Genomic DNA, 128,056 nt, shown 5'->3' with positions numbered 1-128,056 from the left:
GCCAGGTCGGAGCGTCGCAGATTGTCAGAGTGTATTTCCGAACTCAGCCCTGGTCTCCTAAATCCCAATGTCTTTGGCAGTATTCTTGTACGTGTCATTAACTAAACTACAACTGGAGCTCAGGCACCAAAGACATTATCACAAATGCTTTGGATAACTTTTTTTGTAATACTTTTGTCTGTTTTATGAAGAAAATAAAATAGCTTAATCACATGCAGAGCACATGTACATAGTTTTGTGTATGTTTGGAATGGTGTGTGTGTGTGTGTGTGTGTGTGTGTGTGTGTGTGTGTGTGTGTGTGCGTGCGTGCGTGCGTGCGTGCGTGCGTGCGTGCGTGCGTGCGTGCGTGCGTGCGTGCGTGTGTGTATATGACGTGGATTAGTCATCTGGCTGTATTTACTGTACAGAATTTTGTCTTTGCATAGAACATTTATTTGGTTAGTTCCTGTAGTTTGGAAACATAATGGTAGTTACTACATGAAATGAATAATTTTGTCTTTATCATTGTTGTGTTTCTTTGTACAGGATCATTCAATCTAATTTTATCAATGTTACTACAATAAAACGTGTTTAAAAAGCTTTGTTGTCTCTACATGGACTGCACTACACATTGTTTATTATGTCATCATCATGAAAAACATTCATACTATAGTAAGTCATCAATAAAACTCATACACCATTCTATATCAGTAATGCCATGCTATGCAAGTTAACAAAATACTTCAGATCACGAGATCATGCGATCGAATCCCAGCACAGGAACCTCGGCATCTGAGCAATCTGGCTCCCCGGGTCTACTATCTTTTTTCGCCTTTATCATAAAGGTTGCTGGACAATATATAGAGGATGAAATGCACAATTTATTAAATAATATAAAGGTAATATCAAATACATTGTAAAAAATCACACCCTGTGTGAAGGTAGCGGCGCCTTTGATACATTTTGTCATCGATATGTGTTTATAATGTGTTTATAGCCACGTGTCATGTGAAGCTTGACCAATCACTTTGTTGACGTACGCACCTGACCAATCAGAACGTTGACGCACACGGACAAAGTCAGGTATAGAGCAGGATCTGCTCTATACCTAAAGGGATAGAGCGGCTAGCGCCGCTAAAAATCACACCCTGTGTTAAGAGGGTGGTGCCTTTGATGAGCCCCGTATTGACCCCCGTATTGATGTTGTCATCAATGTTTGTTTATTGGACAGACATACATACATACATACATACGGACACACGGACAAAGCCAGATATATCATATAGGGGTGGTTGGCACCACCCAAAAATGAGAGACATGACGCTTTATTAGAAAGACAGTCTTTTATTATATTATTCCTCATTTTGCTGGTTTCCCCTGAAACCCCTTTACTGCAGGGCCGGACTGGGACCAAAATTCAGCCCTGGCATTTTGGTCCGAACCGGGGGGGGTACGTTTCAGGCAATTTAAAGTTGATTGGTAGTGACTTTTTTTTTGGTCCCTAACATTCGTCCCTAACATTCATCTAACAGGTTTTTGGGGGAGTGATTTTTTTTCCGTTTCGCTAGTGAGTGACACAATATTGTCACTACCGAAACGAAAAAAAAATTGTTCCCCCAAAAACCTGTTAGGAGTACGTTTCAGGCAATTTAAAGTTGATTGGTAGTGACTTTTTTTTTGGTCCCTAACATTCATCGAGCTCTGGACTTAGTCATTTTTTTTCCGTTTCGGTAGTGACACAATGGTGTCACTACCGAAACGAAAAAAAAAATTGTTCCCCCAAAAACCTGTTAGGAGTACGTTTCAGGCAATTTAAAGTTGATTGGTAGTGACTTTTTTTTTGGTCCCTAACATTCATCGAGCTCTGGACTTAGTAATTTTTTTTCCGTTTCGGTAGCGACACTACCGAAACGAAAAAAAAAAGGTTCCCCCAAAAACCTGTTAGGAGTACGTTTCAGGCAATTTAAAGTTGATTGGTAGTGACTTTTTTTTTGGTCCCTAACATTCATCGAGCTCTGGACTTAGTCATTTTTTTTCCTTTTCGGTAGTGACACTACCGAAACGGAAAAAAAAAAGTTCCCCCAAAAACCTGTTAGGAGTACGTTTCAGGCAATTTAAAGTTGATTGGTAGTGACTTTTTTTTGGGTCCCTAACATTCATCGAGCTCTGGACTTAGTCATTTTTTTTCCGTTTCGGTAGTGACACTACCGAAACGAAAAAAAATTTGTTCCCCCAAAAACCTGTTAGGAGTACGTTTCAGGCAATTTAAAGTTGATTGGTAGTGACTTTTTTTTTGGTCCCTAACATTCATCGAGCTCTGGACTTAGTAATTTTTTTTTCGTTTCGGTAGTGACACTACCGAAACGAAAAAAAAAAAAGTTCCCCCAAAAACCTGTTAGGAGTACGTTTCAGGCAATTTAAAGTTGATTGGTAGTGACTTTTTTTTTGGGTCCCTAACATTCATCGAGCTCTGGACTTAGTAATTTTTTTTCCGTTTCGGTAGTGACACTACCGAAACGAAAATAAAGATTGTTCCCCCAAAAACCTTTTAGGAGTACGGGTAGCACTTTACAATAATGACCCGTTATAAAGCATTTATAAACGTTTATAAGTAGTTTGTAGACTATTAACAAATCATTAAAGGAGAATTCCGGTCATTTTAAGTGTTATGTTTGATGTGTGTCAAATCACTTACCAACGTAGGAATGAAAATCGCGTAACTCCACAGAGCCCCCTATCGACCCCCACCGTTGTCATTATAGGAGGATATAGGATAGCCCAAATTCGCCTATTTTAACCAATGCAAAGTCTGTTTTTTTGCTTCTAGTACTCATTGTTGAGTCCCATGATAATGTAACAGGCGCTAAAACTCCCGACAAGCTAACGGCTAATAACAAACGAGCTAACGCTGGGGCTGCTTATCTCTCTGCATGGCAGCCCCAGGTTGCCAGGTCGGGAGAGAAACCAGCAACCAGCATTAGCTCGTTCTGTTATTAGCCGTTAGCTTGTCGGGAGTTTTAGCGCCTGTTACATTATCATGAGACTCAACAATGAGTACTAGAAGCAAAAAAACAGACTTTGCATTGGTTAAAATAGGCGAATTTGGGCTATCCTATATCCTCCTATAATGACAACGGTGGGGGTCGATAGGGGGCTCTGTGGAGTTACGCGATTTTCATTCCTACGTTGGTAAGTGATTTGACACACATCAAACATAACACTTAAAATGACAGGAATTCTCCTTTAACAACCTGTTTGTTGACATTCGTAAATGATTACTAAAACCTTTATAACTACAGTTACAAATCATTTGTAAAGTATTAGTAAGTAGTGAACTATTCATGAATAAGCCATTTATATACATCTTTAAAAGATTATTAAATCATTTGTAACGACCCATTCTAAAGCATTTATAAACGTTTATAAGCAGTTTGTAGACTATTAACAAATCATTAACAACCTGTTTATTAACATTCGTAAATGATTACTAAAACCTTTATAACTACGGTTACAAATCAACTATAAAGGTATTAGTAACTATTCATGAATAAGCCATGTATAATACATCTGTAAATGATTATTAAATCATTTGTAACTGATGTTACATAATATATACAAGCTATTGGTAGCTTGTTCATGTTTAACATATGCTTTGTTAAACATTCCTAAAGTCTCTATAAATCCTTAGTACATGATATTATGTGCCCTATAGTAAAGTGAAGACAGTTCATCATTTACAACTGTCTGTTAATGTGGTTGTTCATGTTTAACATGCTTTGTAAAACATTCCTAAAATATCTATAAATCCTTTGTACATGTTATTATGTGCCCTATAGTAAAGTGAAGACAGTTCATCATTTATGACTGTCTGTTAATGTGGACTTTCTCCTCACCTGTTGCAAACTACCTGGCTTTCATGAATGCAGACACCAAACAATTACTAGAATTATCATTCATGTTAAGCAAATGATGCGTAAGACATTCGTAAAGAGTATGTAAACCATTTGTGGTGTTAGGGACCAAAAAAGTCACTACAAAGTACTACCAATCAACTCTAAATTGCCTGAAACGTACTCCTAACAGGTTTTTGGGGGGACGATTTTGGCCTCCACACTTAGTGATTTTTTCGGATTTAACTTTCGTTTCGGTGGTGACCAACTTTCGTTTCGGTAGTTTGATTACAAAATGTAAGTTGTGTAAAAAATAATCTGACTATACTAAGTTGTTATTTGTTTGTTTAAGTCAGGCTATACTCTACTCAGAGTCATAAGTTTACAAAATGTACTAAAGTACAGTGAACGTCTGTGCGGTTTGTCTTCATCACTGAAAATAACGTACATGTAAACTGATGTCATGTGCAGTTGGGGTGAAGAAACACAACCATTTCACTCCTAATAATACCTATTTGATCTGACATCCTGACTTGCTGCTGTAGCTGAGGCTTGAACCTGTTACCTGCGGCTCACTAGTCAGTGACTCTATCCATTCACCTACAGCTGTTTCCTTGGAATCTGTGGTTCTGAAACGTTTTGTTGTCAACCCCCCAAATTGACATGTATTTGGGCAGTGGACCCCAATGTGAAAAGATGTAGTGTCAGGGCCCCCCATGAAAAAGATTTATATTTATGCTGTAACACATTTTTTTAAAGTTATTTGTCTTGTTTGTTGTTCAAGTCAAAGCACCAGGAAGGCTGTACTTGTCAGCCATCTGTTAGCTCAATGGGTTGAGACGCAGTATTCATGATCCAGAGGCCGTGAGTTCAAATCCCATTGATGTCTTTCCTATGATTCTTTCCTTTGCAGACCGGCTTCCAGAAGATCAACTGAAAACTACCAGGAAGGCTGTACTTGTCAGCCATCTGTTAGCTCAATGGGTTGAGACGCAGTATTCATGATCCAGAGGCCATGAGTTCAAATCCCATTGATGTCTTTCCTATGATTCTTTCCTTTGCAGACTGGCTTCCAGAAGATCAACTGAAAACTACCAGGAAGGCTGTACTTGTCAGCCATCTGTTAGCTCAATGGGTTGAGACGCAGTATTCATGATCCAGAGGCCATGAGTTCAAATCCCACTGGTGTCTTTACTGTGATGCTTTCCTTTGCAGACTAACTTCTAGAAAAACAAGTTAAAACCACCAGGAAACCTGTAACTCTCAGCCAACAGCTTAGCTCAACTGGTAGAGCGTCTGTCCAATAACATGACTTGACTTGAGTGGGTTCGATTCCCACTCGAGTCAAGTGTCCCCGGTAACTTGAGGCAACGGATAAATTGACTGATATCCTTAGTGATGCTTCCCTTTGCAGACTAACTTCTAGAAAAACAAGTTAAAACCACCAGGAAACCTGTAACTCTCAGCCAACAGCATAGCTCAACTGGTAGAGCGTCTGTCCAATAACATGACTTGACTTGAGTGGGTTCGATTCCCACTCGAGTCAAGTGTCCCCGGTAACTTTATCCGTTGCCCCAAGTTACCGGGGACACTTGACTCGAGTGGGAATCGAACCCACTCAAGTCAAGTCATGTTATTGGACAGACGCTCTACCAGTTGAGCTAAGCTGTTGGCTGAGAGTTACAGGTTTCCTGGTGGTTTTAACTTGTTTTTCTAGAAGTTAGTCTGCAAAGGGAAGCATCACTAAGGATATCAGTCAATTTATCCGTTGCCTCAAGTTACCGGGGACACTTGACTCGAGTGGGAATCGAACCCACTCAAGTCAAGTCATGTTATTGGACAGACGCTCTACCAGTTGAGCTAAGCTGTTGGCTGAGAGTTACAGGTTTCCTGGTGGTTTTAACTTGTTTTTCTAGAAGTTAGTCTGCAAAGGAAAGCATCACAGTAAAGACACCAGTGGGATTTGAACTCATGGCCTCTGGATCATGAATACTGCGTCTCAACCCATTGAGCTAACAGATGGCTGACAAGTACAGCCTTCCTGGTGGTTTTAACTTGTTTTTCTAGAAGTTAGTCTGCAAAGGGAAGCATCACAGTAAAGACACCAGTGGGATTTGAACTCATGGCCTCTGGATCATGTATACTGCGTCTCAACCTATTGAGTTAACAGATGGCTGACAAGTACAGCCTTCCTGGTAGTTTTCAGTTGATCTTCTGGAAGCCAGTCTGCAAAGGAAAGAATCATAGGAAAGACATCAATGGGATTTGAACTCATGGCCTCTGGATCATGAATACTGCGTCTCAACCCATTGAGCTAACAGATGGCTGACAAGTACAGCCTTCCTGGTAGTTTTCAGTTGATCTTCTGGAAGCCAGTCTGCAAAGGAAAGAATCATAGGAAAGACATCAATGGGATTTGAACTCATGGCCTCTGGATCATGTATACTGCGTCTCAACCCATTGAGCTAACAGTTGGATGACAAATATAGCCTTCCTGGTAGTTTTCAGTTGATCTTCTGGAAGCCAGTCTGCAAAGGAAAGAATCATAGGAAAGACATCAATGGGATTTGAACTCATGACCTCTGGATCATGAATACTGCGTCTCAACCCATTGAGCTAACAGATGGCTGACAAGTACAGCCTTCCTGGTGCTTTGACTTGAACAACAAACAAGACAAATAACTTTAAAAAAATGTGTTACAGCATAAATATAAATCTTTTTCATGGGGGGCCTGGCACTACATCTTTTCACATTGGGGTCCACTGCCCAAATACATGTCAATTTGGGGGGGTGACAACAAAACGTTTCAGAACCGCAGATTCCAAGGAAACAGCTGTAGGTGAATGGATAGAGTCACTGACTAGTGAGCCGCAGGTAACAGGTTCAAGCCTCAGCTACAGCAGCAAGTCAGGATGTCAGATCAAATAGGTATTATTAGGAGTGAAATGGTTGTGTTTCTTCACCCCAACTGCACATGACATCAGTTTACATGTACGTTATTTTCAGTGATGAAGACAAACCGCACAGACGTTCACTGTACTTTAGTACATTTTGTAAACTTATGACTCTGAGTAGAGTATAGCCTGACTTAAACAAACAAATAACAACTTAGTATAGTCAGATTATTTTTTACACAACTTACATTTTGTAATCAAACTACCGAAACGAAAGTTGGTCACCACCGAAACGAAAGTTAAATCCGAAAAAATCACTAAGTGTGGAGGCCAAAATCGTCCCCCCAAAAACCTGTTAGGAGTACGTTTCAGGCAATTTAGAGTTGATTGGTAGTACTTTGTAGTGACACCTTTTTTTGGTCCCTAACATTCATCAAGCTCTGGACTTAGTACATTTATTTTTTCACCATTGGGTCACTACCGAAACGAAACCGAAACAAAAGTGAAATCCGAAAAAATCACTAAGTGTGGAGGCCAAAATCGTCTCCCCGAAAACGTGTTAGGAGTACGTTTCAGGCAATTTAAAGTTGATTGGTAGTGACTTTTTTTTTGGTCCCTAACATTCATCGAGCTCTGGACTTAGTAAATTAATTTTTTCACCATTGGGTCACTACCGAAACGAAACCGAAACGAAAGTTAAATCCGAAAAAATCATTAAGTGTGGAGGCCAAAATCGTCCCCCCGAAAACCTGTTAGGAGTACGTTTCAGGCAATTTAGAGTTGATTGGTAGTACTTTGTAGTGACACTTTTTGGTCTTGGTCCCTAACATTCATCGAGCTCTGGAGCTCAGGACATTCACAGTTCAAAAATTCCACCTTACTGTGGACATGCATGCCTGAGATTTTTTTTTTTTAAATAATTTGTAGTTTTGGAGATATTTAACTTTAAGCGCCCCATGTATTGTCGATGCGGCAATGGACATTTAAAGGCAGGCTTACAACTACATACTTACGCCTAATAACCTCATTCATACTTTAAAATGTTCATCTTACTGTGGACATGTTTGCCTGAAAAGGAATCTTTGAAATGTTGCATAGTTTTAGAATTGTACTCCTTTAAAAGTTCAGAGATTTAGAATGGAGGCGGATGGAAGGTTTTGGGACCTAAAAAAAACACTTTCACCTAGAAACTCCATTCACAGTTCAAAAATTCCAACTTACTGTGGACATGCATGCTTGAGATTTTTTCTTTGAAATAATTTATAGTTTGGGAGATATTTAACTTTAAGCGCCCCATGTATTGTCGATGCGGCAATGGACATTTAAAGGCAGGCTTACAACTACATACTTACGCCTAGTAACCTCATTCATACTTTAAAATGTTCATCTTACTGTGGACATGTTTGCCTGAAAAGGAATCTTTGAAATGTTGCATAGTTTTAGAATTGTACTCCTTTAAAAGTTCAGAGATTTAGAATGGAGGCGGATGGAAGGTTTTGGGACCTCAAAAAAACACTTTCACCTAGAAACTCCATTCACAGTTCAAAAAATCCACCTTACTGTGGACATGCATGCTTGAGATTTTCTTTTAAAGATAATTTGTAGTTTTGGAGATATTTAACTTTAAGCGCCCCATGTATTGTCGATGCGGCAATGGACATTTAAAGGCAGGCTTACAACTACATACTTACGCCTAGTAACCTCATTCATACTTTAAAATGTTCATCTTACTGTGGACATGTTTGCCTGAAAAGGAATCTTTGAAATGTTGCATAGTTTTAGAATTGTACTCCTTTAAAAGTTCAGAGATTTAGAATGGAGGCGGATGGAAGGTTTTGGGACCTAAAAAAAACACTTTCACCTAGAAACTCCATTCACAGTTCAAAAATTCCAACTTACTGTGGACATGCATGCTTGAGATTTTTTCTTTGAAATAATTTATAGTTTGGGAGATATTTAACTTTAAGCGCCCCATGTATTGTCGATGCGGCAATGGACATTTAAAGGCAGGCTTACAACTACATACTTACGCCTAGTAACCTCATTCATACTTTAAAATGTTCATCTTACTGTGGACATGTTTGCCTGAAAAGGAATCTTTGAAATGTTGCATAGTTTTAGAATTGTACTCCTTTAAAAGTTCAGAGATTTAGAATGGAGGCGGATGGAAGGTTTTGGGACCAAAAAAAAACACTTTCACCTAGAAACTCCATTCACAGTTCAAAAATTCCAACTTACTGTGGACATGCATGCTTGAGATTTTTTCTTTGAAATAATTTATAGTTTGGGAGATATTTAACTTTAAGCGCCCCATGTATTGTCGATGCGGCAATGGACATTTAAAGGCAGGCTTACAACTACATACTTACGCCTAGTAACCTCATTCATACTTTAAAATGTTCATCTTACTGTGGACATGTTTGCCTGAAAAGGAATCTTTGAAATGTTGCATAGTTTTAGAATTGTACTCCTTTAAAAGTTCAGAGATTTATAATGGAGGCGGATGGAAGGTTTTGGGACCTCAAAAAAACACTTTCACCTAGAAACTCCATTCACAGTTCAAAAATTCCACCTTACTGTGGACATGCATGCTTGAGATTTTCTTTTAAAAATAATTTGTAGTTTTGGAGATATTTAACTCGATGCGGCAATGGACATTTAAAGGCAGGCTTACAACTACATACTTACGCCTAGTAACCTCATTCATACTTTAAAATGTTCATCTTACTGTGGACATGTTTGCCTGAAAAGGAATCTTTGAAATGTTGCATATTTTTAGAATTGTACTCCTTTAAAAGTTCAGAGATTCAGAATGGAGGCGAATGGAAGGTTTTGGGACCTTAAAAAACACTTTCACCTAGAAACTCCATTCACAGTTCAAAAATTCCACCTTACTGTGGACATGCATGCTTGAGAAACTTTTTTTTTAAATAATTTGTAGTTATGGAGATATTTAACTTTAAGCGCCCCATGTATTGTCGATGCGGCAATGGACATTTAAAGGCAGGCTTACAACTACATACTTACGCCTAGTAACCTCATTCATACTTTAAAATGTTCATCTTACTGTGGACATGTTTGCCTGAAAAGGAATCTTTGAAATGTTGCATAGTTTTAGAATTGTACTCCTTTTAAAGTTCAGAGATTTATAATGGAGGCGGATGGAAGGTTTTGGGACCTCAAAAAAACACTTTCACCTAGAAACTCCATTCACAGATCAAAAATTCCAACTTACTGTGGACATGCATGCTTGAGATTTTTTCTTTGAAATAATTTATAGTTTGGGAGATATTTAACTTTAAGCGCCCCATGTATTGTCGATGCGGCAATGGACATTTAAAGGCAGGCTTACAACTACATACTTACGCCTAGTAACCTCATTCATACTTTAAAATGTTCATCTTACTGTGGACATGTTTGCCTGAAAAGGAATCTTTGAAATGTTGCATAGTTTTAGAATTGTACTCCTTTAAAAGTTCAGAGATTTATAATGGAGGCGGATGGAAGGTTTTGGGACCTCAAAAAAACACTTTCACCTAGAAACTCCATTCACAGTTCAAAAATTCCACCTTACTGTGGACATGCATGCTTGAGATTTTCTTTTAAAAATAATTTGTAGTTTTGGAGATATTTAACTTTAAGCGCCCCATGTATTTTCGATGCGGCAATGGACATTTAAAGGCAGGCTTACAACTACATACTTACGCCTAGTAACCTCATTCATACTTTAAAATGTTCATCTTACTGTGGACATGTTTGCCTGAAAAGGAATCTTTGAAATGTTGCATAGTTTTAGAATTGTACTCCTTTAAAAGTTCAGAGATTTAGAATGGAGGCGGATGGAAGGTTTTGGGACCTAAAAAAAACACTTTCACCTAGAAACTCCATTCACAGATCAAAAAATCCACCTTACTGTGGACATGCATGCTTGAGATTTTTTCTTTGAAATAATTTATAGTTTGGGAGATATTTAACTTTAAGCGCCCCATGTATTGTCGATGCGGCAATGGACATTTAAAGGCAGGCTTACAACTACATACTTACGCCTAGTAACCTCATTCATACTTTAAAATGTTCATCTTACTGTGGACATGTTTGCCTGAAAAGGAATCTTTGAAATGTTGCATAGTTTTAGAATTGTACTCCTTTAAAAGTTCAGAGATTTATAATGGAGGCGGATGGAAGGTTTTGGGACCTTAAAAAACACTTTCACCTAGAAACTCCATTCACAGTTCAAAAATTCCACCTTACTGTGGACATGCATGCTTGAGATTTTTTGTTTTTTAAATAATTTGTAGTTTTGGAGATATTTAACTTTAAGCGGCCCAAATATTGTCGATGCGGCAACAGACATTTAAAGGCAGGCCTACAACTACATACTTACGCCTAGTAACCTCATTCATACTTTAAAATGTTCATCTTACTGTGGACATGTTTGCCTGAAAAGGAATCTTTGAAATGTTGCATAGTTTTAGAATTGTACTCCTTTAAAAGTTCAGAGATTTATAATGGAGGCGGATGGAAGGTTTTGGGACCTCAAAAAAACACTTTCACCTAGAAACTCCATTCACAGATCAAAAATTCCAACTTACTGTGGACATGCATGCTTGAGATTTTTTCTTTGAAATAATTTATAGTTTGGGAGATATTTAACTTTAAGCGCCCCATGTATTGTCGATGCGGCAGGACATTTAAAGGCAGGCTTACAACTACATACTTACGCCTAGTAACCTCATTCATACTTTAAAATGTTCATCTTACTGTGGACATGTTTGCCTGAAAAGGAATCTTTGAAATGTTGCATAGTTTTAGAATTGTACTCCTTTAAAAGTTCAGAGATTTAGAATGGAGGCGGATGGAAGGTTTTGGGACCTAAAAAAAACACTTTCACCTAGAAACTCCATTCACAGTTCAAAAATTCCAACTTACTGTGGACATGCATGCTTGAGATTTTTTCTTTGAAATAATTTATAGTTTGGGAGATATTTAACTTTAAGCGCCCCATGTATTGTCGATGCGGCAATGGACATTTAAAGGCAGGCTTACAACTACATACTTACGCCTAGTAACCTCATTCATACTTTAAAATGTTCATCTTACTGTGGACATGTTTGCCTGAAAAGGAATCTTTGAAATGTTGCATAGTTTTAGAATTGTACTCCTTTAAAAGTTCAGAGATTTATAATGGAGGCGGATGGAAGGTTTTGGGACCTCAAAAAAACACTTTCACCTAGAAACTCCATTCACAGTTCAAAAATTCCACCTTACTGTGGACATGCATGCTTGAGATTTTCTTTTAAAAATAATTTGTAGTTTTGGAGATATTTAACTCGATGCGGCAATGGACATTTAAAGGCAGGCTTACAACTACATACTTACGCCTAGTAACCTCATTCATACTTTAAAATGTTCATCTTACTGTGGACATGTTTGCCTGAAAAGGAATCTTTGAAATGTTGCATAGTTTTAGAATTGTACTCCTTTAAAAGTTCAGAGATTCAGAATGGAGGCGAATGGAAGGTTTTGGGACCTTAAAAAACACTTTCACCTAGAAACTCCATTCACAGTTCAAAAATTCCACCTTACTGTGGACATGCATGCTTGAGAAACTTTTTTTTTAAATAATTTGTAGTTATGGAGATATTTAACTTTAAGCGCCCCATGTATTGTCGATGCGGCAATGGACATTTAAAGGCAGGCTTACAACTACATACTTACGCCTAGTAACCTCATTCATACTTTAAAATGTTCATCTTACTGTGGACATGTTTGCCTGAAAAGGAATCTTTGAAATGTTGCATAGTTTTAGAATTGTACTCCTTTTAAAGTTCAGAGATTTATAATGGAGGCGGATGGAAGGTTTTGGGACCTCAAAAAAACACTTTCACCTAGAAACTCCATTCACAGATCAAAAATTCCAACTTACTGTGGACATGCATGCTTGAGATTTTTTCTTTGAAATAATTTATAGTTTGGGAGATATTTAACTTTAAGCGCCCCATGTATTGTCGATGCGGCAATGGACATTTAAAGGCAGGCTTACAACTACATACTTACGCCTAGTAACCTCATTCATACTTTAAAATGTTCATCTTACTGTGGACATGTTTGCCTGAAAAGGAATCTTTGAAATGTTGCATAGTTTTAGAATTGTACTCCTTTAAAAGTTCAGAGATTTATAATGGAGGCGGATGGAAGGTTTTGGGACCTCAAATAAACACTTTCACCTAGAAACTCCATTCACAGTTCAAAAATTCCACCTTACTGTGGACATGCATGCTTGAGATTTTCTTTTAAAAATAATTTGTAGTTTTGGAGATATTTAACTTTAAGCGCCCCATGTATTTTCGATGCGGCAATGGACATTTAAAGGCAGGCTTACAACTACATACTTACGCCTAGTAACCTCATTCATACTTTAAAATGTTCATCTTACTGTGGACATGTTTGCCTGAAAAGGAATCTTTGAAATGTTGCATAGTTTTAGAATTGTACTCCTTTAAAAGTTCAGAGATTTAGAATGGAGGCGGATGGAAGGTTTTGGGACCTAAAAAAAACACTTTCACCTAGAAACTCCATTCACAGATCAAAAATTCCACCTTACTGTGGACATGCATGCTTGAGATTTTTTCTTTGAAATAATTTATAGTTTGGGAGATATTTAACTTTAAGCGCCCCATGTATTGTCGATGCGGCAATGGACATTTAAAGGCAGGCTTACAACTACATACTTACGCCTAGTAACCTCATTCATACTTTAAAATGTTCATCTTACTGTGGACATGTTTGCCTGAAAAGGAATCTTTGAAATGTTGCATAGTTTTAGAATTGTACTCCTTTAAAAGTTCAGAGATTTATAATGGAGGTGGATGGAAGGTTTTGGGACCTTAAAAAACACTTTCACCTAGAAACTCCATTCACAGTTCAAAAATTCCACCTTACTGTGGACATGCATGCTTGAGATTTTTTGTTTTTTAAATAATTTGTAGTTTTGGAGATATTTAACTTTAAGCGGCCCAAATATTGTCGATGCGGCAACAGACATTTAAAGGCAGGCCTACAACTACATACTTACGCCTAGTAACCTCATTCATACTTTAAAATGTTCATCTTACTGTGGACATGTTTGCCTGAAAAGGAATCTTTGAAATGTTGCATAGTTTTAGAATTGTACTCCTTTAAAAGTTCAGAGATTTATAATGGAGGCGGATGGAAGGTTTTGGGACCTCAAAAAAACACTTTCACCTAGAAACTCCATTCACAGATCAAAAATTCCAACTTACTGTGGACATGCATGCTTGAGATTTTTTCTTTGAAATAATTTATAGTTTGGGAGATATTTAACTTTAAGCGCCCCATGTATTGTCGATGCGGCAGGACATTTAAAGGCAGGCTTACAACTACATACTTACGCCTAGTAACCTCATTCATACTTTAAAATGTTCATCTTACTGTGGACATGTTTGCCTGAAAAGGAATCTTTGAAATGTTGCATAGTTTTAGAATTGTACTCCTTTAAAAGTTCAGAAATTTATAATGGAGGCGGATGGAAGGTTTTGGGACCTCAAAAAAACACTTTCACCTAGAAACTCCATTCACAGTACAACAATTCCCCCTTACTGTGGACATGCATCCTTGAGATGTTTTAAAGAGACCTAAAAAAGTATTAACCATGGTCGAGCAGTGGTTAAGATACAGGCCTTGCACACAGATGGTCCTGAGTTCAAAACCAGAAAGGACATCTTTCCAACTTTTACCTGGGGCTTTTACATGTATCTAATCTTTTAGTGAATACCACGCAAGTTAACAGAATGATGAGAACCTCTGTGGTGCAGTGGTTTAGATACAGGGCTTGCAACCAGAGGGTTCCTGGTTCAAATCCAACTACGACATTTTCCCAACTTTTATCTGACTCTTGTGGTCTGTATCTAATCTTTCAGTGAACAGCCTGCAAGAGACCAGAGAAACTATGAACCATGGTGGAGCAGTGGATAGGATACAGACCTTGCACACAGAATGTTCTGAGTTAAAATCCAACAAGGAATATTTTCCAACTTTTACGTGGCTGTTTCACCTTTATCTAACCTTTCAATGAAGAACATGCAAGTGAACAGAATTAGTGAACAGTGGTGCAGTGATTGAGATACAGGGCTTATAACCAGAAGGTTGCTGGTTCAAATCCAACAAGGACATTTTTTGAACTTTTACCTGACTCCTGCACCTTTATCTAATTTTTTAGTGAACAACACGCAAGTGAACAAAGTCAGTAAGAATCACTGTGGTGCAGTAGTTAAGATACAGGGCTTACAACCGGAAGGTTCCCAGTTCAAATTCAACTTGGACATTTTTCCAACTTTTACCTGACTCTTGCACCAAATCCCACACATGCTGATTTGCCATTTCCAGGATTTGAGTCTTGAGTCCCAAGACTCAGGACCCAAAAGAGTCTTGAGTTGAACCAATTACTCCCGCGGAGACATCAAATTTCTCTTTTGGGCCTTGAGTCCCAAGACTCAAGGCCCAAAAGAGAAATTTGATGTCTCCGCGGGAGTAATTGGTTCGACTCAAGACTCAAATTTCTCTTTTGGGCCTTGAGTCCCAAGACTCAAGGCCCAAAAGAGAAATTTGATGTCTCCGCGGGAGTAATTGGTTCGACTCAAGACCCAAAAGAAGGTGAACTGACTGTAATGATTCAAAATGTCATATATAGAATAGAAACCCCATTCAAACTTTAAAATGTTCATCCTAATATGTACATGTTTGCCTGAAAAGGGATCTTTGGAATGTTTCATTGTTTTAGAATAGTAGTCCTTTAAAAGTTCAGAGATTTATAATGGAGGTCGATGGAAGATTTTGGGACCTCAAAAAACTACTTTCACCTAGAAACTCCATTCACAGTTCAAAAATTCCACCTTACTGTGGGCATGCATCCTTGAGATGTTTTACTTTGAAATGATTTGTAGTTTTTGAAATATTTAACTTTAAGCGCCCAATGCATTGTCAATGGCAATGGACATTTAAAGGGGGAAAAGTACAAACTTCGGCTTTTACCTAGTTTATAGGTTAAAGTAGCCACCCCCCTGACCAAAACGCCAGGGTGGTGTGTTTATGTTTGGAACACAGTTCTTATATGACGTGATCTAAGATTCCCAAATGGGGATTTCAACACAAAAAATAAAGCCACGAACCCTGGAACAGCGCCCTCTACTGGCAGTGACTTCAGACTTCGGTGCTCTACATCCATTGCCATTGACAATGCATTGGGCGATTAAAGTTAAATATCTCAAAAACTACAAAACATTTCAAAGTAAAACGTTCAAGCATTTGTGTCCACAGTAAGATGAAATATAAAAAGTGTGAATGGAGTTTCTAGGTGAAAGCGTTGTTTGAGGTGCCAAAACATTTAAAGGAGTACATTTCTAAACCTATGAAACATTTCAAAGATTCGTTTTCAGGCAAACATTGTTCACAGTAAGATGAACATTTGAAAGTTTGAATGGGGTTTCTTTTTTTTTTTTTAATTTTTTGTGGCTTTTTTATGTCTTTATTAGAGAGGGATAGGGAAAGTAGGCTGACAGGAAATGGGGAGAGAGATGGGGGGTTGACACGCAGCAAAGGTCGTCGGGAACGGGAGTCGAACCCGCGACACGCTGTCAGGCTGGCTTTGCAGCCTAGGGTGCCTGGACCGCCACGCTGCAGCCCAGGCCTGAATGGGGTTTCTAGGCGTAACTATGTAGGACTAGTAGCCTGCCAAAGTTTGTACTTTTTACCCTGAAATCTATAAAAGCAGTGATGGTCAATGGCAAAATGGACAAGAGTTTCTAGGTGAAAGTGTTTTTTTGAGGTCCCAAAGTCTTCCATCGGCCTCCATTATAAATCTCTGAACATTTTAAAGTTTGAATGGGGGTTCTAGGCGTAAGTATGTAGGACTAGTAGCCTGCCAAAGTTTGTACTTTTTTCTCTTTAAATATCCATTTTGCCATTTTTGCCCAGCAGCCCACTGGCCCAGCGGCCCACCGGGCATTTGCCCGGTACGCCAAATGGCCAGTCCGCCCCTGCTTTACTGTTACAGAGTAGAACTGCCTTAGAATCTCTGCTGATGATGTGGCCATAGCTGGCTGAATGGTTAGAGAGCCTGTCTGTCAAGCCATAAATCCCAGATTCGATCCCAGGCCTCAGCAATGTGTCAAAGTGTCCCTGAACAAGACACTTAAAAGAATAGTTCACCCTAAAAATACTTATTTTCTATCAATTACACACTCCTTCAATTCATGCCGATTTTTTAGTTTTTGATACATTCCTGAGCACAGACTCAGACATATTGGTTGGATCGGCGGTGCCACGTAGGTGTGAGGGTAGCGTAGCGGCCAGAACCTGAGTCTATAGAACATAATCACGATTCAAAGAACCACTTTTAGCACTATTTAGCACCATTTTTGTTTAGTGTGACATATGATCTACAGCCTGTAGATCATGTGTTCACCTGTAGACTACAGGTAAACACATTTGAACATGAAGTTGATGATCAAAGTGACAGTTTCTGTAACCTAAGGTCTATGGTGCTGCCCATGTTAAGGACTATGGTGCTGCTGACTATGGTTAATGACTATGGTTATGGTTATGGTTATGGACTATGACCGTTCCTTTTTGGATACGATGTGCGGAAAAGGGTAATAATCAGGGACTTTAGCCGGGCGCGACCTTAGATGCAAACCCCACTGTAACTCTAGTGCTACAGAGACTTGGAAGACACAGGTGACAACAATATACTTAAGCACATAGGATTAGCAGGAATGCAGTGTTTAAAGCACTGGTGTCAAACCAAGAACAACACACATCAGGATTGTATATGTGTATACAATCCTATAAGTATTTTGAACCCACTGAACCCTACCGTTCCTGTTCCATACCTGCCAACACTCTTGAATTGTCTCCTGAAAATCTCCTATTTTGTGGAAATTCAACTTTTCAACGTTTTGGGGATCACATTTTTATTGAGGCATTTGATTTATCATTTATTTGTGTTGTTTTTTTATTTTTTATTATTGTTTCCTATCATCAGATATAAGTGTTTTTTTACAATGAAAATTACAGAATGCGCCTGCAAATGTCAAATGGTGTAACCACATAAAAATGAGATATATTGAATATTTAATCCACTTAAAGTGAATGAAAAAAAAAATGAAAATGAAAATTCAATCAAAACAGATTTTATTAGCGTCATCTCTAGATTTTTTTTTGGCAGTTTTTGTTACATTGAGTATTTTGGACTCATGTTGTTGCCACACCTGCTGGCTGAAAGGAACCAGGGCATTTTAAACTGCACTTCTGAAAAGATTTATGCCAGATTGGACGCCCTTTTAACCACCAAATGTCTTTGCTAAAAACAGCCGATCTACCAGCTCACAAAGTGTCGCGGTTGAGCTGCGTTGTGAGCTGGTAGATCGGCTATTTTTGGCAAACATTACCCCCTAGAATAGGGATGCTGGAGTTCAAGAGGTTAACACCACGTTCACCCCGGCACCCCAATGTTGGGCTTTAAATGTGAAAATGTTCAAAACATGTCAATGTTTAAGTATTTCCCCCCCAAAATGTGAAACTTTCAAAAATAGTGGAAATGGCAGATCTGCCAGATTGCCATGCAACACATTGTGAGCATGTAGATCTTCTAGTTTCACTATGTTTGAAATAGGGTTTAAGTGGTTAAGAAGTGGGTCACTGCAGGATTAGCATGGCCCATCTCAGGCCGCTTGGAGCCTATGTATTCTAAATCCTGCTATTCTGAGGGTTTTTTTACAGCCTTGTATGCAGCAGGGCCACTAGCCTGGTGAAGCTTCAGAACTCCAAAGCAGGGGAATCTCACTGAAGGGGAAGAGAGGAGGAAGAAATGCAATGATTTTTTTTTTTTTTTTAAAGCAAACCATGACGTGTGTTAGGGCAGCCATAGCTGAATGGGTCACCGAATGGGTAGAGATACTGCCTGTTTGATTCCTGGCCCTGGCTGTACGTGTTGAGGTGTCCATGCATGAGCAAGACTCTCAACCCCTCACTGCTCCCTCCGAGCGCTCAATATGTCCACCTGAGCAGCCATCGGTTGTGTGAAGCTGAAAATGAATTTCCCCTGTGGGATTAATGAGGTCTACATTATCATGGATTAAAGCAAAATACAATCTCACAACTGAAAAATGCTCAGTCCTAATGTATGATGTGTGAAACACTATGAAAGGAGCCCCCCACACTAGCGCAGTTTCCTCAACAGTTAACAGAAATAGAATAATGTGTAAAATTATGTTTTAGTAATATTGTTCCTGCTGTTCTACATACTGCCAACCAGGTGAATAAATCACAGATTGAGGCTTTAACATGTCACAGTCACTATACACTGGCTACATGAACTATGATGTGTGTGTGGTCCTGTGTTTCATCTAAGGCTAGAAGTTTGGCTTTATTATAAGATCTGTCTGGTGTCCCTGTGTCAAACCGGAAGTACAGGCAGTACAGTTCTGGTAGGCTGAACCACATGGCTACCACAGGCTAAGCTTGTACTTCCCGTAGTTCACATATTCAGCATTATTTTCCAGTTTTTATCACCTCATGAGAAGGAGATAAAATACGAGGTTATTCCCAGTCAAGAGAGAGATAGAGAGAGAGAGAGAGAGAGAGAGAGAGAGAGAGAGAGAGAGAGAGAGAGGGGGGGGGGGGGGGGGGCAGACAGCCAGCCAGGACATAAACAACAACAACAGATAAGCTGAAAGAGAGAGAAAGAGAAAGCATGGTTAATATACAACAGTGCATGACGAGTCATCCCACGATCTCAGGCATGCTGTGGTGTCGTGACAGTCTCAAGGGGCAACCTGGATCATGGATGCGTAAAGAAAGTTTGGATGGCACAAATAAAAAAGCCAGGATGCACGTATGTGATTGCTCAATGAGCCTGCAGGATGCACACATGTGATTGCTCAATGAGCCTGCAGGATGCACGTATGTGTTTGCTCAATGAGCCTGCAGGATGCACGTATGTGATTGCTCAATGAGCCTGCAGGATGCACACATGTGATTGGTCAATGAGTCTGAAGGGAGGAGATGGTAATTTAGATTGACAGTGAGCTGTCTGTTGAGTGAATCAGGGTGTGTGTGTGTGTGTGCGTGTGTGTGTGTGTGTGTGTGTGTGTGCGCGAGCGCGCTCTCACACACACACACACACACACACACACACACACACACACACACACACACACACACACGGTCCATTAAGAGTCCTGACTAAAGACTAATCTGCTATTTAATCTATCTGACATCCTAGCATAAACACAGTACAGACACTAGGAGCAAAGGTAAGAGAAATTCTTCTTTGATTATTTAATTCTGGATCTGTATTGTAATGATAGCACTGTGAACAATACAGACATTATTTGCATAATTTATGATTTTTTTTGGCACAAAGAACAGTGGCTGAACCATGCATTGCAATCACAGTAAAACCATAATGTAAACCTCAAATTTGAGTCATCACCTTGCAATAGAATGTAGCAAAAGCTTTGGAGAACTTTAATTGAGTTGAAACATTTTGTATTTGTGTATACAAGAGAGGTAGAAATATGCTATGATGATTAAATGCTTGTCAGCTGACAAAAATATGTTATGATGTTAAATTATTTTTGCTGGATTAAATATTAAACAGGTAAAATACTATGCATACAGTGAAGGTGTTGACAGATTGAAGTGTGCATCAGAGTTCTGATGTAATCATGTTAATGGAGATTCTAATTGAATTGACTCCAGCAGTGCACCAGATAAATAAATGTACTCCTCTTAGTGAGGTAGATGGGTCCTCCAACCTGGACCATTTGGGGCGACCCAGATGCAATGAATCCTCCTCAAATGACTGACAATCACTGCAATAAAAGGCATTTTCAAACAGAAAGCTTATTGCCTTAGACAATGTAAGATGTTTTCATATTTCAATTACTGGAGAAGGACAACAGTATTTCTGCAGGCTACTTATTAGATTGTGAATGCCAACCAATGTAAAATGAGTTGTCGAAATTATATGAAAAACACAGGAAACATTTCTGGCAACTGGAGGACTGTAAAGGCTGCATTTAACCCTTCCATGTGCAGTAAAACTTTATCCCAGGCAGTGGCATGGTGCTACGTGGTTAAGAGTGGTTAATACCCTGGATCAAAGGATTAGAATCAGCCCCTTAGCCTTAGAACAGCTAGCTGTCTAGCTAGTTAGCATCTCAATGCTTGGACCTTATTGAAACCCCTAGCATTGCATTACTTTTGAGAGCAGTGGGCAGCCACTGAACAGCGCCACTTACTGTAGCCACCCAAATCTCTCCATGGACCGTCCCACCCCACCACTATGCCTAATCTGGGCATGGTGGAACTTTGAAGGTTACACAGAAACCCATTTGCACGCAAGTGACTTGTCTGTGAACTGGAAGGCCCCTGATTGTTAGATTCCCAGCTTCTTGTGGAATCATGTTGAAGTGTCCTTGAGCAATGCACTATAACCTTTCTCCTCCGGATGGCTGCATGATACTTCAATTCTGACAAACAAGCACTTTTAGCAATAGAGCAAGCATTAAGCCAACAAGCTCTTTAAAATGCAGTTAGCAGCACAAAGCAACACACATTTTGAAAGTATAAAGCACTTTAGGATTTTAAAATATGGTGTATGTGTGCGTGTGCGTGTGCGTGTGCGTGTGCGTGTGCGTGTGTGTGTGTGTGTGTGTGTGTGTGTGCGTGAGAGAGAGAGAGAGGGTCAATTTAACACACATTCAAAAGCACTTTAGATTAAAAACAATGAATGCTGACCATATTTAATATAAATACATTGATCACAAATAGTGGCCCACCAATGATCATTCTGACAGTCGTTTAAAAAAGGCACCTTGAATGGCCTATCCATTAGATTTGTATTGATTTGAATCATTGTGGCACAGGTTCAATCTTTCAGTTCACCTGTTTGTCTTCTCTGTCTGTCTTGTCTCAGTGAGATGGGACCCAGGCCTGTGGTGCTGAGCGGGCCCTCAGGGGCTGGCAAGAGTACTCTGATGAAGAGACTGATGAAGGAGCATGAGGGAGTGTTTGGATTCAGTGTGTCACGTACGTTTGTGGACTGCTCACTTTTGGCTTCTCCCCTAATGTCGTTGCTGTCGGGCAATAATCGTTGCTGCCCTATCTCCTTTCTTCTTTAGTAAATTAATGTTCTACAAAAGTTGCAAAAAGTAGCATATCTACAAACTCATAACGAGTCACTCACAAGTGAAAGCAGTTAAATGTGTCTGTGGGTTTTATAAATATTTAACCAATGAAAAGTGTTAACAAAAGCTTGTGACTAAATAACAACTATATTGGCTCAATTGGAATACAGGTAAATCTTTACATTTTCTGAAAAGTATAAGAGTTTTGGACACACAAGGTTTCCACCCGATAGCGACAATATCATTTCTGAAGGGGAAGTGAAGTCACCTACAGTAGATATACACTCTGTCTCTAGATGATTGATTATTTAATGAAGTATTGGGCTTGTTTATTAGTTCAGTAAAAGGATTTAAATGTTATCAACCAATGAATTACATAGTTACATACTTTTCCACAAAAACTATGACCATATGTTTCATGTTTAACAATGAATCTATGCAATTAACATGCTCTGTAGAGTAGGTGCCACTTTTATTTTATATTTTCACATTTGTTATCTTGTAACTGATCGGTAAACTATTTCTTACAGACACAACAAGGAACCCACGGCCAGGAGAGGAAGATGGCAAAGGTATACAGTAGCATTGTCTGACTTAACATCAGGGGTCTGTGTTGTCATAGTCATAAAGGGCCATACTGGTGGCCAGTGTTGCATTGGTCACTGCACGCGGTAACACGACATCCCACCAGTCTTTTGAGCAGGAGCACGCGCACGGATGTGCACGCGTGTGCACGTGCATGCACACAAGAATGTGTTCCACTCAATTTGTGCGCCAAGTAACCACCTGGCTACTTTGCATAACAATAGCTCAAGTCGTCAGGTGTGTTCAAATACGTCCTCACATACACTGTATAATAAGAGCATTTTGGCAACAGACAGTACTGCTACAGTATCCTATCTGCATGCAATGCAAGGATGCCTCAGCCACTGTCCAAGATGAGGAAGATACTTGTTCAAAGCAAACTTTTTAGTTTTGCTTGTTTCTCTTGAAAATAATCGTGATTCATGAGACGTGACAAATGCGTGTTTACGGATTCCATCAGCAAGAAACAATCATGTTTTAATTCAATGTGATTCATTGATTAATCTTGTACTGGTAATATTTACAAAAACTAAACTAAGACTAGTCATTTCCTATACAAACATGTTTCCTACTATTTATGCACTCGTAATCGTAAATCTAAGTAAAATTAATCACAGACACATTATTCAAGTAACAAGTAACATTTCATAATGCTGGTCGGAGTTGTTCTGTGCGCACGCGAGGGAACATTTATGTGCATGTGGGGGAACTCGCTAGTGCACGTGACGTCATTAAAATAGCATCCCACCAGTGACAAAATCACCAATGCAACACTGCTGGTGGTATTGTCTATTCACAGGTTATGTCATATATCGTACATAAACATTCATTTTCCTGTTAATGGCTTTATTTTTAAATGTTGCGTTTGCTTACATTTTGAACTGAACTGCATAATTGAGTCAGCGATGGCTAAACCTCACAGCGCGCTTAATACAGTACATCAGTTGTTCCATAAACGGGCGATGTTGATAGCGATTGAGTGTCGGGTGAGCGACTCACGCGGATGCCTCACTATCGTCAGCCGTGTACACAGCAAATATTGGGCCACACAGGCGCTTATTGAGCTTATTGAACATTGAGCCTTATGGCTCAATGTTGGCTTGGTGTGTAGAGGCCTTTACAAAGAGGTATCAACCTTTTTCTGTGCCTTGTTTGTTTGTTTCCATAGGGCTGAACACGCTCCCCATGCTTCTCGCTTCTACATTATTTCCTGTAGCAGCTGTCTTATCCTCTGAAGAAATAGATATGTCAACCTCATTTTCTGAGTGTTCAGAAACCACAGAAAAAGGTGACCTCAAGTGTGTTTAACCCTCCACCATCAGAGGACCAATCCCATTAAGTCTTAATAGCCAAAAATAGCCTCTTTACTGTCCCATTTCAACAACAGAGCTACGTCATTAATGTGTTACATCAAACCATTAGCATCACAGGAGAAAGTTTGAGCAAGCACGGGTGTCTCCATACTGCTTGTATCACACTTATTAACCACACTTAATCATGTTAGCAAGTGTAGCTATTTATCTGGTCTGAGGTTGTGTTCAATTCAGAGAAGAGATCTTTGAGACAAAGTTTGGATAGTCAAATTGTGATGCGGTGGGTTTCCTTTGTACGACCCTGCATGCTGGCTAATTCATGTGATCCAGCAGATCGTAATAATCAGATAACAATCTACTCAAATCTGGTCAACTAAAAATCTGGGATACTGTGCAGTTACGTTTTATGAAACGGCAATCCACTGGAGGAGGAACCAATCTACTGGATTTTGAAAGATTCTGACTGTATGAAATGTAACCACTTGAACCCAAGAGGAAACGTTTGCCAGAAATAGAAATATCATTTACAAGCTCACTGAGCTTGTAGATCTGCTATTTATGGCGAAGAGATTCGGTGTAAAGGAAACATGAGCAAACCAAGTGCAGTTGCAACTCAGGTCTGTTTTGCTAAGAACAGAGGGTTTAAGTGGTTAAGGTGATGATCAGTCTTCTAACATCCATGCAGTTGACTTGCCGAACAAAAGCTATTTTCAAATCAACTTTGAAACTAAATTTTCAGACTTAATCCTGTTTGTTTACAGCACAACCTGTCTCCATAGCAGCAAGATCTCTCACTTTTCTTCTAAAGATTGTTATCTCGTTCTGAACTGAATCTTTCATGCTGTCATGCTAATGAGTGTGTATCACAGTGCCCAGCAGGAGGTGTTAAAAGTAGTGGTAGAAACGTGTGTTGTTTTTTCCCTTTAAAATGTTTTAGATCCCCAGTGGTCTTGATGTTGTGAAGGAGTAAGCGTGTATATGTGGATATGGTACAGACAACATAACCTGCCCTCTAATGAATGCATATTATAAGTGTGTTTCAGAATATGTTGTTCACTTTTCTGGTCGCTGCATACACTTTTCTCATACAACGTGGTTGCACGTTTATCAGTTTCTTTACAATTTATGATGATGTTCCAAACTACCAGAAAGCAATTTACACAAATGAATGACAGTTCTACTATATGCCTGGGTGTTGTTTCATTTTATGTCTCCACCATTACACTGACTGCTCATTGTGGTGCCCCACATGGGGCCATCGTGCACTAAACGATATATATCACTTTTGCATAATCTTTGCATCATTTAATTCCATTCTATGTCATTTCTTTCTTAACTGTACTACGTGTGTTATTAATTTGCTCTCACACATATGCATGTTTCTCTGATGTACTTGCGTCCTCCAGATTACCACTACACAACCAAAGAAGCCATGCAGGAGGGCATTGAGAGAGGCGACTTCATTGAGAACGCTGAGTTTTCTGGCAACATGTATGGAACAAGGTAAAGTTTCAAGCATAAATGCATATGTGAGGCCTTGAAATCTAAGTATGGTGTATGGGAATCAAAGTGCCAACTCTACTCTGTGTTCCACCCATGTACATTTATTTAGCTTGGTGATTGAAGTTATTCTAAAATAACAATCATATTCTCACAAAGAACCAGGTGATACCAAACTTGGTCTAACCCAAGAGGCAATTGTTCAACGTGCAGGAGAACACAAAATATTCAGTAAACCTTTCAATAAAATTCAGTTATACGTTGGCTTCAAAGTGGCCTTTGGCAGAATGATAAGGATCAGTATACCGCATAATATTGTGGTGACAGATGGTGCTTTAACCTCCATTAGGTCAGAGTAGGTCAGAAGGACATGCAGCTCCCGTACAGGAGATAACACACTGACTGCTGTAAGAGCAGCTTGGATCAATGTTTCTATCCTCTTAAGTTAACTTCCTGTCATGTGAGGAGTACAAAGTCCCCCACATATCACGCTCAATCCCTCTATGGCAGCAGTTCCCAACCTGTGGGCCACTAGTGGGCCATCAGGATATTGCAAGTGGGCCCCCCAAATAATTGGTGGGCCCACAAATATTTGATAGGTGAGTCGCAAACACTTTCGAGATTTTCAAGTGGGCCCTGATCCAGAAAAGGTTGGGAACCAGGTCTTTATGGTGCTTTGTCAGCTGCCACCAGGGTTGATTTTCTTTGATAGAACTGTACAGTATCAAAATGTTTTCTTTTGTTCCTTCTTTGCAGTAAGTCAGCAATTGAGGACGTGATTGCCAAGAATATAATCTGCATCCTGGATGTGGACATCCAGGGGGTGAAAAAGATTAAGGAAACTGACTTGGACCCCATCTACATCTCCATCCAGCCTCCCTCCATGGAAATCCTGGTAAGACTCCAACATCACATGCACTTTGTATTGCCCATAGTTTTACAAAGGCAATTGTGCTCTTCACTGCAACCTCACACTTGGGATGGGGTTTTCCCCATAGAGTATATATGAGAGGGTTCAGGGTTCCCACCCTGAGTGTGACCAAGAGCAAAATGGCTGCCATGTGAATATGGTGAATAGACTTTTCAATTCAGGGCAATCATGACCTCGTCTTTGGTTTTAATCCATTTGGTGCTATTGGCTTATCCAGGAAAAACGTCTGAGGGACAGGCAGACAGAGACAGAGGAGAGTCTACAGAAGCGCCTGGAGGCAGCACGCATTGACATGGAACTCAGTAAGTTTGACTATGTCTTGACTAGTCTTTATTTACAGCTATATAATGTACTTTTTTGTTAACATAATATAACTTATACAATTGGGGTGGTTGTATTCAGTCTCCCTGCTCTTCTATTGAGACATTTGAATCCTGTGTTTGGTTTGACACGACCTTTGAGACACAATCCTGTTTCTGGTTTGACACAGATTTGGACGTGAAGGTCAAAATTCAAACAGACTACTTCAGACTACAACACACTGGTAGTCTGTTGTCAAAAGTTGGCATTTAGTTCAGCAAAAGCAGTCGGCTGATGCGCACATTGTTGTGCTAATGCTTTAGAGCTGGTAGCACTGGCCTGCAAGATTTGGCCAGTGTTGCCAGGTCTGCTTATTATAAGCGACTTTGGGCTTGTTTTCCTGTAAGTCGCTTGTAAATATTCATAGTTGCTGGTTGCTTTTGTTTGGGCTCGTTTCAGAAGTGTATTTGGGCTGGCTTTCAATATTCTTTTTGAAAATAGCTGATTTAATAGGGCTCAAGTGGTGAAACTTGTCCCGACCGACGGAACGACGCTATCCGACAACAATTTGTCGGCAGCAGACGCTTTCCAACACTTTCCAACGCCGAGTCGGCCCGTAATCGGTTCGGTGGAGAGCTGCCTTAAGCAAGCAGGCTCTATTAGCTCAGTGGTAAAGACTTCAGCACTTGCACAGGAGAACTAAGATGGGTTCCTGTCCTGGGTAGAACAGGAAAGTTACATGGTGCAGCTTCAAGGTCATTATGTACTGTAATCTCATAATATTGGAACAAACTAATGATCTATGTCATTGCTGTTTGCAGGTAAGGAGCCAGGAGTATTTGACATGGTTATCATCAATGACGATTTAGATAAAGCCTATGAGGAGCTGATAGCCCTCCTCAGTGATGTAAGTATATCTATCTACCCACCACTGGAAAATCTAACATACACAACATTTGAACAAACTTAGTTTAAGAGCTTCTCAGAGATAGAAGTAGATCATTCAAGTTGGCTGATAAAACACTTTTATAGACTGAATTATCTATGTTTTAGAGATATCCTGATCAAGTTTGGGGTGATTTCTTTATAGAATAGATACATACAGTATACTAATTGAAGAGCACTCATTTACGGTACCCTCCTTTTCTCCTACAACAGGAAATCAAAAAAGTTCAGGAGGCCAAGTAATAAGAAGAAGAAACACTCGTCATCCTCTCCAGGAGATCCAACACCGTTGACTCAACCCACTGTTTTACACATGTAAACCTGTGATGTGTCAAAGCTGATTCTTATTCTGACTCTAGTCTGAATGACCCCATCAGCAATAAGTCTCCCTCTCCTCTGATAATCAATACATTGTAACCTCAGGCTGTTGCCATATATGCATATTTGATTTACAGACGGCAGAGGACCTCCAAAGAAGGTTCTGTTTTACATTTCCTGGACCAGGCGGTACAGTACATGCACAGTATGATACAGTATCAGCTGTCCTAATACAGTATGGCACATACAGTTCAAGACCAAATACACAGTTTTCTGTGTTATCTGTGACGTTTTTCTATTAGGATTACCAATAAGGTAAACATTGTGGCTTAAAATATTTATGTCAATTGATTTAGCTTTAGGTAGTTAAATATATACCAATCCATTCTATGTTATTCATATTTGCTCCCATTTGTGTTTACATGTTTGAGCTAGGTTGAATAAAGGATATGGGGACAATGATTGATCACTCTTCTGCTTTAATTTATCTTCCATTCAGTCAGCCCTTCAAATGGGTCAGTGTGCATTAACAACAAAAACTAATGAAATATATCAGAAACGTTTTCTAAACAAATGTTCCATTTACACATCGTAACAAGAGAGAACATGTAAAACTCTGCAATGATATTCATCACTCAAGAAATATCTTGTTAACAATTCACTGTGAGCTGCAAAATGTTTTACATTTTGTAACATCATAGCCGGTATACATGTGTCATCATACACGGTACATACATGTGCGTCTGTCTGCCACTGTAGCAAATGAGCAGAATTATCACAGTATTATACACTTCATGCCTCAGTGACTGCATAATATACAGTATCTAAACACAAATATCCCTGATAGGCTGTCATACTTCACCCGAAAACGCAAAAATGCAGCACACTCAGACATATACATCAATATGTATATGTACACTTTGAACACCTATTAAGACACATCACATTCCTGTGATCAGAGGACATTAGGATTATTTTAACTATTTTACCAAACGTCCAGACGGGGGGGGGAAATGAAATCTTACTGAACCAGCTTGAAACGAGTTCAGATAGAAGAAGAGGCACTGCTAAATAATAAAGTAAACATGATTTATGGAACTGTGTTGCCAAAATCAAGACATAAAGTATGTTCCGGTAACATGTTTGTCCATGAAAGTATACGTGAAGACTTGAAAGCAAAAGTAAAGTGTGTGTGTGTGTGTGTGTGTGTGTGTGTGTGTGTGTGGTGTAATCATTGCCTCATTCGAAGACGGGGCACTGTAGCTTGGTGCAGACCTGCTTTCGTTTGGCCTCCCTGTCGTTGAGGTAGGCCTTGAGCTTGTCTGTGGAGAAACACACCATGGAGTCCTTGCGTTTGCTGGTAGAGCGGTGGCCTCGCACCCAGGGGTTCTGCAGACACTCGGCTGCCGTGGGTCTCCCCCTAAACGGAGAACCAGGACCACAATCACTTTTATAACTTAGGGGGGGGGGCATAGGAAATTACAGCATACATACAGTATATCGTCTGCTGTTGGGCAGAAACCTATATCTCCATATTTCACCTTTTTTATGTTTTTGCAGGATTTCTTTCATGAATTTCAATAAATACTTTAATGTAATGCTCTATTTTATACATCCTATGACAGTGCTGCACGAAAGCATTTTGACAAATGTTGAAAACATACTGTCCCAGTGACTACTTCATGACTCAGAGCATTAGCTTTAATATTATACTGAGTGCATACTAGACTACAGACTGACCAGGCCTTGTGGTTCAGACTGTTCTTCAAGAAGTTGATGGCTCCCTCTGACAGACCAGGGTAGCAGCAGCCGAACTGGATCTTCCCTTTCTTGATGTTCTTGTCCCGCTCCCAGTTATGGTCTGCATGGAATGGACTGTCTGCACTCAACCTGGGAGGAGCCAAGGGAGGCATTTTGCCCCACAATTAACCATTAAATGTACCAAAATGGTTAGTAAAACAAATCTAAAGCAATGTTAACCACTTAAACCCTATAAGCAATTTTAACCACTTAAAACCTATATCAGTGGTCCTTACACTTTTTAATTTCCAGGACTGAGAATGTACAAACAGAACCAAATGGACCCGTAAGAGTCCATTTGTACTCTCTCAAAATGTAAGGGTCTATTTAGAACCCCTTCAAGGAACCCTGAGGGTCCTTGGACCCCACTTTGAGAACCACTGCCCGACTTCGTTCACCGGTGTCCCCAGGGGTACCTCTACCCCTCTTCCTCTTCGCAGAAAATAGTCAATCTACAAGCTTTGAGCTAATAGATTTGTTTTTCTGCAAATGATCGCCTATTATGATATGCCCAGAATAGGGACGCTGGGTTCATGTGGTTAAAATAAACTATGGTATTTTTGAAGGACATACAAATTAAACAACTTTAAGTCCATGATGATGAAATAACTGTATATTTGAAAAAAGTGATTGGACCAGATCATCTATATTTTGGAGATACTGAAGGATACATTTTAATTAACGACTATCTTCTAAAAGGGAAGCAAAAGTTTTGAAGTACGGATGCTAAAACATAATGCTTTTACTCAAACCAACATGAATTTCAGCTAAGCTGTATTTCCTATATTTCTTTACTTACATGATAAATGCCAGAACTCCAACAGCCCAAATGTCAGTCTCGGGCCCAACACCTTGTCCTTCCAGGATCTCCGGAGCTTTAGGAAGGACAATGTAAACTGACAGAACAGACAGAGAGGGAACATTTTTTTGACACTTCAAAAAAATGCTGAAAATATGATGTTCACCCACATGCTATATTTGCATTCATTAGAAATGAATTTGAATAAGTAAATGGGAAAATAAATAAGAAAAGATAGACTTAGTGGCTTGTTAAGCTATGGTAGCTAAGTTGAACACAGAGTGATGGTGATGAGGTTAGGTTGAGTTATATCCGTCCATCAATCGCTTTCCCGTGATGTTGATGCATATACCTTTGCTGGTGTATTCTGTTGAAGGTCATGACAGTCACAAAGGGGATTAGTACACTAGAAACATCTACAGAAAGTTCTACTCTACAAAAAGTCTAAAAGTCTACAACAAACCTACAAACATTCTCCAAGTCTCCTCCGTTGATGCATGAAATACGTCACTATACGGTTACCTTTGTTTTCAGGCAGCCCTTGGATGTGTTCTATGTTGAGTGGCTGTCCCGATGTGAAGGACTGGGCGGAGCCAAAGTCGACGATCTTCAACTTGTTGTGGTCGTCCACCAGCATGTTGTCTGACTTGAGGTCCAGGTGGACGACGCGGCGACTGTGCAGGTAGTCCACGGCGCTCAGGATCTGAACCAGCAACTCTGCAACGTGCGTCTCGCCGTACAGGTCTCTGTGACGTGCAGAGAAGAGACACGAAGAGACTATTCTACTGTCCACGCTGCTTTTTCCACTCATTTGTTGCAGGTTGCTTTGAGAACATAACATACATCTTTATCGGTCCAAGAGGGAAAAGGGGTAGTCACAGCAGCTAGGATTAGCATATGCGGTACAGTCGATTTGTCTACAACAGTGGTTTTCAACCCTTTCCATATCAAGGTCCATTATTTATTTGGCATTTGAGTCACGGACCACCATTTAGACTCTTGGACCGAAGACTTAGAATATTTTGTTGTCGTTGGATAAGATTTTGTCCACAATTTCATGGTGTATTGATGTGGTACCATAGGAGAGATAACAGGCAAACATTGATCAGAATAACAATTCTTCTACATTCTCTAATTGTGTACACTTCTTGTAAATTAAGTAAGGCAGATGTTTAACAATAATTTAACTCTTGAGAGCGTAAAATGAAACTGGTTCCATTTTACGTTCTCAAGAGTTAAGGACTCTCTGGCCACAGTTGCCCACCTGTCTCTCTACTATCCTATCTAAATAAAGCAAAAGAAATATTAGAAAAATGAGTCTGATTCTGAGCCTATACCTTTCTGCCAGGTTGTAGAGCAGCTCCTTGCCAGGACACAGCTCCTCCACCAAGACCAGGTAGCTGCGGGTGATGTAGGCTGTGTGCAGCTGGACCAGGTGGGGGTGGTGGAGCCTCTTCAGCAGCTGGTACTCCCTCAACACCATCTGTCTCTGCTCTGGACCGTAGGGCGTGATCTTAGCAGCAAACGCTCCACTCTGCTCATCCGTGCACTGGGTTATTACGCTGAAACGACCCCTGTGATGACAGAGAGCAGGGAGAGAGAGGGATGCTAGGTGGAAAGAATAATGGTAAAAAAAAAACATGACACCGTCGTACAACAAAGTATAAATCAGGCTTAACTGGGATTATATCTGGTTACTTTTTGGACAGCAGCATTCATTAGTGAGAACTCACCTGTTTATCTCCGACAAGAAGCTGTAGGTCTTGTGTGTGGGCGTTGGTCTCAGTAGAGTGACTTTAGTCGCTGGGTACTCAGTCTGAATGAGAGGAACATGAACCTCTGCAGCGGAGAGAGTACATAGACAGGACAGACAAAGTTGGAATCATCTTTAACAAGGCATATTTGAATCCCAGCTGTGTTGTGATACGTTGTAATCTTATATTTTGCTATTTTTTTAAAATGTGTGGAGAAAAATAAATAAATGTTTTTTATGAGCCTATAATGGCATGCCCAAAATAGGGATGCCGGGTTGAAAGTGGTTAAAAAAATCACTTCTGATGCAAAATTTAAATTAAAAAAACATATTTGGTTACGGAACAAGAAACTTCCCAAGTAGAAAGATCAAATACTGTACACCCAAACAAACATGACAGTTAACAACTTCAATTTTGAATTTCCTTGCCTTCAGGATGAGTCGCCATAACTATGGGTTGGGAAGGGTCACTGAAAGGTCCTGCTCCCTTCTCGGTGAGGCAGCCCACCCTAAACACGTAGGATGCCCCTCTGGGCAAGTCCTTCACAACGCAGCAGCTGTCCGTCACCTCCTCTGCCAGAACCCTCCATTCCCCACCTGAGGATAACTCCCACGGATAAGATCAACTAGGACATTACAGTTACGTATGTACTCACCACATTTCAGTCAGGACAAACTAATGAATGGATCAAATATTTTCATTGAATTTAAAATTAGCAATATATTTATTTTCGTTTGGCGATGAATTGGACCTAGTTTTAGGTACTTTGAGAAAGCACTTTACATTTCCCTACCAATAAGGACTCTAAATCCCCCCCGGTACATAACAGTAGATCCAAAACGACAAGTTTTAAAGCAACAGCAAGCAGCAGCAGCAGCACAGACAGCAGTAGGCAGCAGCAAACAGCAAGCCAGGAATGAGCAATGCAACTTCCCCATTTAAATGGGGTGCGCTATTATGAAGTGAGTATGTGATTGGTTGAGAACAGAAGCATGGAGCTGAGACCTACCAATGGTCAGCCAGCAGCAACTGCACTGAGTTCCCTAACAGAACTTGCTCTGCGCATGTACCATGAGCACCGCTCATTGAACTAGTGGCATGTTGGCTGTAAAAATGCTGCGTATGTGAATTTGAAAGGCTGAAGGAAGTTTGCTCTTGAGATTAAGGCTTCCTTGCGAAGTAAAAGAAAGAAAAACAACAAAAACAAGAAATTTGGTGCTGATTTGTCCAGCAGTTTGTGAGATTAGCTCCACACACACACACCAAAAAATGGATTCATGTGGATCTCTCACACACACACACACACACACACACACACACACACACACACACACACACACACACACACACACACACACACACACACACACACACACACACACACACACACACACACACACACACACACACACACAGCTGTGTAAAATCACCAAAATAGCTTATTGCATCTCAACAACTTATTAGAGACTTTATGCATTTGTTACACCTAATACTGATGCATCATCTGTGTCACCCACCCTCTGTACTGTACTGGACACAATAAATGGGTGGATCACTGGACTGGACCGCTTTCCACACCAGCAGAACTCCTCCTCCTTCCATTTGCATCACATCAGCCCGGCTGGGTCGGGCTGGGAGTTCTGAAGGGACAGGTAACAAACTGTGGTACAAAGACTCAGAACCAGGTTTAGAGCACAATAAGCATGGCTATGTTAGAGAAATAGCTTCAATGAGAGGATGTAATCTTTTGTACCTTTACTCTTCCTGAATGCAGGTATTTTAAAGGCAGACAAGAATTTGGAAGCCTTGTTTTTAGGGCTCTCAATGCCAGTAATGCGCTTTCTTTCAGGTGTTGTGGGTGATGTTCCTTTTACTATGGGTCCTGTGACATAAGGCATACGACACAGCACAGCAACCCCACAATGAGTGACGAATATACTCAAGAAAACAATCATTGCAAATATTTTCAATAGTCAATAGTAGCCTAATACAATGCCTCAACTTAATCCATGATTGTAAAGTATTCGGAATGACACTGACCTTTACTCACATCCTCCTTACTGGAGGATTTGAACAGTTTGGTGAGGCTGGAGGCTGAAGCTCTCATCTTTTTCCTCAGCGACATGGTGGGTGTGTCTGGCTTCATGATCTCCCCCAGCGTGGGTCCCAGCTCTGCGTCGTCCAACTGGGAGTAAGAACGGGCTGTCCAGGACTGCCTGCGGAAGATATTCAGCAATCCCAGCTTGGGTGACTTCCCTGAGGGCTGTCTGATCTCAAGGGCAGGAGCAGACGCATGCCTCTGTAGGCCCTGGCTTGCCTTCTTGTCTTTGGCCCTAGGAGGTCTCTCTGGGGCTTGGAGAGAAGAGAGGCTGGCGCTGGGACTGGGGCTGGGTGTCATTTGTAGGGTCAAGTTAGGGTTTGAGCGTGTGCGATTCCTTGGTGGCGCTTGAGGAAATGAGCCCCTGGGTTTAGATTCTCCCGCAGCTTGCTGAAACGAACAAGGGGACGGTGAGGTCACAGGCTCGTATCTGGGCACAGGTCGGCCAGGGCTCAGCTCCTCAAACGAGCCTAGTCTGCTGGAGAACCCTGAGCCAGGCCCATGCTCCAATATCAACGACTCAGTCGAGGAACCGTGGGAACCAGCGAGGTTAACCCCAGACACTGGCCTCTGATCCATCCTGGGACTCCGTCTCGCTCCGGCACAGAGACCAGAGCCAGCAGGTATGCCCCCAAGCAAGGTATTATTACCCTGTACAGGGGCAACAGAACCTCTTCTCCTGGTGGCCCGAGCAGCACTCGGTGGAGCCAGCAAAGTCATCCCCACCACCTCATCATCTGTAAAGTCCTCCTTCAGACTCTGAGTGCCCTCCTCCTCTGCTGGCGCCATGCGGCGCCTGGGTGAACCGGGAGACCGTCGGGACTCATCCAGCGACCTGCTCCTCCTGTGAGGCAGCATGTTGGAGTGGGAGAGGCCGACTCCGCTGTCGAATGAAGTTGACTTCTGCATGACAGGTTGGATGGATCCCCGTCTCTGGCCGCGGCCGACCTCCGTCTCGTCCTCGACGTACTCGATGAGAGGCTCGTTGAGGCGTCCAGAGAGGCTGCTGCGCAGCGGCTTGCGGCCTCTCTCCTGCTTCTTGGCCTGGAATTTGTCCCGGAGCGTCAAGTGTCTGGCGGACATGGGCGACAGCTGTTGGGAGTTGCTATAGAAGGTGCTGCGGATGACGCTGCCGCGGGGGATGCGCCCCCCCTCGCTCCCCGAGCCCTCGTCCCCTTCAGACAGGTAGAGGGAGGGGCTACTGTCCCTGCTGACCCTACGCTCCTTTTGGGATGTGTTTTGGAACGACGCTTCTGACGAGGCGACCGATTGCCTGCTTACGCTCCTCTCCAGTATGCTTCTTCTTCCACCAATCTCACTGTCCTCTTCCTCACCCATTGTTACTTCCTCCTCCTCTTCTTCTTCTTCGTACAAACAGCGTTTGGCAAAGGGTTCTGGGATCCGGGCTCTCTCCATGAGTGGATCGTAGTCATCTTCTGTCTCGTCCTCTTCCTCCTCGGTGGGGCTGTAGTGCTGGAAGAAGTCCCTCGAGTCGGCCTCGTCGTACTCCGATGATGAACCGCTGCTCAGGGAGCTGCTGCTCTGTTCCTGGTGCTCCCGGGGGACTGTCACCGCTGTTTCCCTCAGAGGAGCATCCAGTAGCTCGGGGATGGACCTCAGTGTCAGCACTGAACCGATGCATGTCAAAGAACGCTGGAGGGAGGGGGGGGGGGGGGGGGGGGGGGGGGGGGGGGGGGGTTAAAACAAGTATGTATTAATTCATAGTTCAGAATTAAAAGAGATCACCTTTGTTAGATTACCAACATCACAAATTGATGGCACTTCATGGACTGCAATATAGGGAAACTCACCTGCCATTTCCTCTTTGACACGAAGGCTTTCAGATTCCTTGTGTTGATGTCTTCAGTGTCTTCCCCTGCATGCTCATCCTGACAGCATATTCAATGATGGTGTTTATTGATATGCTATGTTGTACTATATGAGTTACTTAATGAATCAAAACATGAACATGACTGAACAAAACTAGAATGCGGTATTCTGTATTCTTCTCACCTGGAACCATTCATGTGCCAAGCATTCCAAAGCCGAAGGCCTCTTCCTAAATGGGATAAACATTAGAAATATGTAAAATAAAATGTATTTTATTTTTTATTTTTAATAAGGATTTAAAATGTTAAATTAAACAATTTTGCTAGCCTTAGCTCCTTTCGTAGGATTATTAACTTAGTGTGTGACTGGGTTTGTGTTTGTCCCTGTCCATTATAATTAGATTAATAACGGTGTAGGTTCCTCACTCTGGGTCTGGCTGCAGGAGTGAGCGGAGGAAGCTCTGGGCCTCAGGGCTCCTGTTGATGACATCAGGGGAATCCCAGTTGAGGGTCCCCTCCCCCACTCTCAGCAGTGTAGCGCGATCCGTCTCACCCACAAATGGACACCGGCACATCAGACTACGAGGAGCCACAAGGAAATGTTTATCGGAAGCCTAATGAGTTACATCAACAGTGTTCTCATGGGTAATATAACATTTCAAGAGACTTGAGTATGTACTGAAAGTACAGAGATACTCACAACAGATAGGCCATAACACCCACAGACCTGGCAGGAAAAAAACACAGTAGTACATTTCTGTAATCCTGTATCATCTCATTTCCCTTTCCCTATCTCAAAATGAACATGGCTTAATGGGGTAGGCAGTAGGTAGTAATAGTCAATTGCCACATTAGGACTGGGGGGGAAATAGAGTTAAGTGGTTAAATGTTGCAGATGTAGCATGACAGATCATAAAACTCACCATATATCAGAGGCTTTAGTGACTGGCTCTTGATGAACAATCTCAGGGGCAACAAACTCTGGTATACCAAACTTGCTGTACTGGTGTCTGGATGAGTCCATTTCTTGGCAGAAGCCAAAGTCACAGATTTTGATTTCGTCTCTGGGTGGATACACCATCAGGATGTTGTCAGGCTGTGGGGATTTACAAAATTTAACTTTTACAAAAGTTATTTTGGGCACGTCAACAATCTAAAAAATATCTCAAATAGCCCACCTACATGCTCACAATGCGTTGTGAGCTTGTTTGCTATTTTCACGATTTCGCTATTTTAAAAAAAATGTGTTAATGTTAAAACAGTAATGCTAAATGCTAAAGGGACAATAAAAAATTACTTTGATGTCCAGATGCAAGATGTTCATGCCATGAATGTGACCAACTCCTTCCATGACTTGAAGGATGTACAACTGGACCTGAAATGAAAATGCAAGATTGATGCAATCATCATCTGCTACATCAACTAAACAAACAAAACATTGAAGAAAAAACAGCAACATATATTATATACAAAAAAACAAATATACATGTTTTTATACATAAGACAACATTTTACCTCTCTCTCCGTGACTGATCCCTTCAGTAACAAATGATCAAGCAGTCCATGAGAGCAGCAGCTGCAAATATTGTTACGGAATATTCATGTATTTATTTTTATTAAGCTTTATTTATTTATTTTCGGAGGACACATTAAAACCACGAAAGCATCTGTGTCATTTTAGATTTTAGCTATATATATATATATATATATACACATAAATAAACATAAGTGCAACTGCAATTTTGTTTTACATTTTTGGAAAATCTTGAAAGTGCTTGAAATGTTTTGGACAATTTAGATTTTTTTTAACACAAATGTTCTTTTCTGGGGGGGTCCCTGGCACAAAACATTTTCAGTTGGGGTTCCACGGCCAAATACATATCAACTTAGGTGGTATTTGGTGCAAAACAGTTTGAGAAATACTGATTTAGAAGTTTTCAAGTTTGTGGCTTGAATTTTCAAATAAAAAAGTAACAATCAAATTAATTCAAAATGCTTACGTTAAATGCCACATGACAAAAACAGCAAGATTCATGTTATAGAATTAAACTCTCCCAGGGTATAACTGAGTTCAGTCTGAGTGCCGATTTATAATAATACAACACAGAGCAATCTCTGTGTTGGTTATAATGTCATAATGTCATCATACAAACAAGAATAACATCACAAAAGCAAAACAATAGGCCTATATCATGCATATATTTACGATACCAACACATTTCTTTTGCAATAATCGCAGAGTCATTATGTATAATGCTAAACTACTAAATGCCTAAATGTGACATGAGAAGGATACACTTCAGTGACCAGGATGAGAGTGCGTCTGGTGCAGAAGAAATCCAGCAGACAGGCCACTCTGGGATGAGCAAGGCGGGACAACAGATCTCTCTCCTGGAAAGCGCGAGTCCTGGTTCTGCTTCTCAGTGGCAGGAATTTGGCAGCAAAGCCTTCACCCGTCCTTCTGTGGACTACACGCTTCACCACCCCAAACGTTCCCCTAAAGCACAGGGAGATGATAGAGGCCATATAATATCCCTGAAAAGGCGACGTCCAATAAGAGCAAAGTATACAGTAACTAAGATATTCACCTTCCAATTTCCTCATGGACGTCATAGACAGAAAATAGCTTTCTCCTTTTCCCCAGCTCCACCTCCCTCTCCTGAGATTCCAGTTCAACTACAGAAAAACAAATGGGATGTTGAGATGCTTCAAGCACAATGGTCTCTTGCTTCCAATGACTAACTTTAATTCAACTACTGATTCAAAGTTCATACTTTGTTTTCACATCTGTTAGTAAGTTTATGTCATACACTCATCCGCAAAGCTCATTTATATTCGAACAGAAGAGCTGTCTGTGCACAGCAGCACATTCTAAGTCTCACCTTCCACCACGGTAAGCTGGGCCTGGCATGAGTCATGACCAGACTCATTGAAGGCAAAGCAGGTGTAGATGCCACTGTCCTCACCCTCTGGGCATACAATGGTCACTGAGCAGCGGGCACCGAGCTGCACTATCTCCACATTTTCATTAGCAGACAGCTCCTCACCGTCCTCCAATCACACAAGAGAACATCATTTTTGATTAGACTCATTTTGGTCATTCAGTTTTTGACGTAAAATTCTCTTTGATCTATAGAAGCCTTACCTTGTACCACTGTATCTGCGGGGTTGGCTTTCCTGTGATGATGGCAGTAAAGACAGCTGATTGGCCGGGGTCTACGCAAAGGTCCTCAGCGGGGACCTGGATGGAGGGCGGAGCTGGACAGGAAGTTGCTTAGTGAGCACCGGTAATATGAAAACACTCACAGGAATAAGGAACTCTGAAGTTTGAGTGACAAAAATACCATCTGGAATGTCCTGCATAGACTCTGAGATATAGAGCTCTTCCTCCTCTTCCTCTGGATAATAAACAGGTTCTTGCATCACCTGCTCTACAGATGGAACGGTGACACCAGCCTCCTCAGGGTTATGCTCAGGTCTGGAGGGAAGGACAAGATGTCAAGAGGCTATGTATGTGTATTCAGCAACAATATATGAAAAAAATCACACCCAGTGTGAAGTGGGCGGTGTGGTCATCACAGACGCATGACTCACTTAAAAAAAAACATAAATGTGTTTTTTTTAAGTGCATAAAAATGTATAGGACTATGCACATGTGTCATGTGTCTCGCTAGCCAATCACAGTACAGCAAGTGGTCATCACAGTGATGGAAGCTCACTTAAAGAAAATTATAGATTTGCATTGAATGTGTAGGGGTTAGGGGTGTACAATGGGTGGCCAATCACAGTGCAGGGTTAGGGGGGTACAATGGGTGGCCAATCACAGTGCAGCAAATGTCAATGTCCCAACCTCACATATAGGGGGCGGTTACACCGTCCAAAAATCTTTCTAAGTGTCCAGGGCCCTCGAGGAGGTGGGCGCCTGCCTTCCTGGTTCTCAAAAAAAAAATCAAAAATATTTCTAAGTGTCCAAGGCCCTCGAGGAGGTGGGCGCCTGCCTTCCTGCCTCCGGGAATTTTCTTGCAGGTGCCTGGAAGGCCCACCTGTGCCATCGGATAGTTATGCCCAGGACAGAGGCCTCTTCCTGGGGTAGCGATGGGTTCAGCGAGGCCCAAAATCCTGGTTCTCAAAAAGGTTGAGATTTTCGGCCTGGGGTCCCCCAGGGGGTCCCCGAGAACCTCTGGAGCCCATGCAGACACTTAGAAACATTTTAGATTTTTTTTGGAGAACCATGATTTTGGCCCTCGCTGAACCCATCGCTACCCCAGGAAGAGGCCTCGTCCTGGGGTAGCGATGGTTCAGTGAGACCCAAAATCCTGGTTCTCAAAAAATATATATATATATTTCTAAGTGTCCAAGGCCCTCGAGGAGGTGGGCGCCTGCCTTCCTGCCTCCGGGAATTTTCTTGCAGGTGCCTGGAAGGCCCACCTGTGCCATCGGATAGTTATGCCCAGGACAGAGGCCTCTTCCTCGGGTAGTGATGGGTTCAGCGAGGCCCAAAATCCTGGTTCTCAAAAAAGTTGAGATTTTTGGCCGGGGGTCCTCTGGGGACCTCTGGAGCCCATGCAGACACTTAGAAACATTTTAGATTTTTTGGGGAGAACCATGATTTTGGCCCTCGCTGAACCCATCGCTACCCCAGGAAGAGGCCTTGTCCTGGGGTAGCGATGGTTCAGCGAGGCCCAAAATCCTGGTTCTCAAAAAAAAATCAAAACATTTTCTAAGTGTCCAAGGCCCTCGAGGAGGTGGGCGCCTGCCTTCCTGCCTCCGGGAATTTTCTTGCAGGTGCCTGGAAGGCCCACCTGTGCCATCGGATAGTTATGCCCAGGACAGAGGCCTCTTCCTGGGGTAGCGATGGGTTCAGCAAGGCCCAAAATCCTGGTTCTCAAAAAAGTTGAGATTTTTGGCCGGGGGTCCTCCAGGGGGTCCCCGGGCACTTCTGGAGCCCATGCAGACACTTAGAAACATTTTAGATTTTTTGGGGAGAACCATGATTTTGGCCCTCGCTGAACCCATCGCTACCCCAGGAAGAGGCCTCGTCCTGGGGTAGCGATGGTTCAGCGAGGCCCAAAATCCTGGTTCTAAAAAAAAAAATCACACCCAGTTTGAAGTGGCCGGTGTGTGGTCATCACAACATGACTCACTTTAAAAAAAGGATACATGACTTTTTTTAAAGTCCATACTACTATTCATAGGGCTGCACATGTGTCATGTGTTTCGCTAGCCAATCACAGTCCTGAATTTGCAAAGTCAGCCAATCACATTACAGTTAGTGGTGATGACACTAGCTGTAATGTGATTGGCTGATATGAAAAAAGTATCGATTTGCATTAACAATGGATGGGTTAGGGGGTACACACATTTTTTGGTCGGTGTCCAAAACTCACTTATAGGGGGCGGCTACACCGCCCCAAAAACATTGGGGAAGCTGATCACACCGTTTCCTCATTCCACAACAATGGCACAAAACAAAATAGAACAAGACATGTTTCAACCACGGTTGGTTTCTTAACCATCGTGTTTCTTGTGTCTGGTGTTAAGTAATAAGACCTTTATTGACAGGGGTGCACATAACTGGTGCGCAGGTGCGCATGCGCACCCAAAATAAAAAATGCGCACCACATCAGGCGACGCGAGGCGCTTTTGCGCACCAACAGCTGGGACAGGAATTTCCAAGCTTTTATTTTTTAGCAAAACTAAAAAATAAAAGCCTGGAGATCGAGGCTAGGAATTTACTTCCTGAAGCCACTCACACAATCACTCTAAAGCACCCGTCGGCCCCATGTACAGCCATTAGGCACAGGGGTAGAGATATGACTCGCGTCGCCTCGCATCGCCTCGCATTGCCTCGCTGCGTGCACGCAGCCAGCAGCGGCTGTTAGAGGCACTCGTCACCGATGATGAACGCACCGTAAATATTCCGTGAACGTCCCAATCTGGCGGATAAAATCAGCGCAGCAGCACAGGGCACCAACCTTGGGGGCTTTATCTAACAGCGTGAGAAAAGAAACGGCGAAAATCGGCGGAATTTAGAAGCAGAGCGTCCTCTTTTTCTCGCCCCCCCCCCGTTGACAAAACTGTCCGGTGGGCACCGTGCAGTACCCCCCCCCCCGTTGACAAAACGGGACGGGCGCCATGCGCACCAAGTCACATGTCCAGGTGCTCTTCTGCGTACCAGACCTAAAAAGTTATGTGCACCCCTGTTTATTGATAACGTGAGGGAAATTCAGTCACCAAAGGTAGCACAGCAGTTAAGACACATTACAGGGCAAGAAAAAGTACTGTAGAATACAGCGGGGTAAAAAGACATAACATTCAACACCCTCAATAAATGGCAAAAATGTACAACATACAACACTATACACCCTCAACATAGTGCAAGCACAACCTTCATCGCCTCCTCCACCCCATCCAGGGTAGCCCCAACAACACAGCCAGCTTCCCTGATCAGCCTGTTCAGGTTGCTTGTGTCTCTGGCATTAATGTGACACCCCAAACAGGCAAATCGCAAAGAAGAGGGAACTAGAGGGCATCTGAGTTGTCAGTCCAGTCTAGTTTGTTCAAGTGCACTCCCAGGAACTAACTACAGTATGTTAATTTCCCTCCATGCCACTGATGAATCATGATAGATTGATGGATCCTGAAACCAAGGGTTTCGAGGTGATGGAAATGGTGTGGATTATTCTACACCTGCACCAACATTCGATCATAATACATCCTGTGTTAATTGAGGTGAGTGCTGCTGGGTGCTGCCTGCTACACTTAGATGATACGGGGAAACATGTTTTAGCTAAAACTGCCCTCTTCAATGATCTCACTGCGAAAAGAAGGCAACCTCTGTCCTCGTACCTATAAAGAATGAGCACACCATTCAAAATAATAGGGCGACACAGAAAAGAACATGGCAGTGCGTTCATTGAAGTTCAATGGAGAAGTGGCGCCATGTTATATTCGGTTCCTCAAGCTTGATAGTCGGCACATGACACAGTGTCGTATGACACTGGAGCGTAAATCAAGCATTAGAAGTTGCAGAGAAAAATGACAGCGGTCTGAAACCCACTGCATTGTGTGTACAAGGTCTGTAGCTGTGGACTTACTGTTCTGAGAAGAAAATCTTGGCAATAGAGGTAGCACTGAAGTCAGCCTGCAACCATTTCTTCACGAGGGCCGTGGACCAGCCCTCAGAGTCTGCATCTAGAACAACCATAACATTATTCAGACACAGTCTAAAATAACAGGACAATATCTCTATATGACCTATATTTAAAGAATATTAGATATTATTAGACATTGTCTATCCAAAGTGCTTGGTAAAGGAAAAGGTGAGAGAACATACAGTACCTTTACCTTCAGAGTCCAGGGATAGAGATAAAGTTCTTACCTCAAGATTGGCGCTGACAACCCCATTAACCCACCACATCAACAGGGCATGGGCCAAAGCCCCACACCCACAGAGGGTATAGAGGACACCCCCCTAAGCACATGACCATCTCGTATTGACAGAAGTGAACAGTTAGCTGGGCATGCATGGGTGAGAGGAGAAAGGTGAACACAGAAATGAATGTATGTTGAATGGCACTTGTTACTATGAAGATGATGACTTACATGGAAAGGTCCCCATGAGGACTGCTGGACAGGTAGGTTACAGAAAATGGATAGGATATAGCACTCAACTGTGTCCAAAAGTCAAACGGAAAACTCAATTGAGTAATGTGAAGTAATTTCACCAGCACGTATGTGCAAAGTGACAAAAGGCACACAGACATCCTGTCCTGCTGGGCTGGGTGGTGGATCAAAAATGCAGCTATTCAATTATATTCAATTCTATTCTCCATATCTCTGAATGTGAGCAATGAGTGAGTAGCAAGTTAATTGCTTTAGTTATTTGAGCTGTATTTTTTACTAAACGTTTTGGATGATAAGTGACTAAACAATTAATTACTAGTAGCAGGTACTCTATGTTTACATCTCAGCTATTAGCACTGGAAATTCACTAGTTTTACCGACTTTTGGAGCACCGAGATCAATCTAGTGGTCGACATTGATCCAATCCGTTCTAATCCATCTCATCTCTGGAAACAGGAAACATGATGAAACACGCACGCACGCAATGTAATGCAAAAAAAATATATTTTTATGGATTCATGGATATTTGGACATTGGGGGGTATGAGGTTGAATGGTACCAGTGGTATTGATGGTGTCAGTGTGTGTGGAATGGAAGAAAAACGTGATAATCTGGGAATGAAATGCCACAAACTTGAAAGAATGATGAAGGTTTGGGTTTGAGGTGGAGACTGAAGTGTTGAAAAGTGTAAAAAGATATGATGTAATGTAAAGTGAAGTGAAGTGAAGTGAAGTGAAACTGAACAACGGCCATGGCATGTGCTTTCTGAAGCCCCTATTCTTCAAAAAGTGCTTGAACTATAAACTTCGAAAATTACTGTCCTGTGGTATACAACTTATAACACTATTATTACTAATGAGGAAAATCCACGTGAAAACGCTCTTGTGTGTATCCCACCTCTGAACAGGACATTTACTGTACCTTGATTGGGTGGGACTGTCCTACCTTTGGGAGACAAGTCCTGCGGTTGGTCATCCTCAGTGTCCATCGATGGTATGTAGGCGGGACACAGCCCTGCTTTGCACTTGATGCAGCCCAACTGATTCCAAAGCTAAAACAACATAATATATTCAAGGTTTTGAAAATGAAAACGATTCACTTTGAAATACTTGATGTGTGTATTACAGTGCATTCTGATGTAGGTCTCATACCTCACACTCATAATGTCCAATATCTGCCTCTGTTGGCTTCATTATGGTCAGAGTCAAGATTCCACTGCGGGCATCATTCACTATGTGGTATTTCTGCCCGTCAGTCATCTCTGTGCCATCTTTCAACCACCTGCCATATCCAGACATCAACAAGTTTGACACACTGTGTATGGTCAAATATTATACTGTGAGTTAATTTAAGATAACTTCTTTAAGATTGTCCATACCTTATTCGTGGTAAAGGACAGGTGAGAGTAGAGCAGGTGAACTGGATATCCTCTCCTTCCATTAAACAGGTGCTCTCCAGCCGACTCACAAACCTGGGCGGGGCTGTAGAGAAGAAAATGGGTTTTGATTGAGCATGTCACAGCACTCAAATATACAAGATACTGAGCAGTACTCAAAGAAAAGACATGAAAAGATACTTGCACCTTTATAGTCCTTTACGGCCCATTTATATTCAAATTCTGAACGTTTTCGTACAGTATGTACGCATGTGCAGCATTGCTCACATACTTTATACATTACACAATAGCACCACACGGAAACATCATTTTTGTATCCGTAAGCTATCATAAACGTGCACAAAGATGGACGAAATGAAGGCAGACAACGGACATAAGTATTCGTACATGTATTTAACGTAGAGTGAATGAATGGGCCTTGGCCTTAACACATCAAACGAGGAAAGCAAATATATATCTGCACTGTACATGTCGCCTATAATAGTATATACAGTAGCCCTATGCCCGAAGAACAGTTTTTAACCATTGCTGGGTTTTTGAAAAAAAAAAACATTTAAATTCAAATATTGTGAGAATCAGTACCTAAGTTATAATTTGGCAATAAATATGTTACATACATTTTGAAAATCGGTGTTTGAACAGCAAAATCAGCCTGTAGAAAGGGACCCAGAGTATCAAAATATAGCTTGTTTTGAATGCTCGACATTTACATTGTACATTTATTGGGCAATATCTTACCATGTACAGTCAATACAAATACCTACAACTAGCAACTTCCTCCACTCGTGATCTCATGATTCTTCATACCCGCATTACTTAAGTAATTTCCATATGGTTATTTTTAGATTATGGCTAGTAGTAGCCTATGTATCTGAAGTTATCCCTTGTCTGTTGCTCTACCCTTAAGAATGTTCTTCAGCATCACAGCCAAGAGACATACGACAATGATACCAGTGCCCTCTCTGTGGTACTGTATATATACACTCACCCTCCACCACAAGCTTGGCCAGTGTGCTAGCATTGCCCATAGAGCTGGCAGCGTAGCAGACATACTGGCCAGAGTCTTCTGGAGTGATCCCGTCTAGGATGAGGCAGCATGTGCCTGAGCGGTCAGCTGTGATGATGTGACGGGGCCCGTCCTCCAAAGGAAGACCGTCTAGGGAAGAGGACATCGCATTCAAACTATGATAATGTTCAGTGGTGGATAAAGTATTTACTGTACTCATGTAAATACCCAAGTTTTCAAAAGTTAAAATGTCAAAGTACATTTTCTTTTGTGCAAATTTAGAATATATTAAAAAAAGGAAAAGCAGAAATGTTCATGTGAGCTTGTAGAAATAGAGCTCTGATGTTAAGCAAAACATCTGTAGAGAAAATAGAAAAAACAGTTTCCTATTATGACGCTTGATACTGTAAAACCAGAATGCACCGCAGCTGAATAGTAAAGCATTGGAAAATAATATACTGTACTTAAATTTTACCTTTAAACCAGGTGACCACTGGTTTGGGTGTTCCTGTGACCTTGCAGGTCAGTTTGACGGTCTGCCCAATCTTTGTGGTGCTCTCAGACAGGAGGATCTCAAACACTGGTGGGCCTGTTAATAGAAACATAAACAGAAATCACTATAGAACCTATAGACCAGTGGTTCTCAAACTTTTTCATGACACGGACCCCTCCCCCCCAAAATGTATTTGGCCGTCGGCCCCCCATCTGAAATATTTTCTGCCAGGGACCCGATTTGCATGGTTAAAATGTAAGTGATTAAAACATTGCAGATCTATAAGTTGTCTTTCTATTAACTCAAAATAAGACTCACTGTTAGTATTCAGGCTGGAGCGCTGCTGCAGCTCTTTCAGGTCTTTGAGCCAGGAGAGCTTGACCAGAGTGGAGCGACCCTGCAGCGAGTACCTCCTGACTGAACCTCTGTGCTCATGCCACAGCCCCCAGGATCTCTCATCTCCATCCACAGTGTCCTTCACTAACACATCGTTCAGCTAGGCAGGGAGAGGGACGAGGAGAAAGTGCTTCTTCATAATGTAGTATAACTGCACAACTGCCGTCATTTCATCGTTGAATTTTAGTTTTTAAAACCAGTAGGAGACTCAATCATAGAGCTTTACCTTCATTTTGTTCCTGAAGGCATAGGTATCACAGTTCATGCCAGGCTCTCTCTTCAGCTTACACAAGACAACACAATCCTTGAAGAGGAAAACCTGTCTCTGGTGCCCTCTAGTGGCTGTCTTAATCTCTGGCGTTTCTTCCCACACAGTAAGAACACCCTGGTAGAGAGAAATCAAACAGTGACATGGTGCCACCAGTATTCTATTGTTCATAACATAACATAACATAACATAACATAACATAACATAACATAACATAACATAACATAACATAACATAACATAACATAACATAACATAACATAACCTACACCACATAGGACTATGGTGTAGGTATACTCTATACCTACTACACCATAGTAGTGTAGGTATACTATACTCTACCTAAGCAAGGGTCAGAGTGAATTATTGTCGGAATCAGCCGAGCAACAAGGGCGTCTATCACCTTTACAATGCACTAGACACCTGGGAGATGGATTTCTGACGTGCAGCACCACACCTCACGTCCTCATCAGCTCCCAGTACTTACTTAATGTCAATAAGAACGTTTTTTTCCTGAGTCATAAGAACTTTGTTCAGATGCCGGATGGAAAATAATTGTAGCCCCTTACCAATCCATGCTACTCGGTGAGTTGACAGTGATGGAGATCAAATCTAGACCCTTGCGTTTCAAAGGCAAGCGGCACACACTATTTCCTTGAATCAAACATGCATTCGAACTAATGAGGCTTAATTATTGTCTCAACAGAGTACATAATGCGATTCCTTCGACATGACAAATGTATAAGTATTTAGTGTATGTTGGATCACTGTTGTAGGATGCATACAGTATATTGGTTACCTGTCGTACAGGTTCCCCCAAGGCAGACAGAGGAGCTGGGTAGTTCTCTATGACGGAGACCTGATGCATGTTGTCAGACCTCCAGGGCAGACAGGAGACCAGAGAGAAGGCATCCTCCAGCAGACAGCAGCTTTGGCCACTTTTGGCTTTGTTCTTGATTAGCTCCTATAAACAACAAATAAGTAAATACAGTATAAGAATACAAAAGTATTACCAGTATATGAATACTTTTTTCAATAAAAAGATAACTTGCTCTATGTGGGTAAGATGAAGTAAAGATAAGATAAAGTAAAAGCTAATCAAAACAAAAAAAGGCATATAGCACATGTATCAAACATTAAATTTATAGGACAGATAACTACAGGCTTATTTAACAATTAACAGCCATTTTAAAAATAGACGTTATATTCATCAATTACAGGGTCAACAATAAAGTAAAAAGTGAAAACGGACCTTGAGCAAGGCTTGGTAGGTTTGAATTCTCTCCACTGGTCTCTGAAGGAATGTGAGGACATCCATGATGGAAGCATGACTACTAGATTCTGTTGATTCCTGAAATGTGATTATGGCAGACCAAATACATTGATTAACCAATTGATTAAACAATTTAGTAATAACATAGCATATAACATTTCAAACAGTTAAGGAACATAGCATAACATATTAAAAGGTATTTGTATATACAGTATAGTATATATTTTTGAAGCACCTTGAGATATTGTTGTATACTCTTGTCGGTCACACAGGCCTCTGCTTGTGTTTGGCCCACCATGAAGTGGAGATACTTCTCAAGGTCTTCTGCGTGCTTCATCAGATGCATGGCAACGTCATCATCTGTGGCACAGACACTCAGTCCGGGCAGAATGGACCTGGCAAGATGTTTAGCCCATTGATTATGATGACTTACATTTGACCTCACTGCTGACCATTTCACAAAACCTTTGCATTTCAGTATACGATAATATTCTAATTTAACTTGCTTGAGATGGGCAATCCAAAACAATTATTTTGTGTAGCTTTGTATTATCAAATATATGTTAATGTCTCCGCCAGTATGGTGGAGAGTATGTTTTCGTCTCCGTCCGTCCGTGTGTGTGTCCGTCTCAGCCAAGCTAACATTGGTCAAGCTTCACGTGACACGTGACAATATGTTGTCACCAATGCTTTGATTGGCTAGCGAGACGCATGATGAAATAAAAACCTATAAATTTCACAACGTACTTCAAAAAATCATTTATATTTTTAGCGGCGCTAGCCGCTCTATACCTTTAGGTATAGAGCGGATATTAGCCCTCTATACCTGGCTTTTGCGTCAACGTTCTGATTGGTCAGGCCCGCCAAGGTTCTGATTGGTCAGGTCCGTCAACGTTCTGATTGGTCAGGCCCGCCGAGGTTCTGATTGGTCAGGTCCGTCAACGTTCTGATTGGTCAGGCCCGTCGAGGTTCTGATTGGTCAGGTCCGTCAACGTTCTGATTGGTCAGGCCCGTCAACGTTCTGATTGGTCAGACCGGTCAACGCTCTGATTGGTCAGACCCGTCAACGTTCTGATTGGTCAGACCCGTCAACAAAGTGATTCACGTGACACATGGCTATAAACACATTAGAAACACATATCGATGACAAAATGTATCAAGGCGCCGCTACCTTCACACAGGGTGTGATTTTTTGAAGTGAGCTTCCATCACTGTGATGACCACTGTTGTTTCTAAATATGAATGGGGTGTGATTTTTTGTCTCCGCCAGGAGAGTTTTACCCTCCGTGTGTGTGTCCGTCTCAGCCAAGCTAACATTGGTCAAGTGACACGTGACAATATGTAATATAAATAGGTAAGACAGGATTAATCAGGAACAGTACTGGCGGAGACCTGTGCTCCGAGGAGCACATTTTCTAGTTGTTTCTTTTTTCATGCATTTTAAAACAAGGATTGATTTGAAAAGTCCAGCTGAAAATAGTCCCTGGAGATTCTTTTAAATTTGAAAGGAAAGGAATAGAGAATAACATGTATTGATGGCCGTATGGTCATACGAACACTAGACCTACAGTACACATGTCACTTTATATCTTTGAAAGAATGTACATTTTAATAAATTGTAGCAACTGTATTTAATAATAATCTTACTTTGTTGGTTCAGTTTGTACACTCAGTAAGTTCTCAAAGTAAAAAGCTTTGTGTAAGCCCTGTGTAATGAGCACACATTACTTCTCATGCAGGTCCATGATGTCTTTGATGTTCCTGAAGATGGTCTCTCTCTGGTTGAGGACACTCATGGGAACATGGCGGCTGCTCTCCAGATGATGCAGCTGGTGTAAGGTGAACTCCTTCATCTCCTTCACAAACTCCTCTTCCCCATCAACCAGTCCCTGAACCAGTTGACTAAAGACAGAGGGCAATTCATTTGAAGAAGATACAGAATATCGTTGTTGTCAGGCAGAAACCTCTTATGTCCATATTTTAACTTTTTGTGTTTTTTCGTAAATTAACGCCCTACTTGATCATACTACAGCGTCACACAAACGCATCAAAAGTAGCAGATATACAAGCTCGAAACACGGCGCAGAGACGATATGTTATAATGTAGCTAATGTACTATATAGGGGAGCCATTGGTTGGATTCTATTCTAAGAGTTGAGACCCTGGTGAAAACCTGGTGTTTTTTTTACATATTCTATTCCAGGAGAACAGATGTGTCCAAGTCCTGTTGAATACCACACAAATGACAAATACAACATTTGATGAGGAACTTGCAGCTAAGAGCAAAGTGCAATCATTCATAAACAATCATCAGCCCAACATTTTTTTACAGTTTTAAGGAAGATTGGTATAGGAATGAGAGAATGTCACAGTCATAACAGAGAGAGCACAGGTGAAATAGGAAGATGGAGGTAAGGGTTGGTGGTACGATATTTATATGCTGCATTAAAGAGTCCCTGTGAGAGAATAAAAAACAAAATCCACATTGCATCAGTGACTTGTGACTTCAGGCCTAGATATTGAAGCAGTAGGTAACAGCAGAATGCCTGACCTCAAGGTCTTCCTGTACTCCTCTCCAGTACATCCTATTCCATCCAGCTCCTCTTGAGGTCCTCTCAACGATGGGAATGTCTCCTGGCAATTAAAACAAAAGATAGTTACAGTATGTATCATTGGTTAAATACTGTATTTTTGTTATCATTTTATTAATAGTCATCATTAGATTATCTCATATTCACAGTTGTGAACAACCATAGGAAGAAAACTTCTAGCATGTTGGTCAGTCTAGAAGTTATCAAGTTAGTTCTGAAATCTACACATTTTAAAGCCTTAACCTTTATTCCACATGTCCCATGTGTGGTTTAAATCCTCAGAAACATCTACGTTACATAATGGGCCTGGTATACGGAGTACACAACCTACCTTTCTCTTCTTCTCCAGATAGGCTGGGCAGAGCCATCCCTGTCGAGCAGGGTTTGTCTTGGTGGGCTTGGTCCTAACTAGCCATTTGTCAGGATGGACAGAATCCAGAACCTCTACATACTGGCCTTCCTTCAATATAAAGTTATCTTTGCTTCCACCGCTAGGACTGCAGTCGGCTCTGGTCACATAAATGTCAAAGGTCTGAGAGAATACAAAGCAGATGAATGTAACCACTTTATAGTACTTAAAACAACTAAGACCCAGTTTGGGATTTTCATTGACATCCCCTGTGGACAATGGCAGTAGTGTTTCCCAGACTTAAAGAGGTGGTGCCATGGTTTTGCACTTTTTCTGTTTTTCATGTGTCTATGAGGTTGATAGAACTTCATTAAGGCCCCCGCTGGTGGTTTTATGGTGTTTCATGTCTTCTCTGACTATTTGGAGTTTTTTCCTGGAGGCTGAAACCTTGAGAGTCAAACGTGCCAATCCAAAAACAGGGGCATAGTGACATCACAGAGCCCCCAAAAAACATACCCTCCCCCTCATTATCATAACACAACAGGTGTGGGCATGAGGAGGAGGAGGGACTAGGACAGGTGGGTGGTGCTAAGGTGGTGGAGGATGTGCTAAGGTGAGAACCAGGCATACTTAATGAACTGGAGGCGTATCCACATAAAAAATTTTTTTTTAACAATTTCTGTACACTTTTTTTTTTGAAAAAAATCCTTACATAATAATAATACCTTATGATCAGGTTTTAGGGTTGAAAAATATCATGGCACTCCATCTTTAAGACTGCATTTCTCATGGGCACCGTTGATTCTACCTAAATCTACCTTCACCCTTTAGTGGCTATTGGTGCAAATGTGCAAAAAGCAAAATGTATGAGGTAATGAGTGATGAGGTAAAGGATCTCTAACTGTGGCTATATAAGATTAAAAGTTTGGAATCATTACGCACAGAAATAGCAATCCTCTTGCTGGTGTTATCCTTTGCTTATCTTGGTCACCAAACTGAGAATTGTATAATTGAAAAGGTCCTGAAAACGTACAGTAGCTTCTTTGAAACTAACACAATCACTTTATTCAGATAGACTGTATCAAGTCAAGTCCTTTCTTAATATTAGTCACAAAGTTACAGAGTAACAAAAAAAGTTGTCACATGTATGACATAAGGTGTGCACAAGAAATTTGGCAGTGATCGGTCCAGCGGTTTGTGAGATTAGCGCTGTGCGCGCACGCACGCACGCACGCACGCACGCACGCACACACGCACACACACACACACACACACACACACACACACACACACACACACACACACACACACACACACACACACACACAGCTTCCTTGCAGAGCCATGCCATAAAGACTGCACAACAAAAGATCAAGCACAGTACACAACTATGTACCTCTCTTCTATCCTCATCTCCATCAGACTCTGAACCAGAGGCTGTACCAGCTGTGAGGGCATGGTGATGCTTAGGAGATGGTGTCCTCATTCTAGCATCACCAGCAGCTGTGAAATAGAGAAGGAGATACATATATGCGTTAAGAAAATGAAACCAATTACCGGAGATGTGATGAGTGACAAAACATCATGGCTGACCTTTGACTTTCAAATGTTTCATTGTTGGTTGTGCAACGGTTATCTCCTGCTTATCGTCCTTTTGGGGAATTTGTTCCTCTGGTTTGGCAGCTTCCCTGTGACAATAGAAAGGCATATCTTAATTCTATGAATCATAAAATACAGGATTATAAATCAATGGACAGGAGAAAACATTCTTCTCACCTGGGCACTTTGAGACTTATCTCACTGGGTTCCATGACATCTGGGGCTGTGTCGTAGTCAGAGGGACTAGACCCTGTTTAAAGTAGAAGTTTATGAAAGAAAGAGTATTGTCAAATAAAGAATATATTGTATAAGATTAAGTTGCCTAATATTGTTAAGATCTAACACATTGCTTACTGGAGCTGGAAGCAATGAGCGAGGTTCTCCTCCTTTCCTGCAGGCTCATCTGGGCATCCTGCTCAGTAAGGTTATAGGCCTCCCATAGAGAGATGCTCTCGCTCTCCACGTAGCCTTTGGTCTCTTTCACTGAGGCAGATATCTCATCCTGGGGCATCAACTGGGCTTGAGGCTGTGACTTGACTTGGGTCTCTGGGTGTGGTGGAGCCGGTTGCAGAGGGGTGATAGCTGCAGCTGTGGAATAAAGGGAGATACCTTTATGTGTTAGTTTAATGAAACCAAGTAGCATGGATGTGATGAGGGACAAAACGTCATGTCTGACCTTTGACTTTCAAAACTCTCTTTGTCAGTTGTGGATCAGTTATCTGCTCCTTATCATCATCCTTTAGGGGAATTTGTTCCTCTCGTTTGGCAGCAGCCCTGTGACAACAGAAGCGCATGTGTTATATTCTATTAAACATAAGATAAAGGATTATACTACAATGGACAGGAGGAATCATTCTTCTAACCTGGGCACTTTGAGACTTATCTCATTGGGCTCCATGACATCTGAGGCAGTCTCGTAGTCAGAGGGACTAGACACTATTGAAAGTAGGGGTTTAAGAACGAAAGAAAGAATATTTTAAACACACATTTCTAAATACATTGTATACAAATTGCCTAATATTGGTAAGATCTAAATCATTGCTTACTTGAGCTGGAAGCAATAAGCGAGGTTCTCCTCCCCTCCTGCAGACTCATCTGGGCATCCCGCTCAGTAAGGTTATAGGCCTCCCATAGAGAGATGCTCTCGCTCTCCACATAGCCTATGGCCTCATTTGAGGCAGATATCTCACCCTGAGTCTGGGGCATCAACTGGGCTTGAGGCTGTGACTTGGCTAGGGACTCTAGGTTTGGTGTAGCCGGTTGCAGAGGGGTTATGGCTGCAAGGGGTGGGTGTGCAGGTTTCTGAACTGGTGAGGCAGGCTGCTGAGGCTGTTCTACTATTATATTCCCATTATAAGAGGTTACACCAAACTTATTGACCACTTCACATGTATATACACCACTATCCCTGCCGGTGAGGTGTGTGACCACCAATGAGCAGACACCTTCTGATGTTTTGATGCGGTGTCGTTTGTCATCCAGTATTTGCTGGCCATCTTTCAGCCAGCGCACCGTGCTAGGCTTCCCCTCTACAACACACTGTAGATGGATGGTACCATCAACACTTGCACTCTGGTTCTTGAACACGTCTTTGAAGACTGGACGCATATCTCTGCGGGCCTTGAAGCCTTTGAAGGCTGCTTGGATTTTGACAGCGGCCTCCTCCATCTCCGGTTCATCCTCAACACTAATTTCTATATCAGGCACACCTTCTTTAGGTAGTGATGGCTCTTGGAGCCCTTTAGGTAGAACAGGGATAGAGGCCTGAGATTCAGCCCCAACAGCACAAGCAAATGGCTGAATGTTGTTTTGGTTCGCTGATGCATCAGCTTCCGAAAAGGTGTCATCCTCGGAAATATAGACAAGAGGGATGTCCTCTGCCATGTTTGGTAGCTCATCCTCCAACCTCATTGGCTTGACAGCCTGTTTGTCTTTTTGGTTTACTTCTGGTTCCTTTCTCAAGGGCTTTACAGGCTGTTCAATTGGCTGTTTACAGGCTGTTCGATTGGCAATTCCCTTGTCTGTATCTTGCACTGGATGCTTGATTGTCTGGTCTGTGTCCTTCTTCACCAGCTGTTTCCTTAGAAGTTCTGGCTTTTCTTCAACTTCTTCCCTCTTTTCTGTCTGGTTCTTCAGACTTTGTGGTTCCTCTTTAAATTTCACTGGCTGTTGGATTGTCTGATCTACCTCAATGTCTTTCTTTACCAGCTGTTTTCTCTGAATGTCTGGCTTTTCTTCTAATTCTTCCCTCTTTGCTGCCTGGTTCTTCTGAATTTCTGTTTGCCCTTCAGACTCTTTATCCACATGCTTTGCTAACGGTTCCCTTTGCTGATCTACCTCAATCTTTCCAGTTTTAGACCTTAATATTTGGTTTTCATCATGAGCTACCTCAATACCTCTTGATAAATGATTCTCTACTGCCCCCCTTGCCTTTCCTTTGGTCCTGACAGGTGGTTTTGGTGGGGCAAATACTGCCTCTGTTTCTATAGATATGTCTGTTTGGTCTATGGGCTGTTTGTCCAGCTGATCTATTGAAGGAGTTTGCAACAGCTTTTCATCAACCTCCTTCTCTGTAGACATTTGTTGCTGCTTTATGTTCTCTTTCTGTTGCTGGTCCTTTTCAACAATGTTTGCCTTGTCCTTCAATGTTTCTGTCTCCTCAATGTCAGCCAGGACATGCTTTGGAGGTTGTCTTCCTGCTGTGTCTTTATTTTTACTTCTTGCGGGTGGCTTCAAAGGCTCTTTCTCTTTCTGGTCTGCTACAGTATGCTTTAATGTGCCTGCAGGTTCTTCTACTGTTGCCTTCCCTACAGACCTTATTTCTTGTTGTTTCAGCTTCCATCTCATCTCACTCTCCTTCTCCAGTGAACTTGCTGGCAGTTCAGTGGTTTTGTCAACTTCATCCTCCTGAATATTTTCTGTCTCCTTTACTTTCTGTTCAACTCTAATGTCTTTCTCTGTACCTCTTGTTGGCATGGATTTCATAGTATTTAGTGGTTGTTTTGGCTCTTCTTCTGACTCTATAATGGGTGTTCTCATTATACCTTGTTTCTTGGGCTCTACCGTGTCCTTCAATAGTTCTCTCTCCTCAGTTTCTGTCAAGACATGCTTCGGAGGTTGTCTTCCCACTGTGTCTTTATTTTTACTTCTTGCAGGTGGCTTCAAAGGCTCTTTCTCCATCTGGTCTGCTACAGTATGCTTTAATGTGCCTACAGGTTCTTCTACTGTTGCCTTCCCTACAGACCTTATTGGGGGTTTAATGGCTTGTTTATCATGTTCAAGCTGGTTATCTGTGGTTGTTTCTTTCAGTCCCTCATTAAGTTCAGCTGTTTTCTCCCAAGGCCTAACTGGTTGTTTCAGTTTTTGATCAACCTCAGTTTCCTTTGCCAGAGTTCCAGGTGGCAGTTTCAGTTTCTGATCAGCTTCATTTGTCTTCTCCGTACCCCTTGCTGGACATTTGACTCTTGCGTCTTCAATAGATTCTTTTCGCATAGATTTCATAGTATTTAGTGGTTGTTTTGGCTCTTTTTCTGGCTCTATAATGGGTGTTATTATACCTTGTTTCTTGGGCTCTACCGTGTCCTTCCATATTTCTCCCTCCTCAGTTTCTGTCAAGACATGCTTTGGAGGTTGTCTTCCCACTCTATCTTTACTTTTACTTCTTGCAGGTGGCTTCAAAGGCTCTTTCTCCATCTGGTCTGCTACAGTATGCTTTAATGTCCCTACTGGTTCTTCTATATTCCCTACAGACCTTATTGGGGGTTTAATGGCTTGTTTGTCATGTTCAAGCTGGTTATCATTCTCTGGAAGCATTGTTGCCCCTTTCACTCTCTCATTAACTTCCCCTCTTTTTTCCCATGGCCCAACTGCTTGTTTCAGTTTTTGATCAACCTCAGTTTCCTTTGCCAGAGTTCCAGGTGGCAGCTTCAATTTCGGATCAACTTCATTTGTCTTCTCCAAAGCCCTGACAGACTGTTGTGGTTTCTGGTTCACAGCAGCCTCCTTGTCCTGAATTGTTTCTTGTTGTTTCACCTTCCAGCTAATGTCACTCTCCTTCTCCAGTGAACTTTCTGGCAGTTCAATGGTTTCGTCAAATTCATTCTCCTTCTCCTCGGTCTTTTCTGGCTCCTTTACTTTCTGTTCAACTCCAACGTCTTTCTCAGTAGCCCTTGGGGGACGTTTGACTCTTTCATCTTCAACAGCTTCTTTTGCCAATATCTTCGAAGGATCTGCTTTAGGGAGGACAGGTACAGTATGAATTAGAATAAAAAGAAATTAAAGACAAAGAATTCTGTGATCATATTTAATTGTATCTAGTTTGATCTAAGTGTGCTAAACACCTTTAACAGCTACTGCTGCAGTGGTCTCGGCTCCTCCTGCAAAACATGAGTAGCTGCCGCTGTCTTCTTGTTTGAGATCCTTGATGTGGAGCTGGAGGGAGCAGCCATCCTGTTTCATCTCATACTTCCGGTTAGCTCTCAGAGGCACCATGCCCTTACTCCATTGTACTGACATACCAGGCTTAGACAGCTCACAGTGCAAAGTGGCCGTGCCTCCTTCCTCAGCCTGTACAGCTTGCAAATCTTCTTTGAAGAATTCAGGCAGTTCTGGGAAAGATTGGTAGGGAGGAACATCACTATCAATTGAGCATTTATTAGGAATTATTATTTTCTCTAAATGCCTGTTTATTGAATTAACCCAGGGGTATTTACACTAAATATGCACATACCTGTCACTGACAGAGTTGCGGTGGTCTCTGCCCCTTCTGCCTGACACGAGTAGCTGCCACTGTCTTCAGGTGTGAGGTCCTTGATTTGGAGCTGGAAAAGGCATCCGTCTTGTTTCATATCATACTTCCTGTTGGCTCTCAGAGGCTGCTTGTTCTTCTTCCATTGTACATACACACCAGGTTTAGACAGCTCACAATACAGTGTGACTGTGCCTCCTTCCTCAGCCTCCGCACTCTGCAACTTCTTCTTGAAGAGTAGATGGAGTTCTGGGAAATATCAGACATACATTACAAATCATAACAGGTTATTAGTCTTGCATGACATTGGAGACATTGCCAAATACGGACCAAATCTTGTTTTTATTTTCAAATCATTATGTATGTGCAAACATACCTGGCTATAAAAAATATTCTGATTCTGTTGTTCGTCCACATAAATGGAACTATTTGCTCAGATCTTTGTTATGCATATCAAAAGCACACACCTTTAACGGAGACAGTTGCGGTGGTCTCTGCCCCTTCTGCAAGACAGGAGTAGCTGCCACTGTCCTCAGGTTTGAGGTCCTTGATGTGGAGCTGCAGGGAGCAGCCATCCTCTTTCATCTCATACTTCCTGTTGGCTCTCAGAGGCACCATGCTCTTCTTCCATTGTACATACACACCAGGCTTAGTCAGCTCACAGTACAGTGTGGCTGTGCCTCCCTCCTCAGACTGCACACTCTGCAAATTCTCCTTGAAGAATACAGCTAGCTCTGGGAAAGTTGTGACAGAATGGAGATCACAGTACTCTAATATGGACACTTTTTGAGATCTTGTTTTAGCCTACAAACTGTTTTGTAGCTGCAAATAAAGTGAATGCTGGAACGTTTGAAAATAATTTGTCCCCAAAAGTTTGTTACATAAATACAATTCACACACCTTTCACTGACAGAGTTGCAGCAGTCTCCACAGCTCCTACCACACACGAGTAGCTGCCACTGTCCTCAGGTTTGATTTCCTTGATGTGGAGCTGCAACAGGCAGCCATCTTGTTTCATCTCGTACTTCCTGTTGGCCCTCAGAGGCAGATTGTTCTTCTTCCATTGCACAGTCACACCAGGTTTAGACAGCTCACAGGACAGAGTGGCTGTGTCTCCCTCCTCAGCCTGTACACTTTGCAACTCTTCCTTGAAGAATGGAGGGAGCTCTGAAAGAGGTGAATGAATAAGTTGTAATTGATTGTCTTAGGTCTTGTAGGAACAATGTTAAAAGCAATTTTCAATAGCTTCTTTGTTAAAGATATATACACAGTATGTCTTGCATTTTTGCCTTATTTAGATCAGGACGAGCAGGACATAAAGGGGGATGACATGCAGTTAATTAATTCGGGTTGGAATCATCAAACATGGGCCAGCAGCGGGAATGAATAATATCTAGCATAATTTATGTGGTACTCTATGATAAACTGGGGTGCCCATTCAATAGCTTAAAAAAGAAAGAAAAGCAAAGCATGGCTTTATAGGGTTAGTTGTATGGGTTATAAACAATTGGCGATGTCGGCCTGTCTGTCCTTTCACCCAACACTTTGTTGAGAATAAAAATGGCATTGCTTTACTGTCACGTAATATTATTAGTAATATGTGTGGATGTACTCATGACATAAACAACAGTTTGAGAAAAATATTTTTTCAGGTGAATTTTGTGTAAGGACTATAAAGCCCCACCAGTGTCAGTGTGAGGTTCCATGGATGGCAGTGTTGAATGGTCCAAAGTACTACTTTGGTCCAGTTGGTGTTAAGGAGCAGCACAGCCTCTAGGGGCCACTAGCGGGGATTTTTAGATACTTCAGACTTGTTAATGCCAGAAAACTCAGATTAGACTAGTCAAGGGAAAGTATTTGATTTTTTGGGATACAATGAAATATTTTACAGTATGCACACACCTTTCACTGACAGGGTGCAGTTGGTCTCTGCACTTCCTGTCACACATGAGTAGCTGTCACTGTCCTCAGGTTTCAGATCCTTGATGTGGAGCTGCAACAGGCAGCCATCTTGTTTCATCTCATACTTCCTGTTGGCTCTCAGAGGCAGCTTGTTCTTCTTCCATTGCACAGACACACCAGGTTTAGACAGCTCACAGGACAGAGTGGCTGTGCCTCCTTCCTCTGCCTGTACACATTGCAACGCCTGCTTGAATAATGGAGGGAGTTCTGTGAAAGATAAGAGGGGGAGGGGGATTATAGTTCTTCAGTCGATTAGGAGCAATGTTTAATACTTTGCCTTGAGTATTTGCAGATATTTCTAATAGCTTTCTTTATCTAATGTACTGTAGTTGTTGAGGTTTGGGGATAATCACATGACACTGTTAAATTAGTGTAGTATAAAGTCCAGGAAAAAGAAAGTATTTGAAAATCAAGAATACTTTTACATGTTTGTCCCCTTATGACATTGTTAGACCTTTCCAGATGCAGTACAATTTATTACCCAAAAATCTAAATGCACACACCTTTTACATATACGGACGCAGTGGTCTCTGCACCTCCTGCCACACATGAGTAACTGTCGCTGTCCTCAGATGTGAGGTCCTTAATTTGGAGCTGGAACAGGCAGCCATCTTGTTTCATCTCATACCTCCTGCTGGCTCTCAGAGGCAACTTGTTCTTCCTCCATTGCACAGACGCACCAGGTTTAGACAGCTCACAGGACAGAGTGGCTGTGCCTCCTTCCTTCGCTTGTACGATTTGTAACTCTTCCTTGAAGAATGCAGGGAGTTCTTGGAAAGACACAGTAAACACACTTGTCAGAGGGTTGGCTACCATCACATAATGCAATTACATTAGTTAAAGAACATCCGCAACAAGGAAAAGTATTTGGGAATAAGTCTAGTGAACGTTTAGATGTTTGCCCATATGACATTATGTGATTTCTCCATTATGCAGTTAAATGTGTCACACTAATACTAATCTCAAGAACAGATTCCAAGCTGCGCAACTGCATCTGTCGGGAGGGCCATTCAGAACGTGTGATAGACACACAGGGACTACAAATTTCACGGCCACTTTTGAGACAGCGCCGCTACTCGAGGTCCGTTGAACGATGAACTGCAGCTCTCAATGCAATATCTATGAGAGGCATTGTAAAATACCGTAATTTCACTGGTTAACTACTGAGGCTGTGACGATTCTTTTGTGTTCTAATAAACTATCCCATTTGTTTAATTTATCCTTTTTAATGTCCCATATCTGTCATCTCGATATACTACCCACAATATACTATAATATACTCCATCAGTGTGTCAAAAGTTCTAGCATCTGAAATCAAAAGTTCAAGTGGTCGCATGGTATATACGTCACAGACGCATCCCTTGAGGTTTTCAATACCCAGATCTCATGTATAATTTGTATAGGCTATTTATTTTGGACAATTATGCAAGCAGCTTCTTGCAAGACTATTTGTATATTAATAATAACCTGGAGAAGTTGAAAATGTCGGGATATGTCACTCCTCCATTTAGTTTGGTTATTTCCCTAATTTACATTCAGGCAAGTTAATATAACAACGGTAAACCCACACGTTTACATTTTTCCATGTACCGTTGGACCTCCGTGGTAGGTAGAAAATTAATATAAGCCTATGACATGTTGAAAATATAGAAATATGAACAAAGCCAGTCGGAGTCGGGATTGGGATAAGAATTCAAAGTCGGCGCTCAGTGCTCGTAAAGACAGTGATGTCACTGAAAATGCGACTACTTGTCTGTCTGTCGTCTCCTCTCTTATGTGTTAACATTATGGGTAACACATTAAAGTGGCGAATTAAATGTGAAACCCATCAACTATTAAGAAAACAAGAAGATATGTTGATAAAGACACTCTATACATTTGGAAACATATTTTTATTCAACTCTATATCGTCTCAAGTTAATGTAGGATCATTTTAAAAGTAGGCTAACTCATATCCTCTCATAGGGAATACATTGGCAGCTGCAGTTCATCGTTCTAACGGACCTCGAGTAGCGGCGCTGTCTCAAAAGTGGGCGTGAAATTTGTAGTCCCCGTGTGTCTCTATCGTTGGCCTACAAGTGGGCGGGCCTTAGATCAGGAAGCAAGCCACGCTTTACCCAATCAAATGTAATGGCCGGGAGTTACATCTGTGCGTTCGCTTTCTAATGTGTTCCCACTGGAAACAAGCCCAAACTCATTCAACAACGGCGTCCTCAGAGCTGACGACACCACGGAAAGTTAGTAACATTTTAACTTGTTCTTCCATTACAGAAACAATTGTGGGCTTATAAACAAAACGATCCTTCATCCGTGGGAGAAATGTTAGTGTTTCATGGGATAAATGTTGATAGTGGGAATGAAAACATAGGCGCCCCCACCGGAAGAGTAGGGTTGAGGGCGGACCAAACCGGACAACATCCTGTTATCAACATTCTATTGGGCGGTCCCCCCAGAGTCAAATTCAAATGAAAAGAACAGCAGAGGGCGCTGTTTTCTCCCGATGAGTTCCCAGATTGCACTAATACCAAAATGCACACACCTTTTACATACACCGACGCAGTGGTCTCTGCACCTCCTGCTGCCACACATGAGTAGCTGTCACTGTCCTCAGGTTTGAGGTCCTTGATGTGGAGCTGCAACAGGCAGCTGTCCTGTTTCATCTCATACTTTCTATTGGCTCTCAGAGGCAGCTTGTTCTTCCTCCATTGCACAGACACACCAGGTTTAGACAGCTCACAGTACAGAGTGGTTGTGCCTCCTTCCTCAGCCTGTACACTTTGTAACTCTTCCTTGAAGAATGCAGGGAGTTCTGGGAATGATTGGTATAGGGGAGAGACATTATTATCAGTCATACATTTATAGGAATAATGCTCCTCTCTAAATTTCCATTTGCTGAATTAACCCAGAGTTTATTTTTACTTAAGTACAATTTGTAGGTATTTTTACTTTGCTGGAGTATTTTACATTTTCAGTGCTTTTACTTCTACTTCACATCTCAGAGGAAAATATTGCACATTTACTCCACTACAATTATTTGAAAACTTTATTTACTCGTTACTTTGCAGATATAAATGATTGTATTACAAAACATACATTAACCACTTCAGCCCTAGTTTATACACAGGCTATGAAATAGCCGATCTACAAGCTCACAACGTGTCGCATCGCAACGCCTTGTGAGCTTGTATCTGCTATTTTCAAACATTCTAGTACTTTTACTTTTGATACTTAAGGTACTTATATATTTTTTATTTTGATGCCAATACTTTTGTACTTTTACTCAAGTAACGTTTTGGGCCTTTAAACAGAGTATTTTCATATTGTGGTATTGCTACTTTTCCCACCACTGCACATAAGATGCACATACCTGTCACTGACAGAGTTGCGGCGGTCTCTGCACCCTCTGCCTGACAGGAGTAGCTTCCACTGTCCTCAGGTGTGAGGTCCTTGATGTGGAGCTGGACAAGGCAGCCATCTTGTTTCATCTCATACTTCCTGTTGGATCTCAGAGGCTGCTTGTTCTTCTTCCATTGTACATACACACCAGGTTTAGACAGCTCACAGTACAGAGTGGCTGTGTCTCCTTCCTCAGCCTCCACACCCTGCACCTCCTCCTTGAAGAACAGAGGGAGTTCTGAGAAACAAGGGACATACATTACAGGTTATTCATTTTAATATGAATATGATTGGAGGCATGTTATTTGCAGATCATTTCATTTGTTTGTTTTAGTCTACTTAAATGGTAGCATTTTCCACAAAAGACAATAAAAATTCATGCCCACAAAAGTAAAGCTACAATCCGTAGGTTTGATGACCTCTACTGACGAGAGATGAAATTGCAATTGTATCACACAGGATTTGAATCCGGGTCTCCCGTGTGTAAGATGCAAGACAGAATTCTCCCTTGGTCAGGGGAGATATTGGGCTTATGAGCTTCAGGCAGGGCTACTTGTCAACCAGTAGGTGTCCTATACCTGACACAAGGGTAGGAAAAGGTAGTAGGGAGACCACCTCCGACCACTGAAGATGTGCTAGTTATACTGTATTCACATACTCTACCATACAGATTGGTTAAGATAACATTTTATTAATTAAAATGAGTTCTGGATTGCAGCTATAATTAATCACTGAATTGTATTTGACAGTTAATCCCGAATCCAAACTTTTCCAGATGTACCGTACGTGTAGTAAACTTTTTCTATGCATTTCTTCAAAATGCACACACACCTTTTACAGACACGGTTGCGATGGTCTCTGCTTCTCCTGCCACACAGGAGTAGCTGCCGCTGTCCTCAGGCTTCAGATCTTTGATGTGGAGCTGCAAAAGGCAGCCATCCTGTTTCATCTCGTACTTCCTGTTGGCTCTCAGAGGCAGCTTGTTCTTCTTCCATTGCACAGACACACCAGGTTTAGACAGCTCACAATTCAGAGTGGCTGTGCTTCCCTCGTCAGCCTGTACGCTTTCTAACTCTTCCTGGAAGAATGCAGGCAGTTCTGGGAAATATTGGACAGAATTACAGGTTATTAGTTGAACCCATTTAGACCTGAGGTCAAAATGGAAAGCAAAGGTATGTTGCTACAGTATATCAGTGGTGCTCAAACCTTTTCATGTCAAGGACCCCCAAAATTATATGTGGCCGCGGACCCCCAGAAGCAAAGATTTGAGTTAAAAGTGTTCCCTTTAAGAACTATATATATATTCAAATATTTGCACAAATGTTCAAGATTTTTCAAAAAAATAGCAACTATAGCCGTGCTATGAACTACAAGCTCATAGCACGGCATTCTATGCCGCACTATGAGCTTGTATATCTGCTATTTTTTAATAGCCAAAGAATAAAATATGGATAAAGTGGTTACACAGATGCTTCCCCGGTTTAAATGGGTTAATATTAATGACATTAGAGATTACCAAATGTGAATGTGGAGTCTTGTTTTTATTTGTAAAATGGTGGTGTTTTTTTGTTTACTGGTGACGTTTTCCACTAAATGACAATATGCCACCAGTCATCATGTAGCATTTCAAAATGTAACCATCCAGAATCTATCAATGTCTCTATGTATATTTAATAAAAAATCACACCTGTGTGAAGGTAGCGGCGCCTTTGATACATTTTGTCATCAATAAGTGTTTATAATGTGTTTATAGCCACGTGTCACGTGAAGCTTGACCAATCACTTTGTTGACGTGTCTGACCAATCAGAACGTTGACGCAAAAGCCAGGTATAGAGGGCTACCGCTCTATACCTAAAGGTATAGAGCGGCTAGCGCCGCTAAAAAATACACACACCTTTTACTGACAGAGTTGCAGCGGTCTCTGCATCTCCTGTCACACATGAGTAGCTCCCCCTGTCCTCAGGTTTGAGGTCCTTGATGTGGAGCTGCAACAGGCAGCCATCTTGATTCATCTCATACTTCCTGTTGGCTCTCAGAGGCAGATTGTTCTTCTTCCATTGCACAGACACACCAGATTTAGACAGCTCACAGGACAGAGTGGCTGTGCCTCCTTCCTCAGCCTGTACACTTTGCAACTCTTCCTTGAAGAATGGAATCACCTCTGGTAAAGATTGGTATAGGGAGGGACAGAAGAATCAGTATTAGATTTATTAGAAGTAATGTGTTTCTCTAACTGTCTGTTTATTGAATTGTCCTGAGAGTTTGTTACACACAAAATGCACCTTTCACGGTCAGCGTTGCAGCGGTCTCTGCACCTTCTGCCTGACACGAGTAGCTGCCACTGTCCTCAGGCTTGAGGTCCTTGATGTGGAGCTGGAGTAAGCAGTCATTCTGTTTCATCTCATACTTTCTGTTGGCTCTCAGAGGCAGCTTGTTCTTCTTCCATTGTACATACACACCAGGTTTAGACAGCTCACAGTACAGAGTGGCTGTGTCTCCTTCCTCTGTCTCCACACTCTGCAAATCTTTCTTGAAAATTGGAGGGAGTTCTGCGGTAGATACATCAAAAATGATTAGAAAGAATGTATTTATTCAATACTGTGCTGAGAAGGCAGATATTAATTCTACTGTTCTGCTGCTGTTGAAATGTCACCCTATGCACTAAAGTTCACTATACACATTTTAAAATGCACACACCTGTCACTGTTACAGTTGCAGTGCTCTCTGCACTTCCTGCAACACATGAGTAGCTGCCACTGTCCTCCAGTTTGAGCTCCTTGATGTAGAGTTTGAACAGGCAGCCATCTTGTTTCAGCTCATACTTTCTATTGGTTCTCACAGGCAGTGAGTTTTTCATCCACTGCACCGGCACCCCAGACCTAGACAGCTCACAGTACAGGAACGCTGTGCCACCTTCCTCAGCCTCCACATTCTGCAGCTCTTCTTGGAAGAATGGTGGAAGCTCTAGTTGAACCAAGAAATAGTTTTCGGTTTAAAAGGAATACAGTAGACACAAGCGTCACATTTTAAATACATTTTCTAAACGGTGGCATTGGTTGAAAATTAGCATGGTGTGAAGAAATATCTGGTTTAAAGACATTATAACCAGGTGTACAATTGAAATAAGTAATTGATATAAATTCTCATAGAATCCGGTCCAATACTGTTGGTCATAAAGGAATTTGGCCATGGCTAGTATCCATACAGTTTTAATGCTGTTTTTACCTTTCACTGCAAGTTTGGCACTGCTCTGCACATCTCCTGTATCACAAGTGTACACGCCAGTATCCTGGGGCTCCACTTCGTAGATGATCAGAAGGTTGACCTTGCCTTCCTTACGTATTTCATACTTTTCACCACTCATGAGTGGGATGTAGTTACGTTTCCAGGTGACAGAGGAAGTAAGGTCAGAGGTGGTGCAGGACAAGGTGGCTGTCTCCCCTTCCATGATCGCGACATCCTCAGGCTTCTCCTCAAATAACACTTAAGAGTTTGCAATAGTTCATATTAGAAGAAAATACTAGTCACTGATGCCTGAAGATTGAAGTAGCAGTAGGCACATCTAATACCCCAATAACTTATTGAATATGTAATAGTCAACTGCCACATTAGGACAGATAAATCAGTTGTTAAAGTTATGCTGAACTTTCGTAGGACCTTGGGTTGTCTAAGTCAAAATATTGTATAGTCGATCATTCGCCTCTGTGCTCTGTGATCCCATTGTATGCGATTCCATTGTATGGTGCAACAACCCAAGGTTTTACCAAACTTCAACATGACTTTAACATTTAACACAATAAAGAAAACAATATTATCAAAAACAGCTTTTGTCTCTTCTGTACTCACCTTTGGCCTTGGGGACCACTAGCAGACTTGCAGAGGATTTCTCTTCCCCAACCACAAAGGCCACGGTGCCCGTCTCCTCTGGTGTGGTCATGGTGAGAACCAGTCGATGAAAACGGCCCCGGCAGGTCATCTGGTTCATCTCGTTCTTCTGCAGCGGGCTGGAGCCCAGCCACCACACGCCCTCAGTCACATCCGAATGGGTCAGCTCGCACTCAAACGCAGCATCCTCGCCGGCTGTCACTGTCATGTCCTTCAGCCCTGACACGATCCGTACGCGCTCTATGGAAGAACGAGGAGCTAGATAGAGCTCTGACTTTTAGAGAATGGAAATGAAATGGGTCGCAATAAACTAATGGCATGGTGGCAATAATGTGTGGCAAAAATATGAACAATCATGACTTAGCCTTACGAAGATGGTAATCATCTTCAAGGAAATTATAATGAAATAAGCAATGGAAAGCAATGAATGACATGGAAAAAGATCAAAGGAGATGTTATCTAACCATATCCACCTACCCCTTACGACTAACTTTGCTGTGGTCTTCTTGCCCCGAGTAATGCAACAATATTCTCCAGCGTCCTCCAGACATAGTTTCTTGATTTCTAGGGTATGAGTGGCTCCTCTCTTTATGATACTGTAGTGTCCTCCATCTTCCACCAGCTGGTCATCCTTCCTCCAGGTGACTGGAACGTTGGCACTGGAAATCTCACAGGACATCAGCAGTGGTTTACCTGCCATCAACACCTGGTTCTCCAGCTCCTTCTCAAAGAACACAGAGGCTGCCGCTGGAGGGGAAGGCGAGGCATGATGTCAGTAAGGAATGAAAGAATGTCCACTTGAAAACCAAACAAAAATAGAATAGAAGTGATACAAATGTAAACCAATGGAATGGGTAGCCCCACCACCAAAAAAAAGAAAAGAAATAGCAGTGGAGACATGGTTTTATTCTCTAGGCATCTAGGGGAATGGCTCAGCTCTTGATGGGACTAAACATTAGACAACAGATAAATGTGCTTTAAAAATGCATTCGCTGTACTTTGGAACCGTAACAGGTTTTTCTTTTTGTTTGTTTGTTTTACATTTGTAATGTTTGAAAACATTGCCGTAACATAGTCCTGTATTTTGTTTTATGATGTAAGATGTAAGTTCCAAATGGCATATTTTCAAACTTTTTCAGAATGTTATAGCATATTTTCTAACTTTTCCAGAATGTTAATTCTGCATCGGACCCTTAATGTTGGAAATATAGTATATGGAACAAGACACATTGATAAATCCTCAACACCACTGAACGCACCTCTCACACACACTTCAGCTGTCGTCTTCTGGTCTCCGAAGACACAGCCGTACTGCCCTACATCCTCTGGCTGGACGTTCCTGATCTGCATCTCGGCTATCTTCCCGTCCAGCTTCATCTGGTACCTCCCTCCGTGGTAGATCTGGTCCTCTCCCCTCCACCACTCCACCGGGACCCCTGCCTTGGACAGCTCACAGCGCAGGCTCACGTTGCCTCCTTCTCGGCCCTCCTGGTTCTTCAGACCCATCTTGAAGGTGATGGGAATGGCTGTGGGTTACGGGTAAAAAGTTATTTAAACTACAATCTGGGACTTCTTTTAATGAATAAAACTTTACTTGAGGTGGACTCCTGTGTCAGCTAAGACAGCTACAGATTGACAATGTCGATAAGGTTATTTGAAGCAGACAGCGCACCGGATTTGGACACTACATGCGGCGCCATCTTTATTGTAGTTCGGACACTGTTGCAATTACCTCTCAGACATAAAACTTATAGAAGCTTTAATCCACAAAGCTTGTGGAAACTCTCATGTGTATCTCATGTTAACCTGTATAACTCTGGTGTAACTGTTTATACAATAACTCCTCTTTCAGTGATTTTCATGATTACATACGCCTCAGTGGTTGGAGAAAACACTTGGACCATTGAGCTTGTGCCTTTAATAAAAAATGTTACAATAATAAGATTAAGATTTTTTTTTAATTGCATGGTTGTTAATATGAAAACCAGACTTTCTTTCTTAAATCTTTGTCATGTGACATTGTGAATGTCAAAGATTTTCAGTCAACAGCAAGAAAATACCAAGAATTCCAGCACACAAGGCCTATAATACACCCTTACGTGTGACAGTGATGCTGGCCGTAGTCTGTATATCATTATAGACACAGGTGTAGAGTCCGGTGTCCTCCAGCAGGACTTTCTTGATGGCCAGCTCCATGACGGCGTCTCTCTTTTTGATCTGGTATTTCAGGCCGTTCTTCAGCGCCTCCTCTCCTTTCCTCCACTCCACAGTGAGGCCGGGTTTAGACAGCTCACAGCTCATAGTCACACTGTTGTCTTCCTCCACCTGTTGGCTCTTCAACTTCACCTTGAATGTTATGGGGGGAGCTGAGAAGAGAATGACCGCACGGAAGTGAGTGGAGAATTGAGCGATTGACTTATATTTGGCTTAAAGCTACTTAGTTGGATTAAAGTTACATATCTAGACGACATACGTGGATAGGTGATGTTTGATGTGCTGGATTCCATGCAGAGAATTAAACCAAGTGACATTATCCTTTGCTGTCCATGACCGTCAAATGACGTCATAAAGTACACATTTTCAATATTTCACATTAAACTGACGTTCAGAAGGCCATATCAAATCTAACCTCAAAATAACATTATTCTATTTCAAAAATGAAAAACAATCAATCAATCAACAACGATCATCCAAGGTGTAACAAGAGATGTTGATGTGGGCCACGGTTTACACGCCCAGGTGCATTTTCGGTTTTATCTTACCCTGCACAGTGAGCTCAGCAGTTGACTGGCAGTCTTTAGTCTTACAGGTGTATTTCCCAGCATCGCTCTCCTCTACGTTGTTGATGACCAGTTTAGTGAGACGGCCCTCCTGCCTCAGCTCATATTTGTCTCCAGGTTTGAGGACGACTCTGCCTCTCCTCCAGTCCACTGGGGCTCCAGGCTTGGAGAGCTCACAGCAGAACTCTCCTCTGTTGCCCTCCTTCACCACCAAACTTTCCACTTCTTGGTTAAATGTTATGGGAAGGGCTACAAAATACAAGATACAGGTCACTGTACACAATGACTCAATACACTGTATCATCGTCAAATCAGTCTATGAAACTTGAGATATTAAATCGCTAAATCAATATCTGATATACAGTATGGTATATATTTGGAGGTCAAGGTCGACGATGAGCCACACAGCTTAGCCATATGTAGGATGTCCTATTAATTCATTAATTTACTTTATTAGATAGTAAAGTGTAGAAGAGGGACAGGAAACTGAGTTCAGAGAGAAGGGAGGACAATATGACATGCAAGAAATGATGGGACTCGCGTTCGAACTCGGGTCCTCACAAGCAGCATGCAGCAGTATGTGCACTAACGGGGCGAGCCACCAGGAACCCCTTGGTAGTCCTATTCTTATGTGTGCAACAACAGTCTACCTCTAACTTTGATGTCAGCCGACGTCATAACAGCGCCTACGCAGCAGCTGTACTCGCCGGCGTCGTGGAGAACTATGTTTGTGATCATCATCTCAGCCACCCTGCCCTCGTGTTTCATCTGGTATTTTTGTCCCTCTTTCAGCAGCATGGAATCTTTCCTCCACTCCACTGGGACCCCAGACTTAGACAGCTCACAGCGCAACGTCACACTGCCTTCCTCCACGGCCTCCTGGTTCTTCAGCTTCTGTTTGAATGTCACTGGGATGGCTGAAAGATGGTTACAAACCAATATAATAGTGCTGCTAGTAAATCAGAAAAAAAACATTGCAGTAAAAACAAGTGAAACACTTTTGCCAAGGCTCCTCGGACTTACAGTACAAGAAAAAAAGAAAGAAAAAAAAAACAATCCTTCAGATACCTCACTAGATAAAAGCCATCATCACATGTAATAAAAGGAAAAAAAAAAAGCTAAGATATGTTCTGCTTAACCTAAAAAGCAGTCTGCATACTGTACATGTTCTTTTAATCTTAGAAGAAACGTGATCCAATATAGCATAGTATGGGCATAGCATTTATCAATGTATGTATGTTAATTGTCTTTGTTCAAAAGTCTGATCGTTTGATAAAAGGAGCGTTCTTTTTGTCTTGCCACTAAAAAGTAGGGCTTATTATCCTTAGTATTGCCACTGTATATACCGTATGTCAAATGTTTAAAACTTTGATTTATATGATTCTTAAGTGCTAAAGTCACACAAGTCAGGCACTCCATAAAGTTCTTAAAACATTTATATAAGTATCACAACACCGCAGGAAGATACTGTGATAGTTTGAACAGTCAGTTAGCATACAATAGAAGAGAATCTCTAGCTCAGACCGCAATCACACCTACCAGTGATGATGATGGTGGCAGTGCTTTTCAGGTCATCACAAACACAGTTATAGACGCCGCTGTCCTCAGGCAGGTTCTTTCTGATCAACATCTCCACAGTGGCTCCACTCTGTTTGATCTGGTACTTCTCTCCATTGGTCAGGAGGTTTTCTCCTTTCTTCCACTGTACCGGCACCCCGGGTTTAGAGAGCTCACAGCACAGTGTCACACCGTTGCCCTCCTCCACCTGAACGTTTTTCAGCTCTTGGATGAACATGACAGGCCGCTCTAGAGAATGTCAGAGGAGAGCCATTAACCACTTAAGCCCTATATACTTTGTCATACAAAGAATAGCGAAAATAGCCATAGATACAGCTGTAAATCTATAAGATCTGTAGAACTGCTAGTACTGTAGATCTTTTTGACAATTTCTGACCGTTTCTGATAATATACACATCTCGATTTCTCTTTCTCTGAAAAAAGGTTTTAATGAACAAATGCCCCAATAACTATAATTATGAGGATATGTGCAACACATATAGGCTACTGTATACAGTAGATAACTGCTTTATTTCTGTTTGCAGTTATTTATTTATTTCTGTTTTCTTTTTTTGCAATGCGAGTCTGTTTTGGCCCTTTTCTCCAAGTATGTCCGTCCATCTAACACTTTGATCCTAAACAAGATAATCTTGAAACCTGCAACATGGATTGCCATGGAACTTACTGATCACCTTCATGCTCCTGCTTTTATTCTAGTTGAATCTATAATTCCCAGTGAAATGATGGGCTCTGATTTAATGTTATACTACAACTCATCCCCCTTTCCTCTAACTCTAAAGGTGTCTGTGCGGAAACTAGATTGCTGTGTATTGGACCGAACAAGCAGTTAAACAGATGAAGAGTATTGTACGCACCATTTACGATGACACTGGCAGTCGTCTCCTGCTCTCCACAAACACAAGAGTACTCTCCAATGTCCTCCAGGCTGACATCCACAATCTTCATCTCCGCCTGCAGGTCTTTCTTCCTCATCTGGTACTTGTCTCCGTGCCTCAGCAGCTCCCTTCCTCTTCTCCACTCCACCGAGGAGGCGGGTTTGTTCAGCTCACAGCGCAGGAAGATGCTGTTGCCCTCAGTCACTTCCTGGTTGACCAGTGGGAGTTTGAAACTGGGAGGCAAACCTGAGGAGAGCCAAGAAATTCAGTGAATGGTTCCAACACATGGAGCAATGCCTCCGCAGCGGTCCAACACTACAGCATGAAAACCACTACCACAGCTGCTGTCATATTGTGACAATGTGACATTAATAAAACATCATTTTAATTTTCATTGAAAGGATGAATAAGCATTGTGTAGTTCCAGTGTTTAGAAAGAGAGCTTTTCTATTCACAAATAAAGGATTCAGTTAGAATAGTTTAATTGAAACTACTAATGCCTTTCTTCTCTTAACGGATCACTGTTTAATGTGGTTATAACATAATAATCCAGAGAAATACTTGGAATCACGGGATTTAATACAAGCAGTGTTTCAGCGGGTCTGCAATAAGAACAGAACAACTCTACCATAGCAATTACCCTGTCAAAGTGATGAGAAGAACACTTCAAGTATGCAGTAGCTCTGCATGCTCACATCCATTTACAGTATATGCAATGGATTGACACATGACATTATGTCATACTTATACTAGCTCACACCAGGCCTCTTTAATAAAAGGTTCCTACTTTTGACTTTCTCTGATATTTTTGTGACATGACAACAGCAAGAACAACAACAACAAGACTATTTTTTAATCACCATCCACATTACCTTCTTTCAATCTGTTATTTTTTCCCTCCCCAAATTAGTCAATCCCCCTATGTGTACTTCCCACTCATGAACAAACACTGCCAATATGGTGTCCCATGGAGTGCTAAGCCAAGCTGGTGGCAATACTGCCAGGAAGCTAACCCACGCCTCTGCAGTGGTCGATGAGTGTTTTACCTGTTGTTTGATTTGTTTCGTTTTTTAACACTATATGATCTTGAATGATCTTTGCTTTTGTGTTTTAATGAATGAAGCCCAAGGCCTTGTAAATTCATTGACATGAGACAGCTTTAGCTTAGAAAAGTTGCCATCTATTTTACTGTATAATGTATGTCATTGTCTAAATACCCCAAATATTTATTATTGTTCTACATTAGATTAGAGGTATCTTTCTATCAGGGATCTAGTGGAGAGTAAACCCATGTGAAGATAATATTCAGAAATATATTCATATACATTAATAACAAAGTAACATCACACATTCATTGATTGCTATCAAATGATAACCAAACCAAAGCCAAAACTATCAAATGTACACAAAGCTGTTTGTAGGTTGGTACAGTAGTACACAACACAGCCAACACATTCCAACGCTGTGGAATTAACACTTCACCATTTCGACATATCCACCTACAGTAGGTGTGTACTGTATATTGGTGTGGGATAGACACAACACCTTCCCTTACCAGATAAGTCAATGAATGTCCCCATTTAACTTGCATTGTAGGCTACTATGAAAACAGTAGTTAAAACAACCTTAGATGCCAGGCTTCATACAGATTTGTGTTTGGGGGTTATTTAGCCTTTAAACACCATATATTCAATACAAAATGAATGCAATCTTTCTGTATTAGTGTTGTTAGTTGTTATGTTAGTTACATTAATCTTACCCTGCACAGTGAGCTCAGCAGTTGACTGGCAGTCTTTAGTCTTACAGGTGTATTTCCCAGCATCGCTCTCCTCTACGTTGTTGATGACCAGTTTAGTGAGACGGCCCTCCTGCCTCAGCTCATATTTGTCTCCAGGTTTGAGGACGACTCTGCCTCTCCTCCAGTCCACTGGGGCTCCAGGCTTGGAGAGCTCACAGCAGAACTCTCCGCTATCACCCTCCTTCACCGACAGGTGCTGAAGCTCTCGTTTAAATGTTACGGGAGGTGCTGTGGAATCACAGATTTTATTTTTGTATGTGATACACTGATAATGAAATATTAATATTGTGATTAATGTATATTAACTACTTAAACCCCAGCATCCGTATTGTGGGTAAAGCGTTCACTGAAAATAGCAGATCGACAAGCTCACAACGCAACGCGTTGCATCGCATTGTGAGCTATTGTGAGCTATTTTCAGCGAAAGCTTTCCCCACAATAAAAGAAAACAGAAAAGACACTAATATTGAGCCCTGAGGGACTCCGGTTACCCATATGGGGTTAAGTGGTTAATGTCTGGACCCCAGGAAGACTAGCTGTCATTAAGTATGGGGGTCCATATAATAAACAAATAAAAAGACAGTGGATTTGGATTTTTTGTGTGAAACAGTATTTTTGCAGTTTCATATAGTTTTGTTATCAAACTCACATGTCACTTTGACATCAGCACTGGTCTTCTCATCTCCTGTTACACAACTGTACTTTCCTGCATCTTCTGGTTGGACATTCAGAATGGTCAGCTCAACCACCTTTCCTTCTACTTTCATCTGATATTTCCCTAGAGAAATCTTCTCGGTCAGCGTCTGCTCCCCTTTACGCCACTCCACAGAGACTCCCTTCTTGGACAGCTCACAGTGCAGGGTCAAGATGCCTCCTTCTAGGGACTCGTGGCTCTTCAGGCTCACTTTGAAGGTGGCAGGAACAGCTGAGGAACCAAACAAACATTAGACAGATCAAGAGGTGCACATGGTTCAAAACAGATTAGCTGAGATCTTTACAGACAACTACAATACAACAACAAATATAGCTGCAAGCAGCGATAATATGGGGCCAGGAGAGAGAAATGATAATTCCTTTAACAGGTCAGTTCATGAAAGTCCTTGCGGTCTTGTTTCCAATGAGTGCCTGTGAGCAATTAGGGGTTAAGAGTCTTGCTCAGGGACAAATTTCATTTCATCGACACATTTGCTGACCTGGCCTGGAATCGTACCTGGGGCAACCAGAGTCTCTGGCTCCCTAGGCGTGCTCACTAACCACTCAGCTATGGCCACCCCTGAGAGAGAGAGAGAGAGAGAGAGAGAGAGAGAGAGAGAGAGAGAGAGAGAGAGAGAGAGAGAGAGAGAGAGAGAGAGAGAGAGAGAGAGAGAGAGAGAGAGAGAGAGAGAGAGAGAGAGAGAGAGAGATAGATAGATAGATAGATAGATAGATAGATAGATAGATAGATAGATAGATAGATAGATACGGAATAGATTGAAGAGACATAGAGAGAGACAAATGGAATAGATTGAAGAGACAGAGAGAGAGACATGGAAACGGAATAGATTGAAGAGAAAGACATGGAAATGGAATAGATTGAAGAGAGAGAGAGAGAGCGCCATGGAAACGGAATAGATTGAGTCATGTTTTTTGCATTTCAACTTAAATGAGTCTGCATCAAGTGAGGCTTGAACCGGCAACCTTACGGTCATGAAGCACTCTTAGGTAGCTGCAACACTACCTATAGTGCTATATCTTTGTCCAGGCTGATATTGTCTGTTGAGGATCACAAACTCTTGCCTTCTGTCATGACCCAAGCCCCTGTTTCACTAACACTAAGATCACTCGTTCACAAACCATTTACCAATGAAGAAATTGTACATCTCCTCAGAACCAAAATTAGTGAAAGTAGCCGATCTACAAGCTCACAAACCATTAAAAGTTGTCAGATTGTACATTGGCTATTTTCACAATGAAGTATGTTATACATTGAAAAAACATACTCTCATTGCTATCTGAAAAGTTGTGAGATTGTAGATCAGCTGTATGTAAAAAACACTCAATTAAGTATTTCATGTTATCTTTAACAATTGCAGATGTATTCATTGATAGTCATGTTGTGTGAAATGCAACTCAGATGAAGTCTGCACCAAGTGAGGCTTGAACTGGTGACCTTCAGGTTGTGGGGCACACACTTAAGCGGGACGCTATTGGACCAAGAGACAAACCACTGAAAAAAGAGATCACACTGATCATACAGTTTCACGCAAATAGCTGAAAAATCCTGGGTTTAAGTGTTTTTCAAACTGCTCAAGATTGCGGACAACCTAAGGGCGGTGCTTACTGGTCAACGTGATAGATGTGTTCCTCATTAGTCAAGGCACATGTGTAAGCAGGTCTAATGGCTGTCGGCCAAACGAGGCATGACTTTTGCCTGTTTAAAGTTTCATTTAATTTTCAAAAAATTGCTATAGCGCCCCCGTTTGACCAATTGGAGTAAGATTGGTTTCAGTGATATTTGGAATGGCCCTTTACATTTCTGCAAAGTTTCAAAGAATGGTAAGTCTGCATGTATGAGTTAGGGGCAGATGAATAATTGTCATAAAACTGCAATATTCATTGGCTCATTAAAGCTTCATTTTTTCACTTATGGAAGATATTTTGCAAACGTTTTTTGGTATAGGTCCAAAGTTCATGTGTAAAAAGTTTCGTGCAGATTACTCAAAAATCCCAGGAGGAGATAGGTTTTAACTGTTTTTCATATAATTCAAAATGGTGGGAGATCTAAAGGTCAGAGGTCAAAAGTCAGAGTGTGAAAGTTGTTCAGCATGAGGAGACGCATGTGTGCATCGAAGTTTCATGGCTGTAGGTGAAACAGGGCATGAGTTGTACCTGATCAAAGTTGGCATTTTTCAATTGAGTGCTATAGCGCCACCTTTTGACGAAAGATTGTGAGAATTATTTCTTGATCGTTTTTCATGACCATCTATCATATGGCCGAGTTTCATAAAAAGCGACTGCACGGTTCAGCCAGAACTGGCAAAAGTGGCAGAAGAAGAAGAAACGGAAATAATGCGAATAACAATATGGGTCCATGCTGGAAGCCTGGCCCCATAATAATCATATGGGCACACGTACGTTGAGTCGCCGACCACGTAACTGCAGCTGGAGACCTGTGTTACTGTCTTTCTTTCTCCCTGCCTTTATTCAATCTACATATTTCACATCTACTATTTCCTTCAGTTTAGTTGTAGACAGACAAGACAGACAGACAGACCCCCCCCCCCCCCCTCTCTCTCTCACACACACTCAAGTACCAGAACTCCTATAGGAACATCAGTGAGTGTCCGACACCTACCAACGACTTGGACTGTGGACTTGGTCCTTTGCTCTCTACAAACACAGGTGTAGATCCCGCTGTCCTCTGGAACAGAATCTCTGATGGTGAGCTCCACAACCGCTTCCCTCTGTTTGATCTGGTACTTTTCTCCGTTCTCCAGGAGCTCTCCTCCCAGCCTCCACTCCACCGGGACTCCTGGTTTAGAGATCTCACAGTGCAGAGTGATGTTTTTCCCTTCCTCCATTTGAATATTCTTCAGTTTTTGCTTGAAGGTGATGGGGAGGACTAAAAGACACAAAGATCACCACAAGGTTTAACCACTTTGGACCTGGCGTCCCTATTTTGGGCAGTTTTCAAATTCTCAAAAACTTTCAAACATTATATAAAAAATATATAAGTTATGCATTTCAGAAATGTTCCTGGAAATGTTATGTGACTGAACTGGATATTAGAAACACTGATTTTAATGTAACTACAGGCTATCCTCATCAAATAAACACAAATAATATACTCCTACCATTCACAGTCAAAGTAGCTGTGGTCTCTATGCTTCCACAGATACATGTGTAGATATCGCTGTCCTCAGGCATCACATCAAGGATCTTCAGCTCAATCAGCGTGTCTCTTTGGCGCATGTGGTACTTCTCTCCATTCACAATCAGCTCATTTCCTCCCCTCCTCCACTCGACTGTGTAACCAGGTTTAGAGAGCTCACAGCGTAACGTGGCACTGTTGCCTTCCTCCATAAGAATGTTCCTGAGCTTCTGTTTGAAGATGACTGGCAGAGCTGAGGAGTAATGTGAGAAAGTGGACTGAGAAGTATTAGATTTACTGACAATAATATATTATACTCATCCCTTGTAGGAGGGAAACATTTGTAATTGAGCTACCGGTACATTATTAAGAGGAATGAACTACACCAGTGATTCTCAATTATTTTAGGCCAACAATTTGATGCCATTGTTTTAAATCTCTAGGACCCCACACTGTAAGATCCTCACTGTTATTTTAACTCTGGAAGTGTAAAATGGAACCAAATTAATGGACCCTCCATTTTATTTCCTTTCATACACTCTGAGTCACCGACACGTAAGGGTCCATTTAGTTCCTAACTATCAATAATTTAGCTGGGGACCCCCTGGAACCACCTCAAGGATACCTGGGGGTCCCCGGGCCCCACATTGAGAACCACTGACCATAATCAAAGAGATAAATGAGAATCCTTTTTTCTGCATGGCAACCAATTTGGAAAATCTGATCAGGTAAACCTTTACAGGATTTGGTGGGTGGGCAGATCACCAGCCAATTTTTCACAAAACAAAAAATGGCTGAAATCTAATCTAATCTATTACTCACATGTTTGGCTCTAATCAAAGAAATACTGCATTTCCTACCAGCAACAGTTACAGTAGCAGATGTCTTCTGATCGGCACACAAACAGCTGAAGACTCCACTGTCCTCAGGCACAGGCTTCCAGATGAGGAGCTCCAGGGTGGTCTCTCTTTTTCTTATCTGGTACTTGACACAGTTTTTCAGCAACTCGTCCCCCTTCCTCCATTCTACTGGTATTCCAGGTTTAGACAGCTCACAGCGCAGCGTGACACTGTTGCCCTCCTCTGTCTGTACATTCTTTAGCTGTTGTCTGAATGTGATAGGTATTGCTGGAGAAAAAGAGGCAATCATTTTTTTAAAGGAACACATTTCCATTTATTAGTCATAGTGGTGGCATGTCAATAACATCCACACTACTTGAGAGCCAACGTTCTCTGTAGCCAGCTGTGGCTGTGTAGTTTACTTTCACCACCCACTGACGTATTCTGACGTCAATGGATGGCTGGAAGTAGTGCAGGCTGATATTCAACTGTATTCAGCTGCACGCCACAGATTAACCAGACAAAACCATGAATTATATTTGGATGTTTCAACCTTCAGGTTTGTTCTGCTGTCTGCAGCCGTATCTGTCTCCACCAATGAGAACTGGTTAACCATTTAAACCAGTGGTTCTCAACCCTTTTCATATCAAGGTCCATTATTTAGGCGGCATTTGAGCCACAGATCACCATTTGTTGAGATTTAGACTCTCAGACCCAAGAATATTTTGTTCACAATCCATGCTGTATTGATGTTGGTACCATAGGAGAGATAACAGGCAATTCTTCTACATTCTCTAATTGTGTAGACTTCTTGTAAATTAAGTAGGCTAATGCAGATGTTTAACAATAATTCAACTCTTGAGAGCGTAAAATGAAACCAAATGTACCCATAAGGGTCCATTTGGTTACCAACTCTGCATCATTTAGCTGGGGACCACCTGGAACCCCCTCAAGGACCACCGGGGATTGAGAACCACTGATTTTCCCCTTTACACCAAATCACTTCACCGACGTGTTGTGACGTCACGTGTTGTGAGCTTGTAGATCGGCTATTTTCACAGAGAGTTCATCTGTTTTCGCTGAATGTAGGCCTTTAATGACATGCCCAGAATAGGTGTGACACAGTGTGACACATGTGACAGGCTCTCTGAGCAGAAATATTTCACATTTCAACATGAAAGGTAAAGTGGTCAGAGTGGTCAGAGTTAATGGACTACAAAGCACTACCAGCACGTTTACATTACATTACCAACGACATGTTTCACGTTTATTTCCCTTTTACCTGTGACTTTGAGGTGTGCACAGGTCCTGTGATCTCTGCAGTGACAGCTGTACTCTCCTGTGTCCTCAGGCTTCAGGGCTGCGATGGTCAAAGTGATGGTCGTCTTCCTCTGTCTCATCACATGCTTTTCTCCAGACCTGAGGTTCTCCAGACCCTTCCTCCAGTGGAACAGGACCCCCGGTAGAGAGTACTCGCAGGTCAGGGTCACACTCTCCCCCTCCCTGGCCTCCATGGGCTTCAGAGGCTGCGTGAACTCTGCTGGGATGGCTGCAGAATGACAAATAAGAAAACAATTTATATTCTAATAATCTTTTAACATACAGTGGGTTTCTTAATACTTTTCCACCTGGCACGTAATTGAGTAAAGTTTGGCACTTAACCCTCGTAAACTGGACCTGAGTTTACTCTGTACATGGGCTGCTTTTTTCCACCTACCTACACCATATCTCTTCGCCCAAAAATAGTTGATCTACAAGCTCACAACGCTCGTTGTGAGCTTGTAGATCGGCTATTTTTGGCTATTGTTCCCCCGAGAATATGGATGCTGGGGTTCAAGTCGCTATTATTGTTGGCATCCACATAAACCTTTGTTCTGTTTTCCTCATGCTGCAGTGGCTTTATCAGCATGATTGATTGATTGATTGATTGATTGGTTGATTGACTGATTGATAGATTGATTGATTGACTTTACAACAAATTGCAAACAATACAGCAAAGTATAATTATGCAAGCAATGTTAAAAGGTAACACAAAAAGCCCTGAGTGCTTATTTCCATTGTGGTCCTATGTATTCAATTCAAAATCAGGACATACAAGACACACAATACAATACAAATCATCATCAATACCAGCAGCAATAAAAGTTATATTTACAGAAAACAGTGTGAAGTTGTATGGTGAATATCACTTTTATGACATTGACAGTGCATAGTAAAGTGCTAGCGGGAAGGGACCCATTACCTTTAACTGTTACCACAGCCCTGGTAGTAACAGATCCAGCACTGCACTCATACACCCCTGCGTCGTTATTGCAGACCTCCTTGATGGTCAGTCTGGCCTCACAGCCTGAACGGCTGGCAAAGTACTTGGAGGAGCTCCACATCAGGCAGCCATCTTTGTACCACAGGATGTGACATGGCTTGGACGTTTCGCAGGACAATACCAAACCACCTCCCTCGATGGCCTCACAGTCCTCCAGAGCCTTGATGATGGTGGGACGCCTCTCTACAAATATGAAGAGAGAGTTAAGTCACGGTCAGATTCAATCCAATCAATCAAGAGTAATTTATTTCAATTAATTACTAAGAAAGAAGCAACAAACGAAATTCAGCAATTAACTGTTCTGTGAATTTACATTTCCAACAACATATCCCAAAACTACTATAGAATTTGCTGTGCACCTTCATGCTACACTGAGGAGGAAATAGACCACTTGCACACAAAGTACAGTATCAGAAAATTAAGATGCTGAATTGCCATTATGAGTGTAGTCATCCCCAGATGGACTCGGGGGACTCGAAAAATTCAGTGACTCCAAGATCGTTCATGTCTTTCCTCTAGTACTGCCCTTAGGCCAAAATGTCACTCTGCACACAAGATATCTCTATAATTTAAATGGGAAGTTAGAGTGAACACAGCTAATTTTGGTGACCTGCCTTTCTAGCACAACCTTTAGGTCAAAATTTCCACCTGTTGTAGGTTGCAGCTTTTTAATTCTAGTACCTTGTTTCATTTCACTTTTGCAGTTGTTCACAAATTACAATATATATGTTAATCCTTCAGTGAATATACAATATACCTTTCCCTTTTTGTTTTCATTTCTAGCACCACATTAGTGAGAGTGCGGGCTCTACGGATGGAAATGTCGGACCAGGTCGGCTCAAACCACTTTAGTCTGATTGGGTGTAAGAAAGCAGCAACGGGACCTGGGAGATGCTAGTGGTTATTTTAGACTCTTTCTTGAGACAGTTCAAAGCCTCACCTCTAACCAGCAATGAGGCATAAGATCTCCTCTCCCCAGCCTCAAAGACGACAGTTCCGGTGTCTTTGCGCGCCAGCTGTCTGAAGGTGAGGGTGTGGTAACCCCCTGGTACTATCTGGATCTCATTGAGTTCATTGGTGTAGAGCAGGGTCTCATCCAAGTACCACTTGGACTCAGTGTAGTCGCTCGGACAGATACGACACCTGAACATGACCGTGTCACCCTCAAGACACTCAACATCCTCCAATTCATCCAGGATCAGGACTCTCTGGCCTGAGTAACACACACACAGTTTACAGTTACAGTTTACAGTTTAGCCATTTAGCAGACGCTCTTAATCCAGAGCGACTTACAGTAAGCAAGGACACAAGGTAATACATCATAATACATTAATACATCAATAATACATCAAATGCATAGAAATAGTAATCTAATAATAAAGTAATACATAAGTAAACCAATAATCTAATAATAACTAATACATACGTAAACCAAAAATCTACCTATCATCAGACTACTGTACATTGGTCAGCAATGACCTGGAATCCGTCTACATAACACATCTAAGTTACATTTTAGCCTTTGCATAATCCGTCAAGGCTAGAGCAAGTGCACGCACGCACGCACGCACGCACGCACGCACGCACGCACGCACGCACGCACACACACACACACACACACACACACACACACACACACACACACACACACACACACACACACACACACACACACACACAATATCAGAATGTATATCAAAGATAAAGTTGGAAATGAGAAAGAGAGGTATCTCTTCTTATAGCTTCTACAAAGCCTGAGTTATACATAGTTGCACGTGGGTGGCACGCTGGAAATAGCCAATATAGAGCTTGTAGATCTGCTATTTTTGGTGTGCGACATTGGCATGCAAGATTAAAGGGCAAGGACACTTTGGAAGAGGTTTGGGTTGTGTAGTTAGCTTGCCATCCAAAGGTGGGCAAGAAATCCAAAATAATTGCCCCATTGACTAGAAATATGCTCCTCATTGACTTATTGTACAATGAAGATTCTTGTGAAGGCTCTGTTTTGCCTGTAAATGAACGCAAACAAAGCTGATTCTGACATTATAGAACATCACCAAAGCCGGTACAATTTTCTTTTCAAATAAAAATGACAACTTTCTGTTGATTTTGCTATTTTTATTAGGAAGAAAAAACTGACTGGATCCGAGGATCAGGATCCGGATCTTCAAATAGTAAAATCAACAGGAAGTTGACATTTTTTATTTAAAAAGAAAATAGTACCGGGTTTGGCGATGTTCTATATTATTAGAACCAGCTTTGTTTGTGTAGATTTACAGGCTAAAAGAGCTCCTCCTGAGCCTCTTCACTGTACAATGTAAGTCAATGGAAAACCAGCAGTACCAGAGGTTATGAGGACCAGGGTTGTTGTGAACCACTGTTCTAAGGTATATCAGGCACCTGACTATCTATCCATTATAATCTGATATTGTTACAGCCTCAATACTCCCTTTGCCATGGCCTCACCTTGCACAGTCAGTAGTGCGTGGCTCCGCATGGTGCCAACATCACAGAAGTAAACATCTGAGTCAGACTTCTCCAGACTGACGATGGTCAGCGACAGCACCACACCTTTCTGCCTCATAATGTGCTTCCTGCTAGACCTGAGCTCCAACATGCCCTTCAGCCATTTCACTCGCTTGGCTGGCCGCCTGGTCTCACACTCCAGGGTTACCATTGTCTTCTCCTCACCCCTCGTGTCCCGTAGTTCACGTGCAAATGTGTGCTGGAGCTCTGAGAAGGAGTGAAGAAGTTATGAATAAATCAAACATTCTAGAGCCGTGGTTCTCAAACTATTTAATTTCAAGGACCACCATAACTTTGAGAGTGTACAAATGCAACCAAATGGAACTGCAAGGGTCCATTTGGTTCCATTTGTACACTCTCAAGGGTCCATTTGGAACCCTCTCAAGGAACAATGGGGGTCCCTTGACCCCACTTTGAGAACCACTGTTCTAGAGAATCTGCATTGTAGAATACTATTACTTGTGTGTGTCTGTCTGTGCGTCCGTAACAGCCATAACCACTACAGTTCTGATCGCATTTGGATGAAACCTTTGACCCAAGGACCTGAATTCTCAAATATTTTTCATCAAGTGTTTAATTTATGTACATTTCCACCAATTTATAATGAAATGTATAAGAGTAGATGTTTGAACCTTTTGAAAGAACAAGGGTGATATTTAATCTTTTCTTTGGGTGGAACTGTAACCAAAACTAAGACAAGTGTTTACATGTGGAGCATGGCTTTTCCCACTTATGCACGGGTGTAGGTATCTCTTTCTGAGTTCTAGTTTTGCAGTTATTTTTTGTCTCCTACTCTACTGTACCTCTGATCTCGAGCTTGGCACGGGTGGCAATGCCATCGGCCTCACAGCAGTACTCTCCAGAGTCTCTGATGGTGGTGTTCTTGATCACCAGTCGCACCAGATTCTTCTCCACAGTGATTTCGTACTTGGGGCTCTGCCTTATCGGGTGGCCATTCTTCAGCCAGCGTATGATGGCCTCCGGTTTGGTGATCTCACAGCTCAGCTCTGTGTCCTCGCCCGGCACGCCCTTGACATTCAGCAGGTCTCGGAACACATGCACCGGCTTCTCTGGAAAAGTTCACATGAACAGTGATTCTCAGTTTGATATGCATTAGGCCACGGACCACAATCTAAACTCTAAAATCCTCAGTGTTTAACTCTGAGAGAGTAAAAATGGCAGAAAAAGACTCACTCGCTGCATAAACTATTAAGGAAGACTCCTTAGACAGAGACTAAGAAAATAGTATTTATTTTATTTTTAATATAGTGCTCTGTGCTCAAAGTGAGGTCCTGGGACCTTCGTCAGTCCTATTTGTTTACTCTGAGAGTGAACAAATGGAACCAAAGGGTTCTTTTGGTTCCACTTGTACACCCTCTGAGTTACAGACCTGTAAAAGTCCATGAATTTTTATTTCCATCAATCATTTAGCAGGGGACCCCCTCGAAGCTTGCGGACCCCAACCAGTGGCATAAACCATACAGATTATAGACAGCACCACAGCCTCACAAATATACAGTAACCGTCATGTGCATACCTTGGAAACTATTTCTTCACTCTTGAGCGAGACACCCATTTACCTTGAACAAACAGCATGGTCTTACAGCTCAGGTCGCTGATGGAGAAGAGCACATCCCCAGCATCAGACAGGATGGCATCTCTGATGGTCATTTGGAACAGGCGTCCATTACGCACGACCTGGATACGGCTGTTACTGACCACCAGCTGACCATTGATGGTCCAGAAAGGCTCATCAATGATGTCATGAGAGAGGAGGCACTCGAAAGAGCAGTTCTCTCCTTCCAGGACAGAGGTTGTCTTCATACGCTGGGCGATGGTGATGTGCAGGTCTGCAGAGTTATGTAGAAGTTTCATACATGTTCAGCCTCATTAAAGTGACTCGCACTTACAACTCTATTAGCTACTGTAGGTTCCCTCTGTCCTTGCAAATTATAGGATATATTTTCCCTACACATAATGGCTGTCCAGTAGGGGTGCAACGATACGTTTTAACAACGATTCGATACGTATCACGATACTTGGTTGTCGATACGATACATGAACGATACAGGTTAATTTAGAACGATACGATACCTTTGGATTCAGTGATTTAGTCGATTCGATACATGAACGATACAGGACAGGTTAATTTAGAACGATACGATTCGATTCGATGATTTAAAATCAATATAGTAACTATTTATTTACCAAAAAAATCTGTGTGGAAAATAAATACCTGGATACTGGATATAAAGCCCTCTTTCTCTTTTTTCTTCTTAAAAGTACTTAGTATTGATAAAAATTGATTATTTGCATTGCAAAACGATTCGATACGATGATTTGCTTTGCAAAACGATTCGATATGATTCAAAGTCAAACAATACGATATTTTGCTGTTTGCATATTGATATAGTAGATCGTTGAAGATTCAAAACGATTTTTCGATGCAGTTACTACATCGTTACACCTCTACTGTCCAGTGTCCACACTAAGTACGATAACTATAACGATAAATAAATATAGTGATTTAAAAATCAACCCTAACCGTAACTAAAGTGAATGACAGTCTACACCACAACTATAATGAAAACGACAGTGGTGAACAATAGCATTGGATCACTTTCAGATCAATTTGTTGAACGATAGAAACACTGACAGCCAATCAATATCTATCTGAATTTACAGGGCGTCACGTTCAACACATTACTGTTCCAAATGTTAACGGAACGTTATCGTTCAGCAGCGTGGATGCTCACGTAATTATCGTTAGCGCAAGAATTCCCTTAAGGATTATTCCCACAACCACAACATCTATTTGTGCTTCCACCCACCATGTACAATAACCTTTGCCTTGGTCTGACTAGTGCCCAGGTCACAGGTGTACAGTCCAGCATCATCTTTGCTCAAACAATGGATGATGAGGGCCATGGAGTTCCCATTGTGGAGCAGCTCATGTTGGTCACTGGGGGTCAGGACTACACCATCTTTCCTCCAGATGGGGGTCACAGTGTCTTTAGAAGCCTCACACTGCAGAGAGACCCTTCCCTGTTCTTCTCCTGCAGCGTCCTCTAGAGATCTGAGGAACACTGCTGGGCGCTCTGGAGGTGGAATATTAGTTAAATAACACTTTAATGGTTCTGAAGTTCTCCACATGCTTTCTCTACAGAATAAATATAATGATAATGGGCAAATATATTATGATTTTACTATCATCATCATAATTATTATTACTATAATATCCACTTGTCAGTTGTATGAAGTATCTTAAGTTAAGATGTTCCTTAAAACTGCACTTAAGATTTCCTTAGAAGTTGTTTTACTAGGAAAAATATAACATTACAATATGAAAGCAATAGTTGCAAGCAGAAGAACTAAAGAGGTTTTGCTCAACCGGCCACTGAATCTGTGTCTAATCTGTGAATAAATGTACTCATTAAATTCAATCATTTTGTCACAACCTTTGACCAGTAGCCTGGTTGTCTCATTGAGAAGGCCGGCCTTGAAGGTAACTCTGCTCTGCTGTGGACGGAGCCTCTTGACGGTGAGGCTATGCATGGTGCCCATGTTCTGGATCCTGCTGGTGGAACTGGCATAGAGACGCACGTTGTTGAGGAGCCACTCGACGTTGGCGACCACGTAGTTCAGCTCACACGAGAATGTAGCGTTGCCGTCCTCTTCAACTTCAACTGCGTCGAGGTGTTTGACTAACTTCAGCTGCCGTACTGAATAAAATGTGGACAATTTAGTTAATGTCGGCTACTGTAAATTATTAGATAATATAATAATTTTATACACACACACTGTATATTTATGTGAACATCACGTTTCCCAACATAAACACAGGATGTTAAATATTGAATTTCTAAATGCAAGTTTGCGCTTTGTATTTATACAACACACTAAATATTGCTTCAAATCTTAGTTTCTCTCAACCATGGTCTTACCTTCTACCTTGACCTGTGCTGCACTCTGTGACCCTCCAGCCATACAGCGATACTGTCCACCATCCATCCCGATCAGGCCATGGATGGTCAGCTGTGCCCGTTTCCCCTCCCTCTTCATGCTGTACTTACTAGAGGTTTTCAACGCTGTGCGGCCTTTGAACCAGCGCACCACCCTTGGAGAGGGGGCAAACTCACAGCTCAGAGTCACAGAGCTGTTCTCCTTAGCGTCTGTGTCTTCCATGTGGCGGGCTACCTGAAGAGGGCGCTCTAGTGGTGGCACATAGAACATGGAGAGAAGGGGACACCTTTACCCCTTGGACAGTCATCTTCAGAAGACATTCTGTCATTCTCTAGAACAACAGGATATTGGTGCATGTGGTTCACTACATGATAGAACCAACCATTCATGTTAATATTTAAATGGGGAATTCAGCAAATAGAACATGGAGAGAAGGGGACACCTTTACCCCTTGGACAGTCATCTTCAGAAGACATTCTGTCATTCTCTAGAACAACAGGATATTGGTGCATGTGGTTCACTACATGATAGAACCAACCATTCATGTTAATATTTAAATGGGGAATTCAGCAAAGAAATACATTTAGGTTGTTAACAGAGTTATGATTCATGAGCCCTTAAAAAACAATTTGAACTATTGTAGGATGTGGTGGTACATTTGTTTGGCAGAGTAGCCCTGTCTAAAGCTTAGATTTCCTGGAAGAATCAAATCCAATTAGGTGCTCATCCAGATCAGGTTTCCAAGTGGGGGGGGGGGGGGGGTATATGTAGCAGATTAGCCCTGCCTGAACACCAGAAGCCTAATATTTCCCTTGGTCAGGGGGAGATTAAAGGAGGGGTGAATGTAGCAGACTTCACTCAGTGGGACCTCACCTTTGACTGTGAGCTGGCCAGTGGAGCGGCTCTTGCCAGTGAGAAAGACCACAGGGCCAGACATGGAGCTGTCCGTGGACGTAAAGCAGAGGCTGTGGACGGTTCCCTCCCTGTCAAGCCTCACCAGCGGGTTGGGCTCCAGAACCTCCTTGCTCAGGGTCCACCTGGGGGGTCTCCCTGTCCGCAGGCTGGTCTCCACCTGGAACTGGGCCGGCTCAGGCTCCATCACCTCCACAGAACTCATCTCCCGCACTATGCTGATAGCCTGCTCTGCACGCACAGCCAGACAGCACACACATTACTACCAGTGACACAGCGACCACTGGCTCATAACCATATAGATCAATAAACAAAACGCAATCAATTAAAGGACAACTGTTGAGTTGATGTGAATAAGATGTGAGCTTCAGGCTTTTATGACAATGGACCCTTCGCTAAACCCCACCCCAAAAGCGATTGTCCAATGCCATCTTAGCAACCGTTGTTAGCCTGGCATAGGTCTGGCAAGCTTTCGTCACCTGCCATAGCTGTCAATGTGATTTCGCCCGCACACACACACACACACACACACACACACACACACACACACACACACACACACACACACACAATCATTTGCAACATAATAGCAAGAACTTAAGAAGAATAGGAATACAACGATAACGCAATGGTGACTATGAACCACGTACCCAAACCCGTTGGAGGCTGCTTTTTCGAAGCTGAAATCTGCACTTAAACTGCAAAGCTGAATGGCTGTGTTGTTGAACACATACACAGCTTAACGTCAAGAAAGTTACACGACACGACTCACTCGCCCAGGTGGTGTCAATAGGCTACTAATCACCGTAATCGTAACAAAATTCAGAATCACAGCACTGGCTGTTTCGGTTTCCGCACGTTAAAGTATATTAATTCATTTGTTTGTCTATGTATTAACTGCTACTGCAGTCTTACCCTGCGGTACATGAAAACTCCTGTTACAGTCATGGATCAACTTTAACCTGGTGTTTGCACTTTCTCTATTTATGGTCCGTACATCTATATAAACGTTCAGATTTCAAATAAAAAGGGCTTACCCCATGGCCACGGATGTTACAATTATGCACGGGACTCTCAAAAGTACCCGTATATTCTGTATTGTTCAATAAAAAGCATTTTAATCCGATCAGTGGCCATTTTCTCATAATGTATCAGAGTGCAATACACCTACAAACCGATAGGGTCACTCAATTGAAAGCGCATGGAGAAATTGCCACCGATCAGATTAAAATGCTTTTTATTGAACAATACGGATGATACGGGTACTTCTGAGAGCCCGTAAATAAATGCAACATCCGTGGCCATGGGATAAGCACTTTATTTGAAATATGAACGTTTATGTAGATGTACGGGCCATAAATGGAGAAAGTGCAAACACCAGGTTGAAGTTCATCCATGACGGTCGTGACAGTCGACCGTCGTGTATCCATGGCTATTACTCCCTCTAACATTTCCCATGTTTTTAGTTTATTGAAATAACGTCATGCACATTTGTCCAGTGCATAGCCTACTGCAGGCCTTGTTGACTAGATTTAGAAGAGATTTTGAAGCTCTTGCTCCTGAAATGATCGATTATTTTTAAGGGGAAAAGCCATCATTTAACATGCAAGTCAATGGGTGAGAAGCAAAGTTTGCCAGGCGCTGCCAGGCCTGGGTGTGACTAACTTCGCACCACCAGTCACAGAGAGTGGGTGGGGCTTAGCGAAGGGTCCATGATACTCATTCAAGACTTTTTCATAGGTGTGATTATGTGCAAATGTTCACTGCTGGACCTTTTGATATCTGACCACTGTTTTTATACTCATGAAGTTAACATGATTATACTAATTAATGTAGATCATGTTTTATTTGTACTGAAACAAATTCCTCAGGCCTGGGTATGTCACAATAAAACTTAGTTGAGCTGGAGCTTGAACTAGAAAATCATCAAATGTAATGATTGATGGGTCAGCGAAAGAGAGTCAGAGCATCTCACCCTCCACCAGGAGCTGACAGGAGGTTTTGTCATCTCCAGCGTCACAAGTGTAGGTGTCCTCATCTGAAGAGCAAACGTCATCGATAGTCAGCTGCCTGTAGACATCCTGGCTAATTAGCTGGTACTTCCTATTTGGCAGGATCTCCTTCCGGTTCTTGTACCACTTGACCTGAGCGTTGGGCCGTGACACCACACACTCCAGCAGGCCCCGGTGGCGATACATGGCGATCTTGACTCTTAGAGGACGCGTTATTTGGACTGGGAGTTCTGGTGGGAAAAAAGGAACAGGGATTAAGGGAATGACGTACGGCAGAGACTTTTGAGCAACACTGATCTGGTGAACATGGCCAAATGTCTAAGGACTGTTACTAATAGTGCAACTTGTTCCCTGGACAGAATTGAGTAGATTTGTGTGACATGTGTTTCGATTTGTAGTCCAAAACAATACTTAATTATCATTGCCATTGCAATTACAGCTACAATCCACATACTTTAATGACCAAAACACTGATCACATGCATGCTATCATAGTTATGTTGTGATCTAACCCAATTTAATGACAAAATGATAAACATGTACGTTTTGATTTATTTCATGAGATGAGCCTTGGATGCTAAATACAGGTCAAATGGGAGGTGACATTTTGTAACTCACCTGTTACTGTGAGAGTTGCATAGGATGAGACACGCTCTGCAGTGAATCTGATCGCTCCTGCATGCTCTGGCCTGACTGACTTAAAACTGAGTGTGTGGGTTCTACCTGCAAACAGGTCAGAATAAAATGATTTTTTAATTTATCTTTAATAATACAAGAACAATCAAAAAAGATGAAATCTCCCCGTGCTGACATCATAAGCCCATAAGATAAAAACAGAAAAACAAAAATGACTGTACACAGTGGACCTGGTGCATTATCTGTGAATATTCTAGACCAGTGGTTCTCAAAGTGGTGTCCGGGGACCCCCGGGGATCCTTGAGGGGGTTCCAGGGGGTCCCCAGCAAAATGTGTTAATATGGCATGAAAATCTGTTTAACAACTTTAAATCTCTATTTTGGTGATTTGAAAATAGCCGATCTACAAGCTTGTTTTCAAAAAGTCTTGGAGAAAAACATTTTAAACATTTTAACAACACAAATCTTGTATGATATGATATCTCTTGACATTTAGTGCAGATCATTAACCCTTGCAGAGTCGCAGGTACACACTCACCCTCGTGTCTGATATTGACCTTGTCCCCGGGTCGGATCCTCGTGTCGTCTCTGTACCAACGACCGTCCACGTCCACCTGGTTGACCTCACAAAGGAAGGTCACCGTTTGACGCTCTACTGTGTCAACATCCTCCAACTCCTTCTCTATGCGAATGTCTCTGGCTGACGGACGATGACAGGGACACACACAGAGAAAAAAAAAACATCATCACATTGTGTCAGCTCTGTCAAAAACAAATTGGATTCAAACAGGATTCTTTTTTTTTTTTTTTTTTTTTACTTCTAATGCTGTTAAGTTGCTTTGTACTGAGCTATTCTGTCTTTTCTGCTCTGCTCACATGTGCGCTCCTCCAGTCTGCATTGTAGTACTCCGAGTCTGACCACATTTCCCACATGACTATGATTAAAGTTGCAAGTTATAGTCAAGTCACTCATTTTCTACGTAGTTGTTCCATACAAAACTGTGCGAATACCCTTTGTGCTCTGTTGTGCTGTCATTCTCCCATGCTCTTGTACAATATCAGCCTACCTGTGACCCTTAGTGTGGCTGACGTCTCTATGTCGTTGACTTGAAAAGAGAACAGGCCCGCATCTCCTAAAGCCACCCTGTTCAGAGTGAGGGCGTGTCTCCTCCCGTGGCAGCTGATGCAGCAGTTTGGCCTGGACTTGAGCTGAACCCCATCCTTGGTCCACACTCCCTTCAAGTAGGCCACGCTGAGGGTGACTTCGAAGCAGCAGCTCTCACATTCACTTACTGCCATGTTCTCCAAAGCGTGCACAACCTGCAGGCGGTTCTCTACACACACACACACACACACACACACACACACACACACACACACACACACACACACACACACACACACACACACACACAATGGATTTTGAAGAAACAACTATTTTGTGTGTTTTGATAAAAGTGTATAAGAACAGTGCTTACTTGCAGCAGCAGCTACTATTCCTCCAGTTTTATTGTCTCCCATGGCTGGACAGGATGGGCTGTCTCCAATGGCAGGACAGGGTGGGTTGTCTCCCATGGCTGGAAGGATGCCTGACCTCGCTCACTCTTGCCAATCAGTTCCTCTTTCCCCACTGATTTGGGGATCTCTTTTTGACCCCTTAATTTCTTTATCTCTAGGGTGATCCTAGGGCTAGGATTATAAAAAAAATCATAAATGTACCATTTTGAGAGCTCAAGAAAGTTTTTTCAGAAAACATGCACACACAACTTTTTTTAAATTAGATTTTAGATGTTTAAAAGTAGGCCTGCACGCAACAAGATTAATCGAATGTTGCGGCTCACCAATTCTGTGTGAGGGGCCGAGGGAGTTTTTTTTTTTATTATTTTTTTTACTGTATTTCACCAGGAGGACATGTGGAGGAACACACTAACCCTCTCCCTGCTGAACAGGCAACATGTATAAGTTGCTAGTGCAGTGACAACGCCCTCCCCTACCGGTTCCCCACCCATGCGCCTGGCCAATTGTGTTCGTTGGAGTGTCCGGCCATGCAGGATGAATTTAACCCCAATCTCCATGGTGGTGGGCAGATACTTTATCCCTGCGCCACACAGACACCCCCAATGTGAGGGCGTATTTTTCAAGATCCCTTTAATGCACGGAGACGTCATTCTCACATGGTTGATGCCATTTCTGGCATGGATGTGCTCCTCTGTAATGAAGAACAGTAATCTCTGACACCTCACAGGGCTGGGCTCAGCACCACTAATATAGACTCTGCTATGCTGCCACTTTCACCAGGGCTGAATGCATGGAGCTCAACTGTGTGGCTCCGTTGTTAGCCTGTTGCCTCACAGCAAGAAAGTCCCTTGATTTGAACCAAACTGAGTCCTTTCTGTGTGGACTGGAGTGTCCCTATGTTCATGTGAGTTTGCTCAGGCTAGAGACATCCTCATACCCTGACAAAGACATCTGGGTCAAAACGTTAGCCAAATATTATGCTTTGCATCAAAAATATGAGTAAGAATAGGCCCATTCCTTTCTTTTAGGTTATGACACTTGCTGTGGCCAGCACCTTATCAGTACAGGCTGTGATCCCTGCCTCTTCCTTTGTTTGTTAGGGACTTTCTGCCACTGCCAGTGCCCTTGACCAAAGGCACTGGCCATAGAACTGGACCCCAGTGCCTGCCCACTGCTCCTAATATGATACGTAGACTTGCAGAGGTCTCATTTCACCACAGGCATCAACAAAGTATAAAGGGTGATTTATACTTACGCATACAGTGTTACATACTGAAAATCGACGATCTATAAGAAGATCACAGCACAACCCGTTGTGAGCTTGTAGATCAGATCCCTATGTCGCTGTGCAACACCTGCACGCAACTCAGTATAACATGGCTTTAGCTTAATTTAAAGGTTCATGAGAAGCCTCAATCTCTAATCTGACAGACGGTGTTAGATTAGATTAGATCTGATGGTGATGTCATGGTTGACTCCTCCCACCACTGTTATCAGGGACATTATGTTTCCAGTGGAGGAGAGATATCCCAAAACATTGCCTCATTACATGCAGTAGTCTGACATTTCATCAAGTAAAACAACTCAATTGTCATGGAGACGTCACTACTAAGAAGGCAGTAGAAAGCCTTCCAAACAATTGACTTAATACCTCTTTGTAATGCAATAATAACTACATTTGCAGATGGCAGACATAGTTGAAAGGTCACCAGAGATGAGCAATATCAAAGCAGCTGAAGTATACAAACTTATAACTGTGACTTTCATATACTGTAGACATTTTTCAATACAATAAAATGTTGCATAAATATTTGTCTGCAGCATTTACAGTCCTGAGATAAAATACATAAAAGAGATGACAACAACAACAACAACATAATGACCAAAACAAACTAAACCCACTACCCACATGTACCCACCTTGAGCTTGGGACAGCAGTATTCTGGGAGAAATAAAGTCCCCTACATAATACAAAATGTTGCTTTCACCCTTTTCTAGAGTCTGACAAAAACATCCTCCATTGCAAGGGGTTTATCCAAGCTTCTTCTTGTTTCTCATAAATCCTTTAAGATTAACAACAAACCTTTGGCCAAAGGAGAGCATGCCCAGGTTAGCAAGCTGTGTCCAAGTCCCCAAAGTAGACAGCCTGTTGTGCTTTCTCTTTTTTTTTCATGCTTTGGTGTTGAACAGCTGACATATCTCTCCTCACAGACTGCACTCCAAAATAGCTCTCTGTCATTGTGGGGGCTGAGAGAACTCCTGGCCAGCATCAATAGAGCGACCACCATCCATTAAAGTGGGACCATCCCTGATAGTTATCTAGAAGTTGCATCCAACCCAGGTTTTGCTGATTTTGTGTTGAAGTGAGGGACATGTCTAGCACTCAACTGTGACATTAATAATAGTCATAGTTGAGTGTACATTTAGCAGAGTGGCTCACAACCTCAGCCTGATGAGCTAAAACTCTATTATCTCCCCTAGACTATGAAGAATTCCCTTTAGTCTAGCGATTCAAATGTTGGATTCCCTCATGGGAGACCAGGTTTCAAATCCTGAGCGTTACATGCAGACATATTAATTATTTATTATAATTATATTATAATACCATGTGTGTATATATATATATATTATTGCGCTGACAACGCGTCGCATTGTGATGCATCGATCAACATTTCCGGTGCCCAGCATTGGCTGGGTAATTGCGTGGGTGAAATAGGCTCTGTATTTCCCTCTCCCTCTCTACATCCATCTCTCCCGCGCCATCTCCCGCTCTCCCTCCCTACCTCTTTCCCTCTCCTCCCCTCTTCCTCTTTACCTCTCATGGGCATTTGCCGTCATTACGTCGTCAGGGATCTCTGTTTATGGGCAATCAGGCATAGATGAGCAAATCAACTAACCATGTTGATTTGCGATGTGGCAGGGATCTCCCTATCAAACACACACACAGGTAGCGGATCTCCATGCCTGTGTATGGCCATATCGGGTTTGTTTATGGTTATGTCTGAGTCATAGTGACATGCCTACGTATACTTAATGGGCGTATCGGGTTGGTTTGTTTATGGTTATGTCTGAGTCATAGTGACATGCCTATATACGTATTGCCATATTGGGTTTGTTTATGTTATGTCTGAGTCAGAGTGACGCGGCCATGGTCCGCCGCCGGCCGGCCCTCCCATTAGCCAATTTTTATATAATTATTATATTATAATTATTTTACTCGTAATTCTAGTTCTTGTTATACAGGCTATAGAGCCAAAAAAAAACATCTTAGCAAAAGAGTCCTTGCCAAGACAGCAGCATCACATTCAGCATACTACGCATGACTAATGTGATGTTTAATCACGTGCTACTGACACATATCTGTGGGTTATGAGCATCTCTCTCAGGTTAGAGAGATCAAACTTTGTGGAACTCCGCTGGGAGGTTCCCAGGCATGCACAGTTGAAAGGTCACTAGATATTAAGATCCCATTTCACTGGCCCATCACTGGGGAGCCCAGACAGATACACACACGCACGCACGCACACACACACAGTTAAGTGCCTCACAAAAACTAACGAGTATACACAAATACAACAGTATTCTCTTTTCAGTAAATGCTGGATTCCTTGGTGGCACGGTCAGTATGAGCTCTGGATATTAGGGGCAGTTTGTGGGGTACCTGGTCCAGACGTCCAAATGAGACAAAGGCAGCAGCCCCCCCCTCCAGCATTGTTACCCCCTCACTTTGACAGACGGGTCCATGTGTCCCTGAGCCCCACTAAGTCCAGTGAAATTCTATCGACAGGATAATCTTCTGCAACATACTGGTGTGGCAAGAAAACAGCTCGACGTCACTGACAATGAAATGGTGGCCCACTGTGGCAAAACAATTACACTTTATAGATCTCTTTAACTCACTATAACCCGATTTCTTCTGAACATCAATTTGTTACTGAATTTCCCTCTGCATTCCTTGATTACATAAATGAACAGAAACTGGTCTGCATCGATTGCCTAAAGAACAAAGAGAAACCTAAAACCAAATCTAAATGATCTAGAAAAGTGGGAGCAGAGATGTTAAAGACTTGAAAGAACTGACAATGATCTCCAAACAATATTGCTCATCTGCAACTCATCTGAAATGCAAAACAAATCTAGAAAATATATGCTTGTTTCAGAGGAATTAATCAACTACCTAGATTTTAGAGATTGGAGAGACAAAGAAGAAGCATGAAATCATGTCACTGGTTCATCAGATCAACTTGCAATCCATCTCAAAGAGATCCCTCGTGTGTGCGCAGCGTCCTATGGATGGTGGAAGAAGTCTAAAAATAGAGTAATGTGAAAGGAACCAAGGCAATGCGAGATTGTGTTGAGTGAATATAGAACTCGACAAAACAGCTGAACTCTCCACTTAAGCCTCCGACTTCTCATTTGGACACAGTCGCTCTGTGTCTCAAGTTTCCTGTGGTCCAGGCTCTCTACACCTGACAGTGACTGGTCTTAACGAGGGAATCTGGGTCTGTTCAGTGCATCAATCAAATCATAACCATGCCACTTCCTATAGTCATAGGATTAGGAGCAACCTCAGAGCCACATGATCTAAAATGCAGTTTTATCAAGGTTCAGTACTGTACCAGTCAGCTTTCAGTTTTATTTACCAGTCAATAACATGGCACCTCACCACAACCCATAGTCATTAACAGTCCAACATATCCATTAACAGAATAATATTAGATACCCTTGACTGGAGTCAACAGTTTTTCCACGTCACATCTAATTGCAGTATGGCCTTGGGTCGGCTTGACAACTGCTGCTTATAAGAGACGGGACCACCCGAGGTAGTGGACTGAACTTCTTTCAGTGAAAAACAAGACTATTTAGCCAACCTTAAATGGGTCTCATGTGTCTGTGATGGATGACTTTAATAAGATAAGAACAATTAGTTCTCCTGTAGTTAACAATAAATATTCAAATTATATAGTAATGGCCACTTTGAGACAAATGTAATAACAAATATAGTAATAACTATTTAATGTACTATAAGGGAACATGACAGGATAAAAACATAATAATAATCACCCCAACTAGTCATTCCAACTTTATACCGTAAAGAAAAGCAGAAATATGTCATCACACTGTCCTGTTTGAGAGAACTGTATACGCAAGTCACGAGACAAGGGGTTAGCACTCCCCCTTATAGACCGTCCTCCAATCCCATTTGCAGTGCGAGAGCTGTGGCATTACAGAGACGGAATGCCTTTATCAGCATATTTTCCAACATCCCCTTCCCAATTGCAGTGATAGTTTGTTATAACTGTTCTAGCTTAGCAAATCATTCATAAAGAAGGACACCCCTGCTCTCTAGGGGTCTGACGCCCTCATCGACAAAAGCAAAATGTTCATAAATACATAATATATACTGTAATAAATAATAATTCAATTTAATCGTCGTAAAAATTACAATCTTATTTCTTTCCTTTCTTCTTTGTTCCCTTGCCTTTTGTGGCTGCCACCTCTTCATCCCTTCCAGTGGCTGCCTTAGACCGCTTCTTTCCCAGAGGAGTCTTTGCATACCAGCCCTGAGGACACAAACACAAAAACAACCTAAAAAACAGTTCAATAAAATGTCTAACTTCCCATCAGTGTTCTTCAGTCACAAACAGGAAAACAACATTGTAGAACACAACATAATCCATTGTACCTTAAGGGCCTCTTCCTCAACCTGAAACACTGGGTCAATCTTGGCCAAAGGGCCAACAAACTCAGCAGCAGTCAGTGGTCTCTTGGCTAGCTGCAGGATGCGGCGTTCGGTCAGGATGCTGTCAATCACCTGCACCATATGACCAGGGGTGTAGCCGTCAGAGATCTTGGCCAGGGAGCTGAGGTCCAGGGCACTGGTCACCTCACCTCCTTGCTTCTTGATCAGCTGTTTCCACATGACTGGAGAGGACCAGAGTCAAAAGTAATTTGGTAAAAAAAAACAAATCACAAATATCTTTTGTATACTGTATATAGATAAATCGTTTTGGGAAATATTTTCATCATATTTAACACTTGTCCACTCTTACCGTATCTTGAGGCGTAGTCAGGCCTTGGTATGAGTATGATTTTGTTGTACACCTTACACAGTGACTTTATGTCAGCGTTCAGCGGGTCCCTTGTTGTCCCCATGACTAGAACACGATCCCCCCCTTTGATGGACTTCAGGACCTTGGGTAAGTCTTTCTTCAAGCGTTTGGGGTCTAACTGAGAACATGTGAGTTTAAACTTTAAAGCATTAACTATCAAACTGCTGCATTTATACATGATGGTGAAACGACCTTGCAGTCTTGTTCATAGATACCTCTTTGTCCTCCTTGGGAACTTTCTTGTAGAACATCTTCTCTGCATCTCCGATCCACACCACTGAAGGCTGCATGAGTCTGGCAACCTGCACACCAAACGATTCTGGTAAATTAATTGATGAATGCTGTGCGAGGGAAGATTGCAACATAACATGAAAAGAGACGATTGTGCTGTTTTGTGGTAACCTTAAAGACCATGTGAAGCATCATGGTGAGGCCACTCTTGCCCGGGTACTTCCCTACTGTATTCAACGCTGACAGGTCAAATAGGTTGGCACCTAGTTCCTGGCAAATGGCATGAACCAACATCTTCTTACCAACGCCCGCTGGTCCTACCAGCATTATAGCCTTAACCAGAGGAGCCTTCTCATGGACTGCCTGGGAGCCTGCAAACAACACACTATTGCTTGTATATATACAGTCTACAGGTGAGACTGACATGACATATGGAGGATAGAAAGAAAATGGCACAGAACAAAAACCAAGCAATGTAAACCCATGACAAATGTGAATACAATGCTTTAGCACAGAAAGCCCAATGGAGTATCCACCAGAACGGATAGATTTGATTAGATTTTTATGAGGTGGCTCTGCAAGAGGCTATAGCTGTCTATGACAGGGTGTGTGCGTGTGTGTGTGTGTGTGTGTGTGTGTGTGTGTGTGTGTGTGTGTGTGTGTGTGTGTGTGTGTGTGTGTGTGTGTGTGTGTGTGTGTGTGTGTGTGTGTGTGTGTGTGTGTGTGTGTGTGTGTGTGTGTGTGTGTGTGTGCAGAGCTAATCTCACAAACAGCTGGACTGATCAACGCCAAACTTTGTATTTGCACGCTGCCATTAGGCCACAGAAGTACATCCACAATTCTGTTTTTCACATAATGTTTTATACTTTTAAATATTTAAGTTCATATTATGGAAATTGAATGGCCTTCATATGTACCTAAAGGTAAGACAGCGTACAAAGTTAAGACCTGCCGCACATCAGCCAGGGAAGGCATGGGCTCAATGTCTGTTTGTCTCAATGTAGTCCCAAGGTAGCTGTAGTCACCTAAAAAGACAAGAGGAAACAGCTGTGAGCCCGAGGCTTTATAGGGCTTTCTAAAACTACCGGAAAGGATTTAAATAGCTATAAAGACTGATCTAAGAGATTGTTGTACCCACCAAACATATTCGTCATTAATAGTGTGTCTCCAATAATAGACCAGATGAGGGCAGTATTTACCTTAAATCAAATCCACATGTCTGTTTTTCACTTGGCGCTTATTTGTAACAGCTCTAGATTGTGTATGAACAGTACATAATATTTTGAAAATAAAACAGGTGCTGTAGCTACTGTAAAGGTTCCTCTTTGTTAAATTTTTAAAATTTGTATATACAAGTTTGGTTTTTATTGTGGAACATTCAGGACAGAATTGACAGCAGTATTAAAGCCGCGATCCACAAGTTTCAGCTCCTACTCGGGATTTGAAACCGGGTCTCTGCATGGGAGACCAAACTTCTACTGCTCTTATTGTCTTATATACCCACTCGACCAGGGGATATATTGTGCTTATAAGCTCCAGGCAGTACTATCTGTCAACTATCAGGTGTCCTACTCGACACAAAGGTCCAAGTTTCTCAGTGGAAGAGTAGGGAGACCAGTGCAAATGTACTTGTTATATTGTACTGGCATACTCTACCATACAGATTGGTTAAAATAATGTTTTATTAATTAAAATAAGTTCCAGATTGCAGCTTTAATGCAGGATAAATGCTTAAAGGGGGACTTTTACAGCAACGACTCTGCCGATAATTGCAGATTCACTTAGGAGTGAAAGAGAGCACATCAAACCACAAAGCGATATCTCTTACCCATGTAATCGTGCAGCTTAACATTATCTGCCTTCCTTAACACGCCCTGCTCCACCAGCTCCTGATACAGAGACTCTAAAGTCCTATTGGATGTGAATACATTGTGTCATCATGCTCTCCAGTAGAAGTGATTCAGTAAAATGCTGTGACTTTCACTAGTGAAATGTATTGGCTTTGGCTGTCCTATACTGTATGACATGATTTTCCACTATCACAGAGGAGTCGAGCTCACCTGTCAGCTGTCAAATCTTTGTCCTTCTTCTTCTTTTTCCCACTCTTTGATCCTTTCTTTTTCTAAAGCAGCGATGTAATAAATAAAACATAAACACACATCTCATAACCACTGCCCTAATATATACTTTGCGTTTTGAGCTTATAGATTGGCCTTTTCATTATTTTGAAAGTTTTCACCTATAATGACAGGCCCAAAATAGGGATGCCAGATCATGCCCCACATACATACTAAAAGATGTGTCTTATTTTGTTGGGTTTATTTCTTTACCTTAACATTTGATTTGGCTTTGCCCTTGCCCCCCCTGTCTTTATCCACCATTATCTTCAAGTTGTCCAGCTCCTGTCTCATCAGCGCATCCACCTGAGACAAACAAAGCCACACACCAATGAGTGTCGCTGCCTATATTGTACATAGTAAAGTGATGTTTGTCATTGAGTTGCTAAAGGGGGATTTATACTTAGCTGTGTGCCATTGTCACTCACTGAAAATAGCCAATCTGCAAGCTCACAACGTGTCCCGCTGCGTCACGTTGTGAGCCGGAAGATTGGCTGTTTTCTGCGTATGACACAGAGCACAGCCAAGTATAGATCAGGCATAAGTGTATCCGGACACAAAGATCAGATACCACCGCACTTAATAGATTTCTCTTATGCTTAGCAGTAATAGTTTTACAATAAAAACATTGGACCTAATTCTCCATGGAACGGAAATGTTTAACAAAAGACAATATCTTGATCATCATTGGTCAATAAACCTTTGTAAGGAATGTGTATGGCAAAGGTGCATGGCATCACCTGTAGTCTTATCTCTGCCTCAATCACTTTCCTCTGCTCTTCCTTGATGAGTTCAGCTTCATGCCTCTGGCTGAAATTCTTGGACTCATCGCGGTTCTGCCACACATCTGATGACGAGAAGCATCATGTTCACATTGGTTTTTATTTTCATGTTGCATGTTTTTGTCATGCTTGATGCTGCCTTCACACTGGCAGCGACAAAGCTACAAAGTGGCCAAGTGTGGCCAGCTACATTGATTCCGAAAGTGTTGAGGTTTTCTTCCATTCACATAATGGAGCAGGAATTGTGGGGAGGGAGAAAGGGGAGTGGAAATGATGAAACAAAAACATGATTATATTTGAAAGGAAGCCCTGAGGCCAACTCCAAGCACACTCCGGATGAGCAAGGATATGATATAATCTGTTATTGACTTTATGAGCACTACATAACCACTTGTATTGGAGTTACAGGTCACCTATTGAACTCTAACCAAGAGCACCCGGGTTGTCTTTGCTCTAAAGAAATATGATTGTTTGATGCTTGGAGTGCAGATTTTTTTTTTTAGATCAGTTCAACTTTGATTTGTAACACGTCACACCTGACCTGACATTCTGCTTTCCATTGAAAATGACTCGTAACCTGTTGCTTTGTCGCCAGTGTGAACACAACATCAGTAATATTCATGAACTATACCACCATAAAGGTACAAATCCCTGTTTTCCTCCGCTCACCTACATAGGTCTTTTGTCCCACTTCTAAGTTGGACAAAAAGGTGGAAGGCAGCATCTTCAGTCCAGCCTCTTCCTCCTCCTGTTGTTCAGTAGGTCAGTGGTTTTCAAACATAATTGTGCCAAAGGCACACCAATGAACAAGTCAAAATCGCAACACACACCTGTATTCATAGACAAAATAGCAGATCTACAAGCTCATAACCTGTTGTATCAAGTAGATAGCATCTTTTAACACACTTTGTTTTTAATTCAAAATTATGCCTATAATTACGTGCCCAAAATAGGGACGGCAGGTTGAAAGTTGTAAAACTATTTTTTGGGGAAATAGAATTTGCCTTATTTGGTTATAGCAAATAAAAGAATTATTCATAACTTTTTGTATAGTTTTATATATCAAAATAATAATGTTAGGTTGTCACAAAACCCCATGGCATACCTGGACATGTCTCACGGCACACCAGTATGCCTTGGCACACAGTGTGAGACAATCTATAAGCTCACAGTGCGTTGTGATGCATTGTGAACTTGTAGATTTTCTATTTTTGCCAAATGTTGGCCTATTTAAGCCAAATGTTGGCCTATTTAAGCCAAATGTTCGCCTATTATGACATGCCCAGAATAGGGACGCTAGGGTTCATGTGGTTAAGTCAGGAAAAGTATCTTACAGACAGTAAAGGTTCTGATAATAATTAAGATAGTAAAACTACAGTGAATTACACACAAGAACAGAATGATGTGTAACTGGAACTGTACCTCCTCTCCACCCTTCGCTTTGTCCTTTTTTCCTTTTCCCTTTTTCTCTTCCTTCCCTGGTGTGAAGAGCTTTTTGTTGGCCTCCTCGTCTTCCTTTGCAGCAATTTCCTGCATTAACTGAAAAAGGAATAAACCCTCAAACTCATCTGTATCCTTTATCATACAGGCTGTGAATTATTAAGTAACGGAAGAACCCTTTCGCCCATTAATCAATATGATATGGTGTGTGTGTGTGTGTGTGTGTGTGTGTGTGCGTGCGTGCGTGCGTGCGTGCGTGTCGGGAGGGGTGGGGAGGTTGGGGGGGTAGTACCTGTTGAGGGGTTTTCTCTGCGAAAATGAGAGTTGAGCCTCCGTCCTCTTCATCGGGGTAGTCCGGAAAAGATCCTGTTGCATCACTGGTAAACAAAGAACACCAGAAGCCGTGCTTACCATTTTTTTTTACTACTGTAATGTGTAAATACTTCACTGTCGTAAATGCTGAAAATGACCCTCATCTGTGAAACCTTACTGGCATTCAATGAACCACTGGCGTATCTCGTCTTTCATGTTTTCAGTCCTTTCGACCCCCTCAACGTTCCGCAGTTTGCTCGTGACGGCCACTATGGACTTCTGGTAGTCCTCCTCGTGCGCATCCTGTTGAAGCCGCGTTTGGGTCTGGGTGGTCTGGACCTTCTTTTCGGAGGGGAAGGGCTGCTCAAATCTGTCCTCCATGGCCTGGAAGAAATGACAGTATAACGGTCACATGTGTGTTTCTGACAGGCAGAAATTTGGGTTGAACCTTTCAAGCATGTTTCTGACCACACCCAATCAGTGATGTCACAGCAGGTATTTCACCTTTCACAGCCCGGTTTAATTCCAAGCATCGGTACCAGCTTATGGAGTTTTGCTAAGACCCCCCCCCACACACACACACACACACACACACACACACACACACACACACACACACACACACACACACACACGCACGCACAAACGCACACACACACACTGAACACAACTGGCAGTGTTCACAGGTGGGAAGCTGGCAGGGGATTGTGATTGTGGGGGGGGGAATTGGCAGTCACTGAGTTGGGATAAAGAGTTCCAAAAACAAAAAAAAGTGCAACATGCTTGAAAGTTTCACCCCATAGGGGGCAGTGCAGCGGTGTCTTTTTTGAACTGTCAAATTGTTTTTTTTTTTATATTGTGAAAATAGCTATTATAATGTGTCGTATCGCAACACATCGCTTGTAGATCTGCTACTTTTGCTATTGTGGAAGATTTTGGAAAATCTTGAAAAGTTTTGAACGTTTCCCACCTATAATGACAAATATAGGTGGGCCAAAATAGAGACAGCTTGAAAGCGTCATCCAGCTTTTGTGTTTAAAGGGTAAATCCATTCCACACTCATGATTTAATTATGATAATGCAAAATAGGTAGCATGAAGAGATGGACCAATAATCTCACCATGCCCAGAAATATCAGCTCTTCCTCCCGATCCCTTTTCGTTGTCTTTCTCTGGACGTAACCCCTCCAAACCTGCAAACAAAAGTTAAACACTGTCACACATTAGAATCTCTAATCTGTTAAATGTCCAGAATAGCCACAAATGGAGGAATATAGCTGAATGAGAGGGAGTGAGGCATTGTAAATGCTAGCTTGACGATTTTAGTACAGAGCACCTTCTGAACACAGATGGCAGCGGCGTTCCTGGCGGCCGCCCCCCTGTCCCTGTCCTTGGCTTTCCTCTGTCTCTCCTTATCCTTCTGGATCTCCTTCATGAACTTTGCCCTGAGGCGCCCCTGACGAGCACGCTCCGCCACCTGGATGACCTTAATGGCTTCCTCTGGATTCAGTCTGCGGACTAATGCAGGCTGTGGTGGAAACAACAAAAGTAGTCAAATCTTACTGGCATACTGTGAATGAGTGAGTGCATGAATAAATGAGTGCATCAATGAGTGAATACGATGATTCACGTATTTAGTCTCTCAGCCCCAATTCAGTAGAGCTGTGGCTATTTTCTTTTTTAAAGATTTGTTTGGGGCTTTATGCCTTCATTTAGAGAGAGATAGGGAAAGTAGGCTGACAGGAAATGGGGAGAGATGGGGGGTGACACGCAGCAAAGGTCGTCGGGAACGGGAGTCGAACCCACGACACGCTGTCAGGCTAGGGTGCCTGGACTGTCAGGCTACGGCCCAGGCCGAGCTGTGGCTATTTTAACAGCCTCGTTTATTAATTAACCCATTAAGACCTGAGGCCGATTCTACAAATGTCTTCTAAATCCTAACAGTTTTCTGAAAAACGTATGTTGCTATATCAGTGGTTCTCCAACTTTTTCATGTCAAGGACCCCCAAAATTACATGAATTTGCCCACGGACCCCCATCTCAAAATATTTTGTTCAAAACCCCCAAAAGGAAAGATTTGAGTTAAAAATGTTTACTTTAAACAATATATTCAAAGATTTGCAAACATGTTCATGTTGACAACAGAGAGAGTCGAGTGCTCACATTCTCTTTTTTGAATTATGATTGGCTCTGCACCTACAGTAGACTGATAGATGGACACAAAGAGAGACAGACATTTTGCCAGACAGGGTAGTTTGGAACGTGGGCAATAGTTAATTACTTTTACACCCACTTTTCAGCACCGGCAATACGAGATCACTTGCCGAGACAATGAGTGAAACAATGTATTGGTTAGAAATATGAGTAATATTTGAGAAATATTTTAAACACTCACTTTGGCTTTTTCTGTTACTTCCATCTTGTCGAGAATGGCCGTGAGCATCGCCTGTCGCTGCTGAAGTACTTTGCTGCGTTCCCTGATGAAATAGCGAGGGATGGGAATCTCAATGTCTGCCTGGGGCGAAACCAAACAACAGTGATCATTAGAATCATAAACCAATTCAATACGGATGCGGAATAGACTGTGTGGTGGAACTATGAATGACTGTTTAAGAATAAAAATGTGTAAAAAATAAAATAAAAAGAACGTATGCACAGTTTATGTTTTGTTTTTGTTTTGTTTTATCATGTGTGTGTGGTGTATGTAGATATGGTCGTGTCTTGTCTTTGTTTGTGTGTTGAAAATGTAATAAAGAAAGCGTGCACAAAATAAGAATCATGAGCCAACACTGACAAAGTCCCTGCCTATATAATGAAGTATCTTAGAAGAATGGAATTTTGGTCAGTTACATTCAGTATTCCCATGAGCTGGCCTGCCGTGAATAATCAACACATTTAATTGCCAACTGCCCCAAAAGGTCGACAATACACTGTACAACTATGGCTGTACTTGGCACCTACTATGAATATTATAATATCCCAGTAAACATGAATGTGGAGCACAGGGATACAGCTGAAAGACTGCATGCATGCTCAGGAATGCCCTGCCCTGCATTAACCACTTGAACCCCAGCATCCATATTCTGCGTGGAACATTAGCCAAAAATAGCCCTTTTCAGGCTCTTTTACAAGCTGATCTTGTACTGAAGATCGGTGAAGAGATTTGGTCTAGTACAGAGCCAACTCAGGTCCACTTTACTTAAGTCTAGAGGGACTTCGTAAAGTATTCTTTCCAAATATGTGGCATGACACGCACGCATGCACACGCACACACACACACACACACACACACACACACACACACACACACACACACACACACACACACACACACACACACACACACACACACACACACACGCTAGCTTCATTGCATTCCTTTATGTTCCTCTTCCAGTGATACCTGAGAGCTTCAGGTCTTGAACAACATCATCCACGTAGTGGTACTCTGAGCACTCCTTGTCCACCATCTCATTCTTGAGCTCCAGGACTCTCCCTATCACTCCGTCCAAGACGGTACGGATGAGCCGTCTCTTCTGGGGTTGGACCACCTGGTCATGGGCCTGCTCCAGATGCCTAAAGATTTGGATATAGCGGACATAGAAGGTGGCCAGGCGCTGGAAAAACACCACCCTGTCCTTCTCTGGACGAGCAGACTGGGCTGGGAACTCCTCAGTCAGCAGACTGGACAACTCCTCCTGGGCATCTACCCACAGTTTGTTGTAATGACTGGAAGAGAGAGTATGGTCTACACATTAACCACATTATTTAAGTACAAATCCAATTTAAATGCTAATTCTGACAAGTCAGATCAATAAGGAGTCATTTTGAGGATTATGATTATGATAGGATTGGGGGTTTAATCATGTCTCTTTTTTTGTTATAATGTCTTATATATATTTGTTGTCTTTTGTTTTAAACTGTAAAATATTCTGCATAATTCAACCATAGTATTGCAAGTCAGAATTATTCAAATCAATGCCTAAAATGAACTTGTAACTCAGGGGTTGTTGTTTTTATTTTATTTTAAACATAGCCTGTCTGTACCTTTTTAAACTGTCAATACAATATTCGATCAATCTATTTGTCCTTTGAACTGGAATACTGGAATATTTGTGGTTAACCAGACAGTCAACTGTCATACAACCAATTAATTATAAGTTAGCTATATGAACTTCGTAAAATGAACGTGTATTAGGCTATATATATTAGGCTATATGGATAGAACTCAGTGGTGTTTTTTTACTTAAGTATCAATACTGCAATGTAGAAATACTCACAAATAATAGTCCTGAATTCTAAATTTACTTGAGTAAAAGTACAAAAGTATTAGTATCAAAATGTACCAAAAGTAGAAAGTAGTAGGCCTACTCATTATGCAGAAATTAGAATGTCCCATTTCACATACGTTTTGAAATGTATAAAAAATCTTTTGAAAATAGCAGATCTACAAGCTCACAATGCATAGCATCATGATGCATTGTAGTAGGGCTGAAGTAGTGTAATGTATGTTTTGTAATAATAATCAAAATCTACAAAGTAGGCCTAACTGGTAACTAAAATGTTCAAATAATTGCAGTGGAGTAAAAGTACCATATTTGTCTCTGAGATGTAGTGGAGTAGAAGTAAAAGTACTGAAAATTGGAAATACTCCAGTAAAGTAAAAAATACCTCAAAACTGTACTTAAGTAGGCCTACAGTACTTGAGTAAATGTACTTAGTTACTACTTTGCACCACGGCAGTTTCAGATAAACCTTAATTGCTTTGAAGTAGCCTAACGTCCCCCCTCTCGTTCAGTTACCTTTGCGACATCCCTCCAACATTAGACAGAAGCTGTATAGTCACTAGTAGTCAGTAGTTCATATATCTAAAGCACATCCATTATCATGTCTTATCTTGCCGAAAGTCAGATAGCGTCGTCTGCGCAAACACAGTGTTAGCTCGTATCCATGGTAACGGTGATGATGCCGGAAGTAAAGCATCCATGGACGTATGGGTGGTGGTCAGGGTCAAATTAGGTTTAACCAAGAGCACTCATTCTACAAGTAAAGACATGAAGAAAGCAGGAACCGATCTCAATACGTCCGGTGCGACGCGTTGTGAGCTATTTTCAAAGCTTTTTATACATTTACATTTTAAAACCTGAGACATTATGCATATTGAGTACTTCTACTTTCGGTCCTTTAGTATATTTTGATGCCAATACTTTTGTACTTTGTACATGTTGAATAATAGTATTATGCGTTGCATTTGGGGTCAGAATGGATATGGGCACACAATGTGGGATTTTAATAATAGCATTTACAATCTTGTTTTTTATTTTATTTTAGAAGATTTTAAATGCTATAGCTGGCTACTATAAGTTTGCCAGATTTGCATGGGAGCTGACAAGATCATTTCAATTGAATATATTGATCGAATATTTTAATGACAGTTTAAAAAGGTAGGCTACAGACAGACTATGTTTAATAATGAAATAAAAACAACTCTTGAGTTACAAGTTCATTTTAGTCATTGATTTGAATAGTTCTGATTTTTTTAGTTTAAAACAAAGAGTCAAAAGTGATTTAAAGAAAATGCTCAAGCATTTTATAAAAGTATCTCGATTCTTTACTAAATCAATGCAATAGTTTTAGTAGATTTTAAATAAAAAGCTATAAACTTTAATGGAAATGATAAAGAAATTACGTCACCTAGTGGTGTGGCACCATCATGTCATTCAACGTGACTGTTGATTATCAAAAATGTTGATAATCACCTACTGTAGGTGATTACTGTAGTTACTATAGGTGACCTACAGTAACTACAGTAACTAGCCTATATTGTTCACGGTTCACGTTAAATTACATGATGGTGCTACACCACTAGATGACGTCCTTTCTTTATCAATTCATTCAATGAATAATAACCTACAAGAAACCGCTTGTGTTTAATTGTGGCTTAATTCATGAAATGCACACAACTTGCAAACTTTTAAGTGTGTTACTTTATCTTTTTTTCTTTTTTGTTAAGAAATTTGAGTTATCATATCTTTGTTTTACAATTTAAATGATGATTTATTGATTTATTATACACTGACTATAGGCTACCATTCGACAATATAGGCCTATTAATGGACCGAATTCATTTTAGAAGTTCATATTATTATATATCCTAATTATAAAAAGATGTTTTAAAATCATAGGCTATGGTTACATACATTATTGATTTGCATCCATGATTAGCCTATCACACTTGCCATTGGCCTAAATGAGTAGCCTGCCTATCTAAACTAGAGCAACCCCCCCCCCCCCCCCCCCCCCAAAAAAAAATCCCCAAAAAATCATAAATTAAAAACAAATGTAATGATTTTTGAATAAATAAATAAAAAATCTAAGAAATCGCATAAATTAGAAGAAGAACTGAATTAACAAGTGGTGGAATTAGTCGATCTACGTGAATGAACTTGCAGATCTGCTATTTTCACTAGCGTGGGTCCTGGGCAGACATAAAAAATATATATATATATACACACACACACACACACACATTCAATCCTATTCCTGTCGCATTGTATCATCAATCATAATAAGCTTTATAAAGGGGCACAACAAACTCTGGTGGCACAATTATTAGATTTCAATTCAAGACCCGGGCTGGACAACAGTGTGAGGGTTGTTCTATGTAAGCGCATTCTCTGCAGCGCTTAGGCTGTGTCACAAGACTTGGACATCGATGAACAAAAACATCGACACGTCAATTAGCTGACAGGTCAGCTTTAAGCTTATGCCCTCAGTCTCCTGTCCAAGCCCAACATCCAACAAGTCGCTCTTAAACTTACTTTGGAAACTATTCTTTTTGCATACTGCGTGGGCATTATAGGCTACTATTTATTTTTATGTTTATCCTCTCCAATGGAAATTCCAATAGGACACATTTTTACAGGTGAACACTGAACTTTTTTCCCCCTTTTCTTTATTTATAAATCATTCAGCCATTAAACAATACAGCTCTCCATAGATTTTTTTTAACAAGACATTGACGAAAAGACCATAAGTCCTGTGGTAAGTTTTGCATCCTACAGTGTGATGTTATGGAGCGCGTAAAGGAGGGGCGCGTCGCCAAAGGGAGCGACTGTCACTAGATAGAAACTGAAGCAAAGATGTCAACATTGCCTTGCCACCCACTCCAAATCGATTGTATTACATGCAAGAAGCTCATCGCTCGTCGTATAAAACGGGACGCATGATTTCAAGAAAGACGGCAGTGGACACAATCTGCCTCTTTCTTCTCTCAACCCGTCGGAACTACAGAGAGTGAGACAACAACGCCTGGAGAGCTTTATACTGAAGACAATTGTGTCCACTGTGCAGGACATAAGCATCTTTCACTCCTGAAGCAGTAAGTTTGAAGTTAGATTGACTTGATTGACCCCCTCCTGCTGCCAAACGTGCACTAGCCTGTGGCATCTTAATTTGTGCGCTCCTTGGTACAGCACGCACCTGCTTAAAGTTGAGGGTAGCACTAGGGCAATGGCTCTCAAACTTTTACAGACTTGTAAGGGTCAATTTAGACCCCCTAAGGAGCCCAGAGAGTGTCTGGAATCCACTTTGAGAACCATTGCACCAGGGTATAGTGGGTACAAAATATCTGTCTGCTTATAACCATTAACTTTGATATTGATGTTATTGGAAAAAACTATTATGACACATTTAATAACTCACAAACGAAAAGTACCAGTCTTGAGGCAGCTATTGAACTCACATAAATTGTTATGATGTAAAACTCTTATGTAATATGCTTATCTCTTAAGATTGCAGTAAATCACAGACTCTCATTCTCAGCAGTAAGACTTTAATATTGTCTTCTGTTTTGACCACTGTTAAAATCTAACTGGACTTGCATTTGCTTGTTGCGTTGTTAGAAAGTGAAGTCATGCAGGTGGAGAGGAAATGGCACATGCTGTTGATGGTCGTCCTTCTGCTCGTCACCTCCTCACGCCAGACTGGCCAGTGCATGGACAGCAAGGAGGTGAAGAAAGAGAGAAGGACCCTGTTGGATGTAATCTTGCAGGTTATCGGAGACAGCCAACGAGACAAGCCTGTCTCCTCCAGGCGCTACAGCACTGGACTCTTCACTGCAGCCCAAGACATGAAGTTCTCCTCAAGGGAAAAACCTTTCTATGTTCCTAGGCAGGATAACACTAGACCTATAGGTAAGCTGATAAGATTTATTTTTAGGCTCTGATGATGATAGCATAATCCCCATTTTACTGTGGCGAGGCAGCTGTCATTAGTCTGGTTCACACAGCACACCTCCTTGTATAGGTACAACGTATCATCCTCTTGGATTTACACTCTTTTTGATGAGTGGTTCTGTACAGGTTTATGTGTTAAATGATATGTACAAAATTCTGAGTATTAATTTAACTCTGAAAGAGTGACACTGGACCCATGACTGAGGGTCCATAAGTAAAGTTAGCTCACAATTTTACAATTTTGTATACCAGTTTTATAATTCAGATAAAGCTCACAAACATATAGGAGGTAATATACTGTATGTCAAATATACCGTAGGCTACGATGATCTCATAATTGGCAATGAAATATCAGCTTCTCCTGAATGCCCAATTGACATCATTCATCATTCCTCATTCATTCATAAATTTCCTGATGGATAGAAGCGTCAGAATGATCTGGGAGGGGCGATGGGGACACCGACACAAACTTGTGAATGATTCATTCAGTGTGATTCATCGCGGAATCTCAACCCCACCCCCCTACTATGACGTCCCTTCATCCATCTCCAATGACAAGCGTTTCTTCATGGAGCATTAGATTAAAGTGGGACAGGAAAAATATTTATAATTTACATTGGCTACCCAACAGTGTCTAACATTAAGTCTATGTGGGGACATAACGTGGCGTTATGTCCCCACATACACTTAATGTTAGACGTTTTCATGGTCATGGAATTCAGGGAATATTTGATAAGACTATACTGTATGTTAAACCTCCCTTGCCCATGTAGTCTATTAAAGTTGATACTGCATTATTGCTCGGTGTATATCTGGCTTCAGTGAGATTTTTTTCTATACAGTATGATAGCCACTAAATTGAGCTTTGCTGATGTTCCACACTTTGATGTATCTTTTTGAAATCCACATCAATCTACTTTGTGTTACTGTTCCTTTAATGGCTTACATAAGGCAATGTCCTGACTGGAACTTAGCCATTCAAGGAAGTCCTTAATACACCTCTCTGTAATTGTCTAATAAACGAAGCCACAGGTTGCCTTTGAGGCTTGCCCAATACAATTTAATTAGAGCGCTGTCTTCTATTCAATATTCTTATCTTCTTCAGAGGCAGCACCAGTTGTATTGGTAGTTCACAAGTTGCCGTAAAGGATGTTTATTTAGGATATTAAATCAGACTGTGTTAGAAGAACTATAATTTAGATCATGATGTGAGTAAAACCTCCTAGTTAAATGGGTTAGGGTTAGGGTCAGAGGGTAGCAAAGGGCATAAGATCAAATTTAGTGGAATTGGCTCAAGTTAAGGTAACTGGAAATGAGCCCCTCACAGACCATTGACTAGAAGGAATGTATCATGTACCTTCTGAGGATATTAAAAGCAGCACATTAGCAAGTGGTGCGTGTGCCATTCTCAAACATCCATGGTCACGCAAAGATAAGGAGATGTTTTGCACGAGATGAGGAGATGGAGAAATGCCTGCTTACTATATTTTATTATTGTATATATTGCTGTGATCAACTTGAAGCTTGAAGCCTGCATCTTTCCTGTCAGCTGTATCTATAAAGTTTAACCACAAGAACCCTAGTGTCCCGATTCTGGGCCTATTATAATAGGCGAACACTTTTCTACTCTTGTCATAAATGTATCAATAGTTTACCATAGGTTGTGTCGATAAACACAAATATTATGGTGAAGATTGCAGTGTCTGTTTTTATGACAGGCCATTTTGCTAACATTTATCTTTTTGCACCTGTTTTAGGAATGAATACATTTCAGGTTGACACTGACAGACCAAACCCATTTCTTCCTGTACAAATGTACTGTAGATGCTGAAGTATAATCAGTAACCAAAAGAAAGCATTTTCTGCAAATGGGCAGGGTTAAGGCTGGGTTCTTTATTGTTTTAGCTGATAATGCCCAGTGAGTGCATTTGCTATTGCATTATATAATATGTTAGTATTTTGTTTTATTATTTACTATTATTGCTATTATTTTATTGCAATTCCTTTGTTTTGTTACCGCAATGTTGAGGAGTCGAAACCCAAGAATCTTACTCGCTTATACTTATACTTGTACTGTATAATGGGATGTAACAATACACATGATTCTTGAAATCTTGACTCTTGAGTGGGATCTGGACATCAAAAGGATTACCATGGATTTTTCGGCTAGTTTCTAAAGTTGGCTGCAAAGATCATGTCTTCTCTTCCTTGGCAAATGCTGCTCATTCCTAGCTCCAGGGGCTAATGTAAAGTTAACCTAGAGGCTGTCTGCTTGGAATTCTTATGACACTGATCAGCATTAAAACTGCCAAACAATAATCTCTTCAGCCTGTTAGCCTGTGTAGAGTGTATCAGCCCACTGTATGTGTTGTGTTTGAATTGTGATTGGGGATGGCTGGATTTCATTCCCTTATCCTCGGAGCCGTACTGTAGTTCCATCACATCAGTGAACACACTGATATTTGTATCTGTATTTTTCCTGCATTTCTGATGTGCTATTCCTATACAATAGTTGCCAGAACATGGGGAGGGCACTTCTACCTGTCTAAAACCTTTGTCAAAAACATTTTCACATTCCCTGTCAACTAATATGTCTCCGTTTTCTTTTGCAGAAGTTGTCTCTAGAGATGTAAACCTGAAAGACAAATTCATCAAGCATTTCACAGGTAAGGAAACTGCTGTCAAGTATGGCACTTTTAAACGTTACTTTTACACAGCATAATTATACTTGATGTTCATGCCGCTATGCAGCCTTCACACCTAGATTTTCGAGTGGTCTCCATATATGAGCATATTACGTTTGTGAATAGTATTTGCCACAGACCTGCTTCCTAGTGAGTGTCATTCACACGTCTGCTCTGTAAAATCTCAGATTTTCCTGCATCTATGGTGTGGGAAACCCACGGTAAGTAATAGGCCACTATAAGCTTAAGTCATATAAATCTGCATGCGTGCTGCTGAGGTTCAGGCCAGGGTGGCCCTGTCTGAGCAACAGCACCACAGTGCAGAGAAACTGAGCACATGGTCTGAAGGCACTAGGCAGTAAAGTTGAAGGCTATGTGAGGCTAAGCTGATTATTTGTCTCAGGACTTATAAGTAGACTTCATTATTGGTGTGAAAATCCGGAAGCTTGCTGTTGCAGGAACAGTGCAGAAACACCTACAGGAGATCATTTTGAGGGCTTCTGTCTGTTTTTGATACAGATACATATGCTCTGTGAGAGTGTATAGTATAGCACCTTTTGTAATTTGCTTTTATTTCTGATGACTGGTAACACATTCATTGTAGATTATGCATAGCCTACTGTAGTTATGTCAGCACCATGGTTAAAAAGGGGAAAAGCTAAGCCTGTGAAATATTTTTCTATTTAGTGGAGCGGTGAACAGCAATATTTGGGCAGAATCGTGCACATTAGGCTATGATTCTAACCTGAAATTTGGCGTGTTCGTTCTCCAGAGGTTACTGATCAAATGTAGCTAATGGGCCACCGAGATGCAAATGAGCAAATTTGGAAGCCAATCGTAGCCAACCGGAGAGGAATCTGACAAATCTGATACATGTTGATCACATGTTTCCAGAGAGAATGTGTACAGATCTAGGAGTGGGGGAATGGGCGGGATCTATATGGGAATTTGCGTCATGCTCCAGGGGACGAGGGAAACAATGAAAAAAATGTGGGTTCTTTCTTGACTTATAGGGAGTGTCTGTGCAACGTTTCACCCCACCGATCAGTCCAGCGGTGCCGCAGATTAGCTGTTCAAATTGTCGTCACGCAAAGATCAAGATCAAGACATATCAGTTCGATTTTTCAGATTCCTTTCCGATTAGCTATAATTGGCTTCCAAAATTAGCAAATTTCCAATGTGGTGGAAATGTTGAAAAATGGCCAACACCTTGGATTTTCAAGTGGCCCATTAGCTAGATTTGATCAGTAACATCCAAAGACATAGACAAACACACCAAATTTCATACTTGTATCTATATGGGAACTTGCGTCATGCTCCAGGGGACGAGGGAAACAATGAAAAAAATGTGGGTTCTTTCTTGACTTACTGGGAGTGTCCGTGCAAAGTTTCACCCCACCGATCAGTCCAGCGGTGCCGCAGATTAGCTGTTCAAATTGTCGTCACGCAAAGATCAAGATCAAGACATATCAGTTCGATTTTTCAGATTCCTTTCCGATTAGCTATAATTGGCTTCCAAAATTAGCAAATTTCCAATGTGGTGGAAATGTTGAAAAATGGCCAACACCTTGGATTTTCAAGTGGCCCATTAGCTAGATTTGATCAGTAACATCCAAAGACATAGACAAACACACCAAATTTCATACTTGTATCTATATGGGAACTTGCGTCATGCTCCAGGGGACGAGGGAAACAATGAAAAAAATGTGGGTTCTTTCTTGACTTACTGGGAGTGTCCGTGCAAAGTTTCACCCCACCGATCAGTCCAGCGGTGCCGCAGATTAGCTGTTCAAATTGTCGTCACGCAAAGATCAAGATCAAGATCAAGACATATCAGTCCGATTTTTCAGATTCCTTTCCGATTAGCTACGATTGGCTTCCAAAATTAGCAAATTTCCAATTTGGTGGAAATGTTGAAAAATGGCCAACACCTTGGATTTTCAAGTGGCCCATTAGCTAGATTTGATCAGTAACATCCAAAGACATAGACAAACACACCAAATTTCATACTTGTATCATAATGTGAAGGATTTTCCATTAGCCGCTTTACTATTTTACCTGATGAGGCCAAAAGCTAAATATGTCAAATATTTTTGTTTTTACCTGATAAAGCCTTTTCTTTTAAGCAGGACCAGTCAAGTTTTCATCGGAATGCAGAACACACTTTCATAGACTTTATCACAACACAAGGGATTGCTCAAGACCAGCATGTATGTATGTCTTTGATACTGCATGTTACTTTGTGTATGATGAAATGTATGCCTTCTTTGTCTCTGGTCCTGGGCTATCAATAACAATAGACTATACTCTGCTATAAGCATCCATGAAAAAGTGCTATATATTAGTATTAGTTATTCAAAGACGGTGCCCTCTAATGCTGTGTTCACACTAGTGGTGATAAAAGCTATAAAAAGACCAAGCATGGCCGTTGAAGTGTTGCTCATGCCACACTGCCTACTGTAAATGAAAAGGGTACTGTAGAGCAGTGGTTCTCAAACCTTTTCATTTGAGGGTCTCCCCTTAACTCTGACAGTATACAAATGGAACCAAATGGAACCCCTAAATGGAACCCAGAGAGTCACTAGAACCCACTTTGAGAACCACTGCTGTAGAGCAGTGTTGATTTTGTCAACTAAGACTATGACGAAAAATGTTCGTCGACTACCTTTTTTCACTGATGAAAACTGAATCAAAACTAAATCAAAACTAAGCTATGATGACTAAAACTAAGTCTAAATATATTGACAATTTCGTCAACAAAGACAAACTAGACTAAAATGTTATGGAGGGACTAGTGGAGAAGAGATCCCGTAGAATCCAGTAGTTTGGTTGCGCTCGGGTGTTGCGCTCTGAAAATAGCAGATCTACAAGCTCACAACGTGTCGCAGCGCGGCGCGTTGTGAGCTTGTAGATCGGCTATTTTCAGCATGCAACCAAGTGTAAAATCCCTATTATCCCCATTATGACGGCATCAAGGCACCGCCAAAATACTTTTTAGTCGACTAAATCAACGATATATTTAGCCGACTATAATTAGACTAACACTAAAACATTTCAGATAACTAAAATGTGACTAAAACTAAATGGAACTTTATTCAAAAGACCATGACTAAAACCGAATAAAAATGTGTTGTCATAATCAACACTACTGTAGGGTTAAATAGCACAGGGAACTGGTTAACGGCAGTTGTGGGGGAGAGAGAAGCGGTGTGGAAATGTTGAAACAAAAACATGTGATTGATTGACACTTCACTGCGTCATCTGACGCAGTCATCGTCATCTGTAAAAAATTGAAGCAAGCTCAACCTTTTGTTGTTGTTGTCACTGCATGACGTCGGACGTCAGTTTGTAGAGTCATGTCACTGGTTTCCTCTGAAATGACTTGAAGCCTGTCGCCGCTTGTGAACGCAGCATTACAGTAGTTGACCATTCCATCCGCAGTCAGTGCTTAAACCCTCACAGTTGAAGAAATCTTGACCTTGGCAGTAAAGGCTGTGACGCACTGAAAGCGTCACTGACATGAAGGACTGTAGAACACGTACTGACAGTAATGTGCTTGCCCAGCTCTTTTTGGTTGACATCTCCATTACTGTCTTTTTAATTGACAGATGTACTGTAGGATGTAACTTCTTCATCCCCTTGGACGAATCATAGCGTCCAGCAAGTCAATTCTAGAGAGTCAGCAAGAGTAATTGAATAGAATAAAGTAAATAAATATGTTTCATGAACTAACTGATTAACTGGTTACTTATATTGCTCTGGCCAAGTGGAAAAATGACGTGAGACAGAAAGGGAAGAATGACCTTTAATAGCACCCTCTTACGAACATGAATGTCTGTTCTACTAATCTCCATTGCATGCATCAGAGCATGGGGTTTCTCTTTCTCTCAACCGTAACTCTTTTCCCCTTTTTGTAACTCTTGCATCTTAACCACTTGAAACCTAGCGTCCCTATTCTGAGGCGAAGATTGTACAAAAATAGCAGATCTCTTGGCTCACGTTGTGAGCTATTTTCGACTATTTTCACCAAAGAGATTTGGTGCAGAGGGAAATATTAGCGGATCTAGTAAAGAGCCCTGGGGGACTCCTGTCAATAAAGTTGATAGGGTTTAAGTGGTTAAATGCATTCAAGTAAGCATTAATACAGGTTTTCAGTCCTGCGGCAATGTTTTAGTTTTTGACACTGACGGCTGGGCTTTTCCCCTACACAACCTCACCCCCCCTGTAGAATAAAGAGAAGCATGTGTGACCCAAGAGCCTTGGCTCATCCATCTTGTTGGCCACCAGGGCTTCTCCCAGATCAGACAGGGAGGCAGGCTGAGCAATTACAAAAAGAGATTATTCAGAATCAGAATGTCATCAAAACATTAAAGAACAACCATGTGCTTTAATGTTCAACCAATGTTCTTTTTTCTTCTGTAGAACCTCCCAAATTTGACGACCGGATGTAGTTTTAACGTGCTGCCAAAATTGACCAATTATTTATGTAACATTTTTCATTGTTATATTGAGTTAATCAAGTTCGACAAGGTTTGACAATAGATGCCATTTTAAAGTGATGTAGTCCATAAGACCTACAGTATTGAGTCATCTACATTTGCTATTTGTGTAAATATTAATTTTGTGCAAAATGTACCTGACCTGTAAAAACATGACCTGTTCTGACCTTTGAGAATCTAGGTGAGGAGTGGTATACTGGTTGCAAATTATATCAATGGCATATTTTAATTATCGTTTTCTAAATTTCAGATTACAAAAGATGTGCAAGATTGCTTACACGATTAGCAATGAGTCCACTCTGCACGCAATCGTAGATATTGCATGTGAGTAAGACCTTTTCTCTTTTTGGATGGGATTCAATCTGCATACTCTGCTTGATTGCTTTAGCTCCTTCTGAACTTCCTTTAGTACATCTAAGAGAGCAGAGCCCGGCCGGTGCCAGATTTTTTTGTCCGATGCCAACCTCAATTTTGGAGAGTCATAGCCCACCGATTATAGTGATGTTTTGACCGGTAGTTTTTCAAAAAGTGAAAAGGTTTCTCATCAATTTGAAAACGTTATATTTCAATTGACCACTTTCAACCAGGCATCCCTATTTTTGGCATGTTGGCATCACAGGCTAACATTTTCATTTCAGTTTCATAAATGTGACACATTGTAGGCGTGACATTGAGTGAGCTTGTAGATCAGCTATGTTGAATACAGCTTAATTATACGCATAAAAAAAGAAACGTCACATCATCTATATAACTGGAAATATCAGTGTCATCAAATTAGTCAATTAATGACAGATGTATCGGCCAAACCGATATATCGGTCGTGCTCTATAAGTGAGTGTGGTTGTTTATGAAACACACAGTGGACAAATATCAATGTTAATCCTACCTATAGGCCGAATCATCATGACATCACCACAACCAATTTGTTTTCCTTACTTCTGGAAGAACAGGACACTTATGACATTGTTATTGACTATTACTATTATTATTCTTGACACTTTATTTTATATCGTGAAAACGTCCATAGACATTCTATCGTAGAAATACCAGTTTGTTTACAAACATTCAAACATTCTGATCTGGTCTATTGCATATTGGTTTGTAACAGAGGGATATTGTTATTGGGTGGTCAGAATAATTGAAATGTGTCATCTCTACAAAATGTTGCGCATCGGGGGAAACTGATGTGCACATAATCATATGTTTGTAGTGCATCTGCCCTACGTCTGTAAGCTTTTAGAAGATAATGTTAATTGGGCATTTGTTACACTTATTCAGCTTCTGGTCAGAGAGAGTCCCTAATGTACTGTTTTGTTCAAAGGTGTGAGCAACCGACTTGGATATGAGCCACATTATACAGTATACTCAGTATATAGATTATAACATGGACATTTACCGTTGAAAATGACAAATGCTTGGTGATATTTTGTTTATCACATACCCTTGGCCTTACTTATTCACAAAAGCATTTTTATATTTATACATTTTAGTATAGTTGTATATATTGCAGTAATAATGTGGTTGCCACAACATGGAAATCCCAAGGCACACCACCAGGACTTGTCTCACGGCACACTGTTTGGGAACTACTGGTGTAGGGAGTGAGTTGTTGGAAAACACAGCATGTGCTGCTGTCTGCCAGCCTTGCCATTACGGCAAGGTTTGGTTCCTTTTGGCCCAGATTCATTTCTGTGTGTCCTCAGCCTCAACATACTATCTGTAGCAGCCGTGTTTGTGTTTGTTTGTTTGAGTTAGACATACGTTTGACATAGTGAGTTCCTTAATCTAATCGTTCCGAATTACGCGGTCGAAGGGCTAGACCTCACAGGGTGAGGTTGCTCGCAGGGCCAGTTCAGCTCGCCATGCCACTTTAGCTGCACTTATTGGTCAACTGCTGTACAGCCCATAGGGAAGATACAGCTTTATCTTGTGTTGACTCATATATGCTGTATAATCCCTAAGGAAAACACTCCTTTTGTATGCATTGCTAAACACAAACTTGTCAACCTCTCATTATTATTATTATGTATTTATTTATTCTAATCACTATATGGATGGGTATTGGTATGGATTGTCCAAAAACATTGGATCAGATATCGGGAAAAAATAAGTTATAATCGGATATGATCCAGAAATCTAGCGTGAAATAGTACAAAAATGTGGGTTGCATGGTGGCTCAGTGGTTAGCACTGTTGCCTCACATTGTTGTATTCGACTGTTGTGTTTGAACCCAAGAACATAAAGTTGCAATTTAATCCTAAAAGCTATTTAATAAAAGCATTATTATTAACAAATATCAACACCTCTAAAGCAGGTCATTCCTGTCATTATCTCAATATTTCAGAAAGACATGAGGTAAACCAGAATGAGTGAGAAAAAGAAATGAACCAAACAAACACAAGCAAATAAAAAACAGATGTGGACATTCTGAGAAAAATAAACATTTATAAATATGTGCCCTGGTTAGACGTTTGTCAAGACAATGAGGCAGGGAGACTCAGACTATCTGCCTTGCTTTAATTTAGGAACAATTCCTCAGTGTAATATTAATAGGTCTTTGTTAAGTCCATTTGTGACGACAGCAGGTCTGATGCATTCAGAGGTGTATAGTCTTGGAGTCAACCCTGCGCTGTCATTGAATGAACGCCATAAGGTCAAAATGGACTTGCATGAAAGAATCCTTCCGCACAAGTGACTCTTTTAGTGTTTCATGGGAATAGGATTGCTCTTGCTTGGAACATCGACTAGGCTAGTACATTAGCAGATATTCAGTTTATCAAGTGACTCAGATAATGAGACCCTGTCGTAAGACTACGATTCTGAGAATTCAGACGAATGAATGTCACAAACGGGGCACCGTTAAAGGCTTGGTGCAGTACTGTGATTCATTATTACAGACATCTAAATGAGCTTACTAGGTACTTTTAAAACAGAGGATTGACAGGAGCGAGTGGTCACATCCGTTTATTTTTTTCGCACTCCTTTTAAAAGCCATGAAAACAGGATTCTCTACTGCTGCATGTCCAAGATAGAGCTGGGCAATATATCAACATTATATCAATATCATGACATGAACAAGATGTCTTCTGGGATTTTGGATATCGTAATATTGTGATATGGCATAAGTGTTGCCACTTCCTGGTTTTAATCATTCAAGCCCTATTGTATACTCTCTAAGGTTTTCAAACATTTTCAGAAATAGCTGATCTGCAAGCTCACACTGCGTCACATTGTGCTTGTAGATCTGTTATTACTGATGATATCATTGTCACAATATCGGTATTGAGGTATTTGGTAAAAAAATATTGTGATATATATTTTAAAAATATATCATATCACCCAGCCCTAGTCCCAGATTTCGCAATGTGTCATTCTCAAAACTTGACTGAAGAGCACAGTATTTTAGAATACAGTTAACAATGTGGAATTTGAAGGTCAAGAAAATGCCATAATCAATGTCTGTTTTTGTATTTTTTGTTTATTTTGCTACAGGTTTAATATATGAAAGAGGGATCTACTGAATGTGTTGCCAAGGAAGTGCCTTCTTCGAATCCGCACCAGTCATAACATTGTTTTCTTTTTTGTTTCTTGTTGTATTTTGTATGTTTGTATGTTTCTCTTTCTTTTTTGGTATCACAAATGCTGACAAACATGGTTATTTTGAATAGATTTGCTTTTTATTTTAATGTGCCGTTGGTGTACCATGTATTTTTAAGAAACCATTAATTTAATATCAAAATACTCCTATTTATTGAAACGGTATGTATATAATTATTCACAATCATTCAGAAATATGATTATTTCTGGTAAAGGTCTCATGAAAGGAATGTAGGAATGTAGAGGAAATGTGTCTTTTTGTCACTGTGTGAATTCCTGCTCCAGTATTATTTTCCTCTTCGTTGACGATACATCCTGAGACAGGCCTGCCTTGGTCTTAAAGATCTGTCTTTCACTGTCATTGTCTACATTACGTTTTATTTGGCACTTGAGTGATTTCAGACTATGAGAACGTATGAAATGCCAACAGTGGTGATAATGCACTGCAATACTGAACAATAAAGAATATTGAAGCACAGCATATTTTGCTATTATTGTAAAAGCGGGGGGGGGGGGGGGGGGGGGGTAGTGACTTCCTCTGGTTGTATTGTTTTAAACGCATATCAAGTGTAATGGTTTGAATTCATCGCGAGGGAAGCTCACAATAATAGGCCTAGAATAGCTAATGATTAAATGTAATGTAATATAAGATATGCATTTTTCTAGGGTTATTAGCAAAGGCCCTGTAATCCATTGTAAATGGATTTTGAATGGATTTTTCTCTCAAGACTCCTAAATATGTGGAATGGATTACATTAGTCCGAAAAAATGCCCACAGTGAGAAGGCTTGAGAGAAAATACATTCAGAATCCTCAGCTCACCTCATTGTGTAAATTACAGTGACACAAAAAGCATTAACTGTCTCTTCATACTCAAACAGACAAGTGGGCCTCCTTGTTAATTTTAAAGATGGTTTGTTCAAGAGTTTAGATGTGTTTCCCGACACCTTTGAGGTGTTAGCTGAATTCCCCTGTCTAAAGACTTCATTTCCAAAATCCTGGCAGCCATTTATATCTGGAGAACGAACAAGCTCATAGCTTTCAGCAATCACACGACCCTTGAATAATGGAATGTTAAGTGATTCATGCTCACAACAACCAAATAGAATCTGGGTATTGTTGTCATTCTCAACCCTTTGTGCTGTATCTTTTGAATTTTGGAAGGTTTTCATATCTCTTTGGCCAGAGTTTCTTACCTGTGATGGACCTTTGAAAAATTATGATATTTTATCCAATTAATTAAGTAGACCATCTATTACAAAACTCACTCTCACTCGCAAAACTGGGTTATAGGCACAATAACATTTGACAAATCAGCTGAAACCTGAAACATTTGGACACGATGTCCAAGTTTCTCCCATGTCCTACAGTAAGTTCACCCCTGGTTCAGCAGCAGTGAACATACTGTAAACGTTTATTTTCTATAGAGATCCAGGATGGGGGCCTCTCAAAGGACCCTACACATTTAATTCTCCTTTAAGACTCCTAAATGCAAGGAAACAAACAAAGATAGCATGACCAATTGGGGCAAAAACAAACAATATTTCCTCGGACTAATGTCAGATGCATGCATACAGTATGTGCTATCATGATCAAACTGAATGCAGTCCGTCTGTCTTATGTTATATGCCAGTGTAAACTACAAAGTCCTCGCAAAATAAACTAGACTTCGTCCCTCTTATTGTCTTTTATCAGTGTGAGGTGTCCCTGGAGAATAGTTTAAGTGATTGTTTTTATTTTGGAGAGTATAACAAATAGTTTGCTCCTTACGCTCGGGAATGACTGTAGGAATAAGTTATGAAGAAAACAAATGCTTTGGCCAAAACATTTCAACAGTGTGGTTCTCACGCCAGAATGTCTCTTAAGAAACCATATATAGGATTGGAGCCATATCACCCGTGCTCATTGTGAGCCATCATTAGATATGATTACCTGTTTATATGACAACCATATGCAGATGTGTGTGTTACAACAGCAGGAAGGTTAGGGTATTACACTGTGAAATTCTTAGTGTTCATTTAACTCTGAGAGTGAACAAATGTTGAGGATTTTTACTGTGCGTGTTGTCTAGGACGGTCTAGGAAGAGGGTCTAGGTTTGTGTGCACAGGTCTTATCTCGCAAACTACTGGGCCGATCAGAAATAACTTTCTTGCTCACGCTACCAGTAGGCAAAGTTAGTGGAGCTCTGAATATCACATATTGTGAATTTGTTTGTGTGTAAATATTCTTTAAGAAAAAGTCAGATGTTTTACTAAAGTAAAAGTACCAATACCGCAATGTAGAAATGTACTATGTTAAAAGTAAAAGTCCTGTATTCAAATTTTGACTTAAAGTAAAAGTACAAAGGTATTGACATCAAGTACTCAAATATTTAGAAATTTGTCAAATGATGATCAATTTGTTGTCCCCCCCCCCTGCAAGCTTGACATACTCAAGTAAAGTAAATGTGCCTTAAAACTGTACTTAGATACAGTACTTGAGTGAAGGGTCTCAGATCTCAGACCACAATTTCTCCATATCTGAGCAAGACTGGTGACAGAGATCCACAGGGACGCCACACTGTTATTAGACCCAATCCAGTGGTGGAAAGTACCTAAGTACTGTACATAAGTACAGGTTTGAGGAACTATTACTTTACTTGAATATGTCCATTTGTCAGTACTTCTACTCCATTACTTCCGAGATGCAAATATTGTCCTTTTTAGTCCACTCCAAAAAAAAAAGTGGTATTTTCTATTTTCACATACAAGTCAACCACTACAATTATTTGAAAACTTGAGTTACTTTGTAGATTTAGATTACTAGCGGTTCGGGCCGCCCTCACACCTATGTTGCACGTCTGATCCGACTGATATGCCCATATAAGGAGATCTCTGTAGCTGTCAGTCTGTGTCCCTTTTATGCCCATATATGTAGATCTCTGGATCTGTCAGTTCTTGTCCTTTTTATACCCATTTGTGGAGATATATGTGATAGGTATATTTTGAGGCCAATATTTCTGTACTTTTACTCAAGTAACATTGAATACAGGACTTTTGCTTGTAACAGAGTATTTCTACATTGTGGTATTGCTACTTTTACTCAAGTAAAATATCTGTGTACTTCTTCCACCGCTGGCCCCGTCTTATTTTAATGAACGGTTCCTCTCAATGGAAGACATCTCTGCAAAAACCTTTGAATGGGTCTTTGTAAATTCTAGTGCACTGGGAAATATTTTAGGGCTACATCTCCTATGAGTGTTTATTATGGGTCTCAGCGGGACTGTCAATTTCAATGTTTGCAAGCTCATAGGAAATGGATGTCAGCTTCACTGGTCTCATCCTCCATAAAATCAGCCAGACAACTGCTCCCCCACAAATCACAACCTCCTCCTTTGTGGGAGCAACAATCTCTGGGAGATTGTCCAAGCCGCCAAATTTATGCTTGCCACACTGTAAAATGTGAGTGTTAAAAGTGATATTTTTAAGTGTTAAATAGCTCTGTATTCTCATATTAATCATTCCTATAGTGTTTGCTCAGTAACAGGTGTCTCCCCGTCCCTCCAGCTATTTAGTAAACAAAAAAAGCATTTTCAGGTCAGGCTACCAATTTGATCAAATCAGGAGTAAGAACGCATATAGGATAAATAGGTGAAATCGGAAGTGATAAATAAAAAAAAGCAATGAGCAGACAAAATTGGAACTGGAACACCATAAAATTGAAGCTGAATTCTCTCTTCTGATTGGATAAAATTGGTATCCCAACATGAAAAAGTATTTTTGTGTTGCTTGAGAGATGTGTTACCGAACAAACAGATAGCAACGGTTACAGCCAGAATTAAAGAGCTTTGACCTTTTAATTATAAACATATTTTGTTTGACATCTTTAACACAGACAGTGTACAAATATACACTGGGATACAAATGGAAAATTAACACTGAAGATTGTACTGTACACACATTTCGTCCATATTTGAAACCATTAAAGCCAAAGCATGATTGGGAGATTATTCAGCTACGGCCAAATTGCTTCCTCAGTAGCTCACTGCATCATGATTACCCGGGACAATGAATTGAAGGGGTGTGAGTGGCGTTTTGTGCCTGTGCTATAAAAGGATTATGGAAGCTAAAAATATGGCCTGTGCTCCTCACAGGGGGTTGCACCAGGGGATCCTTTTCTCACTGGGTGGGCAGGGCAGGAGACACCAGATCCTAATCTGAAGAGGATATCACTTATCTGAAGACGAATCGCACAGATTAGGAGAAGAGACAAGAGGAGGCACTGGGGACAGCATGTGGGAGGCCTCTAACACAATTACACACAACCACCAAACCCCTACCCTCTGGTACCTTTGAGAGACGGCCTGTGAGATAAATATACACAAAGCCTGGCCATTTCCCCTCCCTGACACACTGCAGCCGGCTATACAACACAGCTCAGGCAACGCCAAGAAAAGAAGCTGCAGGACCAATGCATGTAACTACCAATCTAATGCAATGCTGCAAGGGAGGTTGTTTTTAGGTTTGCATTTTAGCGACAGAGATGCATCTGGGGCACCACTTATGTCGGTCATGCAACAGAGAAGCAAGCCCACCAATCTCATTACAAGTGAATTGATGAGCCCGGTTTACCGATGTCTTGAGTTTATGTTTGCTTGAATAAACATATTGTACTTGTGAATTGATTGATTGATTGAATACTTTATTAACATGATTATTAACAGTACAGGTAGTCAAAGGGAATGCTAAAAGGATGACACAAAAGGCCCAGGGGCTTGTTTACATTGTGGTCCTTTGTACTGAATTCATCAGTAAAAATGGGGAATGGTGGTTAAAACAGTACTAAGAGCATTCACTATAGACACTTATATATATTGGAGATTATGCTCATCGTATAAACTAAATCTGTGACTCCAGATGACGTATCTCAGACTCCCCCAATGTCCCTGACAGAATTTTTGGCAAAGGTAACACTTTAATCCAATTTGATAGGCCCCAAGGCCCCATGTAAGCACCTATATTTATAGCCATTGTGGTAGCCTAGATGGCGGTAAAATTGATCATAGAGGGACAATTGATTTATTTTGTGCATCTCATGATTAATTCATAGCTCTATCTCTTTTACAGAATGCATAAATCCCTACATGAGTCACAGCTAATAGACACACAAGAAGTACCCGCAAAACCTCCATGTGTAATTTGACAGGTGAAAGTAAATGAAGAATACATTGCACTGGCTGTGATCTGAGTGACTTTGACAAATGCAATCAAGGAATCTGTTCGGATGTATTCTCCTGCCAAGAGTGAATTTGTTGATTTGTGT

At 41.4% G+C, this 128,056-nt stretch overlaps 4 protein-coding genes across 10 annotated transcripts; 2 read left to right on the top strand and 2 right to left on the bottom strand.

Annotated features, from left to right (window-relative positions):
* Positions 1 to 21,770: 21,770 nt before the first annotated feature.
* Positions 21,771 to 28,877, top strand: guk1b (guanylate kinase 1b; the record flags this gene model as incomplete). Its single annotated transcript, XM_084066024.1, has 8 exons — positions 21,771 to 21,879; positions 22,508 to 22,549; positions 23,731 to 23,850; positions 25,282 to 25,378; positions 26,132 to 26,270; positions 26,524 to 26,608; positions 27,428 to 27,513; positions 27,765 to 28,877. 8 exons carry the CDS (start codon positions 21,771 to 21,773, stop codon positions 27,792 to 27,794), a joined length of 708 nt encoding a protein of 235 aa, XP_083922150.1. The 3' UTR covers positions 27,795 to 28,877.
* Positions 27,899 to 94,870, bottom strand: obscna (obscurin, cytoskeletal calmodulin and titin-interacting RhoGEF a). 7 transcript variants are annotated; one of them, XM_084066558.1, is made up of 86 exons: positions 94,664 to 94,870; positions 92,705 to 92,915; positions 92,294 to 92,560; positions 91,765 to 91,926; positions 91,210 to 91,314; positions 90,556 to 90,822; positions 88,542 to 88,811; positions 87,650 to 87,916; positions 87,164 to 87,427; positions 86,537 to 86,803; positions 85,286 to 85,555; positions 84,509 to 84,775; positions 83,646 to 83,912; positions 82,120 to 82,392; positions 81,099 to 81,362; positions 80,139 to 80,405; positions 78,878 to 79,144; positions 78,001 to 78,270; positions 77,502 to 77,768; positions 74,817 to 75,092; positions 74,129 to 74,395; positions 72,349 to 72,615; positions 71,456 to 71,722; positions 70,567 to 70,833; positions 69,899 to 70,165; positions 69,236 to 69,502; positions 68,396 to 68,662; positions 67,614 to 67,883; positions 67,098 to 67,376; positions 66,477 to 66,734; positions 65,949 to 66,215; positions 65,534 to 65,800; positions 65,146 to 65,412; positions 64,082 to 64,348; positions 63,222 to 63,488; positions 62,394 to 62,663; positions 60,358 to 60,624; positions 59,795 to 60,061; positions 58,793 to 59,059; positions 58,360 to 58,626; positions 57,875 to 58,141; positions 57,486 to 57,752; positions 56,589 to 57,377; positions 54,192 to 56,108; positions 54,009 to 54,081; positions 53,822 to 53,919; positions 53,500 to 53,733; positions 53,323 to 53,395; positions 53,140 to 53,234; positions 52,943 to 53,049; positions 51,529 to 51,729; positions 51,158 to 51,240; positions 50,335 to 50,508; positions 48,842 to 49,001; positions 48,586 to 48,684; positions 48,133 to 48,297; positions 47,293 to 47,451; positions 46,989 to 47,166; positions 46,653 to 46,766; positions 46,160 to 46,327; positions 45,154 to 45,256; positions 44,927 to 45,056; positions 44,721 to 44,826; positions 43,247 to 43,343; positions 39,494 to 39,627; positions 39,295 to 39,407; positions 39,032 to 39,200; positions 38,738 to 38,825; positions 38,446 to 38,646; positions 37,665 to 37,725; positions 37,447 to 37,524; positions 37,073 to 37,245; positions 36,850 to 36,876; positions 36,576 to 36,728; positions 36,334 to 36,379; positions 36,132 to 36,209; positions 34,263 to 35,973; positions 33,976 to 34,104; positions 33,740 to 33,862; positions 32,651 to 32,818; positions 32,202 to 32,307; positions 31,806 to 32,042; positions 30,991 to 31,214; positions 30,469 to 30,565; positions 29,610 to 29,759; positions 27,902 to 29,289 (listed from the first exon to the last, which is right to left on the bottom strand). In XM_084066558.1, the coding sequence occupies exons 2-86, from the start codon at positions 92,799 to 92,801 to the stop codon at positions 29,109 to 29,111; spliced, it is 20,307 nt and encodes a 6,768-aa protein (XP_083922684.1). In that variant the 5' UTR covers positions 92,802 to 92,915; positions 94,664 to 94,870; the 3' UTR covers positions 27,902 to 29,108. The 7 variants fall into 7 exon arrangements, with proteins under 7 accessions (XP_083922682.1, XP_083922680.1, XP_083922681.1 ...); XM_084066559.1 differs by having other exon boundaries at positions 54,192 to 56,389; positions 56,897 to 57,377; XM_084066556.1 differs by having other exon boundaries at positions 27,899 to 29,289; positions 30,469 to 30,544; positions 54,192 to 57,377.
* A 3,324-nt stretch (positions 94,871 to 98,194) lies between these two features.
* Positions 98,195 to 108,551, bottom strand: LOC311051454 (dynein regulatory complex protein 11; the record flags this gene model as incomplete). Its single annotated transcript, XM_084066023.1, has 19 exons — positions 98,195 to 98,308; positions 98,431 to 98,669; positions 98,798 to 98,975; positions 99,073 to 99,159; positions 99,260 to 99,459; positions 100,006 to 100,113; positions 100,917 to 100,999; positions 101,149 to 101,210; positions 101,419 to 101,511; positions 101,946 to 102,052; positions 102,657 to 102,732; positions 103,410 to 103,526; positions 103,720 to 103,804; positions 103,918 to 104,123; positions 104,860 to 104,931; positions 105,075 to 105,266; positions 106,134 to 106,249; positions 107,142 to 107,467; positions 108,541 to 108,551. 19 exons carry the CDS (start codon positions 108,549 to 108,551, stop codon positions 98,195 to 98,197), a joined length of 2,472 nt encoding a protein of 823 aa, XP_083922149.1.
* A 3,102-nt stretch (positions 108,552 to 111,653) lies between these two features.
* On the top strand, positions 111,654 to 119,473 carry alkal1 (ALK and LTK ligand 1; the record flags this gene model as incomplete). The annotated part of the gene is made up of 4 exons (XM_084067216.1): positions 111,654 to 111,933; positions 114,588 to 114,641; positions 116,789 to 116,869; positions 119,409 to 119,473. 4 exons carry the CDS (start codon positions 111,654 to 111,656, stop codon positions 119,471 to 119,473), a joined length of 480 nt encoding a protein of 159 aa, XP_083923342.1.
* Positions 119,474 to 128,056: the final 8,583 nt, after the last annotated feature.

This window comes from Gymnoscopelus microlampas (genome assembly GCF_963454915.1).
Source record: "Gymnoscopelus microlampas genome assembly, chromosome: 9".
Taxonomy (NCBI): domain Eukaryota; kingdom Metazoa; phylum Chordata; class Actinopteri; order Myctophiformes; family Myctophidae; genus Gymnoscopelus; species Gymnoscopelus microlampas.
The sequence above is the reverse complement of the archived record's forward strand: the minus strand, read 5'-3'. Positions and strand labels throughout refer to the sequence as shown.

Coding starts and splice junctions, on each gene's coding strand:
- obscna (XM_084066554.1), bottom strand. CDS start 92,801: ATGGGAGACAACCCACCCTGTCCTGCCATTGGAGACAGCCCATCCTGT. Junction 58,142..58,359: donor CGCAACTGTCTCCGTTAAAG/GTGTGTGCTTTT, acceptor GATATTTCCCAG/AACTCCATCTACTCTTCAAG. Junction 43,344..44,720: donor GCAGGACTTGTCTCCCAAAG/GTAGGACAGTCC, acceptor TGGTTGTTCTAG/ATGCAGACTCTGAGGGCTGG.